The 107,005-nt window shown below is 34.0% G+C and overlaps 3 protein-coding genes across 3 annotated transcripts in view; 2 read left to right on the forward strand and 1 right to left on the reverse strand.

The window, feature by feature from the left end:
* LOC128997845 (nipped-B-like protein B) overlaps nt 1-10,794 on the forward strand; it is a 74,524-nt gene extending 63,730 nt beyond the window's left edge. Inside the window, exons 27-32 of the mRNA XM_054423601.1 lie at nt 1,617-1,925; nt 2,863-3,009; nt 3,448-3,674; nt 4,956-5,130; nt 6,391-6,591; nt 7,292-10,794. Of these exons, the coding sequence (XP_054279576.1) occupies nt 1,617-1,925; nt 2,863-3,009; nt 3,448-3,674; nt 4,956-5,130; nt 6,391-6,591; nt 7,292-7,498 (1,266 nt within the window). The 3' untranslated portion in view covers nt 7,499-10,794. The remainder of the gene's footprint in view (nt 1-1,616; nt 1,926-2,862; nt 3,010-3,447; nt 3,675-4,955; nt 5,131-6,390; nt 6,592-7,291) is intronic.
* Nucleotides 10,795-15,870: 5,076 nt separating this feature from the next.
* On the reverse strand, nt 15,871-97,692 carry LOC128997985 (rabankyrin-5-like). The gene is made up of 23 exons (XM_054423873.1): nt 97,526-97,692; nt 91,290-91,497; nt 88,927-89,036; nt 87,220-87,364; nt 84,366-84,489; nt 82,311-82,460; nt 47,868-48,033; nt 42,813-43,017; nt 40,028-40,238; nt 39,384-39,497; nt 39,088-39,307; nt 37,469-37,594; nt 35,830-35,950; nt 34,335-34,508; nt 32,358-32,471; nt 27,809-27,965; nt 26,436-26,636; nt 24,284-24,478; nt 21,791-21,911; nt 20,463-20,687; nt 19,518-19,662; nt 18,822-18,920; nt 15,871-16,629 (listed from the first exon to the last, which is right to left on the reverse strand). Exons 1-23 carry the CDS (start codon nt 97,545-97,547, stop codon nt 16,500-16,502), a joined length of 3,483 nt encoding a protein of 1,160 aa, XP_054279848.1. The 5' UTR covers nt 97,548-97,692; the 3' UTR covers nt 15,871-16,499.
* On the forward strand, nt 51,414-80,471 carry LOC128997984 (uncharacterized). Its single transcript, XM_054423872.1, has 3 exons — nt 51,414-51,524; nt 76,626-76,802; nt 78,723-80,471. The coding sequence occupies exons 1-3, from the start codon at nt 51,476-51,478 to the stop codon at nt 78,995-78,997; spliced, it is 501 nt and encodes a 166-aa protein (XP_054279847.1). The 5' UTR covers nt 51,414-51,475; the 3' UTR covers nt 78,998-80,471.
* Nucleotides 97,693-107,005: the final 9,313 nt, after the last annotated feature.

Here is a 107,005-nt window from a genome sequence, read left to right on the forward strand (position 1 = left end):
TGGGAAAACAAAGCAGAAGCAGAAAGCAGAATGAGCAGACTGACTAGAGAGAGAGAGAGAGAGAGCAGATATGATGACAGCTGGCGTAACAACAAAACGATGGATTGGAGTGATTGAAGTTATATCAATGTCAGTTTTGAATGTTTTTATTTTGAAGTGAATTTGTAACTAAAAATAAAATTGATTTTGTTAGTGGAAGTTTAATAGAAATTAAAATAAACATATTCTGTTTGTGATTTTGATTGTGCAATTTTCAATCTGGTGGCAGAAACATGACAACTACTGTTTGAAATGTAACTTAACCTAGAAAATGTGAGTTTATAAATAAAGGCCAAATAGGCTATACCGGGCTACAGTGAAATGTGTTTTATTTTAAATTAAGTGTTTGATGTGGGATTTTATTTCGAGATAATAGGCCTACTATGTTTTTGTTTGATATTTTCAGTCTGTCAGAGACGACTGACTTGATCATTCTTATAAATGTAATGGGTGAGGAGGATAGCCCTAGTACCCATAACCTTCAAACTTAAGACAGATGAAGTGCTTATCTAAGTGATTATTTTAAAATACCTAATTGCATATTGATGTTTTTAACTTGTGATACAATATGTAGTTTGATATTAGTTTTCTGATTTATAAATAAATAATTTATTTTTATAAATTCTGTTTCTTATTTGAATTGAAATCATTCTTAAAGTTACCTTATTAAGTTAGTTAGTTAGGTTGATTATCATGTTAGTGAGGAGGAATTAAAGGCAAGAAAAAATAAAACACAATAACAAGTGATGTGTAGGCCTAAATAATTTAATGCTGCAGCCAACAAGTAGTCTAGGCCAAATTTGTTATTAGGCCTAAGGTAGGAGGTACTAATAATTAGTAACCATATAACTTAGAAAATTTGGTATAGCCTAAGTACTTAAACTACCTATTTAGGCCTAGGCAGGGTTTAGGCTAGGATGAAATTTGTTTCAGCAAAATCCTGCAAACTCTCTGCAAAGACAAAAACTAAGTTAACTGTAGAAAAAATATTCTTCAATAACTTAAGCATTTAAAACAAAAAATTCCAGTAGGCTAATATTACATTTGTTTGAACATTACATCTTTCAATTTTATTTGTAGAAAATTTGCCATAGGCCTAGCCTGCAAAACAATGCCAAACTTAGCATTTTTAAGTTGTGAATAGCTAAAAATACTACCGCAGCTTAAACCCAGGGCTTAGGCCTAGGCCTACTTAACGCGCAACTACTCGACTCGACTCGATACTCGAGTTTTTACTCAAATACTCGACTCGACTCGACTCGAATTGAAAAATCACTACTCGCCCACCCCTATTAGATTAAATACCCCCGCTGCAGCAAACCTGCAGACTAAGCCAATTTCCATTTACTGGGCCGGATTTCTACTAAAATATTCCCTTAAAATTGTCAGATTTATTTTTTATTTAAATGCTGTTACACCTTTTCACAGGACTTACAGATATATTGTATCAATATTTATATATAAATAAAACTGTTCAGAATTGATATTTCACAGGACGAACAGTCTGCGTTTGTATTATTCATTCCATTAGACAAGCAAGTTGGATGTGTTTTATTCACTGAATGGTGTTGTTTCAGATTGTACCATACTTGATCTGTATGAGCACTGATGAGGAGCGTCTTGTAAGTGGAAGTGCTGATAAACAGCTGCAGGAGATTGAGAAAAAGTACCCAGGGTTCATCCATATGAAGGCACAGATGGGCATCAGGCTGTCATACAAGCTGCAGCAGATCTTACAAGCCAAGAACGAAGCAGTACGGGGATTTCGGCTGAAGGAGGGGGAGATGCCTGCAGCTCTCAATGGTTTCCTTTATTCCATCTTGCGCACAAAACAACAACGCCGCGCCCTCACACTGTCAATCCTCAAGCAGTTTGACGAACAAGTGGTAAGATTCTGTCTTTGCATTGTTCATTTAATAGTTATACAAGGAATTGGTAAGTTTGTATCGTGACTTTGTTCAAACCATTTATTTTTTCTTTTGCACATGACCAAATCTTTCAAAACTGTAATAATTTTGTATTCAATGATCATTGGTTTTGATAAAATTCTGGAGGTTAACAGCTACTCAAGAATATCAGTCAATATTACCTACATTTGAGAATGTGCTTTACAGTTAGACAAGTGGCGGTGGGTAGGTTAAAGTAGTGGGAGGGCACATGCATTTTTTTGGGAGGTTACTGATACCATGTTAAGGTTAAAAGTTGAAAAAATGGATTTATTTAAATGTTGAATATATTTTTAAGTTTAAACAATATTATATTAATTAACATTTCAAATAACAGGGGCACGGTGAACATAACCTCTAATAATCACTAAATACTGCATTCACTTATTTAACTGGTAATATTGTGTTGACAGTCAACAGATCCCAGTGCTCAGCGCTCTTTGTGGCAGAGTTAAAACTACAGTTTGTACAGAGTACCAAACGCCCTATATCTATTGCATTGGAGCGCTATGATTGGTTAAAATTTTCCATGCAGTTTATGAGAATTTGAACTCATATCTACTGAGTCCCCATGTTCTACCATGTTGCGTCCATTATCACCCGTCCTAAAAACATTGTCCCTACTAACGTTTATGTACATTCAAATGCTGAAATAACAATCATATTAATGTAAGTTATTATTATTTTACTATTGTCTTAAAAAAGGGACTCCGTCCCAGAGTCCTTATCGACCAGCCACCACTGGGTTAGACCATTGTTCACTCATGATCATTAAGATTTATCTGACATTCATTATCATCTGCAAAATATTCCTTACTGTAATTATTTTTACTCACTAAAACAAGCATTGAATTTGGTTTTTCATTTGGCTTTGCAGAAAACAAGTTTGTCGCAAATGCTGTTCCTAGCTGACAACATGGCCTACTTCCCTTACCAAGTTCAAGATGAGCCTTTATTCATCATTCACCACATAGACATCATGATCTCTGTCACAGGCACAAACCTTCTCCAGTCCTTCAGAGAGGTAAGTATTGATATTGTAATTCTGACATGGTTATGAGTAAAAACAACTAAGTTTGAATAGCTTTCAATAATGTAAGGGAAACAGTTTTTGACTTTCATGAATAGTTTATGTAAATTGAAAGATACTAGGGTCTTTTTTAGTGATGTGTCGGTTCCATTTTCTATGGCCAAAAATGGTTCCTGTAATAGATTACAGCCATTGTAAGTATATTGTATATTGATTGTAAGTATATTAAGTTATATTATATTATTGTAAGTATATATCAAGTAAGTATATTGATTGTAGAAGGTAGACGTTCTTCCACAGATTGCTATAAGAAAAATGAGAATCCACATGAGTAAAATATATTGATTATAGTGTACAGGTAACCAGACCATTAGATATACAATAATATTACAGTAATATACACTTTCATTTGTGAAACACCTCACTTTGTAGGCTTTGCTTCCAAGCCCCAACTCTGGTACGCCTCAGATAGACCCTGCAACGGGGGCTGTCTTCAGGCTGTTAGATGATGAGGAGGATGAAGATGATGAAGACGTCCTCCTCAGTCGAGTGCCTGACGACGCTGGCACACTGCAGGAGTGTATCACTGCGTCTCAGGGCTGCCATTTGCTTCTTGTCCTCAAACAACACCTCAAGACACTCTACGGATTCAATGACAGGTAACAAACCTCCACATGTGTAGGAATCTATAAGGTTAAGCAATCCTTCAGTGTTTGCTAATGTGATTTTTTATTGTGATAGATATCACATCAGTTAGAATTCATTGTCATTGGCCACTAGAGCTGTTTGATATATTACAGTAGACTCTCGCTCATCCGGATCGGCCTTGTCCGGACTCCCGCTAGTCAGGATCAGCAATCGTGATTTTTTTTAGCGGCACAGTACAGTAGAAGTTTGATTATCCGAGCTAAACGGGACCGAGACTACCTCGGATAATACGTCGGTGAAAATTATTACCGGTGGAACTGCATTTGCCCGGCTATCAATATTGTGGACCTGGGATAAAATTGAAAAAAATGCTATATACAGTACTGTATTTGCTCGATTCTCGATTGTCCGGATTATTCGTAGTTTACCAGTTTCATCACCAGTTTCAACTATCAATTCATTCATATCAGGATGTCCTGGTGCATTGTCTAGTATAAGAAGAGCTTTTGCGGGTAATTTTTTCTTCTTAAGTTCAGCCTTAACTTTTGGAACAAAGCTCTTAGGTACCAGTCATAAAAAATTTCTTTTGTGACCCATGCACGGTTTTGTGACTTGTATTTTACTGGCAGGGATTAAATCTTAACATTCTTAAATGCACATTTTTTAACTGCCTACGAGTAGTTTTAACACTTAAAGCATTAGCACACACCATGAGAGTGATTCAATCTTTTGTAATTTCCTACCAGAAACTTTTTTCTTCTTCACTAATAAAGGTTTGTGTCAGAAGCTGCTGCCAATTTAATCTTGTTTCATCGCCGTTGTAAAGTTGTTGAGAAACTAAACAAATTTTTTTCATTCAACATCTAAACGAAGTCTTGGATCTCTGATTCGTAAGCAGACACTTTCTCCGTGACAGTAGAAGACACAGGTGATGGAATACGTTAGGAGATGGTGTACAATATTGTATAAACCGATTGTAGTTGGCCTATAGCAATTAATATTTTTAATAATCAATTGTTTCCAAAGCAACCTGATTTATTTGTCCCAAACCCAAAGGTTTTCTTAGTTGATCCTACTTGAATATAAACAAATCTGGCCTGCAGACTCATAGGCCTAATTTTGCTTCAAATAGATTTTTCGGATCAAAACCCTCCATCCCATCTATTATCGTGTCAATAAAATTTGTCTCAGAAAAAATTTAGGTGTTGTATCTTACAATAATGACTCAATGGCTCTAATGACCTGTTTCAATGCTTGAAATTCCCAAGTTATAATTCAACATTCTTTTACAGCAAAATAACACAGTACTCACCATCAGAAACTGCCAAAGTCTACGAGAAAGCTGTTAACCGGAAGAGCAACTCTAAATTCAACCCTAAAGCAACTCTTCAGAAAATAAAACAAGGAGTTCCGTCATCTAACCTCGACGAACCTGCAAAGAGGGCTTTGATTCAGGAGTATTTGGAGGTAAATTTGGAGAAAGAGATATTATAAAACTAGCCACATTGTGCTCCACTCACAAGTAAAACTATGCAAAACATTTTCAGATAACGCAAACTTGAGTTTGTGTGAACAAAAAATGTACAACTAATCATTACCTTACTGACAGATGAGAGGTAAATAGAATGAACATTTTCTCAATACTCTCAATATAAGTCAAACTCATAAACTGAACTTAGCTTTGACAATTAATTTGTTATTTTTTCCAAATTTATTTACATAATAGCAAACTTAAGGATTAGAATTAGAATTGTATAATATATTTTGTTTATTTATTTTGTATACACAATCACATTACAGTTCTTGATCACAAAGAGTGTAAAATAATTATGATAGTATCATTAAAATATAGAACTATTACTTTAAATACAAATTTAATGTAGCAGCAATGAAATATAATACTGGATGCAGCAAAATCAACTTCTTTTTCAGCTGCATGAGAGGCATCTGATTTGAACAACAAAAGAACGTAGGTGACCAAAGGCCTCTTCATAAATATAGTGACACACCATTTTTTTTTAAAGCAAAAACATTAACATTTAACAAACGAGGCATTACTTATAAACATTTTTAAGCCTGATTTAGATAAATTGACAAATAGTTCACAGATTAGATGCAACAGTACAATCTATATTACATTTCCATAGCTTAGTATAAAATGAAAACTCAGGGTGTCCACATTCTGGAAAGTCAGGGATAGTCATGGAAAGTCATGGAAAAAAATTATGGTCATTGAAAGTCATGGAAATAGGCAAAAAGTCATGGAAAGTCATGGAAATCCCCAATGATGGATGGATTTCAGGGGACCTTTCAATGCTCTAGTCGGCCGTAACCGTGACTATTGTAGCATTTTTCAGAATTTTTCACAAATGTACGACAATTTCAATTTATACAGTTGTCTTAGTTTATGGGTTTTGAGTTTGTATTAGTTCATTGTTGTACCTATTGTACTCCATTGTTATCTGTTAATACATATTTCAATATTTTCTGTAAATTAACTTGTATAGGCAGTATTATTCGTGTGTGTACGGTATATTATAATTTTTTAGTTAAGTTCGTGAGTCATGGAAATCAATGGTTAATGGTCATGGATAGTCATGGAAAGTCAGGGAAATTGATGACAAAATTTCTGTGGACACCCTGAAACTGCATAGTCGTGTACATTTAGAATTAATCAATTAAACTTATAACAGTTTCCATTTTCAAGAGGTTGTGTGTTTGTTCTAGTTCAAGCAACTCATCATGAATCTTGATCCTGATGAGGATGATGAGGAGGAAGGAGGAACTCCTCAAACTCCGGCCAAGGGAGGACACACGACGCGGACATCGCAGGTATCGGACCACGGGACGCCGGGACACACCCACGACACCCGGACTTCTGCTACTGATGACCGGGTCTCAGAACAAACTCCTCACCCGCCACCAGCGGTAAGTTACTTCATCTTAGTAGTTTGTGTATTTTTATTTGATGTAGTTTATGTTATAATTTATCAAAAGATGAGTATTTTGATTGTGAAACATCTATGTGCATTGTATGGATGTTATTTCATAACGTTAAAAGACATTGTCATTTGAAGATATTGTTCTAGGATGAAAATTCCAAAGTTTTTAACACAACCATTTTTTACCAGTAAGGCTATGATTTTTTTGCTGTTCGAGTGTCCTTATACCATTGTTGTTTTAACACGTATGTCTCATTGACATGTATTAGGGGTATGCGAAGCAGCAAACATTTTTTTATTTGATGCAACAATTGGATTCAAAGAATTATTATGAGGAATTTATGCTTATCGACAAAGGAATAAGAGGAGGCATTTCCCATGTACTAACTTGTTTCTTTGGGGTAAAGAACAAATACATTGATAATTTATCCCCAGATGTTAATATGACTAATCATATCTCAGAATCTAATTAATTATTTAATGTACTTTGATATAAATAACTGATATAGCATAGCTATGCAATATCTCAGTGTATGCCTTATAATCGGCCTCTTCCCCCATGAATCCAATTGTGTTTTTGATTACCAACCAAATCAGAATCACAATTCATTTTTGATGCATCGCACATGTCTAATTAGTATATCTCTTTGCATATTTCTATTACTTTACTGTTGGTTTTGTCACAGGAAGCCACCCCGCCCCCGAGAGTCCCCAAGCTGACAATTGTCCCGCCAAAACCACCGGATGGAAAACACGTTCACCATCATCGTTCCCACAAGACCCGCAAGACTGAACGACACAAAAAACACCACCACAAGAGGAAGAAGTCCAAGCTGAGAAGTTCGGAAGACGAAAGTGACAATGATTACAGTGACCCTGACTTTCTAGTGTAGGAACACATTCCAGTGCAGGTGGCATCGGTACAGTGCACAAACATAAACACAAACTATTTCAGTGTTGCTTAGAGTGCGATGCCAGACACCAACACTCATGTCTTGTAGAAAGTTAAGTATTTTCGTATTTCGGGTCTCCAAAGAAATTTTTATTACCGATTGTAACTGTGAGGGTTCATTATAAATTGGTATATTTTGGATATATATATATACGGTATATATATCTTTATTATCGATAATGTTAATAGTAATTAATCGACTGTACATTATTTATTTATACGTCGAGTACTGGAAAGTCTCGGATCGCAATTTTCAGTACATAGTCAACCTCGTAGTACGAATTGTAAATTATGAATTTATATTTGCCTTTGCGTTCTAACTGGCCTTTAGTTCGTTTAAAACATTGATTTATATTTTATAATTATATTATTTTAAAATAAAAATGAATAGAGGTGTGCGGATAGTGAAATTTCGGTTTAATTCAATTGACTTTTATTTGACCTGGGGTAGTTATTTTCTGCTTTATTTCTGTTTGATCCAGATCAATCGAATCGTAAACAGCTGATAAAAAAACTACATGAGATATCAGTATTGCATCATACAGCTTCTTCTTTGAGCTCCCGAATATTTTAGGCTTGGCAAAAGTAAAACTCAAAAAAGAAATATTAAATACAAGGTTAAATTTAATGTTTGGTGTTACTTTGAATGTTAATATTTAACTTCACTGCCCTTTGTCATGTGTCTAATGTGTCGATGGTGTATTTAAAGTAACCGTCTTGTTTTTGATTCATCAGATTGCAGTACTGCATGTTACATTAGTATATCAATTGTTAATACAGTTTTATTTTTTATTCAATTATTTTTCACAGTGCATATGAATGTTTTGATACTTGTTTAGATAGACAACTCGTCGACCGCTGTTAGGTTGTTGGAAACGTTATGCTGTAATTTTGTCCTGGGTAATTAAATTAATGTGGGTTAAGAAGATTTTTTTCTGTACAAAATATCAAAATACATAGTCTATTTGAAAAAGTTGAATATCTAATGGATGGTGTCGGTTACCAAATTTGAACCGGATCCAACCCAATTTTTTGGATGTTCGCACACCTCTAAAAATCAATACTCACTCAAGTTTCAACAATGTACGTTTTGCACATTCGATCACTTTTGTTTTATATAAAAGATTATTTATTATAATATAATAATAAATAATTATAATTTAAAAAGTTAAAAATTTTTTATACAACACATAATAGAGGCAATCAAGCAACTTGAGAAAGCAACAACTATAAACGAATAATTTGTTAAACATAATGAATATTATACATTAGAGTTTCACTGAGATAATGATTATATTCCAATATTAAGATATTATTCTTGATTTTGTTTAAATTCATGGCATAATTTCACCAAAGGCCTGATTATAAGCATATTCCTATTGAAATTCACTGCTACACACAGAAATTACAGATTTTCAGTGAGTTGTATTGTTGAACAATAAATTGGCTTAGTGCAAACTTACTTAAGTGTATTCATTAACAAACTAAGCAACTCGTTATGGATGATAATAAACCAATTGTTTTGACTCTTGGTAAATACTATTTGTAATGTTGGTGAACTTTTGCCCTAAATCATTGTCATGTTAACTGAACTGGGTAGAGATTGAGATTGCCTTACTGAAATTCTGTTGTTTTGTTCCGTTGTTGAAAGTTATTTTGTAATCACTTATTCTTGCTAAATAAAAAAAACTATGTATATAATAAAGAAATTAATTTTGCATCATGTAAAATAATCTGACAGTCTGAAGAACATAATCTTATCTCAGTGTAAAACTTCATTCTTTTATTCCCTTTATAATCAATGTATTTGTCAAAAAAGGTTTTGTTTCAGGTTGAACATTTTGTACAAAACAGTTAGTTCAAAGTTGTTACACAGGAAGTGGTTTAGTTTTAATGATCGATGGACTTGCTGCATATGCTGGTACACTGTTGGAAAGGTAGTTTAGTTGGTGTCAGAATTCTTGGATCATAATATGCTGTATAAATCTCTTGTTAAAGTTGTTTGTAAGTTAAAATGAAAACAATCTCAAAGTGTTAAGTGGAAAGCAAACTGGGAGGATCAGTTTCACAAGGCCAATATTTACTTTTGTTTGTTTTTTTATGTTATCTCTGCTTAATTTCCCAATGGACAGAAAAAGACTTGGATCGAAAAATTTAACTACTGGAATCACGTAAGTTAATATGTATACCTTTTACTATTTTTACTGGTTTGAAAGTTTTGGTTCTACAGTGGTGGCTTGATGAGTGGAAATTTAATGGGCTGAATGAACTGTTACAGTAGAATGATTCATATTAATTTGAGCACTCTTTCTGGATAAAAGAAATGTTTGAATTTCAAATTTTTAGTCATCTTAGGAATAGGGTATGGTGCAAAATGTTTCCATGTGTTCTGTTCAGAAAATATGAGGAATTGTATAAATAAAGGGAATGGGGTTTTAAAAATAAAATTTGTGATTATTTTACTCAAGTATATTGCTCTCTCAAGCCACTACATAAAGGTACAACTAGAGTTTTATCAGTAGGCAGATAAAGCAAAGAAAAGAATAACATATTATAATAAAGAAATACATAATAATAGATTGTAATGAAATATGTAAGAACGTATCATAATGAAACACATAATAATGGGTTGTAATGAAATTCCTATCATAATGAAATACATAATAACCGATTGTAATGAAATTTGTAAGAACGTATCATAATGAAACACATAATAATGGGTTGTAATGAAATACATAATAATGGGTTGTAATGAAATACATAATAACAGATTGTCATGAAATACATAATAACAGATTGTAATGAAATACATAATAACAGATTGTAATGAAATACATAATAACGGATTGTAATGAAATTCGAAAGAACGTATCATAATGAAATACATAATAATAGATTGTAATCAAATTCGTGAGCTGGTATCTAGGGGTCTATGGTACAGAAAATTTAAGGTCGGTACGGTATTTTTTATTTTGTATCTTGGTTCTCGCTACAAAAACGGTATGCGGCTACGAGTATTTTTGCCGTTTTCTTTTCAGGATTGTATTTAAACCATTTTGAACTTTAATACATTCACATTACAATGAAAATGGATAGTATCTTACAATATGGTTTCCTAACAATTACAGTACAAGGTAATTATTTAAACCCTTGACTCATAACAGGATTGTGGCAAGAAAAAAACACAGTTAAGATAAAGGCTTTACTTTACTACTGCCCATTTTACTACTAAGATAAGTCATAGCCATGATAAAGTGGTTTTAATATTGGTTTCAGAATTTTTAGGAATACACATGTTTAAAGAATCAATTTAATTTTACACAACTTGTAACTTTTTTCCAACCAGTACAATAACTGGGTGATTAATTTAAATGTCTAAAAATATTAAATAATATCAATTGAAAATGTTCCACAATTTCTACAATGTGTTCCGGTTACTAACTTATAGTAAGTTATTAAAAGTAGTATTCTCGCAAATGAGTTTACATATGAACTTAATATGCTGTTATGCCATGTAAAAAGAATTATAACAGATGGGATTATGACAAATGGGACTCTCCTTCCTGAGGAGTATGTTTAATCCATGCTAAAGACTGTGAAGTGCAATTCTAACCTCATAGCTGACTTTGTCGGCTGCTAGGGTACTGCATGTTTTGCAATTAACAAATTGGTCGTGCCCCTGTTTCATATTACATTTATGGGTTGTCTAATAATGTGTGACGATGATTTAATTCACATAAAATATAAGCTAAAATAACAAAAAGGGAACAAGGTAATATAATGAAACGACACACATAATAATACTGTGAATGTATTTATATTTAATATTCCTTAGATAATCCATTCAAAAAACTCTTGCTTTCATCGCTCTGCTACAAAAATCTATTGTGCAATCTGGCATGTTTCGTTAGATTTACTATTTGACTTGAGGAAAAATACTTTTTGACTACGTTAATGAATTGAAAGTAATTGATAATTATTTTTATAGGATGTACCAAACCAAAATCCTACCGGGTAAAATGCTCTGCGGGATAGCGGTTATCATGCTAGAACCGTACCGTACCGACATTTTTTGTGCAGACCCCTACCGGTATCATAATGAAATAAATAATAAAGAAGTATCATAATAATATACATAATATTAACATAAATTCCATAAGAATGTGCCATAAGAAGGACTACCAAAACCTAGGCTGGAAAACACTTAATTTATTTTTTATATATTTTTTTATTTGTTTATTACTTTTCAGGTTTTAACAATAATCAATGTTATTTGAGTTGATAAAATGTTGTTGCTGAGTTCATATTTTATTCTATGTTTAGGGTTATGTTTTTTTTAAATGTACTTACGATTATCTGTACAATTGTTAAAACTGAGATTGAAGGTTTTATTAAATTAAGTTATGCTTAAAGCTATCCAGTTTTGCATCAGTCATGAAATGATACTAATTGGGTGTTGGTTTTGTTTTTGTGATAAAGTATTATTAATGTCAGCTTACTTCAATTACACTGATTAAACAATTGTATTTGGATATTACTGATAAAATATTTTGTATATTTGGTTAGACTATATGCAATTAATTATCATAATGTATCAATGGCAAGTAATTGTAAAATTTGGCTGTTTCAAGAGTTTTCACTTGATTGTATTATTACAGTTTTTTATGTTTACTGCAATGATTGTGATGGGAGAAGCTCTACAACCTTGCAAATGTGTGACCTCTGAACAGAAGTTTTTAATTTGGACTGAAGTCAGTTTTCACTCCTCAAGCTTTAGTTTTTTCTCAGAAGCTTACTTGATAAATTTTATGTTACTTTATGTTACAAGTTTTGTTGTGTTCCAGTGTTCTTTTTTGTTATTATTAGCATAATAAATTATTTTTTTCATAGACTGGTATTTATAGCATTATGTCGTTATTGTAGTATTTTATTTTATACCATGATATACATAATTTCATTTCTACTGTCCACCGATTCATTTCACAACGGGGTATTGAATCTATTGATTACCGACACTTAATTCTCTCTACACTAATTGGAAAAAAAAATGTAGTATGAAATCGGCTTTAAAAACAAAATACATCTTGTGAATGTGATTGAGATGAAATGATTTTGATTGTGATGTTTTGAACCGACAAAATCTTTAACATTTTAGTTTTAAAATACAAGTTTAAAAGTGTATTGTGGAAGGGTTTCTTCAAACATCTCCTTTATGAGAAGGGAGCTGCAATTATATTATCTTAGATAGTTAAAATAATACTTTAAAGATAAAAAAATATCATGGCCTGTAAATTATTTGAACACCCCCATTTTAGCAAATTTCCCTATAGGGAAGTATAGCTATTACCGTAGGTGGCACAGTGAGACCGGCATCCATATACTTTTTCATTTTGATGTCTCTAGAGGCAAAAAACACGATTTGTTCAAATTTTTATACATGTATATATAACAAATTGTATATATATAATATATATGTATATATATGTATTAAAATTGGTTTTTCTTGTTTTTTACCCTCAAAACATAAAATTTATCAATTCCTCTCTAGACCATTTTGAAGAGCTTAAAAAACAAATAATTTAGTACATTAAAGTGTTTTTGTACTGTTATTGGAAACTAGAAATCTCAAAAAATTGAAAATTTAAAATTCCCATGTTATTAAGTTAACTGTTGTAGTTTGCATAATGGATATATTTTTATCAAACTTCCCAAATATATTTATTTTTTACTAAGCTATTAATGTTTTACTTAACAAACACACTGTACTACCTTCCCTATAGCAGCAAACCTAGGTACTCGTTAAACCTAATGTTATTGAAATAGAATTAACTAAACATTAAATCAGGCAAATGGAAATTCGCTTAGTCTGCAGGTTTGCTGCGGCGGGGGTATTTTTAACATTTACTAGCTATGATATGCACATAAAATTAATTGTTTTGTAAGTTTATCTTGGGTTGATTTAAATTTGTTTGAGGAGAGAATCAAACTTCAACTGTATATACTATATGTATTGCATTAGTATTAATTTAATATGGCTTTGGTTACAAGTTTTTTTTATTCTCCTAAAAAAAAATAGTTCACTCACAAAATGTCATAGATAATTTATCATTCTTATATAAATTGGAATGGATTTCAGTAAATAAAGTCTGCAGTGGTTGGACAATTTTTTTCCATTCCAATCTTTTGTTCAAAATTCAACTTTAATTCACATAACATCGGTTAATAGTGTGTGCTGCTTACACCTGGTTTGTTCAATACGGTCATTTCATCTCTTACACTTCACCTAAGTCGTTGTTGAGATTTATTTTTTGTATAAAAAAGCTGTGTGTATTTTCACTTGGTTTTATTGTAACATATCTGATGTTTTGTATTTTCAAAATGATATGTAAATGTAAAGTGTAATTTATTCTATATCTAAAATATAAATATAGATTTCAATGACACATTGTATTTAAATGAATAGTTTTGAATAGTTGTTTATTCAGTTATTTATACCTGCCTATTAAAAGAACTAAACGACAGTTGACATTTTTGTGTTTGTAAATTTCTACTTGCCCCACCTTTTCCTTAATGTTATTCAATGTCCTTTTAGTGTCAGAGTGACATTTGAACCTGGTGTTAATCAACAATTCAGGAATGCATATATTAAATCTAAAAGCTGTGCTTTTCATTATCAAATTAAATACTGAAATCTAACTGTGTCACAGCAGTAGCATATGGAGCATAACCAATACGTCATACCAATATTCAGCAAGATTAGTAAAAATCACAGTTCAATCTGTATTTGCCATTTTTAACAGTATTGTTGCCATCATAAGTCCACAAGACGCCACAAATTAGTTGTTATTCTACTAAGAATACACTTCTGGGAAAACAAGAAAATATTAAGTGACATTTACAAATTATCAAGTATTCCGCAGTTTATTAATTTTATAAAATATACTTTTGTTGTGATCAACAGTTGCTTTAACATTCAGAGCCATTATTTTCACCATTAAACAGTGGCCCTGACCCTAGGGAGAAAACAAATAATAAAGAGTTGGAATTGAACTTGAATTTGAACTCTTGCGGTCCTTTTTGAACCGGAATTATGTCAATCTCTGCCCCAGGCCCCCTAGCTGTTAGTCGTCAATGGTAGATTATAGTTACAGTATTATAGTAGTTATATTACAGGAAGAGGTGCAATTTTTGGAAAACACTCTAGAAGGTTTTGTAGAATGATTTAGATTTACATCCTGACCATCAAAATCTCATAAAACAAAGACTCGTAACTGTGAAAGATTTCAAGTACTTACAACGATGAAAGACAGTGGTTCAAGAACTGCCGGGGGTTCCAATTATTCGTTGAGGGGGGAGGGTTATTACCTCGGTCAAGATTTTCCTTCAAAATCAAGAGAATTAAAACTCCATAAATTAATTAAAAGAAAAAAAACACTTCAAAATACCAGGAATTCCATAGAAAACTAGATTAAGGGAGTTTTTATTGTGGGGGGGGGGGGGTTGAAGGGGTATGATTGTCCTCTGATACTATTAAGGTACTGAGGGGTGCATCTACAATCCTATGTCCTCTCATCGCCTTAGAAATAGCTTTTCCAGTCATCACATGTACCACAGTATTCGATCTATAGATTTCCTCAAGAATTTCAAATAATCCTGATCCATTAATGAGAGTGCCAATTGAGCCCAATATATTCATCAGCGTAATGAAATGTTCCAAGCATTAAAGTAATGTCTTAAGCTCGTTTTGATCGTTAATGATTTAAAAAAGCTTTCAAAAACAAGGTCTGATAAAAAGTAACTACACATGGAAAACCATGGTTTTATGCTAATTTATTAAGGTATATTATGTAGAAAAGATACAACTCATGTCTCCTGCTGCCATATCAATTACAGGATGAAATGAAATGGAAGATGTCCCTGGGTGTGTAACATCAGATTTTTAAACATTAAGGCTACGGCCACACGGGCGTTTTTTCACGCAAGAACGCAGCGTGAAAAAACGCAAGAAATATGAGCAGCATTAAATGTAATGTGGTATGCCACACACAGTGTGTTTTCCCGCAGTAGCGGGCGCCTATTTGTTTCAATGCTACTCTAATTTTTCGCGTGTTTTCACGCTGCGTTTGTGCGTGAAAAAAAAAACGCCCGTGTGGCCGCAGCCTAAAATGAAGCAATTTGTACAGTGCATGTTTCACTCAAACATTTACAGTCGGTTCCTAGATTTGGCAAGTTTTAATGCTGAGAAGAGAAATAGTTTTTTTTCATAGATAACTAAATGGTACGCAGATAAGCAATATAATAAAAACTCATAGGTAACTATAACATATTTTATTGAATTTAACAAAACATACATAGGAATTAATTATATCATTGCTAAACATTATTTTAAACTAAATACAAAATAGCTCATGAAATGCAGTTAACAAATAAATGAACAATACTTTAACCCTTTGCGGGAGCTCAACTCTCCGTGTACAGCACCTAAGGGCTGAGGTTACAAGGAATAAGTAAACCCAATTTTTAATAAAGCTATTTTATGTACGATTCCACATGCAATAAACCATACATTTATGGAAACTTTGGTTATAGAAACTCATCAGAAGCATTCATACACATTCTAGCATCTCTTTAAAGCACAATTAGCAAACACAGGTCAGTGTCTTAGAGCCACATCCCCTGTCTTTGATCCGCAAAGGGCAAGCTTACAGAACTATATTAAAAACAAAATATAAAAACAATCAGGAATATTTAGAAAAATTAATTCTTACTCTAGGTATTTTACATAATAATGTATCACTTCACACCGAAACACAGCGTGCTGTTTCGTGCAGTACAAAAAATATTGTAACGATTATATAAATATGAAAAATATGAATTCATTCAAATAAGGAATATAGATTAAAATGCACAGTCATTTGGTATGTTTGGAGGTTTTGTAGGTACTACGAAACTCCGACGTTCAAGAGGTCAAAACAGACAGTGCAGACTCTTACAGCTTTATGAAGGTTGAACTTCATGATTGCAACTTCTTGGGAAGAACACTTGCTACAGAGAAGTCTGCCACAGTGTCGACTGAAACATATATTTGATTACTTTTTATTTTAACTTATATTTATTTACTCATCCAACAAGGATAGATTTAAATTCACAGAGTGCTATTGATAACATTATAAGTAAAATAGAGAATATAAATTGTAAATTCTTTGTTTAAACCTTTGAACAACATAAATTGTAAAATTACAGGTACTGTACCATAGTTGGGAAAGTTAGTCAAAAATTCTAACTAGTTGGAAGTTATTAGTTAGTCCCGTAAAAAGTAACTGATAAAAGTTATTAGTTAGTTGAAAAACTAACTGATAGAAAATAAAGTTAGTTTTTGTACGAGTCAGATGTTTGTTGGGCAGTTTTTGTAAAGGATTTCGTATGTACTGTAATGAAATAATGAAACATCTTGGTAACTAATCTATACTATAATATGAGTAAAGTTTGCACACAATGATTTAAAAAACGCCTCCTACAATTTCCTCCAAATTGTTAGAAATAGAAATGTCTTAGTTTTAGGCAAAAACAATATCCATGCCAGGCTCTGTTCTAGGAAAATTCATTTTTCATTAAAAAATTCAAAACTTATTTTGTTTATATAATACATTTGGATCGTATGATGTATTACTAACTAAAGGGATAATTACGACTGTTCAAATCATTAAGTATTTAACAGCAACACATTATACACTGATATTGAACTAAAAGTCTAAAGAAAAAAAGGGTCGCCGGAATTTTATCCCCCTGGAATTTTACCCCCTGGGCAAAGCTGACGTCACTATGACGTAGTAACCTGAGTGGCCAAAAGTTTGATCGTGGCCGGAATTTTACCCCCGCGGATTTGGAAGTCTAATGAAAATAGCCAGAGCGTGATTAATTAGATTAGCGATAAAAACCGGAATTTTACCCCCTGTCCATATAACTAGCATTTAGACAAGTGAAGATGTACGGGCCGGATTTTTACCCCCGGATTTTTACCCCCGGATTTTTACCCCCCGGAATTTTACCCCCTGGCCGATTTCAGAAATTGAATTATTGGTTTTCTTATTTCTGTTTTTAATTAATTGTAAACATTTCATTATTTAGTAGCCTATATCTTTATTCATTTATTTTGTAATCTCAACTAAGTGAACAGAATTCGCTGTTAAATTTTTATGTTCGGGATTTGCGTTTGGGGCCAACTGTTCGTTAATAAGTATGTAAAATAAACTGAGTAGCTCATTTAAATGATAATTGGGTGAACATTTCTTCGTAGCATATTTTGTTATTGTTACAATACAAACCAAAAACATTGTTTTACCACGGTTGTATAATAAATGGTTAAAGAAATCTTCGAATCAATTACTATTCTGATGTTTGTTTATACGTCATATTAATCAACAGTTGGCTTTAAAGATCGAATCCTGATACTCGAATCTCAAAATTAAAATCAAAAACCTGTTCAATTAGTTGATGTTACAAATAAATTAAGATAGGCTACTTAATAATAAAATGTTTACTATTAAATTAAAACAGAAAGAAGCTAATTAATCATTCTCACTAAGTTATATATCTGGCCAGGGGGTAAAATTCCGGGGTAAAAATCCGGGGGGTAAAATTCCGGGGGTAAAAATCCGGGGGGTAAAATTCCGGGGGTAAAAATCCAAAGGGGTAAAAATCCGGGCCGTACACTCTAGGTTTTTATAATTTGATGTGTTCTGATTAAATTCACAACCGTGAAAATATATATTTAATTCCGCGTTTAATCCATCGAGCTGATGTCGCGAAACTCAAAAGTTCGCGGCCGGAATTTTACCCCCTGGTTTGTGACGTCACGTTTGCCCAGGGGGTAAAATTCCAGGGGGATAAAAATCTGCTACCCCAGAAAAAAGGCTAAGGACGTTTTATAGTTTTTGAAGATGCGCCGCACGAATTGATGCGTTATTACACCATCCCGTAATGTAATTATAGTTGTGTCGTTCCGCGATCCCAGTGACTAACGCAATAACGGTCAACAGATATCAGATGTTTTGTATCATGAGTTTTGTATTGAAGCTACCTATCATTACCTAATGATAATTTTGTTTTCTTTTTATAAAATTCTAGATTGTGTCTATCAATTTGAGTTTGAAAACGAGTGTTATAACTATGACTAATTATGTTTATCTTAACTTTTTAAACAATTAATAATCACTACGTTCCTTCCGATTTAATTTTTGTTAATAATTGTTAAACAGTCATACCAATGGTGTTTCCTCATGGTAAGTCCGAACTTGGTTCCGCATTCCAGACAAATGTCGCCTTCTACCCACGGAGGTTCTTGTGATAGATTGTCTAGTAGTCTGGATAAAAAATAAAATCTTAGTCAAAAGACATAAATAAATATACAAATATAGTGCCAGGAATATACTTGGCCTGAGAGAGGTGGGTTTTGGAGCCACAGAAATCTTCAGCTAAGTAATTTTTTTAAAGAAATAAATAACAAACAATATACTTCATTTAAATAGATGATATTGCGTATTTCAACATTACTTTAAACTGGGTTGGTAAATATTTACTGAACCATATTTTAAAGGTTGAAATACATCGATGAATGTAAGTCTTCCTAAATAACAATTCTGACTATAGCACTAAAAAACCCATCATAACTCAATATATCCAGCAGCACAGTACATTAACATGGGTGATGCAGCCATGAAGCGGCAATTTGCAAAACTTTGACAGGCAGCAGCACTAAAATATCGAGTCATGTGACATTTCCATCATAGTATAACAATTTCCAAATTAGGACATGAATATAAAACATCATGGTACAGCCGTTAAACTCATTATTATACAATCATACACCCCTGCTATCAAATATTTTGGAACACAATTACCTCCAATAGCATTGCATTTAAATCGGTTTTGATAGTCAGACACAATCAAACTATAATTACCTTTTGAGTAAAGTCTTTGAGTTGGAAGCCACTTGGTAGTTGAAGATAGTAATTCCATCCTTGTTCATCGCCCCAACACAGGCCCCTGCCTTTACCAAGGTCCTACAGAGGTTACCATTGCCTTTGGTGTACGCAAGGATGAGAGCTGAATCAAACAGAAAGATTATTATTGATGAATCTAACTGTGGACAAGAACATCATTTAGCACATCCTATGTATCATTCATCTGGTGTTTAAGAATGACTCATGTACAAGTCTAATGTTTGATTAAATTCTCTGCATCTGACAAGTTGTGTATAAGATTCATTTTCAAATATATCTCACCAAATTCGGCCAGTCGCAATTAATTAATGGCTTGAAACATCATAAGAGTTTATGTGATTGACTATTCATGAAAATGGTTTTTAGGGTCAAAAATGGGAAAACCCTATTTTTACCGCGTAAAACTTCCCATAAACCCATGTTCCCATATTCCGATCATGCTGGTTCGCAAACTCATTCGACTAAACGTAGGTTTATACGTTTATACCAAACTTCATAAAAATCTGATCATTTTTGCTTGAGTTATCGTGCTAATGGACACACGTCACAGATATATATGAATTTGAACGGATGGTGTTTTTGGCCTCTAGAGACTTCAAAAGGAAAAAGTAAAAAGTCCTGAGTCCAGGTCTTACTATGAGTGCTACGGTAATAGATTATTCCCTATATGGGATATTCGCTAAAATGAAAAACATGCCAAAATAGTAGCTTTTATAACCTCTAAAAAATTAGATAAGCTTGTAAATATAAAAGGAACAGGCAAACTTATGGGACTGGAGCCATATACAGTATAGACTATTCTGTAAAAAAAAATTTATATTGGTTATTTAAATACATTTGTCGTAGCAGGTAGACAAATTCTACCTGCGAAACGCTCTTACATAATAAAATGTTAGACATTACCTGTATTTCCCTCCAGATCTGGTTTATCCAGGGGATATTCTGGCATGCACTCGAGGAAGAGTTCGCAGATAGTTGCTGCATTGTCCTTGGCGAACCGTGCCAGAGTGTGTAGTGGGTTACGACCCTTCAGATTCACAGCTTCAGCGTCCAGACGGGACTCTGTCAGGAGAGCTCTAACAACAGCTAGGTGGCCTTCTCTCACTGCTACATGCAATGCATTGTCCCCTGTTCCACACACAATATGGTATATTAATCATAGATTTTGGATTTTGCAGCATAGCATGTAATAATTTTGTAATTTTTTATTTTTTGATTATATTCAAATAAAATCAATTGAAAAATGAACTGATAATTTTTCCCTTGCTTTAAATTTACTTTCCCTTCCTCTCAATCAGTTCTTCATTTGCCCACTACATGCGTAGGCTCAGTATTTGTTTTAATTGTTAAAATCAGATGTTTTACTATTTAACAATACAAATATGAACTGAAATATGCATTGGCTAGTTTTGTTGTGTTGTAGCTTGTAGTGCATGTTTAGTGGTTTAGTGCACAATGCACATAATCTTGAACTTCTAAGTTATGTAGGTTTGCTATAACCTTTTTTCTTTGGTTTATAAATTTAGCAATTTATTCATTTGACGATTTTTTTCACTTCCCTCAGTCGCTATGATAAATTATCTTACTAGATTTGTAAAATGTATTTGTTGTTTTTATAACCATTCCTCATGTTTTGCTGTTTTTTATCCTGTTGAACTATTTTGACACTATTTTTATTGTAATTATTTTGACACTATTTATTGTACAATGTACATAAAAATGAATAAAGATATTTGAATTGAATTGAATTATATATTAGAATAGTGTTAGGAAATTTAATAGTTTTAATTATACTGAGATCTGTTATTTTGTATTTGAGTATTTTTGTGTTGTGATGAAAAGTATCGTTCATAACTTGTACTAAAAGTGATTTTTTGGCACTTGCTCAAATTATTCCCAACCTTAGGCTTCACCTCATACGTGACAATAACTCTCATATGCTCGGCTTGTACCTGAAATTTGGTGTTCCTGTGTTTGGCTTCTCCTCACACATAAAAAAATGGGTACATCAGAAGACTTTCGGTACTAACAATAAAATGAAGCCTACCATTGAGACTGCACACTGTGAGTTGTTCATCCACTACAACCTTTTTAACCCTCTCTCTGTCGCAAAAAAGTTGAATACTTCAGTATCTGAAAGTCAATGCTAATACTTTTCTCACCAGGTACGAGTTAATTTCACTCTCATCCTGATTAACTAAGTAACCACACATCACCAAACGCATACTTACCCTCACTGTCCGTGGCGTCATAGTCGGCTCCGTTCTGTAGAAGTGCTGACACCACAGAAGCATGTCCTGCCTCAGCAGCTACGTGAAGAGCTGTCCTGCGATGTCCATCTCTATCATCTGGCTGCAATTAAAATCCACTTAATAGTCTTCGTCTTCGTAAGGAACAATAGCATTTTAAACACAGTTATTTCTCAATTAAGTAGGCCTACAGTAAGATCCTCTTAACCGGATAATGTAGGCAGGACCATTCAGGATTACCGAGTTTCAGTAAAATAAATGGAATACATTTTCAAAGGAAAGTATTATATGTAGCATTTATAATCCCCAACCCATTGAAGCCAGATTTTCAATTTTTTATAATAATAATAAAAATATTATTTAGGTAATGTCCTTTCGTCTTAAATCATATATTGTGTAAGTAAAAGCTGAAAAGAATATCTGTGTCCTTCTCCTCTATACCATAGACTAAGCAACACAAGTAGATTCCTCATCCCATTGTAAATTTTTAAGCTTGTTTTTCGTGTCTAGTTCATGTACGTCCACACTGATCGCTGGGGTGGACGACATTTTGATTCTATTATTTTAGGGTTATTTGATTTGTGCTTTACTATTTGGTTATATAACTAGGAGACCAGTTATTGTTTATTTTATGATTATATCGTTTTATTTGGTTAAATGAGGTTTTAAATTACTGAAATAACAAGAAAAAAATTCTAAACAGAGTAATTAGTATAATTAATAAGGGACCAAACTACAGCCACATGGCTCTGTATTTCCAACACTGATTACATTTTCTACTTCACTTTTAGTTAGCCCAACAAAGCCAAAATTTCAAATCATAGGAAATATTCACAGACCGGTGATTTTTTAATAATCTTTATCAATAAATTTAGTTACTAGTGATTTGGTCGATAAAGGAAAAGTAAGGGTAAGATTATATGGTAGGACTAGACTTATATTTATCGCAAACAATTATATCGCTAACAATTTCAAAGAACAAGCAGAAGAGGGTATTAATTAGTTTTTATGTGAGATCATTGATGACTTACTGAGATCAGTGGCGGATGGTGACCATTTAGTTACACAGTGTAATATTGTTTCGAAGTTGGCCTACACTACTCTCTTTGATAAAAAATTTTTTCATCCAATGATAAATTTGCAAGCAATATTTTTTAATCATGATTATAGTATACTTTTGTAAACCCTAAAATTTAATATAACTGAACATCATAATAATTATTCTAAAATGTGAACACTTCTGGTTACATTTCAGCATTTTGTAGCCCTGAAACTGTATTCGAAACAGAGGTAGTGTATTGAGTGACACAGTGAACTAATGAAGTGTTTACAATTGACTAATACATGTCACGTGTGCATCTATCAGCCAATGAGAGTGCTCGGGGCTGCTTCCAAGGAGATCCCCATAAGCTTTGCAGAGATTGAAGCGACCTCCCCTCCACCGGCACAAAATTGACCCGTCCATTTGTATGGCAAGGCAGGAGCTGCGCAGTCGGCAGCTCAGCTCCAAGTGTTTATGCTTACTGCCGCACTCATATTGTAGGCGCTACAGTTACGCCGATCTATCTAGGTTTGGCGTTTCTTGTTAAAACTTACTAATTAATAGACCATGATATACTGACTATACACAGGTGTTATCATTGTTGTTTGTGCTCTTTTTCATTGGAGGTTCACGTGCTCATGAGCTCCTATAGACGCCACTGTTGGTGAATACATTAGTGAAACCAACATAAAAAAAGAAAGAGGTTAAGTATGTAACATAGATAAAAAAAAGTCTGATTTTTAGGATGTTTGATGAGGACACAATAACAGCATTGATTTGAAATAATTTATTGTTATTTCACTGTATATTTTTGTTGTATCTTTGAGATATGACTGTGTGTTATTTTTTGTTTTGTTCTTATGCATGGTCACGGAAACGTCAGCGTTGTCTCCCGTGGTCTTGGAAACCTCATCGCCGTCGTCAACGATCGCAGCAATATTATGAACTCCCATGGCTGTCTAGACAGCATCATTGTCTCCGTGGTCACAAAAACGTAATCGTCGTCTAGCACGATCACGACAAAATAATCAACATCTCCCGTGCCCATGTACACATCATCAGCATCTTGCGCGATTGCGGAAAAATCATGATCATTTCCTGCGGTCACAAAAACGTGATTAATGTCTAGCACGATTGCGGCTTAATCATGAACATCTCCAGCGGCCGTGTAGATATCATCATCGCCTCTCGTGGTCACGGAAACGTGATCGTCGTCTTCGCGATCGCGGTAAAATCATGAAAATTCCTGACTTTGATATCAAAATAAAGACCAAATCCCGCCTTTTCAAGACTAATTTAAAATTCAATACTCATTCCCGACTTTCCCGTTTGTCCCGACTACTAGACTCCCTGTTTCTTGTGCCACTTTGGACAAAAAATTATAGAAAGATGGAGTTAGGACAACACCTCAGAATGAAAGTTGCATCACTCACCCTGGCCCCGGCCAGTAGCAGACTGCGCACCATTATCTCATTTCCCACCTCAGCCGCCAAGTGTAGTGGTGAGCTCTGACTGGCATCCCTCACTCTGGAATTGACGTCAACTTGAATGCTCAATAGGAACAACACACTCTCCAGGTCATTCTTCTGGATTGCCATGTGAAGAAAATTCCGTCCTTTAGTATCAAACTGAAACCCAAGAAAGGATAATTCATTTGTAAACGCACAAAAAATTCAGAGAAACAAATTGTGGTGGTCTTGATCACTACTTTTTAAACTGAAAAATTTTAAGAAAAGGTTGCTGATAAAATTGGTGGTTGTCGTCCAGAATTAAATATTTTGGAAGGATTTTTAAGACTTTTGACAGATTTTAGTACGTAGATCATTGAGCAACACTTGCCAATGGAAAACCACTGCTTTGGGTTGATCACATTTGATCATCATTGATAAGACTGACACAAACTATCAACTACTGTAATTAGTTTGTGGTTTTCAAGCTGGATCATAATTTATTATATATATAACCCTTATTAATCTAGACCCTTTTATATAGCCTCTTTTATATTTATTTGTTGTTAATTTAGTATTGTATAGATTATCTTTTAGTTGGCAATTCAGTATTCATTAGTTGTACAAAAATAAATTATTTATATTGTTGTCATTTTGAAATATTTATTTGTTGTTATTATTGCATAATACGTTGTTGCTGTTGTTGTTGAATATTTGTAGTATCACATCATGCCTTCATTATTATTGTTTTTTTTTTTTTTTTTTTTTTGTAATGCATCAATGTAAAGCTGGGTTTTCCTAGACGCGGAAGCGGAGAGCGGAGAGAGGAACGCGGAGAGCGGAATTGAAATTAACATGGCATTCCGCTCCGCTTCTAGGAAAACAGTAACATTAAATTGCCTAAGACAAGTGGAGTCCGCTCTCCGCTTTTCTCTCTCCGCTCGCCAATTCCACGCCTAGGAAAACCCAGCTTAATGGGTTTCCCGTTGGAATGAATAAATAAATAAATAAATAAATAAATATAGCATTTGCTTAATCTGGACAGCTGTTTTTTAAAACCGTTGTCAAGATTGTAAAACTTGTCGATAAAAAAGTATTTCATTGTATGCAAGGTGTAACCAAATAACCCTAGGATACCACGGTTTTCCCCATATAAGGTTTATTTAACTTTATCTGGACTTTCATTAACTAACCAACTTGGATTCTTAATTAATCCAGATTAATGACGGTTTACTGGTTTATTGTTCTTAAGCATGTAAATAATGGCTTGTCACTAGGACAATAGTTATTTGTGTAACTAGTGGTGAAAGTGGCACTTTGCTGCACACGAGAGCAATGTTTACGCACGAGCCGCAGGCAAGTGCGGAATGATCTCGAGTGCAGCAAAGGCCTTTTTCACTTGTGTTACACATTATATTTTTCCTACAGTCACTATAAAACATAAATAATTAGTCTTTCAAACACTATACAACACGTTTTTAGGTTCAGCTAGCAACACAATTACACAAATGGTGCCCTGGAGAAAGTAGTACCCGTGGTCCGTATCACTCCGCTATTTTTCCTCGGCAAGAAATGTGCTCCGTCTTTTGAGAATATAGTTCCGTATGTTTTTGTAATTTGAAGTGGTTTCCACGCCTAAAAAAAATGCTTTAAAAGTATTTTCTTGTTTATTAAGACCGTAGGAATGTTTTAAAAACGTTTAAAAGAAAAGTCCAGAAAGTTCAGAAATACCAAAACTATAAACACGAAATGACAGGTTAAATCGTAGTTATAATAGTCAATCAGCTGTTCATAGTATTATTATCTTTAAGTGTTGCCAACCTATTTCCAAGCGTAGACGGATTACGTGCATAATAAAACCACGCTGTTTTGTGTTGTTTGGTTGGAATCCTGATGTGCGGCAAAGTATAAACCGTGCGGCAAAGTATAAATATGCAGCAATTAGCAGCTTTCTGTACTATAAACAGTACAGGGAAGCCAACTTTGTCGGGTGACTGTAGGAAAAAATCATTTCATGATCCTGCAAAGCCTTTTCTCATAAGGTTATAACACTAGTCCTTTAAAAAAATGGCATAATATTACCATACTGATAAAACTACTAACAACAGTGACCTGTTGTATATCCTGCTGACATTACCTGTTCGGCCGCAGTGGGTAGCTTGTCACGCATGGCTTGAGCTGCTTTGTTGTTGCGACAAACAAGAGCTGTGGCAAACGGAGTCAGCCCATTCTTGTCAGGTACAGTCAGGTCTAGGAACGGATGGCACAACAGCAAACTGATAATGGAAGGGTGTTGGTTCTGAATGGCTGCGTGAAGAGGAGTCTTGCCTTCTGCATCCTAAAAAAATTGTGTCCCTCAGTGAAAGGTTAAATAATAGTAATTAATGTATTTGTCTTTTGTTTAAACTTCATTTTTGGTTTACGTTAAGAGATTATTGTGGAAATTTTCTGTCACGATTCGTAAAAATAATTTTTCATTATGCTTCGAGATCTGGAATTTTATCTTGTCCTCAGGTTAAAAATTAAAATTACCTTTGTGATTTTTCAGCTTTACCTGGGCTTGGGTATTAATCTTGTCATGGTTTAGGGAGTTTCTTACGGACAGGATCAAACAAGCTAACCACAACATTTTATTTATTCTTCATAAGAATAACATAGGGATTTTTAATTTGTTATTTTTATTTTCTCCACAACAATTAGGGAGTACAATAACGCTTTGACATGCTAAATTATTTGGTTTGTTTAGCTCTACAAAATAGTTTGAAAAGAAATGGCAACGGATCATCTTCGCAAGATCCAAAATCAGAAGATCCAATCCAAAGTTTATATTTCAGATCACAATAAAAAAAAATATATAATTAGAACCAAAGATCATAAGATCTAAAAGTACAGTCATTACCAGAAGTACAATTTTACAATGTGAAGTGAACTTATAAAACAGACTGTGCTTGGACTTTGGACATAGGAGAATCCAAAGTTTCAAAATATATGAATCAGTAGTTCCAAAGATCACAATATCCAAAAGTAGGAATTATTGCGTCTCTCAGGTTGAAGGCGTTTGAATGTATTCGTGTACGTTCGTCTTCAGCCTTTCTATTTATTTTCTTCTATAATGTAACTTATTTTTTAAATTTATCTCTCTGTAAGCCTGAAAACCCAGTTTTTACTCCATAAAACCCTGTTTCCATAGTCCAATTGGCAATCATGCTGGTTGGCAAATTTGTCCGGAATAAATGTAGTTTTACATGTTTTACAGATGATAAAAATCTCAAGTTATCGTGCTATGATTTTGAACAGATGGTGTTTTGGTCTCTGGCGACCTAAAAACGGAAAAGCAAATCTATGAGAACTACGGTAATAACTTCATCCCTATATGAGAAATTTTCTAAAAATATTGTATCTTCAAACTAAATATTCTTATTAGCATTGTAACACATATAAGTAAGTTCTTGAACAAGTTTAGTAGTCTGATGTCAAAGTTTGGTACAACATTAATGTTGTTAAGTATACCTTAACATTGATATCAGCCCCATGCTCTACTAGAGTTTGAACGACGGACTCCAACCCCCACTGACAGCACAGGTGGAGGGGAGTTTGTTGGTCGTGGGCCTCCTCCCCCCCTCTACCCCCCGGACCAGCTCTCCGTGGACTGTTCAGGTCACAGCCACTGCAACATCAAACAACATAAATAAATAAATACATAAACTCACGTTAAACCTGCAGAATAAATCAATTTCTATTTGTAGAATTGGATTTTTACTCAATATTTATTTTCTTACGATTTATTTCCTTCTTTAAGTAAGATTTAGTTTAATGAATACTTCAGTTTTGCTTTTGTAAAATGTTAATAGTACAGTATGAAATAAATAATTTTGCCATATTTGATTTTAAGTATACACATAAAAAAAGAAAACTACAACAGTTACGAACAGCTATAATTAGATATGCATAAACATGAGGGGAAGAGTAAGTACGGGCTATTCAGAAAGTAAGAAACATTTAAAAAGAAAATAAAAAATAAGTACAATCCTTTTTTTATATTATATACATCTAAAAGGGCAACTAAAATACTACTTTTCTACAAAGTCGCCAAACAAATTGAGACACTTATCGTACCGGTGTACAAGCTTTGAAATTCCTTCATCATAGAAGTCTGCCGCCTGGGATCTCAGCCACTTAGTGACGCGCACCTTGAGCTCCGTGTCGTTGTCGAAGCGCTGTGTTGCTAGCCAGGTCTTCATTCTTGGTAACAAGTGAAAACCACTTGGTGCAAGGTCAGGACTATAGGGTGGATGAGGAAAAACCTCCCATTTGAAAGAGTCAAGGAGTTCTTTGGTGCGGTTTGCTATGTGAGGTCGGGTGTTGTCAAGCATAAACAAAAATTTCAACGTCAATTTCCCTCGGCGCTTGTGTTGAACTGCTCTCCTAAGGTTGTTTCATGCAACCTTACCCATATGTATGTTTAGGGGTTGGTACTCGCAAAGTTTCACAGTACCACTCAGTTTATTGTTGCACCACGTTCAAGAAAGTCAATAATAAGCACACCTTGCCTGTCCCAAAAAACTGTCGCCATAATCTTCCTTGCTGACAATGTTTGCAAACATTTTCATGGTTTTTTCGGGGAGCTTGTGTGCTCCCACTCCATGGACTGTAAATTCACTTTGCAATCAACCTGTTTAACCCACGTCTCATCACCAGTTACGATGTGAACTTATGGTTTGGACATAAGTGTTTGGAGGTTAAGTTGATCTACCACTGAGTTTTTCTAGTCCTCATTTAAAGTAGCTTTTAAACAAAATTAGTGTTTTTTTAGTGCAAAGTTATGTATGAATAAAAATCTTAGTGTTTCTTTTTCAAGTTATTAAATAAGTTCTAGTTTTTATCAATAATTTTACTAAAATATTCTCTATATTTTAATTATACCTGCAAGGCAAGATTTATTGTAAATATTACCTGCGTTTACACTAACTTTGAAGCAAGATTAAACACAATGCACATAAATTAGCTACTAATAATAATGGAACTAGAACAAATATTTTCCTGTGAGAGAAGATTATTCAGCAACTGAAATTAAGATAATCAATGTGACTATGAGCGCCTTGGCCTAGGACAAACTGGTTCGTTATCTGTTATCAGTTGATTCATTTTCAAACTTATCCTAAATTATGAAATAGTACTAGCTTTGAGTTGTAACTTTATCCTCATATCATTTACCTTAAAGACAATTAATTACCTATTGACTATCTACAATATCAATTATCAGCAGACCTACATAAACCCTTGTTGTTTACATTGGGCTATAAATAGAACAATCACTTTCCTTTTGTTTACATGACACATATTTACTTTAAATCTAAAAAAGTGTTTTTCATCATTATACAAACTGTGAAAAATTGTATTATTCTTTAGTAAAATTAAAATGAGTAAAAGTAATTTAAAACCTGTGACGCAAAATTCTAAGGGGGGAATAAACTAGTATTCACCAAGTCAGGCTAGGCCTACCCCTAGAACCGGCCACACTCAAATTTCTTCCCCGGAGTGCTCAGAAGGAGCCGAGAAAAATCCAGGGGTCGATACGAAGTTGTCACGGCTTTGACTGATCAATTTATTTAAAATTTAATCGAAGGCTCAGAGCTAAGGAAACGTTCAGGAAATCCTGCAGACGCTCAGTTGGAGCTATATATCATCCTTACCTTCGTTAAATAGTTTTGTTAAATTTTGCCTAACCTTTGGAATGACTCTGTAGGGCCGACGAGTATTCAATCTTAAGCCAATGTGATATAAATACTCGTATTAAACTGTAAACTATCTGGCTAAGGACGTTGGTAAATAATATAATATCGAATAAAAGGTAAAAAGCAATTCCTACAGAGTCGTCGGGCCTAATTAATATAATCGAATGGAGAATTTATCGTGGGATGATTTAAAATAGATTTAATATTAATATTCGTGACTGTTTGATTGTTCAAATCAGCCTACTCCCAAGACTAGGTTCTCTCGCCCGCCAAAGACGGGGTTTAGAACGCAGACGACAAGTCTCGGGGCATTAAAACGGCGAACTAATTAGAATAAACGTACGTAATAATCATTCGTAGAAATCGTAATTTTGAAACTAATTGGTTTAAATCAAACCAAACGATAATCACCGCTAGTCACTGGCAAGCAGGAACTGGCGGGTCGAGACTCGAGTTAGCGGAAACTAAGTTATTAAAATTTAGTTATTTAATATCGAATTTTGGAACGAAAATAGTCGTAAAACGAGAATGCGTGCGTTAAACGTAGAAATGGTCTAACTATTAGAATAGCTAACCTTCGTAATATCGGCGATCGGCGGGAATGCGTAAGTAGTCTTGTAACGACGAAGTTACTTCGAAGACGGCGTACGAACGAATAATCCTGTCTTGAGTGTCTTGTAGTAAAATCCTTCGTTCCTGCCCGCTCGAGGCTTACGCGCTCAAGCGGCGAACTCAAGTACTACTAGACAACAGCTGATCGCAAATTCACTTCTTGAGCTGGTCTAGTTTCGTCTGTCGTCTCTCAACAAATAAACACCAGTTTGGGGTTATGTCGTCGGCGGCTTTAAATATCTGTAAAATCGGCCGGTTTAACTTTATTATGTGACACGAAGTGCTATTATGAATAAATATGTAGTTGTGGATGTGTTTGTGTACTTCACTGTGAATAAAAATAGGCCTACGTTCTTTGGCCCATAGCCCAAGCTATGGCCAACTCATAGGCCTCGGAGTAGGCTATTGTGGTTTATAATCGGGTAAGTTCTGGTATTTATTTATTCATAGTACGTTTTTACCCCCCTTAAAATTTGGTACCTTACAAACCTATTAAATATCCGTGTGGTGTATGTCAGAAAAATGCCAGCTCTGGAGCTATTTTGTGTAATGGCACTGTAATGGACTCTTCGTTCAGGTGAGTTAGTTGTGTATCCTTCTTTTCTTCGTCAATAATCATTCCAAAGCCAAGTTGCTTTTTTCCCTTTAAAAAGCTAAAGATAATGTCTATAACTTTTCAATATGGAAAATGAGCTATTGTGGTGTACCTCAGGGCTCTATATTGGGACCTTTGTTGTTTTTAAACTATATTAACGACCTGCCTTTTAACTTAAACTTAAAGCTTGTTCTATTTGCAGATGATACAAGGGATATAAAATCATCAGATAACAACCTAACAAAAACAGACCTAAAAATTTAAAAAATTTGATAAACCATACTTTTGAAGATCTAAACAAATGGTTCACAGCAAATGGGCTGAGTCTTAATTCTTCTAAAACTCAATTATTAGGTTCAAAACTACTCGTGACAGAGAAAACATTAGATTAAATATTAATATTCAGGGTGAAATTATTAATGAAACATTGTGTACAAAATGTTTAGGTATTCAGGTACAAAACACTTTAAATTGGGATAAATATACATCAATTCTGGCTAATAAACTAAATACAGTCTGTTTCCAGATGTCTGTCCTGCAGCATGTTACTGACCTCAGGACAAGGATGATTGTTTATTATGCTTTGTTTGTGTCAAACATGTTGTATGGAATACAATTGTGGGGCAGCTGATCAAATGCCGAAACCATTTTCAAAATGTAAAAAAAGATCCATAGAATGCTTGGGCGTCCGCTCTTTGCTTCGTCATGAACGTCAGTTCGGCCATTTTTGAGCTGAATGCACCATTTTCGCACAGAACTTTCATACATTATGTTTTTTTTTGTAAACTTCACACACTTGGTGATAAATTGTTATCGGTTTTGAGTTATTTGCAAACAAAACCGTATCACTGACCGCACCTCACAACTGGCGGGATTTTAAATCGCAGCGCACATCTTATATTGAAATTGCAAAAAAAACAGGCAGTGCAGAATGGTCCCATTGTCACGTCTGGACGCCGACTGAGCTGCCGAGTGAGCACACACCAAGATGTACGCGGGCCTAGCGGAGTCAGAGTGAAACGTTCCTTACTTTCTGAATAGCCCTCCTAAGTACTCATATAAAAATAATTAACAAATTTATGGTAGGTATGCAAGATTGGTAAAACTCTTCACTAACCTTTGGATAAGAAACTTAGCAACTTGTTCATTGTTTTCGTCAATAGCTCTGTGTAGAAGTGTTTGGTAGCAGCCTTCTGGCCCTTCACTCCAGCAGTCCGTGTCCACTCCATGCCTGACATTTAAAATACATTTCATTGAAATGAAATGAAATGTTTATTGGTCACACAGAATTTACATAATTGTGATACATCACCAGTAAACAAATGACACGTCAGTTGTTTTTTTCCTTTTTTTCAACTAAAATACATTATATTATAAATTTTATTTATTTGTAATTAGTAATTAAATAAAAAATAAGGTCAGAAGTTAATAATGAAAAATAAAGAAGAAAGAAGGGTCCATTTTATTCCAATTTTCAGATGCTTTGATAGTTGCCACAGCAATAGAAGTCTTTATCTAACACCGTGGTGTCATCGGCAAATTCTATGATTCTGGAATTTAATGTGACCGCTAAATCATTTATATAGAGAATAAGAAGAAGAGGTCCAACCTTAGACCCTTGAAGCTCAACTACTACATCTGAGGTACTCCTATTTCTTCTAAAACCAAAGTGATCTTTGTCGAATAATTTGTTTAATTTAAGAAATGTTATAAACTGTGATAGAGTGATTAACTGTGAATTAACTGTGAGAGATTAACTGTGATTCTTTAAACAACTGTACATTTTCAGAATTTTGAAAGTTTATTTTGGACTGCAGACATAATTTACAAATCAATACCATTTTATAAACGGCTATAATAAGTTCCACAATTATAGTAGATACTATAGTTTATAGTGAGTTTTAAAAGTTTGGAAACATGTATGATACAATGATAAATATGGTTTAATGTTACATATTTTATATAACGTTTAAACAAAATGCAAGAAGGTTTATTCAGGATGAAAGTAACAATGAAAGGTTTCTAAAAAGTCTGATGGTAATTGAATGTTTTTGTAAATAATAACATTATGGTAGAAATGTCGAAGTATGGTAATATTATGGTACAATTATCACCATACGGTACAGTAATTCACTAAACTGATTTTTAATAACTCTAACCAACTGAAACCTTAGGGGTAGTACAAGTAGGCCACAAAAGACACATAAAACACTAAATATTTCGTTCCTGAGGACAAAATATTATGTATTTTGTGTGTATTCTGTGTGTTTTATGTACTACCTGTGCTCCTTTTAAGATAAGCTACCTGCTATCCCGTTTATTACACAACTACTCAAATTCCTTGATATCTCATATTTTTTCTAATTCCCTTGAATTCCCGGTAAATCACAATATTAAAAATATCTTTATAAGTCGAATGTTGACGTTTTGTGATCTGTAATATCTAACATCTATATCTCAAAGTTTATCCTTCACATTCCAAACTCACTCAAACTTGTGACCAAGTTGTTTTGATGACATGTTTCATTAAACTTTTTGTTTACAATAGTTTTAAGGAGTTTTAGTTTAATGTCCTCATACTAGGCTATTTTTGCTTACTCGTCTGATGATAAAACATGCCTACAAAACAACTTGGTCCCAAAATACATAAATGTCAATCGTGTTTGAATGTTTATTTATTTTTATGTGCTAAATATGACGCTCTTTGTATGAAGAAAGAATACACCCTTGTTGCCTGATGATGGTTCCACATAGGATCTGAAACTAGTTGTGACTGCAATTGAATGAATTGCTTAATAAAAGGTATTTAAACCTTTTTAACAAACCTCGCATACTCGAAAAACTCAACAACTTTCATTTTTACCATTACCCCTTCAGCTTCAAGATATCGAGGTCCTACTGTACAAATGAGATAGCATTTTTTTTTTATAAAAAAAACTGTGTACGGTTGTGGGGGATAGCATTGACATGTTGCTTGTTTTAGAAATAATAATAATATTAATAATTTTAGAAATGTTAAGGACTTTTTTACCAGATGACAATGTTTTTTGGAAGTACTAGCTAGAGGCGTTATCGTAGGATAACTGCTGGTTACCTGACTAGTATAGAGGCTATGTCCTCTTGCTCAGCCTCTAAAGCAGCCCACAATGGACAGTTGTTGTTGCTGTCTACTATAGACATATCAATGCCTCTGCGACACAGTGCCTCTACGACGGCAGGTAAGTGGTAAGTGATAGCAAGCTGCAGTGGGGTTTCGTTGTTAACCGTCCTGAAAACAATATAGTATGTAATTTTTAATAGTTTTATTTTTATGTAAATATAGTAAACACTTAACTTACTAATGATGTGTGTTCAAAAATGTGGTAAAAACAGATTACTGAATATCGCAAATTACTAAGATTATAAAAGGTATAATGTTACCTGGATCTGCCAGAGTAATCCAAATGCTGTCTAACGACTACGCGTTTCGAAGCAGTATAAGCTTCATCTTCAGGTCCTCAAGAACACGTTTCACTCATCAGAGGTCAGTAACTATTCTCCGTCCATGTATGTGTGTAAAAATTATATTTATTTGACGACCTCTGATGAGTGAAACGTGTTCTTGAGGACCTGAAGATGAAGCTTATACTGCTTCGAAACGCGTAGTCGTTAGACAGCATTTGGATTACTCTGGCAGATCCAGGTAACATTATACCTTTTATAATCTAAAAACAGTAATTCTGAGACTAGAATCAACATGAAATTACTAAGCATTGTCCAAAAATATTTGTTTTTGCAGGGATTGTAACAACGCTGCCAAAATAGAGGATTAAAAAGGGTATTACTTAAGTACAAGTTTATTAATTCAAATTCCCTGACCTCAGGTTATTTCCTCACTACTCTGCTGAACATATTCAGAAGATTTATTGAGTTTATACACATTGTTTGGATTAATGACAGATTATTTAATATGCCAGATTATCAAAAGCCTTTTACTGTACTGTTACAATATTGAGTACATTAGTTTGAAGTTTGAGTTTATTCACCTTGCAATAAGGTTAGCTGAGCATGATTACCTCTCTGGGACTTTTTGTGGATGCATTTTCTGGCAAATAAATGAACTGGGAGACATTATTATTAACCATTACTGTTTAAGATCTAGACCTGATAGTGCAAACTCAACAATAAACATGTAAACATTGAAATTATGAACAGTTAAATGTAGTTTTCTTGCAAAAAAAAGAGTTAATTTCTACATCTACAGAAATCTCACTGTAAAATCTCGTCTACATATTCAATGAAGATACATGACAGGATCGGCGGTAAGAGTTATTGCTCAAAACTATAGTGATGTGTGGATACCAAAACTTATCGATTCTTATCGACTATTAACTTATAAACTATTATAAACCGTTAAACCCATTTTTTAAACTTACTGGTATAATATTTACTTCTTTGTTTGAAGTTCTTTGGTGATAGTGAATGTATGGTGTTTGAGGGATTATTGCGGACATTTTCTATCACAATTAATAAAACCTGAAAACTTGTTTTTTTACTAATTGTGTTGGAAAATGTCTGCAATGACCGCCAAAAGACCAAAATTAACTTACTTGGCATCGATGTTGGCACCCTGGTTGAGAAGGAATATGGCTGTATCAGCATCTTGTTTAATGATGGCTTGGTGCAGAAGTGAGAGACCAGCACCATTGCGCATGTTGACGTCAGCTCCTCCTAACGATTATACAGATCGGAATAATACATGTGAAGTGCACATATTAATACTCAGCAGAGAGAGTGATTGAATTTAATTGTATTCCAAATGTAATATAATGAGTGAGGTAAAAGTGGCATAAGGCTCACAGATTATATTTAACAGCAGCCCTTCTCCCACAGTCATCATAATGGCAGGGAATCACTGAAGAATGACTCAAGCTAAACAAAAAATTGGAATCAAAATTTATTTTTCCAATCAGCTAAGGGTTCACAAGATAGAAAGAGTTTATGATTGTTGATGAACTATAAGTTAATTGCGATTAGAATTAAATTTTAAAATTAATGCTTACAATTCAATACATTACAATGTTTGAATTTGTTTTCATTTTTTAAATCAACTATTGTAAAATAATTTCCAATTGACAAATACAGAGACCAACATTGACCGTTGCTCAACAGCAGGGATTAACGGGGATAAACACTTAGAGGCGGTTCACAAGTACAGGGTTTGGCGGCCTGCAGTTATTGTTGATCTCGGCCAATTTTATAAATGTATATAAATATGTTAAGCTATTAAATATATTTTTAATTAGTAATTAATTAAAATGTGTCAACAGCAACTTTTTACTATGTTTTGCATGTTTTTGCCAATCAGTAGTAAAAAAATAAATACTATGTTGAGGGTAATGAAATTGTTTGGAATTTAATGGTGAATTTGAATATAACATTCTTTTTGCTAACAAAAAAACAATAAACGAGCAAATGAGATAATCCCGACATGATGTCAACTTAACCCTGCCCCCCAGCAGGTAAAGTGCAAGTCCAAAACCATTGTTATTTTCGCCCGAGATTATCCTATTTGTGCTAGACCATGACTCGTGAACCAGACAAGTTTATTTGTTTGGCCCGGGGTTTTCTCTAATTGGACTCGTGAAGCCGACTTTTTGCGCTTGGGCTTATCCCTGTCATAAATTGGGTGAAGTTTATCTGTTTGCGCCAGAGCGTGGATAACCTTGTACTCGTGAACCCGTTTTCTAGGCCGCGGCGCAAAAAACAAAATGGTTATAACTGGATTTTGCGCTCGGACTTAGGATAAACCGTGACTCGTGAATCGCCTCTTAGTAAGACAACAGAAAATTTACTCAAAGTGTTTAGAAACAAAATACCAATTTTTCATCCAAGTTTCAGCCAAGGAATTGGAAGAATACATAATAATAGGACTTATGAGCCTTTTATCAAAGCCCTGACATCATTGTCCAAATCAAAAATAAAATCCACAGATGCGTTGGCCATACAACCAGAAAAAGGCTCTACAGTAAAGATTTTGGCAGACAATAATCTTTAAGGTAGAAGACTGACAACTGAGGCATCCTAGACTATAATGAAGTGTTCAAGTCTTTTATTTTTACTGAAAAACAAGTGAATTTGGAATGTTAAGCCGAAATGGATGCAAGACCAAGACGAATGGTGGAGAGCTGTTGGCAATGCCAAAATCTAAAGGTAAGATACTGTATGATTTCCACAATCTCAATTTACCTTGAATGAGGTGAGGCACTGTGGCTTGCATTCCACAAGCTAGGGCCAGGGACAGAGGTGTATTCCCGGCAGAGTCTCTTAGATTAAGGTTAGCCACCACTGCGTCTTTTGAGTCTTCAATTGTAGCTGGAAAAAATATTGAGGGTAAAAATGAGGTTGTTCTTAAAAATTAGGGATGTGTTGATTCTCGATAGCATCGATACATGGACATTTGGTATCGGTATCGAGAATTAATCGTCAAAAGCCGATGCCGATACTAACTACTACTACTAACTTTTTTCCACTACTTCAATGACTTGTTCGCCATTCTGCTAAGGAATACCATTTACCTCTATACAATGAAATTGGATCTTGAGTATTGTTCCATGTAAGTTTAAGAGTCGTTTTTGTAGTTAATTTTGTTACTTAAATGTTGTTTTTGTAAATACTGTTTTATTAAATACTGCTTTCTAATGTATAATTGTATGAAGGAAGGTTAAGTGTCAGAAAGGGCCATGGAGAACCTAACTTAGACTGTTGAAATAAAGGATTTTTATTAATTTGATTTAATTCAACATTAGTTTTTTATTACTGTTTCGTTTTACTGCACTTGGGTTAAAAAACTTTACGCAATAAATAAATATGTTTTTGAAAAATGCTCAATAGTTGCTATAGTTGTATTGGAAAAACATTTAATATTATACACTTTTACACCTGTGTCACATACTGGAGTATTGAAAAGTACTGAATTTCCGGAGACCCATAGAAATTCTTCAAACTAATTCCAAGTATTGGGGTCAAATAAATTACATACTTATCCACCTATAAGGGCACCTACAAGACCCTACTTACTGAGAGACCTAAGGCTAGTCTGAGTGTGTAGCTAGCCTATACCTTCCGCAAAGATTCGTGGTGGCTGAGGGATTAGGACGGTCGGGTGGTGTTCCAGCCCCTAAATTAGGCCTCGCTCGACTGCTCTGGGTTTTGACCATGAGTCACCCACTAGGCTCAATGCATAGTTGAAAGAATTTTTAGATACCACCATAAAGTGTATTAAATTGCGCCAGTTTAGTAACCTGCGTCAAATAACAAGAACATTGAGCCCAAACACGAAATAATTGCGACGATATTAAGTATGCATTTGGTTTTAAAATAATAGACAGTTTTCGTGTCGTGGAATGCTTAATATCATCGCAATTATTTCGTGTTTGGGCTCAATGTTCTTGATATTTGATGCAGGTTACAAAAATGACGTTATTTAATACACATTATGGTGATGTACAAATATTTTACTAACTACGCATTGAGCCCAGTGGGTGACTCGTTGTCAAACCTCAGAGCAGCCGAGTGAGGGCTAATTTAGGGGCTGGGACACCACCCGACCGTCCTAATCCCTCAGCCGCCACGAATCTTTGCGGAAGGTATAGGCTAGCTACACACTCAGACTAGCCCTAGGTCTCTCAGTAAGTGGTTAGCATCTCACACTTCAATGTGACAGATGGGTTCGATCCCTGGCATATCCACATCAAATTTATGGAATTGGACCGCTTTTCCTTTAAGGATTTTGTAAAACATTTCTTCAAAATGCCACTGACGAAGACACTAACCAAAATATGATCGAACATCACAACAGATTATACCTTTGTACTCCAAGAAGGCTTTGACAGCGTTGACATTGCTGTGAAAGATGGCTACATGCAGCGGGGATTGTCTGTATACGGGGGTGTCTGGCCCCTCTGCATCTAGTCCTACTGACTCAGGGGGCAAAGTCTGGATGTTAGGGTTGGCACCGCACTCCAGCAACTTGGTCACCAATCTGCTCAAGTCCTTCTTACAAGCCATGTGAAGGGCTGTCTCTCCCTGAAAGAAACAAGCAATTGAAAAATACATTTATACTATACTATTTTCTATCACTACCTTTGAATGTTTAGTTTACCTGTCTGTTGATGTGATCAATGTTATTGATGTGACTACTAAGGAAGAGTCCAGCATCTTCCAATCCTTCAGAAGCGACCAAGTGAAGTAGACTGTTGCCATTTTGAGGATAGATCTGCAAAGAAGAAATACTTTAATAAAATCATTGCAAAACAGAATAAAAATAAAATTGAAATTGCACATTCTTCATCATATAAACCTATAGCTTAACCTTGAGAAATTTAGATTATATTAAAAATAATATATTTATGCCACTTAAAAACTTAAAGTCTTAGCTGGTCAAAGTGCAATTGTCATAGTAAAATCTTATTTGGGAAAGAAAACACGATAGTTTTGCAAAATTGGAATCGTCCATAGTAAAAAACTGGCATCCCAAAGGGTTTCTCCAGGGTGAAGCCCAGCGTGTAAATCTCCAAAAAAAGTTTGCTGATTCCGAAAAACAGAGACATAGTGGACATAGTGCTGTTAAGGTTTCCTTAAGAAGCTAATAGAGAGAAATGGCTGAACAAAGTTGGGAAACTTAATTTTATTCATAGCAGGCTTGGTCTTGTTTTCACTGGAAAACATCGAGAAGAATACCTAGTTTCACACGCTAAAACTTAAGTTATAAAAAACTACCACGTTTTATAACTGGTAACAACTTACTGGATTAGGGATTGCTCCCTTCTCAACTAGCCTTGCAGCAAAGCTGTTGCAGTTGTAGAAATGATTAGTCGTTCGTATGAGAGCAAACCATAGCGGTGTGTGTCCGTCTGCGGTGCGCAGGTTTAGGTCCACTGGCTGCGTAGAGGCACGCAGGAGCAACAGAGAGAACAGCTCCTCATTGTGAGCCATTACTGCTAGGTGAAGAGCCGTGCTGAAGAAGATAAAAATCAGAGTTAAAAATAATTATACTTTGGATCAGTACGGGGCAAAATATACATTGAAAATAAGAAATTCAAACCAAACACTCCTGAAAACGAGGATTGATCAGGAAGGGGTTATTCAACTTTGACAATATATCAATTGAAAATGTGTAATGCACATTATTGTTTTTTCGGATTTTTTCTAATTAGAAAGTAAAATTAACCCTCCAACTGGCAATGGGCAAACTCTGTAGTGGCAAGGCATTTTTGGCGATTTTGCAGTAATATTTTTGAAAATTCATATTAAACTTAACCAAGAGAGCAAACCTATTGAACCTTTACTTAAATTGTTCGTAATGAAATTAAGAATTTGAAAATGGCAAAAGAATAAATATTTAAAACAGTATGTACAGTAGACCCCCCTCTTAACCAACCCTAATGGGACCGGACCTAGGTCGGGTAACTCAAAAGGTCGGTTAAAACAGGCAATCCCTAAAATCATAACATAATTAAGTGCTATTCATTTGGAATTATATAATCATTATTTTGAAGTCATACTTGCATTATTTATAAAATAAACTACTCTTATCTCCTTTTTCGTATTGATAGAAAGGTCACAAATAAACACAAAACATGGTTAAGTCAAATAGGCCTACTTTCAGTGGAATATATTATAATACTAGGCAAGAGTCAATAAAAATTCCTATTTTAATAACTTTAGTACTGTAATGTATTAATGATACTTTCCAAATCCATCGTAATACAGTTTAGAACCTTTTGTTGAAATTAAAGATACAAGCAACCATTTTGTTACAAGACAGGATGTTTATATGTTTATTTATAGCCTCTAACTGGAGGCTCGAGTCACAAAAACTATCTAGACCTTGGAGTTATTAACCCCCCTTCCCTGCCCTCCCTACAAGTTGAATTGTTTGTTTACTCCAGCGATAAGATAATCAGTTCTCAAAATCGTCACACTTTATGATGTTATAATTTTGCCGCACAGATAACAAATCAGATCAGATGTGCTCGAGCTACGAACGATGATAATAAACTGACAATAGGTTATGCTATATTTTTTGTGATCAATACAAAATAACTTATTCTTAGTCATATATCCTGTGGAGATAAGCGTATGGTTCAGTTCTCATTGCCCAGAGTGGGAGCGGAAATACCGAGATTCCTAGAAAGTGGCGGTTAAACCGGACTGCTCTCAAAGCAAGGTCGGTTAAGAGGGGGTCTACTGTATTGGCATTAGGTAAAAAATATAAAAAAAAGGTTTTTGGATTTTGTAATTTTGAAAGTAAAACTTTCCTGCATCAAACAAAAATTCTTTATTTTAAATTCAAGATATACAAAATGTTTCGATTTTATACCATTTTGTTTGAAAATGTTATGACCTGAAAAAAATAATGGTAATATCCACGATTTTGCGCTAAAAATTTCAAACAAAACCAAATAAATTTTTTCACAAGAAATGTAGTAAAAGTACACATTTTTGTAAAGGAAATGACATTAGAAACTAAATTAAGCAAGAATTGTTAATGAAAATGATCATTACTATAAATCTTTATGACGTTTTAAAATCTTTAAATTTTTTTGAAAAAAATATTTTGTTATTCAAACATGTAGGTATATAATTTTTCAAATACATAAAACCTAAATGCCAACTATGGAAAATGAAAGTAAATTCATTCCCCTACATGAATATATAATATAATTAAAGCAAATATAAATAAATAAATATTTTATAGTGTTTTATATAAAATGCTGCTGCACCTATTTCAAGGGGCGATCAAATTGTTTCTTCATTATGACGGAATGTTTCAAAAACAGGCTAAATGTAATACCCCAAACCTCAAATTTAGTAAGACTATGCTCAAAAAACAGTTAAGGAACTAAATATGTACAAATAAAAAAAAAATTTTAAAATGTTTTACTACTGCGACTATAATAGTCGCTCTGCTACTTCACCAACACGTAAAAATTGATTGATTTGATTTTGTTCTTGTGAGACTGTATATAATTTTCAGTAAATTACGTATTTAATTTTTTTTATCCTATATCAAAATAGTGTTTCTACCGTAATATAGGAAATTTCCTCCTTATTGCAGTGGTACCACCTGTTTCTTTGTAGACAAAAAATATCCCTTGTTATGATTTTTTGAAACATACTGTGTTTGGCAGTTTTGTGACGCGTACATGGTGCAACTGTCTATGCTCGAAATTTTTGTTCACTTTAGTGCTCAACTACAGTGATCCCTTTGTAAGATAAAGTTCATCTATGTAACAAAGTGGAAGTTCAGAATCTTATCCTTCTAACGGTATAAAAATCATTCCATTTTACAATCGTTTTTAACCATTAATTTGGAGTTGGCCAAAACCTTGCAAAACACAACTATTATTGTTGCTTCCACTACAGAAACAACCTACCGCGACTATTATAGACACGCTGGAGGGTTATGAAATAGTAATATTAGATTGCATAGTCTCACAATTCTGGTGAGGAAAGGCTAAATTAAAGCAAACTAAATTGACCACTTTCATTTGCATGATAAGTTAATCAAACTGAACACCAGACTTACAATCCCTTTTTATTTTGCAGATTAGGATCCAGGCCACGGTCTAACAGGAGTTTGGCAATGTCAACCATCGCAGTTAGGGTCTCCTCCATAGTAGTATCAGGAGAACATGCTGCTATCATGTGGAGAGCAGTGTCACCATTATCAGGAGTGGTGAGTGACACAGAGGCACCCTGTTCCAAAAGAAACCTGGCTGCATAGTCATCACCTGCAAACATCAACAACATTGGTATCAGGAGAACATGCTGCTATCATGTGGAGAGCAGTGTCACCATTATCAGGAGTGGTGAGTGACACAGAGGCACCCTGTTCCAAAAGAAACCTGGCTGCATAGTCATCACCTGCAAACATCAACAACATTGGTATCAGGAGAACATGCTGCTATCATGTGGAGAGCAGTGTCACCATTATCAGGAGTGGTGAGTGACACAGAGGCACTCTGTTCCAAAAGAAACCTGGCTGCATAGTCATCACCTGCAAACATCAACAACATTGGTATCAGGAGAACATGCTGCTATCATGTGGAGAGCAGTGTCACCATTATCAGGAGTGGTGAGTGACACAGAGGCACTCTGTTCCAAAAGAAACCTGGCTGCATAGTCATCACCTGCAAACATCAACAACATTGGTATCAGGAGAACATGCTGCTATTATGTGGAGAGAATTATCATTGCTTGTTGATACTGAAGTTAACATAAGGCATAAGACATCCCATCCATGTGGTCCAGATGTAGCCAATTTGTATTTGAAAAGAAAATAGTCTAGTTTAATGTTGCAAGAGTATGCTTCAAATCCTGAATTATAGTTTTTTCTACAGTACACTCCGATTATCCGAGCCAGAACCCGGCGGAGTTTGAGTCTAGACTGCAACTCCAGTCTGCAGAGTTGCAGTCTGGACTCAAACTCAGCCGGGTTAGCGTCGTCTGTTTTCTTAACTGATCAGTTACCATAAATGTCTCGTATTCGTGTTTGGGGCGTGTTTAAATGTTTATTAATTATTTTCGTGTGAACTATATGAAGAAAGAAAACTGTCCTTGTACAGCCTGATGATGGTGCCACACAGGCACTGAAACTAGTTGTGTTAACAACAACGTTGGATTGCTTAATAGCAGGCATTTGCACCTTTTCTAATATTATTTGGCAATCCGGAGGCTAACACCTACAATAGAAGAGTTGGTTTTGACAGATGATTTGAGACATGCACCTTTTGTGTTCTGTTTGACAGGTAAGGTTTTATCCAATGCAAAGAAACACCTTCGACACCTTAGTGTTCTAATTTTGACAAGAGGATACTGTGGTCGACACTGTCAAAAGCCTTGGTAAGATCTAAAAAGACACTGAGTGTTGGGTGATGCTTGTCCAGATTCTCAAATACCTTACTGGCAAGGCTATACACTGCATCCACTGAACATTTCCACCTTCTAAACCCAAATTGATCAAATGAAAAAAATTTTGTGATGATTGAGGAATGCTAACAACTGATTCAAGAACAGCTTTTCAAAGATTTTGCTAAAAACAGGCAAGAGAGAAATGGGAAGGTAGTTGCTGGCATCGAGCAGGTCCCCTTTTTTTAAAGATTGGAATGACTTTTGCCCTTTTCAGGTCTTCAGGGAAACACCCACTCTTAAAAGAAGCATTGACTGCTTCTGTTAATGGACGTAATATATGATCAGACAGTTGCTTGAGAAGCCACACAGACATGCCATCAACATTCGTTTCTCTCTTCGACGGAAGTTGATTTATGACAGTTGCAGCTTCCTCCTCTGTTACGGGGAAAAGTCCTATAGACATAATGAGACTATCACCTATCACTGCGCTGAATATTTCTCAAAGAAGTCACATCTGATTTTACAACTTGAGAAAAAAACATTTAAGTAGTTTGCCACATTTGAAGGTTCTGTGACTAAGCCACTGTTTATTCTTACATGAATAGGTTTTCAGTTTTTTGGTTAATATTTACAGTAGAACCTTGATAACAAGACTCTCATGGGGATTGTAAAATAAAACTTGTTATCAAGGTTGACTTCTTATCGAGGTTTGAAATAACATGTGATTAGGGGTAAAATAATTTTAACGGGATTTGGAAATGACACTTGTTATAAAAGGGCAACTTGTTATTGAGGGCCTTCTTATCAAGGTTCCACTACCAACAAAAATTTAAACTTGAATGTGAATCATTAGCAATTTAGAAGAACTCAAGTGCAAAAAGAAATTAAACATATAATACACAGAAATGTATGTTTTTGAGTTGTTTGAATTTAGTTTTCGGTGTTTCATTGTTCTTATGAAAGATGTTTACAATTCAGAGGCCTGATAACAAGTCTTATAGTTAACAAAACACCAATAAAGGAAATATAAACTCTCCTAAGCTGTAAAACCCTTAAATAAGAAAAGGAGAAGTGAACATTATCAGCACAGCATGCTTCAACGAACATATAAAAAGACCCATGATTTTCCATTTTATTGCTTCACTAAATAAAAAGAACTGCATTAGGCTATATTATTGACATAGGCAGCTATCATGAAAAAAATTAAATCAAACTCAGGTGTTTTAGTAAACTACTGTATTGAAGCCAGCTTGAATAGTAGACTGATTCACAATGTTGACTGACTGATCACTGTTGATCTGTTGATAGACAGATGACGCTAATTGCTGACATGTGGACTCGGATCCAAAAAGTTATTCACTCAATTCTTGGTAGCAACCTCACTGAGTGAGGATTTTATAGAGAGATACTACTACAAGAAAACTCTTTTAATAGAGTTTTTACTGTTATTTTTTAATTGCTCAGTATTTGAGTAGTTAATAATTAGATTTTCAAACTATTTAGTAAAAGGATTTTAAATACATTGATTAAGTTTGTAGTTTTGAACACCAATGGTGTTTTGTCATTGAGAACATAAATAACTTCTAGATCAGCATTGTATGTGTTATTAAATTTATGGAAAGTAAATATAAGAAACGTCTTATAACACTTAAAACATATATTTACGCTTATACTGTTACTCACAAGACAGTAAATATAAATAAAAGATGGTAAAAGGTGATCGATTTCGATTGGACACTCCCATTATCATCAGACCTGCCTTTCAGGTGATGATTGGAGTGTCCAATCGAAATCGATTACCACTTACCATCTTTTATTTATATTTACCGTCTTGTGAGTGACAGTATAAGCGTAAATATATGTTTTAAGTGTTATAAGACGTTTCTTTTATTTACTTTCCGTATTGAGAACAATGTTGTAGGGAAAGCAGTCCAAAACCCCAAAGTTTTACTGAATATATGCTGGAGATCGAATCTGACCTTCCCACCAAAGTTTGAGAAGGTAACCACTAAGCTAGCAACACTCCCCATCTATGCTGTATACTGCAGCGTACGTAGAGTGTTGTTTCGAGTTTAAAAATTTTAATACAATCTCTCTCGATTAGGTTAATTTTTTAAACTTCCAGTAAACAAGTAGCTGTACTAGGGCATTTAAGAGTCTGCAGCTTTGGAAACGACATTTGGAAAATTATGGCTCGGCTACGGGAAGGAGTTTTAAATTTGTTAAGGCTAGTGGCCTTTTTTAACCTTGCTCTTGCCTGTCCAAATAGGCATCGGGTCTGTACAAGGAACATATCCAGCAATGCAAGGGGTGAGCCAGTACATTCATTTCATTATTTGTCATGAGAGCCGAAGCCCCCTGACTACATACCCGGTACCTGTCGTGAGACTTACCCGGGCCCCATGATGTAGGCCGAAGCTTACGCATCAACCTTTTGCACGTCATGGGCGGATGACTTAAGGTCATCAGGCTCACCGGCTGCCGAAGCAGACCCTTCGGAAAGAGGGTTGCCCCTCAATTCTAACCAGGGTTTCCGGCTACTTGTTTAAGCGTCACTCCACCTGGGTTCCACTAGGTCGGGACCTAGAGGACCATGGTAGAGCGCCCCGACGCATTTAGTGCAAGTAACACTCGGGACCTATCTAATCCCTGACAGGCAAACCCGCCATCAATAGCCAGAAGGAAGGGGACCGTCAGCACGCTGACGGGGGGAACCCCAACCTCCCATTTACACCACTACCCGATCGAGGCCTTACCCAGTTGCTGGGAAACCAGAGATAACCAGAGCGATAGATCCCCAGATACCCCTGGCGGGCTCGGACCCAGCACCCGATCTACTTCGTTTGCCCGTCAGACCCAACATCACTGCCAGGCCATCAGGGTTTCCCAAAAGGAGGCAGGTATAGAAGTGGGACCCACCCGGATGAACCTATCCACCAGAGGTGGCGACACCCTTGACTCAATTGAGGTTCCGGGAAGAACCCCCCACACTCAAGATAACCATACCGTCCGTGCTCAGAGACAGGGATTGGTTTGCATAAGTGCCTACAAACCGTTGCCCTCACACTGCGGAAAGTTACGTTGCCCTTGAGTGTCCCCGTGAGCTACGGGTACTTGCCCGTTTTCACCTCCAGGAAAGGTTACTTCCAAAGTCGAGGATTTGCCACACTGAATGCTGGTCGCACACAACAAGCAGGCCGAAGCCCAAAGAACCACAGACACAGGTAGGTTAGAGAATATGATGCACTTCCATCTCTCCTAGAGCTAAACACCCCTCCATCCTGGATAAAGGAATGTCACTGGGACCCAATGCCCAGTCGTCCATGTCTGTGGCCTACTTGAAAATGCCGATACCAACACCGAGCATTTACCTCCCCTTTGGGGGCTAGGTATTTCACCTCCCAGGAGGCTACTTCCAAAGTCGAGGATATGCCTCACAAAATGTCAGTCGAACACAACAGGTAGGACGAGCCCGAAGAACTCAGCCAGTACAGTAAAAAAGTGAATGGTACTGATAAAAATTAGTGGCAGGCACCACAAAACAAACACACTACATATTTGCCATGGATACACAGTCTGCCACTGATTTGTCTTTTCTTATTAGTGTCATATTTATCTTATAGTGTCATACCAGATTAATTTATATTTAAGAGTAAAAAGTGTAAATATTATTAAAATCTAGGTCTAGGACGTCATTCATTAATCAGGATGGTAGTATTAATTTCCTAACCTCTGTCCACTGCACGATGCAGAAGAGTCCAGCCCTGAGAGTTGCGACAGTCTGGGTCGGCTCCATTCTCCAGCAGGGTTGTAGCGATGGAGGTCTGTCGTTGTTGTAGGGCAAGGTCTAGGGGGAGCTCTCCTTTACCATCCACACTGTTGAGAGTCACGGATAACTGCACACAAAGTAAACGAGAAATGTTATCATGATACTATACTTTATACTGTATGGATACTCTTACTTAGACAAACTGTCAATACATATGTTTATCCCTCCTCAAGGGGGCGCTTGGTCTTAAAGACACTAAATCTGGTATTTTTGCGCAAACTAATTTTTTTCTTAGAAATTAACCCATAATTTATGGAAATAAAGGAAAATAAATACATGATATGACGTCTACATTTTTTTTTACTGATGTAAAAACATTATTTTATATTTTTTAATTACAAAACTATATTGAGTAACTTGATAAAAAGAAACTGGTATAAATGTTACTGTTGAACGTTAAAATAAAATATAGATATATTTTAACCTTCCTGATTTAATATCCCCCTACATCGAATAATTTTCATTCTTATTGTATGTCCATGGATAGCACGTTTAGGATAGGATAGGGAAAGAGTAGGCCTAAAAGTGTTTGGACTCTTCAGTGGAAATTACTGATCTTGGAATATTTTTATTAGTGTAGTTTGTAGTGAACTCCGTGACTCCGATTAAGTGGTCTACCCCTCCCTGAGGAGCATCTACAAGGGGAACCTCGGAATGCTTTTTACTGCCCGTTAATAACAAAATAGTGTGTTTCAGTTTGCTCCACCGTGCGTCCCCTGGAGGGTTACGAAACTTTGATTTTTACCCTAAAGGGTTGATAATGATTTATAACGCAGGATTCTAGGCTATAGTTTTTTTGTTTTTTTTTAGAGATTGGTGGTCTCTTTTAACCTTTTGTTTGCCTGCTCACATGGGCTTCTAAGACTTATATGAGTTTCTTTGCAAGGAAAATATCAACCAAAGCAAGTGAGCTAATGCAGTACAAGAATAAAATATACTTATAAATGGTGAAACTTATGAAAATAAGTGGAGCAAAATCAAATTGAAAACTGTGATTGGGTATAGGTGGGATCAAATCATAACTAGTTACAGCTCAAAGCACAAATGATTTAATCAACTGTTGTTAAACAATACTTGGTTAGAGTAATTAATTTTGTTTTATTTTTATACATTCATTGAACATTTTTAATAAAACTAATACTATTACTGCATTGTTGCAGTGAAACTAATCAGTAATTCAATATTTCTTGTATGGAATACATACAAGTAATTGATCCCTCTTAATAGAACTAACAGATTTGATTGCAAGTCTTATGGAAAGGCGTGCAGTTGGAAATTCACTTGTATATTTTTCAACTATTTCGTAATAATTTAAAGTCCTTTATTGTAAAAGTGTTGTACAAATTTCATCAACTAATTTTTTAAGGGCATATGTAACCTTTGAGCAGTTTTCAATCAAAAATATTGGTTTATAAGGATAGTAGTCAAGTGAAGTATCAGTTTTTGGTTGTTCGATGGTAATGGCTTATTTTATTTTAAATAGTAATATAATTAATCTTAAATTTAAAAAAAATCTAAACCACTTTGTTGTTCATATTTGTTATAGTAGAAAATGTTCTTCCTACATTTTAAGTAGTATGATTATTAACTTTTAAATATAAACCAAATTGTTGAAAAGTGAATATTAAAATTTATAATCCCATCTGAACATTTTAAATTAGAAAGGTAAGAAATCAATAGTGTTCAATTACCATGACAAAAATTTCCAGATAATTACACCAATGAGTTGTTTCCAACAAATATAAAATGAGTAATATTTGAAACAGGTTATGAGTTCATTATAATACTGAGTCACATGTAATATTATTAGTCCAGATCAGAGATAAAGAAGAAAGGAGTCAGAACCGTACATGTGTCAAATTATCACTGTTTATTTTATTTTCCTGTATATAGTAGAGTCCTGCAAACTCTGCATTCGATAACCCAGCAGTCTGGATAACTCAGCCATCACCTGGCTCAGAAAACTAGTGATTTTTTGAGTCCGAGTTCAACATGGACTCAAGCTATATGTTGATTAAGTCTCAAGTCAAATCATTCCAACTCGTGCCAATGATTTGTGGTACTATATCTGATGACTTAATACTGACTTGTAATATAAATATAAATAAAAAAGTTTAAAAATTGTATTGTTCTTATTTTTAACCCTAGTTCACGATAGCCCGGCATTTCACAAACTCGGCACCCTTCCAGTCCACATAACGCCAAGTTTGCGGGACCCAACTGTATTAATGTATGAAAAAAGTAACACCATTTGACCAGTGTTAATCAAAATTAAGACATAAGTATACAACAATTTATCCAGATATATCCAGCCAGGGTCTCTTTACCATTTGTTTTTTGTTTTAATTTTCATGGGTGATTTCAATTGTATGTTTTAAGTTTTAACATTAGCATTATTAAAAGAGAATTGCAGAAAATGTAAACCAAAACGAGTTTCTTACTTAATAATTTATAATGAGTGTTATAAATTATGGTGGTATTATTTTATAAGTTCCTGATACAGGAATGTTTTGTAAAAGTTAGGGATTATCGGTATTTTCCGTATTTTTTCGTAACTTTTTAGCGTAGTATTGATAAATACTATTTTGTTAAACATAACAATATTTTTTTCACTAGTGACTTTTATGCCAGTAACATTTTTGGGTGAAGGTACATGATCCAGGCTGTAATCATCTTAATCACGGTCGGTTGACCTGTCAGTTCTAGGTTGGCTCAAGAACGGACGAGAAATCGAGAAGAGACCTTCTCGATCGGAACACCCCCCACCACCGCGCCGTACCGAACGCTTCCGCATCATACCGTGCATAGCCAAACTGTTCGTGGCAAATTGTTATCTCTATCAGTGTGGCTGTTAAAACGTTATTGTTTGTAGGTTCAATTTAAATTTAATTTAATTTAACTGTCATAACCTAACCAAACTTACTGATAATGAAAAATCAAAACTGTCATAATCTAACCAAACAAACCAAACTTGTTGATAGTGAAAAAAAGAATGAAATATTTGACAAAAAGTTAACTTCCTCACCCCTCCTCAATGACCACTACCCTCAAGCCATAAATCAGGGGATTCACCCAAACAAAGATCTGGATCGTTGTCCTCCCCTAAAGTTTTCAATTTTAATCCATTTTTAAGGGAAAGTGATCCCTAAATTCCTACAATTTTTGTGGATCTGTGGATTGAACTCATCCCTCTTGTACCAAGGTCAGAGACTAACCACTAGCCAAGCAACACGCTAAACAAAAAAACTAAAATTATTGTTCTATTAATAAAATTTAACTGGCCAGTGCTATAACCAAAGCCAAAACAGGTTCCTTATCAGTCTGGTAGTCAAAAGTGGCAAGGCCGGTCGATGCACTGGAGCAGGTGGAGCGAGGAATTGACCCAATTTGACACCTCTCCCCCTCAACATCGCGGTGGCGGTAGTGTGTAGTGGTAGTGGTAGTGGTAGTCGGTAGTGGAGTGGTGGTAAAACAACAGCAGTAGGCCAGTAGGCCGCTAGACCCCGAGCATGAGGCATGTCCTCATATACTTGGCTTCTGTTATAGCCCTCGCGAACGGTGAGTTATTAAACAACAAATTATGAATAGTTTTTATTTTGGATTTACAATGTATACACGAAGCTAATAAACTGATATAGCGAGTAAATTTTAACATTTGTTTGATTTAGTAAAAAATGTGGTAAGATAATAAATATATATATTAAATGAATATTTATAATATTTTTTAATTTAAAATATTCACATGAACTAATAAATTACTGTAGCTCTTGGTGTGTATTTCCTTAACTTTTTTAAATATTTTGGTCTAAAAATAATTATGAAATATATCAATTTCACTTTTTTTAGTATATATTAAATCATTTTTAAAGCTCATTTTGGCGTAATTTAAAATAAATACACTGTAAAAACTCTATTTGCTTTAATGATGTTTTGTTTCGTTATTCATATATTCCATTTAATTCTTTAAAAGCGCGTTTTTAAACCTATATTTTAGGGCAACAAATTTTAATCAATTAGTCATATTTATCAAACTATTTGCGTAAAATGCCAAACAAATGCACAACTATAACTAATTTTACTACTAATTCGATTTGATTGTTTTGCACATTACTTTCGCACGTCTTTCAGTAAAATTATATTCGACTAGAAATTATTGGAATTATTTTTTAGAATAAAAACACCAAAGGTAGAAACTTTCATCACACACATTACACATGGTGTGTTCTGAAAATGATAATATAGAATGACAGTGTAGAATATTTTATAGTGCTAAACAATCTAACCTGCAGCACTCTGTAAGAGGACAAGGCTAACAAGGATCCGAGTTTGTTTAGTCTAATCAAGTAAAATAGATAACACAAAATTCTTACTAAACAAACGGCAGATTGATTTCATTATTTAAATAAAGTTTAAAAACTCAATCTGTTCCAGATTTATTTTCTAGTTCCACCACGATAGTGTCTCCATAGCAATTTCAGACCTAAACGCGTAAACTGATTGTTTCATGGTAATACTGTACTATTCATTGCAATAACCACAAAGTTATTATAGCCTTCTAAAAAAAAGTTGTGCGTTTTTATTTTCTTTATTTTTGAGTTAGTAAACACATTAATGACACAATTCGTGTATATGTACAATATGCGTGAGATGTATTTGTTTAGGTTGAGAAACAATCTTATAGTTATTATATAACAAACCTTTTCATAAGTTTATCTCATAATTATAGATGTCACCGGATTAAAATTTAGTTACTATGATACACGTCTTAGACCTGCAAGATTAATTCAAATCTCTACTTCATATTTACAAAGATCTGTCGAGTCAAAAGGAAAGGCAAAGGGACTTTTTGACACGGAATCTAATTGAGGATGTTAAGTCTCAAACTTTACCTCTCTTAATTGTTTTTCAATGTTACTGTTAAATTTGATCACAACCCTTTCTTGAAAAAGTGCTCATTCCTTAACTCGCGAATATTACGTAATTGTATTTTTAAATATCGTTTAATTTGTAATAGGCCTAGTTAACATTTGATGGGTTATTTCTCTACATTAGTATGGACAAAATTTGAATTTTAAAACCCATTGGCGACCATAAAACAAAATTAATGTATTTAAAGGATTTTTAGTCATAATTGATTTAATTTTGAAATTGCTGTCATTGTTTACTGGGTTAAGATAAACATCTATAATTTTTACTGGAATCCTTTTTTGTAAACCTATGAAATTAGTTGTCACATAAAGAAGTACCATTTGAAGCTTTGGAGCTGCCTCTAAATAACCTATTAGGGGACAATGTTGCTCTAAGTAAAATAAAAGGGTATTAGTGTATCTTACGGTTCTTTAAATTCCTTGCAATTTTAAATGAGTCTTGTTCATAAAAAAAGAACAAATATCAAACTATTTATGCATATAGCATATCGGTATTAGAATTGAACGAACTTATAAAACCAATCTAAATAATATAATCTGCTGAGCTTTAAAAGGCGTCATAGTCCAACAATCTATCTATAAGAAGAAGTTTTAGTTTAATTGATGAACGTAACATTTTTTACTATCATAATCAAATGTCTACGCACCATTCAATACACCAAATATAAACATTTAGAATTGTTTGACATTTACGATTACAAACTATTGTCAAGTTACTTTAATATGAACAACGTTATAGGATATTTCATCACTAGTGACGAAAGTGGCATTTTCCGGTGCGCGCTCGAGTTTCATGTGTGAGAAGTCGGACACAAAAAGACAAAATACATAAAAACGTGCAAATTTGAAGTTCAAGTTCAAGGGTGAACATATGAGCATATTGTGCAGTTAACATGCCCTGCAAGGTATAATGCATCAAAATTACTAGTAGCTTATGCATATTTCTGTTCACATTTGTATTGTTAAACAGAAGTAGTAGTAAAAACAACATATCAGTAGAAATAAGTTGTAAGCAAAAGCTAGTGCGTATTAGGGGCAGATGAAGAACTGTTTGAGAGGAAGGGAAAGTAAATTTAGATAAAGAGGGAATCAGCTTATCGTTTTCTCTTGGTCTAAATTAGAAGTTGGGAAACAATTAATTTCTTTGATATCAGCTGTTATGTAAAAGAGCTACTTTCAGCAAGAAGTGATGAAAAAAATATTAATTTTTTAAGTAACTTTTGAACTGAAATGGTCAAGAGTTAAATAAATTAATCTACACAATGACATGGCAGCACGCTTCTTCTCTAAAATACATCCCAAGCTCTCACACTATATTCTTACCCTTGTGGCTTTTAAAGTCTAATGACATGTTGATAGTTATTTTACAACAAACAAGTTCCAAATGGGGAAGTCTTGGAAACAAGAACTTCCCACTATCAATAGCCAATGGCTTGCCTACGCACTTGACAGTGACTCGGCAGTTGTGTAACCTTGGCCATTAACATTGTTTGTGTTGTAAGGTGTAAATGTGCAATTAAATGGAACTAGAATGATTTGTTACAAACTTTTTGTGACGGGTTTATTGTAATTAGTCATGCCACAGCCCATAGAGTAACAGACTAGTGTGGTTATGCCCTAAATAAATTATAAAGCAATAATATTACGAAATTGGAAAATAATTGATCTGTGCTAGTGTGCTGATCAGAAACATCATCTTTACGGAAAATGGTGTTGAAACTATGAGAATGATTTTGATTCACGCAAAATAAAAGGAAAATAATATTTTCACTACACAGTGTTTATTGTAGGGGAAGGTGTTGTACTTTTGACCTATATGTATGTATGTAAAGTAAACTATAAAATATTTCACGTTCAACAATTTTTTTACGGACGAAATTCCATGTCTTTTCCATAAAATACTAAGATAAAGATACTAATATTAGCATAAAGATCGTAAAACTTATGTTTGGCATATTCAAACGTGTTTTACGTGGTTAATGTATACATTTTAAAAACAGGACGTTGCGTATAGCAACGGCTGTTTATTAACTAGTATTTAAATATACTAATTTAAATTAACAATGACTATCAAGAGAAGCTACAGAACTCCAATGCTGTATAAAAAAATTATACGTTTGACAAGAAAAATACTAGGTATAAGTTGTAGTTTAGTTGGAAATGTCCTAAATGTCCTGCGTTTAATTTTTTTTAGTTAAACTCCATTAAGATTCCAATTATACCTCAACTTTAGCATGTATATTTCAAAGAGTACGATGGACGCAAAACCGATTAATACAATTATTCGTTTGTCAACGACGAAGAAATGATTGGTTAACCGCGACCTTGATAAAAGTTTCCTCTCTTTTTATGAGTGTCCGATGTAGATACACAACTTATTAATCACATGTAAACAAATTGTTGTTTTTAGTTCGCCATTTTATCAAATATCGTTGGACAAACTCTCGCATTTGTAAAAACAAAGGGGTGAACGTGTGTGTGAATTATCTGATTCTTATACGAATATGCTATATAATGTATTGCCACTGTGTGATGAGATTTCTGTCTTGGATGACGAGGTTCGTCACCCGCGAATCACCAAAATTGTTTATGAAGATAACATTGTGATCCGGGTGTTCTGAGCCTATATCCATGAAAATCCTCTTGTTCAGACACTTCACTTGAAAGAGAGCTCTTTTCTAAATAACTTTTTAAATTATCATTTTTGGAAATTATCATCATTGTTGGATATTATGAACTTATGTTACGAAATTATATTACATTGTTCGCAATTGTAACACATATATATATACAAACGATTGAAAACATTATAATAATTTCATTATTTGTTATTGTATCTGTATAAAATGTCAACATGACCAAGAACTAAGTGTTGAAACTAGTCGTTTGATGATTAAAATGAGTTTAAAGGGTACTAATGTTCTTATGTTTTCAACTGTTTATATAGTAGTAGCCCTAATCACAATAATACCTATTATATATATTTACCGTCTTACAAAAATTTTAGTACAAAAGTGTATAAGTGTTAATATAACTAATAGCGTTAAAGAAGTATTTTACAATATCCAAATGTCTTGTTTATCATCGTACATACAGTTTTAGTTGATGACATCTCTATGGATATTTTCTGAAAATACAAACAGTTAACTGGATTCCGAACCACTAAGTCGCAGGATAACATGGTAAAAGTGTACATTTAGCCGACAGTTGACGTAGACTATGCCTAGATATGGCATCATAAGGAGCGTTGCCTTAGTCACAATCACATATTCATCGTCTGGCCCTGACTGCTCTTGCTCACCTCCAAATACATGATGACGACGCCGACGACGCGAACGACAGTTCCTTGAAAGTGTCAAAATCATCGGTTGTATGCCTACAGTACGTAGTGTTCATTTTATGGAATGTTCTTAAATGAAAAACTTTCGTTTTACAAATATCCAAAGCGTATTGTACATTTAGTAAATGTAAGATGTAAAGGCGGGTTGTACATGAACGTCAACATAACCAATAATTACACTCATAATTTATACCCTCTCAAATACAGTACAGTAAAACATAGTAAATTCGATTTCTATTGGATGGATACAAGACTTTGAATTTATATCATTACATTGTCATAAGTTAATTTTTGGTTATATGCTGAGAGACATTTTCTCATCAATGATTAGTGAAAATGATCAAATATTGAAAACACCGCGGATGTTTTAATTATTGTAAGCGACATCAAGATAAATCTATTTTTAGATTTACGTTTGGTACTAAAATTTGTCCAGTTCATTTTTTAGCGTAAGTAACAGCATAATTGAATGAACTATCCCACTTTTAATGCGTCACAAAAGGATACATTTGTATGTATAGACTTTATAGCATAGTTTGGTTGTTTGTTTGAAAAACCATCTTATAAATATGTTTGGGAATTCGAGAAGGACGCATGTTTGTTAAGACTTTAACGTTTCTTCAGAACTGGACGTTGAGTCGAGACATTTTGTGTAAGTTTGAGGAGTTGTAGACCGAGTACCAGTTCATTTAACTGACCGGTTGATATTTAGTCTAGAGCTTGTGGAGTGAATGAGCACAGTACTATACAGGGTGGTAAAAAAGTCCCAGGACAGTTAAATAATGTAGATAGAGCTACAATACTTGATACAAAGTTCAGGACATAAAACTAACTCCAATAACTCTTCAGGGGGACGGCCCACAAGGAGTCGGAAGAAAATCTTAAAAGGAAGCATAGGTCAATATGCACGTCAAATTAAAGGTCTTTTTTAGTAGAATACAATGCCGCAAACCGCACTTCAAAAAGTCGATCTTGCGCAAAATGGCAGATGTTCAAAGATTTCTTGAATCCGCCATTTTGAATCTTTGAACGACTGCCATGTTTTACTCAGGCGTTCTTTTGAGCTCGAATTTACGGCATCGTAATCTACTAGTGAAGACCTTTAATTTGATGTGCATATCGACCTATGCTTACGTTAGCAAATTTCTTCCGATTCCTAGGGCTGTGCCCCCTGAGGAGAAAGCGTATAATAGCAATGTAAATTAAATGAATCTTTGAACAACTCTCATTTTTCGCAGGATCAACCTTTTGAAGTGCGGTTTGCGGCATTGTATTCTAATAAAAAAGACCTTTTATTTGATGTACATAGTGACCTATACTTCCATTTGAGATTATCTTCCGACTCCTTGTGGGCCGTCCCCCGAAGAGTTATTGGATCACTGAATATGTGTTGAAATACAGTTTTATGCCCTGTAACTTTTTACCAAGTATTGTTGCTCTATCTGCATTATTTATTTAAAATATTTAACTGTCCTGGGACTTTTTTACCACCCTGTATAGGTAGAAATTACACGTACGAAATAGCTTTTAACTTGTCAAAGAGGGTGATTACCCCCAGGGCGTCTTCATGCCGAGTAAACCAGTGATAGCTTGAGTTAGTTAGCTAGATTTTGTTTTGTAAATAAATAGCCCATGGTTCCACAATATTATTTTACTTGATTTTAAACAATCGACACAAGCCTCGTGGTCAAAGATATATTTCAACGGTTCAATGGTCACCATACGCTTAACCTTATTTTCATGCATTACAAAATGTTTTATATATTAATTGATAGAACCCCTTCTTCGGTTAACTTGTGAAGGGAAATCAGGAATGCAATTCAGACTGTGTAAAACCAAGTTTGTTACAAGCTTAAAACTCAAAACCTCTAACAAATTAATGTAATGAGAAGCTCTCAACCGCACGAGGTGAAAAATGTTTTTGTTTAAACTGTTTATGTTTCTTGTGCCAGGTTTGCCGAGCCAAGAACCTCCTACTACAGTTAAGACAGTGCGGTCTTATAACAATAAAGATACTGGTGAAACAGTATACAGTACTATAAGTAAATATTGAAAATATCCAGGATGTAGGGATAATAGTTATTTGTGCAACTAGTGAGCAAAGGGAGCAATTGACGGCTCGTGAGGAATGGTTTCTCGAGTGAGTCAATTGCACTTTGCACTCGAGTTGCACATTATATTTTTCTTACAGTTACTAAAAAACAAATAAATTGGTGAATAAACGTGACATATTTTTACACAGAAATGAACTTTTAATATTACATTTAATGATACAACAGTACAACAGCTGACCAGCTGATTTACAGCCAGTGCTGCCAACGTATTTCGCGCGCATACGACCTTGTCTGCATGTTACGCGCTCACTATTTCGTGCCTTCACGTTGCAAATCTGGAGTGAGTGAATTGGCCACTTTGCTTTCTCAAATCAGTGAGAGAACATGTACATTGTTAGGTAACTGTAGGAAAACAAATTTGTTAATCGATGTTTTATTTCCAAAGCGCCATGATTCGAAACTATTACAAATTTTGGAAATAAGATAACATAATAAATTATAATTTTATTGAACTCCACTTACAATTAGTAGTGTTAAATGTTGAATGATTGTGGGAGGGGTTTACAAATACGAGCTTTAAGGATATGTACAATTATAAACGAGAAACAACTAGTGTGTTTTCATCATCACTCCTAGAGGCGTCAAATGGAATGTTCGTCACGTTAAACTCTTAAATGCCGGAAAAACAATACGTCACACATTTGGCTGAAAGAGAAAACAAAGTTAGGCCTAGCTGTTGTTTAAGTACCGATTCCACTAGTAGTTAATCACGGATTTACAGAAATAGGATTCTGTTTTGGAGATTGAGAAATCGGCCTTCTCGCAACTGTTACTTAAAACTGTTGTTAAAAAACATAACCAAGATATATTTAAACTTGAGTAAAACTGTTTAAGATGTATTCAATGTAATAAGTATCTCAACATTACATTATATTTATTAAATTATTCATGGCGTGATTCACATTTCATACTAAGCGTGTTGTAGCAAATAACACATTAATCGGCTTGGTACAAAAGTTTAAAATAAATGTAATTATTCTAATTAAAATTTAATTTAATACTCTATTCTTAAATATACAAAACATAAATAAAAATACAACCTGCAGACAATGCAAATTTCAAATGCTTTGGTATTTTTTAAATAAAATATTTCCATAAAAGAGCCATATTTATTCCCTATTTAAATGACATTAGATTTGAAGAGTACTTATGTTTGCTGCTACTAAGGGAAAGAGGTCAAATGTTGATATTATTTTTAAAATGCCAAATTCCATAAAACGTTATACGCAAACAAGCAAACTACTGCATTTTTCTTTGTCTTAAAACATTTTTGAAAAATTTCAAAACCCCACAACACTTTGTTCCCATTCCTTTGCTGGTCTGTGAACTCAAGTTGTTTCGATTCTACACATTCAAGCCAAATTTCATGGAAATTGGACAAAAATTGCACGGGTTGTCGTGTTAGTGACGACAAAATAATTAGTAAGGGCACATATTTAAGAACTGTTCAAAAACATACAAACCACAGTCGAACACACCTGAAGCGTAACGCCTGGATCAAGATATTAGAAAGTGTACACTAACGGTTCCTAACATTATCGCTAGTTGGAGTTTGAAGTTAATGCAGGGGTTGTGTAATATTTAAGGTTTTAGGTTAACTCGAGTCATGTGACATCTTTGGTAGGATTCAGTTCTGGTGATTAGGTCTTTAAACAAATGGCCCTATGATAAATCACTAGCAGCGTTTTGAAATGTTTACCAAGGGGCGATCATACAATTGTAAATTAAATAAATGTAGGACTTCATCAAATCGACTAGTTATCGACGAAATTAGTTATACGTTAAACTAGAACTTGGTTGGGTACGTGTATTTTAATTTTTGACACGTCTACTTCTTACACGATAAACATACGTATATATATAGAATACGACAAGTTCATTTTGATCACTTGCATGAGTAGTTAGAGAATGTTATATGTATATTGAATGTGAGTAAGTGAAATTATATTTCTTCATTGTGAGTCGTATTGTACAATTATAACAGTATGCGTCCTCCAACACTACTGAAACCTTTACGAGACGTTATATACAGGGTGAATAAAAAGTCAAGACCCCCCCCTCTAATATTTTTCCAAGTAAATATACAGAGATATCCTTTTGAGTTCACAGACCAGCAAAGGAATGGGAACAAAGTGTTGTGGGGTTTTGAAATTTTTCAAAAATGTTTTAAGACAAAGAAAAATGCAGTAGTTTGCTTGTTTGCGTATAACGTTTTATGGAATTTGGCATTTTAAAAATAATATCAACATTTGACCTCTTTCCCTTAGTAGCAGCAAACATAAGTACTCTTCAAATCTAATGTCATTTAAATAGGGAATAAATATGGCTCTTTTATGGAAATATTTTATTTAAAAAATACCAAAGCATTTGAAATTTGCATTGTCTGCAGGTTGTATTTTTATTTATGTTTTGTATATTTAAGAATAGAGTATTAAATTAAATTTTAATTAGAATAATTACATTTATTTTAAACTTTTGTACCAAGCCGATTAATGTGTTATTTGCTACAACACGCTTAGTATGAAATGTGAATCACGCCATGAATAATTTAATAAATATAATGTAATGTTGAGATACTTATTACATTGAATACATCTTAAACAGTTTTACTCAAGTTTAAATATATCTTGGTTATGTTTTTTAACAACAGTTTTAAGTAACAGTTGCGAGAAGGCCGATTTCTCAATCTCCAAAACAGAATCCTATTTCTGTAAATCCGTGATTAACTACTAGTGGAATCGGTACTTAAACAACAGCTAGGCCTAACTTTGTTTTCTCTTTCAGCCAAATGTGTGACGTATTGTTTTTCCGGCATTTAAGAGTTTAACGTGACGAACATTCCATTTGACGCCTCTAGGAGTGATGATGAAAACACACTAGTTGTTTCTCGTTTATAATTGTACATATCCTTAAAGCTCGTATTTGTAAACCCCTCCCACAATCATTCAACATTTAACACTACTAATTGTAAGTGGAGTTCAATAAAATTATAATTTATTATGTTATCTTATTTCCAAAATTTGTAATAGTTTCGAATCATGGCGCTTTGGAAATAAAACATCGATTAACAAATTTGTTTTCCTACAGTTACCTAACAATGTACATGTTCTCTCACTGATTTGAGAAAGCAAAGTGGCCAATTCACTCACTCCAGATTTGCAACGTGAAGGCACGAAATAGTGAGCGCGTAACATGCAGACAAGGTCGTATGCGCGCGAAATACGTTGGCAGCACTGGCTGTAAATCAGCTGGTCAGCTGTTGTACTGTTGTATCATTAAATGTAATATTAAGAGATAGCGAGCTCTGGTTTTCACCATTCTTTAAGTTTTTTTTTTTAACACTTCAAAATGAGGTGTCATTTGATGGGGGTTTCTATTGAAACATTTTTAGTTGTCCCCTGAATCCCCTCTTTTCCCCGGGGGGACACTCAAAATTTTTAAATGTAAACCCCCTTCAAGTGACACCTCATTTTGAAGTGTTTAAAAAAACTTAAAGAATGGTGAAAACCAGAGCTCGCTATCTCTTCTCTATCCAAAATGGCAGCCAATATTAACAATTTTACCATTGATTTTCCACAACATTTGACGGGCTACCATTTTGGATAGAGAAGAGATAGCGACCTCTAGTTTTCACCATTCTTTAAGTTTTTGTAAACACTTCAAAATGAGGTGTCACTTGAAGGGGGTTTACGTTTAAAATATTTTAGTTGCCCCCCAAATTCCCCCTTTTGGGGGGACACTCAAAAATTTCAAAATCAAAAAATGAAACTTCCTGCTAAGATTGCTCGACCACCAAAAGGATATCTCTGTATATTTACTTGGAAAAATATTAGAGGGGGGGTCTTGACTTTTTATTCACCCTGTATATCACGCCGGTCATCATCAGGCCCGATCAAGAATCTATTTGATCGTACAGTATTTACTAAACAGGCAAATGCAGGGTAGTGTTGCATAATAATAGTATCACAAAGGTAAAAGCTATAAAAATAATACAAACAAGATATTGCATTCTTTACAATAACTAAGAATTTCCCAAATATTAAGCCTGAATGTTATTGAACGCTGTTGTTAATTTGGAGGACGGCTGGCCGCAGCATGGAGTGCACTCAGCAGCCTCTCGACCACAGCAGAACAAGGTAAAACACTTCATGCGCCATGGGGGATCCGTTAGCAGTCCCGACCTAATATTACATTACACTTTCCATCCATGACATATATTTGAATTAAAATAAGTTTACTATAGTGAACGAATACATTTAGTTTTAACAGTCACCGGAATTATACCCCCCTGTAATTTTACCCCTTGAGCAAAACTGACGTCACCATGACGTGTAACCTGAGCGCTCTCTTATATTTCGTAATAGGTTACGTGATGGTTTTGACCACTTGCCTGAAAATAAAGAAATATACTTTTTTCAAAACAAATTGGTTCAGTAAGATTGTATTTCTAAAATCAATGGCAGACGTGTAACTATTTTAAACAACAAACGAGTAATCCTAATTGGCTTTGTATGCTAGTGGAGGTGAAATTACGGGTCGTGCGTTTGATGGGTAAACTCCGACTTTTGGGTTTTATTTGTTTTCATTTGTACAATTATTTGTTTTGATTGAATTCAAAACCGTGGAAAAAGACGTTTAATTCAACAGTTAATTTGTTCAACTCATGTTATACAATTCAAAAGTTGGCGGGCAAAATTTTACCCACCCCCTGACTATAACGTCAGTATAGCTTATGAGAGGTGAAATTTCAAGGACATCTGTATCCCAGTTTCACTACTTTAGTTGTATAAGATTTGACTAAAAATAAGTTAAATAATTTTCAGCTGATTCTGACCATTTCAAAAATTAATTAAGGTTTCGACAAAAAAACTTACATCAAATATTGTTTTCTACTACATTTAAAGTACGGGCGATTGAAATTTTAAACTCTTGTGTCACAGAATTTTTTAAGTCATGGTATAAATACATTGTACTGTAATGTAAATACTGTAAATCAATAAAACAGTTATTTAGTATAAAAAAATATATAACTTTTTGGTATTTTATCCACTATCTATAGTCAAACGCACAGTATTGATCTCGAAACAAGTTTGAATGCTATAATATATTTAGTAAATCAATTTGGGAGATTGGCTTTCACCCGAAAGTTGGACGCTCAGTGTGCGCCTAAAGTAGAGTTGTGATAAGTTCATTAATCTACTTGGGAGTTGCCACATAAAAGTCGAACACACAGTATCAGTTGGGAGTCTGGGTATAATTATTCCACTACATAGCATGAGTAATGACCTTCGTCGACGAGCAATACGAGGGATACCCTCTCAGATGAGAACAAGATTGTTGCGTTCCCGCGATGACTCACACATTCCCGCCAAATTTGGACCCACTCCAAACTGAGGTAAATATTAGAGTAACACACAAACTTCGATTTCCGTGTTTACGTTGGTCATTGTCGCCAGAGTGTAAATATTGGTGTCTAGTGTAACATTTTAGGGATCTAATAAACTATCAATTGATATCCAAAAAGGTATACAGGGTGATTGATATAAGTGTGCCAGCCGTTTTATTCGAAAACTATAAGAGATATCACAAAAAGTTAAATGTTAAGTGTCTTTTATTTTTTATTAAAAAAATTTTTGTCAAGTAAAAAAAAATATTTTAGCCGCCATTTTTCCAATATGGCCGCCAACTTTGATTTTTCTTATAGAACACCCTGTATTTTATGATGTATTCTGGTAGAAAATGTAATTTTAAGACAATTTTATTCCTGTGATTTTTTTCATAAACCTAACCGTTTCAAAGATAACAATGGTTAAAGTTTTGAAATTTCTGCATGAGAAAGAGTTTCGATAAAGGCCTAAGCAAGCATGCCAGCTGTTTTATTCGAAAACCATTCAAAATTTCACAACTTAAACCATTATTATCTTTGAAACGGTTAGGTTTAAGAAAAAAATTACAAGAATAAAATCGTCTTAAAATTACATTTTCTACCAGAATACATCATAAAATACAGGGTGTTCCATAAGAAAAATCAAAAGTTGGTGGCCATATTGGAAAAATGGTGGCTAAAATAATTTTTTCGACTTTACTACAATTTTTTTAATAAAAAGTACAAGGCACTTACCATTTAACTTTTTTTGATATCTCTTATGGTTTTCGAATAAAACAGCTGGCACACTTATATCAATCACCCTGTATAGTGCTATCAGCCAATCCAAAATCTTTTTATGACGTAACTAGATAAATTCAGCTCTTATACCAGGCGCCACGAGGACGTTTTATTTTTATCTTCGTGTGAAGATCGTCTGATTGATCATTTAAACATACAACACTAACACGCCACAAAAGCAAAACATTGTTTGATAATCAGCTGATAAATAAAATCAATTGGAGTTCGAATTTATGAAATACTAGCTGAGTACTCGCCCTTCGTACGGGGTTGGAGTATTGTAACGTGCATTGCGTTAGCAATGGATGGAGGGCGCGAAAGAGCAACATTTTATTCTTTAAATCTACGTATGAAATAGTTACATGCCTACCACTAATTTTAGGCTCAACATTCAATCGTATGGCTTTGATCAAAGTATCTTTCTTATAATTCAAGTAAGCGGTGAAAAACCCCAATCACCTACTTAGTACGAAATACTGTATAGCTTTTAGTACGAAACACATATGAAATTACTGTAACATTATGATTTAATTTTCAAGTGATACACTTATTTAAAAGTGTATCTTGTAAGTCTACGTATATTTGAAACGTGTTAAGTTTCAAGTATTAAAATCTAGAAATTTTACAGGCATTTTTCCTTATCTTAATTATCTTGAAAAGTCGCCATTGTAAAAAGCAGTCAACATTATCACGTGTTTTAGTCCAGGCTAACTAGCTAAGCTAATGGACAACAAAGCTAATGTCATTATGTATCGATCTTGCAACACAATAGGCGAAATTCAGCAGAAGGTTAATGGTTAATGGCAGCCAGGCGTGAATGTTAGGAGTTCTCTGTATAAAAATGAATGAAACCCCGTCTCTGAGCGAAGCTTAGAGTCACATTCTGGGCGAGTCCATGAAAATATATCCACAGTAAATATATACAATCGCGATGTTTAATTGTTTTGAGAGAACTTAAGTTGCAACCCTGTCTAGGGTAAATCCTTTGTTCGGAGACCACGTTTATCCCTGTCAAGATTGAAAAAACTCCCCACAATTTCTACCGTTACTGTGACATCATCGCGCTAAGTTGAAATGTTAAACAGCCTTGAGAAACATGGTTTTATAAGGTCGGTGCCACAGCCATGGCGAGAGGACCCGTGGAAGTGGCTCGACTTGTGTTCTTCTTTTAGGACATGTTATTGCAGAATATGGCGATTTCACTGGCTCCCTCGCTCACCCGATTTGTCCATATGCGACTTATTTTTGTGGAGATATTTTAAAATGACGAGTGTACATGGACAAGCCTAAAAAATTCGATGATCTGAAAAATTCCATTCGTCAGAGAATCTAGACAAAAACACACTAAAATTCCTTCCTGTAGTAGAAAACCGAAAACCTAAGTACTCATTGAAACTAATGTTATCAAAACAGGGAATACATCTGACATGTTTAAGGAAATATGTTAGTGAAACGCAAATTGAAATTCGCACAGTCTACAGGTTTTATTATTATTAAAGTTATAGGCCGTGAGGCAAAAAAAGAAGGGATTAACATGCTTTCCACCAACGCACGCGCATTCGCCAGCAGAGCCCTACCTACCCTACGGCGCGTGACCCATTGTGTGTTTGTGTGTCTGTGTGTGTGAGGGCTGTAATCCCTAGTCTTTCGCCTGGCTCGGCCTGTAAATTATTAAATGCTGAAAGGAGAATACACATATAAATTCATAACACTGTAAGATTATAAAATTAACTATAAACTCGAGTAAACATAACCGTACGTGGTTCGAGCCTATCGGATGACTTCAAGGAAGAAAGCCACATAAGCCATTACATCATTAGTTGCAACTATTCATAACCCTCACGCCGTGAAGTGCGAGTGCAATAATAGCATTAGTTCTGGTTAGATAGAAGAGAAACGTCTAGATTGTATCTAAGGACAAAGGACTGCGATTTAACGAGTTGACAACAGTTATAAGGAACGACTCAATTCCGGTAACATATGGTTTGGCTCAGTCATGTGTTATAAAAACGTGACGCATAGCGGCACGCTATTTTGTATAGTGTTCCCCGCTAAAAGTACGAGAATTGCAACAACTGGTCATGGAAATTATTCATTTTTAAAATGTTTAAAAATGCGTGTCTTTATTCGTCTATTACTTAGAGGAAGGGCTCCTTTATTCTAAGGTCTCTACAAAAATAATCTTTTTTTAAAAACTATTTCAAAGCTAAATATTTAAGCACTCCCCGTTAAGAGGAATAAGGCATAAGATAACTCAACGACAAGTAGGCATTCCATTCTCTAATGCAGTTTAATGACTGCGACTGGGGAGAACGTGGATAAAGTTTGAACTAATTGAAAACAAAAGGCTCTCAGGTGACAAGTTTGTTTACGAAACGAACACGTCCTTCGCGATTACTAGCCAATCATTGCGAAGGACTGACAGCCTTAGTCTTGCTGTACAATCAAGTCATACGTCGTATCATTGGCCTTAGTAAACTGAAGTAGACAATAGACATCCCATCTACAATATATAGACCAGGTAAGGCCAATTTTCGACAAGCTAATACTAACCGTCTTCTACAGAGCCATCCTCTCACCGTCCACAACCTATGCGCTACGCTACGCTGCGCTCTCCGTGTTTTGGACTACGCTGCCCTGCACTACGTTGCGCTACGTTACGCTGTCTGTATGTTTCTATACTAAGGTTTTTCACAGAGATACTTGGATAAAAAGTTGGCGTATCTGTCGGAGTGCTCAACCCAACTACGCTAACTTTTATACTAAAACGGACTGAAACTAAAACATAGGAATGGGGTGACCAGTTTTATAATTATCTTAAAAATTATTAAATTGCGATGATGAAAATTATGAATAAGGACGTGACAACAAATATCTCGCCATTTATCCTGAAGAATTTATATGGTAGGTTTGTGTTGTATATTTTGGATGAGGTATTAAACCATATTAAGCCCAAGGTAGGCCTATGGATTTCAAATGATGAATCGAGTTTCAATATAGCATTATTGGATCGGGTCCAAAGTATACTTTTGCACGATCCATTGGCCTCGAGGTAAAGATTCTGCATGATGCATTACTTCCACAAAGTATAAAATTACGCATACACTATTCTCGGCATTTCGTCTGATGCATTCCGTTTAAGATACGATACTATGCGTCATACTGACTCATGGATTAGATTTCTAGAACGCAGATCGTTGGTCACAGCAGGAAGTGCGGAAGTGCTCGAGTGTGGCGGTCGGTGGCGAATCAGTTCCTTCTCCGGTGGTGCATTATGTGGCAAATTGATAACAGCTTCCTTTGATAACAGAAACATACGCATACACGACATATACGCCAACGCGCACGCGCTGCCGCGTGGTAGGCGATATAGATACAGTAGAACCTTGATAACAAGACTCTCATGGGGATTGTAAAATAAGACTTGTTATCAAGGTTGACTTCTTATCAAGGTTTGTAATAACATGTGATTAGGGGTAAAATAATTTTAAGGGGATTTGAAAATGACACTTGTTATCAAGGGCGACTTGTTATCGAGGGTCTTCTTATCAAGGTTCCACTGTATAGACCGTCAAGAGTTTACAAGTAAATCATCTCATATAGGCCCATGCATTTTTTTTTTTACCCATTAGGATGAAAAAACGTAAACACATAATTTTGATAATTACTGGAAGGATAAATCAGACCGAAATTTGTCCTCACAGAAACTCCTCAAAAAGGGGTTGTGTTTGGAACCAAATTTAGTCAAAATCCAATAATTTTACTAGATCTATCTTGCTAACAGACACACGCATATATTTATTCGCATATATTAATCAAATAAAACGACATAGTGAATTCAATGTTTCATTGGACGTCATCTGTATTTATATACAAAAGAGTTTGTTAGCAATTCCATCAAATATATAAAAAGTACAATCACGCAATCTTTCTTTCCCTATAGCACTGGAACACGCCACTTGGAAGTACTTTCGTTAATTTGATTTTCCGACAACGTTATGAAACGTTTTTACCTTTTTATACGTTGGAAATTCAAACATCTAAATATTAGATAGATAACTGGTTTTAGAACTAATAAGGGTCATTATACCAACCACATTCAGTATGTTACGGATATATCTATTGAATGTATAACGTATACACTAGCAGTATAATCGCACATACGTTTTAAAAGATTAAAGGCAGATTAATCCTAATATTGTTACTGTACATGTTAAAGATAACGTGGTTGTAAAATATTTTAAATTCGCTGAATAAATCTCGAATATTTATGTTTTTGGTTCGAATTCAGGTATATAAACCCAATATTAAGGATAAAGATACGATTCTCCAACCTCAATGAATAATTAATAGACAATATTCACCCTAAAAAAATGCATTGAGAAGATTATTGTTTTGAGTTGTTACGGTGTTGGACATTTTCCGGTAAGTTTTACTTTCTCAATGCGTCTGTCGGCTTTGTAATTATTTTGTTTGTTTCTAGAATCATTTAAGTAACAAAACATCGTCACACGACAGTATATATAAAAACAAAATATAAACGAATAGCTGAGTGTTAGCTTTCAAGTGTTGGTTTTATCTCTAACTCGTCAAAAACATGCGTAACCTATTCCTTAATTAGTTTTGTGCAGTAAGCTAACATCGAAGATTTGTGCGGGTACAGCATTGGGTCTCCAACTGCTGGGAAATGGCAGAGGTTTGTTGCGTTGGAAGAAATAGCAAAAAATTCAACAAGTAGAGCGAATCAGCCGGAAAGAGTGAGTCATTTGATGAAATTAGCTCAGCGTTCTATGACTGGACCACTCTCCAGGTTCCAGCTTTCAGCTCTGACAACTAGAACCGGGTGATAAAAAGAACAAAATGTGTATTCAGCCCCGAGGAGTTACGACATTTATTCTTTAAATCGTGGATCTATGTTAATGCTTTGCATTTATTCTTAATTCGCAATTCTTAATGTCGTCAACGAAGTTACAATTGGCTCTTATGTTCACTAAGAGGTCTGGGAAGGGAATTTCAGTGCGTCAGGTTTAATTAGAAAATCCATTACAAATCGTGAGTGAACCCAACGAATTTAAATCATATTATCTAAAGAGATAACGGAATAAATATAAACCGTTATTATACCTAAAGTTTTGCGTGCATTTATTGCAATATACAATAGGCCTACGTGATATTTATTTTAAGAATGTCTCAAAGAATGTATAGATTGATTGATGGATTTTTTATCTGTAGTTAAGTGAACTAAGTTTCCTCTTTAATCGTTTCTTATTTTTAGGGCGCATTTAAACTCTACGACGAAATCGTTAAAATTTCAAAAGGAAATTTAACTGTTTGTAACTAGTTTTACTTACTGGCCATAGTTGTATGTTATTTCGTATTGAATATTGTCTTACTTGAGTTATGTGGAACTCGAGTAAGACAATCGGTGCCGGTGGCGCTACAACTAATATATATAACTGCGGCAGCTGCAGTTTATGCGATCCAGTTACGACACACAGTGGACAGAATCCGAGAACAAACCTACTTGTTTATTGTTTATTCGAGAGTCTAGCTGAAATGCAATGAGTTAATGGTGTATCTATATTATTTGCGATACCGCAAACAATAAATTAATGCTACGCTTGTGTCCGATTTCTATCTAAAAAATTATCATCGTGAACAATTTGTTGGCTGGTAACGTACCGGTAACTATCGTCTTGCGTTAGTGTACTTGAACGTCTTAACGGAGCGCGAAGCCGTTGTCCGTTATTCGGTTATTCGGCTGTCTACATCCGACGCCGGAATGACTTTCTAGATTCCAAACCTTGGACACAAACACACAAAGCTCTAATGGTGTTTTGGGATATTAATTAATTGAAATTATGGTCCGGACTTAAGGGTGCTCGTAACTTCTGGTCGCGATATTGTGATATCTGAGTAAAAACTGTAATGTTGTTATTTATAATTATGTTGATTTGACCTCAACAATGCAAAATGATTTACAATAATTGTCAGGTTTGTATAAGTTTTAGAACAATATGTATGGTTTTATTTTATTTTAGAAAAATATAAAAATAAAATACTTATACGATACTAAACACCACCAAAAATCCTCTTCTTCCCATTGTTCCATCAGGCTTGTTTGTGAAATTACTTATATAGATTTCATTTTTAGACTTTGAGTTGAATTTACTAAAAATCGGCGAATACTCTCAAAAGTAAAACGTATCTACGGACAAATGTAGGCCTATGACTGGATTCTACAAATCAAAAATGCGTAACAAATGTCCCTTCACATTTGTTTGTATTTATGCTTAGCCTCGCCACAATTTATACTTCCAATATTTAAGTAAATACCCCCGCCGCAGCAAACCTGCAAACTAAGCGAATTTTCATTTGCCTGATTGGATTTACACTAATATGCCTCCTTAAATATATCACATTTATTCCCTATTAAAATAGAATTAGTTTAACGAGTACTTAGGTTTGCTGCAACAGGGAGGGTAAAAAAGTGTTTTTGTTTTTAAATGTTTACAGTTTAGTAAGAAATTAATGTGTTTTCCAAATTCGATCAAAATATGTTCATAAACAAGCGAACTACAACGGTTGAATTATTCTCCATAAGAATAACATGGGAATTTTAAATTACAATTTTTTGGAATTTTCTCCGTAACCATTAGGCGCACAATAATGCTTCAATATACTAAATTATTTCTTTTTTTAAGCTCTACAAAATAGTTTAGAAAGAAATTGTGAAATTTTGTGTTTTTCGGGTCAAAAATGGGAAAACCCTATTTTTACCCCATAAACCCCTGTTCCCATAGTCCGATCATGCTGGTTCGCGAACTCGTTCGAATAAATGTAGGTTTATACCAAATTTCATCAAAATCGGATCATTTTTGCTCGAGTTATCGTGCTAATGGACATATATATATATGAATTTGAACGGATGGTGTTTTTGGCCTCTAGGGACCTCAAAACGAAAAATTAAATCGGTCCCGGGTCCAGGTCTAACCATGTGTATTACGGTAATAGCTTATTCCCTATATGGGAAATTCGCTAATTCCCTAAATGGGAAATTCGCTAAAAATAATAATACAGTTTCAAAAAGTAAAAATTTATCAAAATTCAGCGTACTAAATCCAAACTAAGATATTTCTCTTCTAAAGGTAGATCTGGTGGTGTAATACAGGAATGGTAGAATACAAAGAATGAAATTAACTATTGCTTATGACAACAAAAACTTCACGCCAGTCTAGTTATTTAACTAGTTTTTTTTCAATATGGAGAATTAGATGGGGACTCCAGACCTCCAGGTCAGGGTTCATATCCTACTGATCGCCAATGGACATTCAGCTTAGTGGTAATGTCATAACCCTTTAGGCCTACCCTAAAATAATTCTGAACATTTTCTATTAGCAAATTTCTCTATGGGGAAGTAGCTATTACCGTAGGTCTTATGGTAAGACCTAGGCCCAGGACCGATTTACTTTTTCATTTTGATGACCTTTCTTTTTTGATTTGACCTTTTTTAAGAGCTTAAAAAATAAATACTTTAGTATATCAAAGTGTTTTTGTAGAGTTATTGGTTACCGAGAAAATAAAAAAAATGTTCATTTAAAATTCCCATGTTATTCTTATGGAAAATATTGTAAAATGTTGTAGTTGGCTTGTTTATTGATATACTTTGATCAAACTTGGCAGATTTATTTATTTTATACTAAGCTATTAATATTTTAATAAAAAACATACTTTATTATTTTCCGTGTAGCAGCAAACCTAGGTTAAATAACATTAGAACATTAAATAACATTAGATTTAACGACTAACGAGTGTTAAATCTAATGTTATTTAAATAGATTTAATTGAAAATCAATTCAGACAAACGGCAATTCCCTTAGTCGGCAGGTTTGCTGCGGCGGAGGTATTTTGTTTATTATGAAAGAAAATCCTTAATGTGAAACGAAGGAAAATAACCAGTATCAGCAATATGACCTATACTTTATCCCATTAGCTTGTCAACAACCATTATCATGGGGGAGCAGTGGGAGTGACTATGATATTTTAAAAGAAAAATTCACAATAACTTTTGAATCCTAATTATTCCAGTAATTGAGATTAAACCAATTTTTTTAGAGTTAAAAGGAGTTTTGAGGAGTTATTTCCACCCAAAACTCAAACTCGAAAATTTGACAAAAACAATAATTTTACTCCATAATATGGAGTATATTATGTGTTATAGTATATGAAATATGTACAGGTCGAGAAATTAAAAAAATAAATAGACCACGTTAAAGTGTCTTTTAAAATATATTTTGTATATTTCTTAGGAAAATAGTGAGAAGTAGAGTGTGATAGACTTGTAAATCTTTGAGACAAAACGGTAAGGCTAAAGGTCACGAGCCTCCAGCAATAGTAATTACACTTCTCATCAGCTAAAAGCTTGCCCCATTTTCACAACAATCGCACAGAAATACTAACCTCAGTTACACTCTTTGACACATTGTTTCTGTGGTGACTTTATACAGAGAGATGCAAAAGTTACTTCAAACTATGAATCTATTTAACTTTTAAACACGATTCTTACAGTCACTGATTTTGTTCAAACATGTTTTGTAATTTAAAAACTTGATCCTTGCTTTCAAAAGACTTAATACTAAAACTGTCCATTGAAACTTTGGTAAATGTTTCACACAAACCTGTATTTTCAAAGAAGTCACGTGAAATTGTTTCTCTTTATATACAGAGTGTCCTGTAAGAAAACAGCCAAACTCCGGGAAATGATTCTATGGGTCAAAATAAAGAGAAAAACAAGAATTTGTTTTTTCCCAAAATCATTTTGTTAACCACATATCCACCAATTTGTATTTTCACATAAACATTTTTATCTTTGGATCGTTCCAACTGATCATTATGAAACTTGGTATTCATGTTAAGGTAAACTCAATCTAATTCAAAATGGCGGGGATTTAATTTTTTTTAGTTTATGCAAATTACTAAAAAATAGCAGATTTTATGAAAAAATTACATGAATATTATTTAGAATTAAAATTTCCTATCAAACCACACCAAGTAAAAAAAATAATAAAATAATAACTTAAATATCACAATTTTCTGTTGTAAAATAAGGTAGAATAAGGAAGGCTAAGCTAGTTAGGTTTACCTAATTTAACAACTAAAAATTGTGATATTTAAGTTATTTTTATTTGATATTTTTGAACTTGGTGTTGTTTCTTCTTGTTATTTTTTTGTTGGTTGTTTTTGGTATTTTTCTATAAAATTAACCATTTTTAAAAATTTAAATAAAAAAAAATATAAATGACTTGTATCTTGAAATTTTAAATTAGATCAAGATAACTGTTTTCTCTAACATGGGTCTCTTCTACTATAACATACATACCAAGTTGCATAATGATTGATTGGAACAATCAGAAGATGATAAAGATGATTGTGAAAATACAAAATGGCGGATATCAGGTTATTAAAGCGATTTTCGAAAACATTTTATTCTTGATTTTCTCTTGACTTTGACCCAAAGAATCATTTCCCGGAATTTGGTTATTAACTTACGGGACAGCCCTGTATATGTAAATAAAAATAAAGAATTAAGCTGAGAGATTTAAACATGACAAAATCAATTATCTATATTAAAGTGAGTATAGATGTGCAAAATATGTTAATTTTGTCTGATTAAGATATCAAACTGAAAATTTTTTTGTCTCGGATTAAGTAAAAATTTTAATTTCTCAAATTTTGTCTCTCAATCACTTTCCAACTTTTAAAAACACAGTACATTAAGGAAGAAGGAATGGACAAACAGTTCATGAAAAGAGTTCCAGGCACTTAATAGGAGTCAAAAGTTCACAACACAATTAAATCGATTTCAGAGCTATTGTGTTGTCAACTTGTGTGTTATGAACTGTTTGGAACTCTTTTCTTGGGTAATTCATTACTTGTTCCTTTATGCATTTGTAAGCCAATGATTGTCCTCCAAATGCTTAGTTTAAACAATATATTATATTGTGTTCAATGGAATAGTCTCTTTTATCAAAGAATTCATGTAAAACATGTTGCGTTAACAGAAATCACCTTTATTTTTTGTTTACTATATATGTTGAAGATATTGGATAAGACATAGAATATCTTGGCATCTTAAATATTGATTAGAAAAGTAATTATTTTAACTAAAAACTTATTGACAGACTATCCTAGTATAACAATGAACAAACTCAAATTTACAAGCCAAGAAGCACACCATTATTTTTAAAATAAAAGTACATGATTTATACGGTGTCGGTAAAGCGCTAAAAAAATCAACATTTTTTCTTTTAAGATGACCCTAGCAAGATTCAAATAAATTGGTAAAACTTACAAATCTACAAAAAAAGTTTGTTATCTATTGAGCTTTGCTCTCCAGCCCTTTTTTTGTGTGTGTGCATCATTAATTGAAAATCTACACAGAAAAGAATGCTTTAACTGCAATTAAACAATGGAATTCAACATTTTTACATCAAATTTTACTCTTGTTATAATAGTATAAGGGATTACAATGTTGATATTAAAATCAAGGCCAGCACCCAATCAAACTATGTGTCAAGGACTAAGGAACTAACATATTGAGTAACAGGTCAGTTTTACATCATTGAAGCCCCATAACAGACTACAGAATACTAACGTGACTGAATAGCAACTGTCATGTCATAATCAGGCACAGACAACTGATGAAATTTTATCCTCACTTTTACAGATAATAAAAAAAACTTAAAATGCATTTACTTGCAATTTGTACTCAGATATACAAGTTTTTTTGACACATGCAATAAATACCACTCTCGTTGCAGAAAATCTGCAGTGTAATTTCAGGTCCTTCATTGATTTGTTATGTAAATTGTATGTGTGTTAAAAAGTAAGAGAAAAATAGTTTAATCGTTAATAATACTACACAACAAAATAAACCCCTGCTGCAGTAACCTGCAGGAGAAGCAAATTAACTCATAAATAAATTTCCACAATTTTGACAATGAACCAACAAAATCATTTCCAAACAACTGGTTTATATAAATTTGGCAGTTCTAACATTAAGTGTATTCATAAGAATAGCATAGAAACTATGCAAGCACTCAAGGCAGAGCCCTTGGAGAGTATTAAAATAAAAATGGCCATGCCTGTGGTACATTGGCTCTATTCATGAAAAAAATCTGCTCAATTAGTAAAGTAGTTTTCATGTTATTTACACACTCCATACTTTCACATCTAATATAGATACTTCCATCCGAGTCACTGACTTGATCCACTAAAAGTATTAACAGCCAAATACGTTTTCCAGACATTATTTTGGGGTAAACAAACACAATACATTTTGATAAACATTTTGAAAAAAGACAGTCAATTAGCGTTGATGAGTTAGTTATGAACTTAAAAATAAAGCACCCTTTTTACAGAATATCACAAATTATTTATTTATTAAAAAAACATAAACATTACTAAACAATCCTATTTTGACAGTTCTCATTGTGTACCAGCTTTTTGATGCCGCTTAGTTCAAATAAGCTGTCGTCAAAAATTCAAACTAAACAGTTTATAGTGCTGCACCCTGTTAGTAAACCTTGTAACTTGTTAATGCTATTGAACATCATAGAACCAACTTGTTTATTTGAAAAAGCTGTCAAGAATCCTTAATTCCTTTTTAATGAGACTAGTCATAAGGTTAAAATGGGAATTTTCAGAGCCACTGGGACCAAGCCTGAAAGGAATTTTTTTAGCCTAGATAAGAATAGGCCTAAATGTTAATCAGGAATGTGAGCTATCACCATGCCAAATTTAAGCCTATTTTAGCCAGTAGTTAATGTGTGATTTAACCCCAAACAAACACACAAACTTTCACATTTATAATAAAAAAAGTATGATTCTAATCAAATTTGGAAAATTTATTTATTTCACATGAAATTGTTAACATAATTTACTGACAACAACCCTAAATTAAACCACATGGTTTATGCTGTATTTGGTACATTCTATGTAAAAAAAAAATAATATGACAGGAAGATTAGGTTAAAATTAGCTTAACCATTCATTTATTGCCATTGCAAATAATTTGTTTTTCAACCCAACTGTAACAATATTTTGTTTTAGTTCAGGAGTGTGCTGGAATAGTTTGTTTCTACTGTACAATTCAACCCCCATCCCGCGGAAGTAATCAAACTGCGCAACTTTGCTCCAAATTTGACGGCTCCAATAACTACCACATTGACTGCCCTCATTCGACACTATGTATGAAACGGACATTTCACCATTCACTTCAAGGAGGAAGTAAGTTTTTTTATCATTTCATTTGTATAAATACTACAGAAACCTTGGTTATTTATACTAGAATGTTTTTTTACTAAAAAGATTTCAATCAAGATGATGTGTAGGGGGGGGGGGGTGAGGGAAAAGCCCCTGACAACACAAAAAGTCACATTTCTAGACACTAGTGGTATTGAATTAATGCAACAGCGATTCAAGAGTTTAAAGAGTGTGCCAACCTCTTTAAAAAAATCATTATTGAGATAACTCAACTGTAATTTACAAAGGTGGTGGGAGAAGGGTCCTTGCACCTGCTTGCCACTCTAATTGGCATGATGGACACCTAATCACAGTTAAAGAATATTGTGCTCTTATATGAAATACCCCCAAGTTAGCTTTTTTCAAATAGTTATTTTTATTTTAAAGGTTTTTGAACTCTAGATAATATGAGGTTTACCAGAGGAGAGTTGATATAACTAACATATCCAGAAATTATACATATAATAGCATAAATGGCATTTAAAATGTGTTTACAAACTTATTAACACAATTTGTTGTGAGTTATACTTACCACTTAAGTAGAATAATTTGATATATTGTAGCTTGAATACACATAGTGTAGGCATTTTTGGTAATCAGTTAATCTGCTAATAAAACTCTATTTTTGGTTAAGTTTGCATGTGCAAAAATAGTGACAGCCAGTTGTAGAAAATATTTTAATTTTGGTAGAATTAAAAATACTTGTTTTTTAATAATTATATTATTATAAAACTAGACTATTGTTTGTAGAGAAATAGTTAATTTTCAATTGAATCCTTTACAATTTTTTGAATATAAATTAATAACTCAATTTAAAGTTAAATTCCCAAAATTGAATTGGCAACTTCCTTGATGTCTTATTCAATTTCCGATAGCATTTTGGTATCAGTTGACATGGTGGCACGAATTGATAAGATAACAATAACCATTTTTTGATAGCAACTGACAGTCATCAAGATGTAATGGTGAGAATTTATTTTTTGATAGCAAAAATAATTGTAATAAAACCTTAACCAGGTAAATATATTCTATCAAACATTTTAATTGGGTAGTTAAGTTGGTCCTAAAACAATTCATACTTTATTAGTTGATTAGAACTTTCAAATTCCATCCAAACAATTGCTTAAACAATTTTTTTCTATGTGAGTAAAGACGTAGAATGAAAAATCATGAATGGAGGCCACTACTTGTGTCTGTGGAACTGATAACTAAGTATAATTTCTTAAACACAGTTATTTATAAACCACAAAATATTAGCTTAAAATGTCAACAAAGTGTAACCCTCTAAATAATTATATGATACTTTAGTTTTTTAGAATTCATAAATTTACTTCTGTATATCTGACCTTCAAGTGTTGTTTGTTATTTCAAACAACAAATCAAGTTTAAATACCTCCATTCAGTAATCCAAAAAGTTGATTGTGACAACTATAGTTTCGATTCACAGGGAATCATCTTCAGGCCGTACAAGGCGTCGTTATTCATCTCCGTATATGAAGGTCGTCATTTAATAAATATGTACATAGAACACGAACATTGAAAAACGAACATTTAACAATAAAAATACCGAGTACTCAGAGACACGAGACAGGTGACGCGACCGGGTGGAAGTTGTGGCTCGAGCAGCTACAACCTTAGTCGGTTAGTTCGAGCTACAACCTCCACCCGGTCGCGTTTTTTGCAGAGGGCATTTTACTCATTATAAAAATATGTGAAAGATGGGTAAATTTATAATGTACTACATCTCACATAGGTGTGTATCGATTTTTTGTATTTTATTATGTCAATTGATTATTGTAGTATAGACTTTATGAAAATCACCTGTCAGGAAAATCAATTTGATGTGATGTTGGAAATAAAAATAAACATTCAACCTAATCAATTAACGAATAAACTTTGTTTCAGAAACTATTCAAGTGTCTGAAAGAGGATGTGCGCCTCAGAAGAGGAATATACACTTTTACCAAGATGGTAACTGGCGTATGGAAAACAAGATAGAAGAGGATGTATACAACGTGGGGTGTCAAAACGATGAAGGACTGGGGATGAGATCACCTACCGAGTACTGCTACTGCGCGACCAACCTGTGCAACTCGGGTGACAAATCACGCGACCACGCCGACACCATGGCTGTCATCATCATCTTCAACCTACTCAAATACATCCAGAGTCTTCGGTAGCCCAAGAGATTAGAGATTTACAAATAGCTCCCATCAGTATGACACTGTATTTTAGAGCAATGCAAATCCACAACATTTTCAATATTCTTTTACCAGAATTTCTTATTATATTTTCATTTAGTAATATTTGATGTAGGAGGAATAGTAAATAGAAGGTTGATATTGTTTTTACGTACAACTTGAGTTTTTTCATATAATTTCACTTAGTCCTAATGAATAAAATTTTATACAACTTCAAACCAGCAATTATAATCCTTGCTTATTAAAAATTTGATTTGGATAGTTTTCTATGATGATTTTTACTATTAATTTATGTTTTTCTAACCCTACAGTTTATATTTAGTTCCTGTATTTTGAATGCTACCACTATATTTTGCATATATCGTTCTTATTAGTTCACTTAACTTTAATATGAGCCCTATCATATTTTCCCCTGTTTCCTTAACAAACTTATGTGTCTTATTACCATGTACAGGTATATTTTATTTTAAATTTGGTAAGTAGTTTTAATGGTAGATAGTAAAAGTGCTTAGACCAAATGTAAGTGACTGACATACACTATGGCTTCCAACATAAAAATATGGCTTAAAAAGATTGTCATTATTTAAAGAATTGTAAAAATACATTAATGGAAAATAAACATTGGGAATATAACGTGTATGACATAATATGTTGCTGAGGCTGTTATACCATTGACAAAATTCTATTCCAGTCTATGAAAAGGACTTTCTTTCAGCATTCATTTGTGTGTGCTGTGGATTCATTCTAGCTTGGCAGCAATTTTTTTTTAAGTAACATTTATTAAAGGGATCAATAGCCACTGTTTTCACTTCAAAGCACATATATTTAATATCATAGATATTAGTAGTTGGTTGTATGAAATTCAATTTAAATATATATAGGGATGGACGAGATTGAATTTTTAGTTCGAGACGAGACGAGACGAGATTTTTTATTTCTCATACAATTTCGAGACGAGATCGAGACGGGATTTCCCTTCTCATACACAACGGGAAATGCATGTTCAAAATTTTTACCTGATTTTGTAACATTGTTAGATGACTGTTTAAATACAACAATAATGATAATAGGCAAGAATATTTACAATCTTTTATTAAAAAACATCAGCATAACATTTTTTTATTAATCACGCCTAACTTATTAAAAATGCCTACGATTAGGAAACATAGTGATATCAGTTAGGATAGAGTTCAACTTATCCAAAAATAAAATAAATTATAAAATAAAAGCAATATTAATTTTTATAAAATAGTTACTTGTTTTGACTTTTTATAGTAATAAAATATTCCTCACACTGCTTACACTTAACAAAACTTCTCAAATGTTATTAAAGTAATATTATTAAAATAATTAGAGTAATATTTACATTTATAGAATTAATTAAATAAGAACGCCTTCGCAAAGGAAACGCAACTACAACACGCTCCTGTATTGCGGGTATTGCATTGACTTTCTGCAGGCGTTTTAAATTTTTTTTTTTTTTTTTTTTTTTTTTTTTTTAATTCTCGTCTCGATAAAAATCTCGGCCAAAAAGAAATCTCGTCTCGTGTAACGAGATTTTAAATTTCCCGAAATTTCGAGACTTGACCATCCCTAAATATATATTATGTATTTAAAAGAACCTAACATAAAGATTTAGGCTATAATTGAAATTAAGTTTTTCATTTGAATATAAAATAAATATTTCATAGCTTCCTTTACAAGATTATAAGTTTGATTCTAGGTGCTACAATCGACTGCGTCCTAGTGAATATACATCTATGACATAGCTTTTAAGTTTTAGTTTAAGTTCATTTATATAGCACTTCGGTATGAAGTGAGTCAATTGTGATATCTTACCTTTCACCACATGATTTGTTATATAATAAATATTTATAAATGTTCATATTGTTTGTTTAAATCCATTTAAAACTTCTGGAGGAAAAATGTATTCACTATTATTGAATATATTAATTCAGGATGGTTTACTCTTTTAATTCCAAATCTAGAAGTTCACAAGTATGTTAACTACTTAACGCCACCCAGATTACAATCAGTACAAACCAAAATATGTGGTATTTTTTGTATTTTGGTTTAGTTAACCTGTTTAGTTTTTGCTTAGTATAGTCGGTAGCGGACTGAGAAAGCAAGGAAACGATGACCTGGATTCATGTTAAGGTGCCGGCGATCCAAATTTATCTGTACAATTCATTCATGTATTGCATTGGCTGGTTCTTTGCTTTTCTGTATATGTCAGCCTTTAAGAATAATGTGAACAGGCAAATTCAATGTTAAAAGAGGCTGCCTCTTGAAAAAAGGAAATAAAGTTTGCTCAGAATTTGTTTGCAGTGGAGGTCAACAATCATTAAATAAACATCAACATAGAAGGCTTTGAATGCAAGATGTTATCAAGAGCCAGACGTGTTACTACACAATTTATCGTTCTTGAAGCAAAACCAATGTCTTTGTAAACTTCCCATTTTTCACAATCACTGGTCAAATCTAGCAGGAGGAGTGAAAATGTGCTCCAACTTCAAGGAAAGCAGCCAAAAAGCCTTCCAAGAGCTATGAAACTTCACTAACATATCAATTTATTTCAGTCAAGCAAACTAAAAAAACCAGCGTCCTGTACGAGATCTGCCACTGTGCCGTAATAATTAGTTGTATGGCCATGCATTTTATCATGCTTTGTTTTTGTTAGTTTATTGACGTGTCTGTAAAGTGTTTTTCGAAGACCTCTAAAAACCTCATAGAAGCGAAGAATTTTATGTTTTTCTACTTGAAAATAACTACATAGTTATCAAAACTGGGCGCCATTAGACGACTCTAGGATTACTTGGGCAGTAAGGTGATTACACTGTTATCTATATTATAAACATAAAGATGCAAATGGGTTCTTGGAATCTGATGCATAAAATTATGAAAACCCTCTTAAGGTAATTAACAGTTATTACTGTAAATAACATATGTATCCTATAGACCATTTGGATGAAAATCTTAATTTTCATGAAGGAAGGATTTTAGAGGTTAATTTTTCTGCTGGTATATATCGCAAGCTAACGGTTAATGTGCATCCACCCCGGATATGTTGTTTTGGGCCATGAAATAGACATACGTACATGCTACAGGTTTTTGGGATTTTGGAGCAATACTAAAGAAGTCCCGACATTGAACCAAGAGAACTTAAAAGAGCAACTGGAAACTCACTTAGTATGCAGATTTGCTGCAATGGGGGTGCTTCTCTTTTCTTCTACTGAAAATAGTACCCCCTTTTCATGCCAGTTAATCAACATAAACAATCTGGTTTACTTACCTGGTTGCTATTTTCAACCAAGTATAAAAACACCACGTCCTCCCTCTTGAGCCGGACTGCGGAATGTAACGGGTATCTGGTCTTAGTCTTGAACATATGGTAGAGGAGTGGCGCAGACATGTGCTCAAAATCTTCACTTGTAAAATCATCCTGAAACCAACGAGAGAAGTCACTTTAGCAAGTATAACATGTTTAAGTTTTCTTGAAGAAACTATGAGAATAATTAGGGAAGCAAATGTTAACTTATTACCCTTTTCCACTCAGTGGATTATTCATTGATTTAATTATGGGTATATTTATCATGTTTTCCCTCACGTCAACCAAAACCCAAATAATTTAAAAAAGAGTTTTTAGTGGTCACACACAGCCAAGATAAGAACAAATCATTTTCAGATCAACAGTTTGAACCAAACACTAGTAAATTAAAGGGAGAGCAAAATAATTCTTTATGCAGATGATTCAAACTTAAAGATATCAGGGAAAAAATTTGAGGATATAGAATCTGTGGCAAACTCAGAACTTATTAATATCCAAAGGTTTTTAAATGAGCATAATTTATTTTTAAATATTTCTAAAAGTAATTATATTAACTTTTCCACCAAAAACAAAACAATTGTTTTCCCCAACATAAAAATGTATAATACTTCTTTAGAACGTTGAACGTGCATTTCCCGTTGTGTATGAGAAGGGAAATCCTGTCTCGATCTCGTCTCAAAATGTTATGAGAAATAACAAATCTTGTCTCGTCTCGTTTCTAAATAAAAATCCAATCTTGTCCATCCCTATTTGCTAAGTTATGAACCATGAACATCAATGCTTTGTTCTTATTCTGAGCTACAGCTGCTGAATTACTTAAGTTAAAAAAATAAAAAATGATGATTGAAATCATTTGCCAGAGTTTTCAAAGAAGATTATTTTTCAGGCTGCTCTGAACATTATATGGTATCTCATTATTTTGTTTATAATGGCCCAACTCATGGGAAACACCCTGTATAATTTATGAAAAATGTTTTTATTGCAGACCATCTATCTATATTATTACAATGCATGAAAATGTGTAAACAATAAGGCTTTTTTGTTTTTAAATTATTTAATCTCACATATTCAATACCAAAATGTTCGTGTAGAAGTGTAGATTTGCAAACTGACGTTACATTTTTGAAAAAGTCCTTTGGACTCTGCCCCAGTGGCTTTTAGAGTTCCCATGTTATTCTTTAAAGAATATATTAGTTTACATTATGACATGGTTTAAGGGAAATATTTACTATTTGAATTAAGGTTAGTGTAAATATTACAATGGAAAAAAGCAAAAAAGCCCAGACAATTTCATATACTAAAAAGAAAACTGAATCAACACTGTGCTGCATTTTATTGAAAGAGCAGATTTGAAAACTATGGAAACATACGAAAGTCATAGATCACCACCAAGAAGATAAAATACAAGTAATCTTTTTTTTAGAATTTATGATTGTTATTACAGACAACCTAATGCGGCTATGAGTGGAAAATTTGCCAAGTTTGATCAAAATATTTTCATAAACAAGCATACTAAAACAATGCCATTGTTTCCGTTGGTAACGCAGATTTTTAGGACTCGATATTGCCACTAGAAGCAGCACACTACTTGGCTAAAAATTGCCCAGGCTAAACTCCATATGGCTGCCTCACTCATTATAATACTTCATCTATGGTAGTAGTAACTAAATTTTACTAACTTTTCCTTGATGAGGACCCTTGGAATCGACCCCTCAAAAAAAACTATGCCACTGCATCAGAATTTTGAATATTTTTTAAACAAGACATTAAGTTACATCATTAACATTATTTCTCATGGTCAGTCAAAGTTCAAATGTTGAATCAATAATGTGCAGAAGATTTAAGACCCCAGAGATCAGATTTCAGAATTTTAGCAACAATGTTCAAAAACTAATTGTGATAGTAAAACTTGGACTGCTCATGAAAATGTAACCTATTTATCTTATATATTACAAAGGCCTATACTGAATGAGACCTAGGAAAGAAAATACAAAAGAAATATATAAAAGGAAAAATTACCCAGTAAGTAGAAATTAGTGTAGAACAATGGTCTTTGAGATTATCGGCACCAATTTCATCAGCTGTTGAGTAGTATTTGACACAGTTCTTGACACTTACTGAAGCAATCAGTTCTTTCTCACATCTGAAACATAACAACAGTTTGTCTATAAAAATTATTATAAATAATCTCTTTCAAATGTTTGTGTTTCATGAGGTTAATTAATTAACCTATTTGATTAAAATTAAAGAAATGCTTGTAAGTTAGTAGGCTAGATGGGTAGCTAAATTATTTAAAGTTATTTTTTTTTAAAGGTAATTCATGTATTGTTGTTAATGTTTGTTGTTGTTTATTTAAATGGTTAATTACAGCTCGTTTCTCTCAAATAGTGCGTTGTTCTTGAACCTCCATCCATGGTTCTCACTTTGTTTGTTTTTTTTTTTTTTTTTTTTTTGGTGGGCCGCTCCTTGGGCCTGCACATGGATTCACGCTTCCAAGTCGTTGGCCTGGGTGCAGGTACGAGGGCGCGGTTCAATTGTAAAAAACAATACACAACGTTTCGGGATCTGGAATATGATCCCGTCCTCAGGTGAATAACTTAACTAATACATTACAACTAACTATACACAAACGCCCAACCTAAGTTGGAATACACTACAGAAGGTAGCATTAAAAATGCACTTTAACAAAAATATTAAAACAATCTGGCAAGAAATGTGCCTTTTATACAAGACAAACGTTTAAAATCAATACTTATCGGCAATTTTACCATCTTGAAAATTACCCACTTCCGGGATTCCAATTTTCCTAGACTTTTACTATGTTTTTTAACATACCGATTGAATTTAATTAATGGTACAAAACCATTTGAAGCAATTTTTTTTATGGTTGTGCAATACATTTTCCTATTTTGACACGTCTATATAGGGAATAAACTATTACCGTAGATCTCATGGTAAGACCTGGACCTGGGACAGATTTACTTTTTTTTGTTTTAATGTCTCAAGACGCCAAATAAGTGTACATTATTCATTCAAATTCATATATGTATGTGTGTGTTTGTTAGCATGTTAACCCCCAAAGCATAACGTTTCTAAACTTTCTGCAACAGACTTGAAAAAATTCAAAAATTTCCTGAGGGCTTACGCGGTCGAAATTGAGTGTAAATGAACCACGGCGTGATAGTTTTAATGAATATTTTGAAATTAATATGTTTTCAAACACTCGTATCAGTTATTACGAATACGCCTACTGTTAGTGCATTGAAACACTTTGGTAATTCGGTTATTCTCTGCCTTCTTCCTCACGAACGATGCACCGAATATTGACATTGCAGCTTTCGTTTATGTAATGCATGACGTTTTGTAGCGTTACTGTTTGCAGAACAGAGAATTTTTTTGCTGAAAATAAAGTTATCAACTTTCTACAGAAATATTTTCTGCAAAAAATGTATTGACTTTTTATGTGGAATTTTCTGCAGATATTTATACAGGTTAAGGTGCCCCTTATTTTACCTATGAAAATAAACATTTAAAAAATTATAACCAGTCTGGGCTATCTGCAGCCCTTGCCGTCTTTCTGCGACAATGTCGCACTGTCACCTGTAGTAGAAAAAACACTGACATTCATGGGCAAAAAACTATTTAATAAACTGTCTCAAGAATTGAAGAACAAAATACAGTTCAAGCATTTTAAAAGCAGCCTTGCTAATTTTCTTCTAAGAAAAACTTATTACAGTATAGATGAGTTCTTAACTGATCAGGTTGTGTAAAAATAAATTTGTTTTAACTAAATTTGTTAACTAATACATTTTGTTTATACCACTTTAATTTGTATAGTTTTAGTTTATTTTAGTCTATTATAACTCCTTAGTCTTAAGGTATTTGTATTTTGACAATGTCACCTGTTTTATAGCATTGTTATAGTATGCAAACTTTATGTGACATTAAAGATTTATTTGTTTATTTAGTTCTGCTTTGGGGACACTAACTCAATCAAAAATAATCAATTTATATGAAATTTGAGACGTGTGAAGCTGACTTCAGATTACCCTTTGGAGTATATATGATGGAGGGTACAGCTACTTTGCACAACTACTGAATGCAAATTTACAGCTGCTTTGGTAGTTAGGCTACAAGAAAAGAAACCATGTTAGTAGCACAGATAGCTTTGTGTAATGCAAATACTTCATTACACAACTGTCTACAGTCCACAATACAGGAGTAATGAGAGTTGACAGCCTGGTTCTGGGCAGTGGTAACTCACTACCAGCTCACTAGGCTTCATTATGAGTAGAAAGGTGACAAACATTAATTCCTTAGAACTCAGCCTCCTCACTTTGAACTGGATGGCAGTTTTTACAAGGACGACTGAGATGATACTTTGAGGATGGACTTTTTAGTAGCCCTTTAAGTAGTCCCAAAGGGAAGCTAGAAATGATGTTCTTCCTCAAAAAGGAAACAAACAGGAAATTTACAGTCAAAAAGGATGCTGCGGGTACCACCTGATGCGGCAAATTCGATTACCTTATGGATGAATAGACATTTTAGCAGAACACAGTAGGCTATATTAGTGTTCATTGGGTGTTCTGTAGACACTGAAGAAAGATGGTAATTAAGTGAGAGCCTCTTAAAGAATTGAATATAAATGTGGTGAGAAGGACTGGTACGCTTTTTATGCATTATTTGCACTTCCAGCCCTGCTAGACCCTATCATGTAGAAGCATCAAGGGAAACCAGGGCAACACAGTCATTGGGATTTCATGGGATCCAAGGAACAGAGGATTAATGGGAATTGAGGTCTTTCGAATAACGCAGGCATAACTGAGCTGCAAGATTCAATCCTTGTCTCTTACTTGATGAAATGAGAACTTACCGGTTGACTAGATCACCCAGGTGAAATTGGCTGGCATTTTTCATAAGGGATAAGGTAAAATCATCTGGTTGTGGGAAGTCCACTTGGTCTGAGTAGATCCATCTGACTAGGGCTTGGGCCACTCCTTTATCTATTTGAGACCAATCTGAAAAAGAAGAGTTTACCTTGAACCCCTGGTCAAACGGACAAAATTAACTAGTTTTATTTTATAGTCTGATTTACAACTCTTTATTTACTCAAAGAGATTTGGGTAAAATAAAATAACTCTTCCAACATTTGTCAGTATATTTACATTCATACCAATAATTTACAGATGGTCAGTATGTACAAAGGATATTTTATACATGGTAATCCATTTCATTGGATACAATGCGAGACAAATTGATAAGGGCAAACATTTTTATTTATTTATTTACAGAATGCCATTACATCATAAAATGACAGGACATTTATCAATGCATTATAATACTTAAATCTAAATAGCAAAAAATCCAAATAAAATAATTTTAACACTTAACCCTCCCAATTGCGACGACTTTTAGGTAATACATGGGAAAATGTTTTTAAAGATCATTAGGAAAGGGGGGCCCGGCGAACATACTTGCGGGGGGTCCACGGGTTCTTATCGCCACCACTGAGGTCATAAAATGTCAAAACGCTAAAAGCCTGAAAGATGATTTTGCATGGACTTCTTCGGGGTACTTTAGCTATGATTCTAAGTGTCTTCTTTTGAAGCCTTAAAATCTTACCATGGCAAGAATTTCCCCAGACAAGTATTCCGTATGACATTAAAGATGAAAAATATGAATGATAAACTGTTAATTAGGTTTTAGTATCTGATCTGTAACTTGAGAAATTGTTTTGAGAGTAAAATATTGCTGAAGAAAGTTTTTTCCGTAGTTTGTCAATGTGAGGAAGCCAGTCAAGATTTTCGTTTATATGAATACCCAAAAAATTGACTGTCTCCTCAGACATTAACTGATGATTTGTAAAAGTGGTCTGTTTTAAACTATTTCAATGATCTGATCGAAAATTAACTACTTCAGTCTTGTCCATGTTCAAGGAGAGCCCATTTACTCTAAACCAGTCACTTAAAGCGGCCAATTCTGTATCTACTGTGTGCTGCAGGGATTCAACATTGGGTCCCTTACATAACAGCATTGTGTCATCAGCAAATTGAAATATATCCATTCAAATCTAGTATGTACTAGGAATCAGTTATTGCATCATTTTATATATTGTTGTTAAGCCTTGAATGTGATAAACTCAGCAAAATTTCTCAAAGGAAATAATCACCCTTTAAATTATTACCCTTTTTTCAAGTATAATTCATGGCAAAAATGAACATTAAAATAATTCAGAAACCTTGCTCCCGTTGTGTCCATACCCCACATTAAAGTGGATGCCACAGCCTATGTTCCATCACACAAACTTTGACACAAGTTAGATGCATGAAAAAGCCAAGGTTCGTTTAACATTTCAAATATTTTTCTTTGTTTAAAGGGTAACCCACCTAGCTCTGCTCTTGAACGTATGACAAGTAAATCAGAGGCTGTCATATATGTATGAAATAAATTTGAACGGATGTGTTTTTGGCCTCTGGGGACATCAAAGCGAAAAATTAAAACGGTTCCGGGTTCAGATCTTACCATGAGACCTAAGGGAATAGCTTATTCCCTGTATGGGAAATTCGCTAAAAGCACAAACCTAAAGATGCGACATCCATGATAGAAGAACCAGCCCAGTCCACACTGCGAGATGCGAATACCAGCTTGTGTCCTGGAATCTCCTTATCCTTGAGTATTATCTTAATGTCACTGAAAATAAAAATCACAATTTATTGACTGCATGATTTACAATTTAAGGTTTATAACTTTAGGGTTTTATTGCTCTATGTTTCATTATATACAGTTAAAAATAATTCTGTTTATTTGTGTAGGCATTTATTTGGGGAAATATTGTGTTTATTGTTTTCCCATTACAATTTTCCTAGTTCTTATTGAGCCTAGTTCTGACCATTACAGCACGCAATCCAGGTTTAGTTCTTTTACATGTCTATAGATCCACATCACACAGTTTTTAGGACTGTACTAAATAGTTAATACCCAGATCGCAAAATGTTTGTATTAAAAGAGCTTTGAAATGATGTATAATATCCGCCTATTACAGGGTTAGCCAAAAGTATGGATCACTATAAGTATGGCTCTTATCTTTTTAATGGGTAACACTAGGAAAACTAAAATCTGCACAACTTTATGTGGCTTAAAGTACACTTTTGGGTTGTTGTGCCAATTTTACCCAAGAGCCCCTAATTTTAGGACAAGTTTTTTTCAAAAATGGAAACCCCCAATTGACGCATCATTTTAAAGGCCTTTACAAAAGAATAATATCAGCAAAAACGTCAGGTCTCTATCATCTCAATTCTAGTACAAAGCGATAATTTAAAAATGTACCAAAAATACATTTACTTGAATCTTTTTTGGCTGAAGAACATTCTAAATAGGTATGTGGGAACCCAATCTTAATTTTTAAATGGGTTACACAAAAAAACCATTGAACACCCATTGATGAGGGAACTCATCTCACCTTTACATGGTATAAAAGTGCACCTTTTGATCGGGAATTTTGTACAAAACCGAAAAAGGAGTATTTTGGGGCAGTTCAAAACTTTTAAATGAAAGCCCCATTGAGTGGTACCATATTTTAAAGGTCTTTATTAAAAAAGGACAACAGCAAAAACCAGAGGTCACCATCCTAACCCAGAATGGCAGTAATTTCAAATGTTTATCAGCTTGAGAGAACTCACATAAATGTACCATGCCTGAATATTCAATTCATTTTCAAATTAATTATAAGGTACTATGTCATTCTGGGTTGAGATAGGACCTAGTTTTCGCTGATATTCTTCTTTTATAACGATCTTTAAAATGACGTGTCACTTGATGAGGCTTTGTTAAAAATCTTAAGCTGCCCCCGAAATATTCCATTTTGGGGTCACAGACAAAATGTTCATATCAACCAAAAAGTTTACTTTCATGTCATATAAAGTTGTGCCAAGTCTAGTTTTCCTGGTGTAATTAATTGAAAAGTTAAAAGGGTGTATGAACAGTTTTGCATAACCTGTAAATATATCAATCTGAACTGAGAATGTTTTGTCTTCTGGGTACATTAAAACAAAAAACAAATTCTGCCTGGGGTCGACATCTTCCCTGATACAGTAGACCCCCTCTTAACCGACCCTAATGGGACCGGACCTAGGTCGGATAACTCAAAAGGTCAAAAGATTAAAACGGGCAATCCCTAATATCATAACATAATTAAGTGTTATTAATTTGGAATTATATAGTTATCATTTTGAAGTCATACTTGTATTATGTATAAAATAAACTAATTTACTAACCTAAATTCAGTGAATAGATTATAGTACTAGACAAGAGTCATTAATAATTCCTATTTTAATAACTTTATTACTGTAATGTATTCATTGATGCTTTCTAAATCCATCGTAATACAGTACAGAACCTTTTGTTGAAATTAAAGATACAAGCAACAATTTTGTTAGAAGACAGGAAGTTTATTTATTGCCTCTCACTGGAGGCTCGAGGCACAAAAACTATCTTGACCTTGGAGTTGTTAACCCCCCTTCCCTGCCCTCCCTACAAGTTGTGTTGTTTGTTTACTCTAGTGATGTGATAATCAGTTCTCAAAATCGTAATGCACTTTACGATTTTATAAATTTGCCGCACAGATAACAAATCAGATCAGGATGTGCTCGCGCTACGAACGATGATGAAAAACTGACAATATGCTATATTTTTTGTGATCAATACAAAATAATTTATTCTTAGTCACATCTTGTGGAGATAAGCGTATGGTTCAGTTCTCATCACCCAGCATGGGAGAGGAAATGCTGAGATTCCTAGAATGCGGCGGTTAAGCCGAACTGCTCTCAAAGCAAGGTCGGTTAAAACAAAATGTAATATTTTAGGATGGAAGGCGGATAATCCGATTATTGGTTAATATGAGGTTGGTTAAAAGGGGGTCTTCTGTAATGGAAATTAGATACGCACCTGTACAAAGCAGAGTCATAGAGACTGGAGACAGTCTTGTAGAGACGGGAAGGGAAGCTGTTCTCTACAGATTTGTCAGAGGAAGAACACAATGCTAGTTTGGCCTCTAGGTTGCCACAATGTTGTTGAAGCTTCTTGTATTCTTCCCTCAACAATACCAGGTGTTGTTGTAGCTTGGCCTCTCCCCCTTCAAGGCCAGGGGAAATACCTAGACAAAACAAACATTTAAAAATTTAGCTAAGTTAGCTTTAAGTTTTTATAAACTGCAGTACTGCAATAAGATCCCGAGTATCCGACGTAAACCAGCCGTGGAAAAGTGATAAAGTTTTATTTACGTCTATTGTAAAACTGGCTGTATGTGAGAGGTCGTGGTCGGGCTAGTATGCTATTGTCCCAAGACATGAGGGGTAAGCAAAGAGGTCTGCAGGTATGAGAGATTGAAAAACTATGTAGTAAGCGTATGTACCCATAACGTTGTATATAACAGAACACACAATTTCATGTTACTCAATTGCCTGCAGGGAGGGTCAAATAGCACTGAAGACACAATAATTATTAAAGAGAGGATTATTAAAACTCTGCTGCATATTTTTTATATAAAGATTGCTTCAAGGTAGACTTACTCATGATAGTTAGAATTACCAAATGATCAATTATTTCTGTTGCTTTTGGGCCTTATTACCTTTGTAATTCACTGACGCTGTACCTTGTGATTAAGTTTGTGTTTGGTCGACAAATAATAACATACATTGTTTTTTATATGTATAATTAGGTAAATTAAGTTATTGTGTTTTGCTAAACCTATGCTTAAATTAAACTAAAGAATATCATCAATAACTAAATTGTATGTCGTTGATTTTTGTTTTCTTAAATCTGTTATATGTGTAACTATATTTAATTATCAAATGGTAATGCAAAATACTCTTATTTTATCTTAACACAGCTTTCAGTTCACATTTAGTTTCTTTAATTAAGTTTCTTTAATATTTCAAAATACTGTATTGATAAGGCACAGCAATATTTCTAAAGTTTATAACAGCTGACTTAGTTTTGCTAATGATTTATTGTGAGTGAAGAAACTGAAGATGGAAGGATTTGTGATTTAATATAAAGAAGAGTGAAAAAAAATGTTCATTTAAATTTAATAATTAGTATTTTTGCACCTTCAAAATTGAAATTTAAAATGTCAATAATAAATTGAAAGATATTTAATTAAGGGAGATGAAAGTAAATCATGTATGTCAAAGTTTTATTCGAAGATTTTGTCAGTTTTTCTCATATAATCAGCCTACACAAGATTTAAAATTAATCAAAACGAAAATGGTGGTATCCACTACTTACCAGATTTAAAAGTCAAAACTTTAACGTTTCTATTAAGGCCATAAAAGTTTAATTTAGTTTCTTAATACCTTAATACCTCCAATCGGATGTGTAACTATTATATGCAACAGATGTAAAGATTAAAATGTTTCTATTTTGTGGCCTCTTCCCGTTGCAAAGCACGGGTACAACAGCTAGTTACACATAATTTTATTTCATAATTATATATTACTTCAGAATAAAGTAGGCCAGGTACCCTACTAAATATATATTAAATTTATTAAAATTATTATTAAATTTTTCTTCAATATTATGGATTACAGTACTTTTTAATATAAGTTCTGATTTATCCTGATATGTGAGTGAAATGTAACTTATTGATTTTAGTAAGAAAAACTTATTATTGGTGAGAATAGTAATCCAATCAGGCGTTTAACTATACTTAAACATATATTTAACAGCTTCACATTTAGGCCTACTGAAAATAACAGTTACTATCATTTTAAATGTGTATGTTTCATTTGAAACAGATAAAAGTGTTCAGCGTATAGTTATTGCAATATGTATTTAAGCACACATCAGGCAATATGATTCTACCACTTCATGACACCATGATTATTAAACTATTTGTATTAGTAATAGCAATGAGTCACTTAATTGTATCACATTACATCATCAAAAGGCTTGCAGAACCTTCAAGTTATGGTACAATGCAGGCTACTGTATGTCATAATTCACAGAGGCCTAAGCTAAATGACTATATCCAGAACAGTAATCGGTCTAAAGGCTTAACGTCATGCTGGGGCGACTCATGTCAAATTATTCCGCTTAAAAGATCACAACACTAGAACTACTAGCGGTCACCTCTCCGCCACCTTGGATCTTCCTCCACGCACCTGCCTATTCAATTCAATTCATTTATTTCCACTGTAACAACATTTTACAAAAAGGTAGAGCAAGTAAGCTATATCAAACTAAAATAATTAACAACAAATAAAGGCTATGACTGAATAAATAACAATAACAATAGCAATAACAAGAAAAAACAATTCAACAATGAAGATAAAAACCATATTAAATTTTGTGAAACAATAACAACACCTAAATACACAGTTTGGAATTCCCTAAGCAAGACTTAACATGACAAAAAAAATCCAAATACTAAAATGACAAAAGTAAAGCAGATGATTGAAGGCTAGAACACGGTACCGTTGACATAATGTGGGCAATAACTATAAGTTATTTACAGAGAAGAGGCGACACAGATTGGAGCGGAAAGCAGCCACACTGGAATGGTGAAAATCCAACACTGCGCTAACCTCGTTGCCGACCCGCAAAAGGCGAGGGATAGTGCTTTGCTGCAAATATACAGTATTGTAGTATATCCTCAAACCTATCCTTAGATCTCTAACGGATAGGAACGTGGAATGGTATTTCCCCCAACAGCTGAGGACAGTCAACGTTTCCATTTGCAATCCTCATGAGAAGCTAAGCGTCCGAGATTTACCTCCAATCTTCCAAGCTGCATAGATTGAACTGAGATCTGATGAGATTCATGGGAGCATCAAGGTAGCGATGTCCCATTCTACAGCCAAGAATACTTATGAAACGGACTTTAACTCTCTCCAGCGAATATAAGAGTCCAGTCTGATAGGGAGCCCAGACAGGTGAGTTGAATTTGAGTATGGGACGAACCAGAGCACGAAAGAGCAACACCAAAGCATTAATGAAGAGTCCTCAAGTGAATCGGAAGAGAAAACCTAGAGTGGAACTTAAATCAGGGTTTTAAATTCAAAATCGAGGCCATCAAGTACTAAGCTCTCAAATACCTTAGCTACCACATCTAGGATAACGACTGGTCGGTAATTTTCTAATTTTGCACAGTTGCCAGATTTGAATATAGGCAAAATAAAGCCAGATTTTAAGCATTGAAGAAATATGTCATTAGAGAAGAAAATCTTGAATAAGATGACAATATGAGGAGAAATAATAGTCTTGCAAAACTTCAGTATTGATGGGGGAATACTGTCCGGACCAGCCCCTTTGTTAGGATCCAGCTTAGAGAGTTTATCTTCAATTGCTTCGGCAGAGTTGCGCCATGATGATATTGTTTTGAAAATGGTGAAGTCGAGGTTTGGAGGATCTTCATCTGACTCAGTAAAAATTAACGAAAAGTAGTCATCAAAGGCGTGTGAGATTTTGACTGGCTCCACAACAACAGAATCATTTACAAAGATTGAATTAAGACTAAGACTTGACCTCTGCTGATTGACAAGATTCCAGAAACATTTAGGGTTGTTTCTAATGGAAGTATCCATTCGATCAAGATGCCTTTGACGACACTGGGCGACCATACTGGAACATTGGGCACAACATTCCTTAGGTGAAATGGACTGGATGTAATCTTGTACATTTTATGGGCTTTTTTTCTTTAAAATAATTAGGCGCTTCAAGTCAGCCAAGAACCATTGATGAAACGGAGATCTACCAAGCTTCATCAAGGGACTACATGTAGATGCGGCATTAGTTAGACCAGAACAAAAAGCTTAAAAATCCGCTTCAGCAGACTCTACATGGTCGTAGGGTATGAGAGCTTAGAAAGCCAATCGTATACCAATGGTCGCAGCGTTTAGTGTCAGGGACGAACTGGGTACCAGTAGATGATGTCTGATCTTGTATAGAAAAACCCAATGTGTTAACTATAGACCAATTACATTGGCTAGCGTCCTTGTTAAGTTAATAGAGAAGTGTGTTAGAATTCAGTTTTGAAAACTATTTAATACATTCTAATATTCTCTTTGATAAAAAATTCGACTTCTGCAAAGACAAAAATTTGAATGGCAATCTTTTCTCTCTAACTAACAGTTTTCATGATTCAATTAATAAAAACAAAAAACCTCTTTAGTATTCATTGACTTGGCCAAGGCATTTGATACTGTTGACAGATCGCTGTTTCTGGACAAGCTGAGGTGTGTAGGGGTTACTGGAACTGCTTATAATTGGTTTAAAAATTACTTTTCTAATCGTTCGATTTTAGGAAAGAATAGTGCACAACAAACCATGGACTATGGAGAAATTCGAGGATCAAATTTGGGACCGAGTCTTTTATTCCTTATATACATTAATAACCTTGGCAAAATTAATCTGGAAGCTGGTCAGATCTTCCTGTACGCCGACGACACCGCTCTTCTGTTCGAGCCCTCGGCGATAGCTGGGAGGAGGTGTATCAAGGTGCGGAGCGCGGCCTACTCACTGTCAGGTGATGGTTTGATAAAAATAAACTCACCGTCAATTTATCTAAAACTAAGTATCAGGCCTATGCCAATCTCCCATTTAGAAATTTTATTATATTTTTTCTAAATACATTTTACAAAAAAATCACTTTAAAACTCTCCCTGTTGCAGCAAAGTACTCGTTAAACTAATTCTATTTATAGGGAATATAGGTATGTGATATTTTTTCAGGAGTTTTTTTTAGTGTAAATCTACTCAGGCAAATGGAAATTTGCTTAGTCTGCAGGTTTGCTGTGGCGGGGGTATTTTTTTTACCCCGATGATAGTGGCACTTCAGGCACGTAGTAGAATGGTGACAATGGCGAGTCAAGAGGATGGATTACAGTACTTTTGAATATAAGTTCTGATTTATCCTGATATGTGAGTGAAATTAACTTATTGATTTTAGTAAGAAAAACTTATTATTGGTGAGAATAGTAAATTTCAGCAAAGTGATCACTCAAAATACAACTGCTTAGGCTTACGTATTCTAAGTGAAATTCCATTTCTTCGATAAGATTGCTTGGCTAAACTACACACACATGACTAGTTATTACTCGGGGTTATTCCATACCCTTCCAGACCCCCCATACGGAAAATAAGATGGACGACTACAAGTACAATCACATGCATACAATTTATTGGTCTTTTCCCCAGGTTGGATAATTTCTACTCCCAGGCCTATTCTGCTAACTAAACCTATTTAGTCCTAGTGGTAACTAATCACAAAGGCAATATACCGTTTAATAACTTAGGTAACTTAGGCTAATTTAATTTTCTCCTGAGGACAATTGTGGAACCGTAACTTCCTATTCCCTGAGAGTATCGCTTCAAAGGCCCAAACTGTGAATGTTCTCTTAGGTTAGTTCATGGCCAGTAGGGTGAACAACAAATGTGTATATTGAAATATTTTGGCCTCTTCTTTGTGTGTACTTGTTGATCGCAGCCAGTAAAAGTAAGGCAAAGGATACACGTCCGGTTAACCGGACGTGGATTAGGCGTCCGGCAGTTACTGTCATAACCTAACCTAACTAACCAAACTTGCTGATAGTGAAAAATCGAATAAAGCTTAAATTCTGTTCGCAAAAAAAATTAGAAATGTGTCAAATTCTAACAAAAGATCTTACAGTTAATAAGAAATGGCATTCTAAACAAAATCTTTGACAAAAAGTTAATGTCACCGATGGGATTTGATCTAGACACCTCATTTACATCAACCGAATAGGTACTCTATCTACTACACCACGAACACCATAGGCTGTACATCGTAGCGTTGTGGTAATGGTGTTCCAGGCCCCCACGACCCGGTGACGTTACTGCCGGATGCCTAGTCTGCGTTCGGTTACCGGAGGCGTAACCTCTTGGTAAAAGTAAATGCCTAGGCCAAATGTGTTTACTTGACTTAACATAGGTAAGTTTTTTTGTAAACCTGCATCAACATTTAACATATTTGGAAAATAGGCCTAGGCTAATTTTTTAGAAAATAATTCGAAAATATATATATTATTTAACAAGGAAATTGTCCATAAATGGATACACTAACAAGTTTTAACTTACCTAAAAGAATAATTTTATGTAATAGGTCCTCAAGGGTAACTCAATTGACTAATGTCTTAATAACATAGCATAATGGAATAAATTTACCTCTGTTTGATGGTATATCCATAGTTATTGATGTTCGTAATAAAATAAAGTCAGTTATTCATGATCGATACTGCTGTTTGGCTAACAACTTTCATTTAATAAACTAATATCTCTCTCTTTAAACAATTTCATGCAGCGGCAGGAGGAGGGAGGTTTCTTACGCTGAAGAAATTATGAGAAACAACAATCAACAATCAACAAGATACGAAAAAACAGCAACAGAACAGAACAGACAGCCCAGACACAGACGAACAGACATGTCAGTAAACTGCTGATAAAGTGGTGCATTGCCAACGTAACAGCAAAGAATCATTGTACGTAATGCACATCGTATATTCTACGTAAAATGTGTATATAACCATTTCTGCAGGATTAAAACTAGCCTTTTCGTATTTCTATTAAAATGAACGAAATTAGTAGACCAGTCACTGTATTTATTCTTGGGAAGGTCCCATAGTTCCCTTCTTATCATATTCATGGTCTGGTACCGTGTGACTGTACTGTAATCGTAATCATGGATCTTTGTACACTATCTAAAACACTATCGGTTATTTTCTCATTAATCCATTTTATTGGTTTATTCTTCCAACGTTACATGCCAGCTAAAAAAAAATATTAAAGAGAAAAAATAAAAAAACAACAATTTTATACCTTTGCATTGCGTATACAATAGTAAAACAGTGGTTCATTATATTTCTGGTACCGATGATGTAAACAGTGTTCAACCTGAACCTGATTTAAGCCCAATGATTCGAAACCGCGTTAAAGTGCCCCCCCCCCAATAGTCCACGACAAGGAGGCGAACCCGAACGCGTCAAGGTGCTACCACGTCAACCAGCCACCTAGTCAACCCGCCAACCAAAAGAAGAAGAAGTTTGAGGTGGTGGGTTGACGTGGTGGCACATTGTCGTTGTCGTGGTGACGCCTATAAGTGTACGTACAGTTGGATTTTTTTAGCTAGAAACAGTACCTATGGTGTGGTGGAATATCTTCGAAGATAAACCTATTTGGCTGTAGTGCGATCATGTGTTCATACCTGTCAAATCTTGAGGTTAAATCAAAACAAACAAACTGGCATGTTCTTGGAATTGACAATAGTTAAAAATTCCTTAAACTTACTCTAACCTACTTTTATAAAAGTACCTGGCAATTTAGAGAATATTTACCGGTACTGTTAGATACGTGATTCCTAATTTCAAATCAACTAATGAATAAGTTGTTATTTAATATCATTGTCTCCAAATTATAAGTGATGGTTGCTTTGGAAATAGATAATATGAGCAAATATTAAAATGGGTTATTCATTGTGACCCTTGGCTGGAATATATAATTGATAACATGGAAGAATTACCTTATCCAACCACAGTTGCTAGTATGACAACTAGTTTCGTTCCTTAGAACATCGTCAGGTCATTGTAAGCAACCACATCATCAATATTTTGGTATGTCAAAAGATTCTTTAAAACACTGCCAGAATCACAATAGCAAAAACTAGTATTGTCATGTGTTGATCAAATTATTAAAATTGAATAAAAAGTGATAAAACTGGTTAAAACTGTAAAGGCTGGCCAGCACTCTCTTATCACTGTCAACTGTCACTGACTAAATAAAAAAAACCCCGCCACAGCAAACCTGCAGACTAAGCGAATTTAGATTTCCCTGAATGCATTTACACTAAAAATGTCTCCTTAAAAATATCACATTTATTCCCTATTTAAATAGAATCAGTTTAAAACATACTTAGGTTTGCTGCAGGGAGGGTAAAAGTGTTTTTTATGTAAAATGTTAATAGTTAGTAAGAAATAAAAACATTTTCCAAATTTGGGCAAAATATGATAATAAACAAGCAAACTACAATTACAGTTTACTTATTCTCCATAAGAATAACATGGGAATTTTAAATTTACAATTTTTTTTAATTTTCTCCGTAACCATTAGGCGCATTATAACGCTTCAAAATACTAAATTATTTGTTTTTTAAGCTCTACAAAATAGTTTAGAAAGAAATTGCAAAATTTTATGTTTTTTGGGTCAAAAATGGGAAAAACCCATTTTTACCCCATAAAAGCCCCCATAAACCCCCGTTCCCATGGTCAGATCATGCTGGTTCGCGAACTCGTTCGAATAAACGTAGGTTTACACGTTTGTACCAAATTTCATCAAAATCGGATCATTTTTGCTCGAGTTAACGCGCTAACGGACACACACACACATATATATTCATTGTATACAGGGTGATCAACTCAAGGAGGCCACCATTGGCATATCGGAAACGGTAAGAATTAGAGAAAACTTTAAATGGGGGACATTCCTTTATTTTTTGTGGCAGTTAAAAATATGATTTTATTTTTTCGAAATTCAGCCGCCATTTTCCAAAATGGCGGCCAACTTTGAAATTTGTTATGGAACACCCTATATTTTATGATGTTTTCGGATAGAACAGGCAATTTAAAAACTTTTTTATTCTTGACATTTTTTCGATAAACCAACTCGTTTAGGAGTTACAGCCTATTGAAAAATGACTTCCGGTGTACATTTTACATCATGTAGCTCCTAAACAAGTGGGTTTAGAGCGAAAATGCGAAAAGTAAATAAGTCAAATAAGTCTTAAAATTGCATCCACATTCCAAAAAGACCATAAAATACACAGTTTTCCACTTTTCAAGTTTGCCGCCATTTTGGAAAATGGCCGCCATTTTTGAAATAATAGAATTAATAGTTTTAACGAATTTTATGGTCTTTTTGGAATGTGGATGCAATTTTAAGACTTATTTGACTTATTTACTTTTCGCATTTTCGCTCTAAACCCACTTGTTTAGGAGCTACATGATGTAAAATGTACACCGGAAGTCATTTTTCAATAGGCTGTAACTCCTAAACGAGTTGGTTTATCGAAAAAATGTCAAGAATAAAAAAGTTTTTAAATTGCCTGTTCTATCCGAAAACATCATAAAATATAGGGTGTTCCATAACAAATTTCAAAGTTGGCCGCCATTTTGGAAAATGGCGGCTGAATTTCGAAAAGATAAAATCATATTTTTAACTGCCACAAAAAATAAAGGAATGTCCCCCATTTAAAGTTTTCTCTAATTCTTACCGTTTCCGATATCCCAATGGTGGCCTCCTTGAGTTGATCACCCTGTATATATATGAATTTCAGAATTTGAACGGATGGTGCTTTTGGCCTCTAGGGACCTCAAAACGAAAAAGTAAATCGGTCCTGGGTCCAGGTCTTACCATGAGTACTACCGGTATGGTAATAGCTTATTCTCTATATGGGAAATTCGCTAAAACCAAACTAAATAATTTAAAATTTGTTTCAATAAAATAAATATAATATAATAATAAATATACTGTAATATAATAAATAAAAAAAAGTTGACTTTTCAACGTCAAAGGAAATGAATATCTTAAATTTAATATCATAACTAAATTATGCTTACCTTATATACACTATACAAAATTTCATCAAAATATCTTGAAAATAACTGAATCATTTCAGTTTAAAATTTAAGGGTAGTTCGTCCTAAATTAGTAAAAACGTAAATTTTTTGCTCAGTTAAATATACATACATTTTAAGTTTCAGAATTATTCAATCATTTTTTAAATTTGTATAAACAAAATAAAAAATAGGGGATGAAACTACCCTTAACATAAGTCAAAACATTCTTTAATATTTATTAAGGGTATGTTTCGAATTTGGTTAAGATTGGTTTAAAAACACAAAAGTTATAATATACAATATATTTCAAATAATTCAATTCGATATTAAAAATCGAGTAGTAAGTTGAATCATTCGATATTAACATTTGAATAACTGAATAGGATTCGGTAGGAAAAATAACTCACACAAACATAAACAAATAAACTTTTTCCTACAGTTACCAAACAGTACATGTTCTCTCACTGATTTGAGAAAGCAAAGTGGCAAATTCGCTCATCAGTGAGACAATGTTAACATTGTCTCACTCCATATTTGCAACGTGAAGGCACGAAATAATAGTGACCGCGTAACATGCAGACAAGGTCGTATGCGCGTGAAATACGTTGGCAGCACTGGCTGTAAATCAGCTGGTCAGCTGTTGTACTGTTGTATCGAGTTTCTAGTTTCTATTAGTTTTGATAAGACTAATAGAATTAAAATCATCATCAACTTATCAACCAATTAAATTTGGGCTCCCACAAGGTTCAATTTTGAGGCCTTTGCTTTTTTTGTGTTACCTTCATGGAAGATAATTTAACGTACAAGTAAAATGTCTTTATGCTGATGATTCTAATTTGATTGTATCATCTAACTCTCCAGAAGAAACTGGCAAAAGAACATTTTAAGAAATTACACATTTTTAAAGTTTATGGGCAATATGTTTATGAAAAATTCTTATTGCAAAAAAATGAATCTGAGCGAGTAATAAATTTAGTACATTCTTATAATTTCAGGAGGAGAAGAGAGTTTGTCCAGCCTCACAAATTAAAATTAAAAAAAAAACCCCTCATACGCTGGTAGAGTTTCTAAAATTTGTCCCTGAATTGAAAAAATACCCCCGCCGCAGCAAACCTGCCGACTAAGCGAATTTCCATTTGTCTGAATTGATTTTCAGTTAAATATATTTTAATAACATTAGGTTTAACGAGTACCTAGGTTTGCTGCTACAAGGAAACTAATAAAGTGTGTTTTTGAGTAAAATATTGATAGCTTAGTACAAAATAAATAAATTTGCCAAGTTTGATCAAAATATATCCATAAACAAGCAAACTACAACATTTGACAACATTCTCCATAAGAATAACATGGGAATTTTAAATTTACAATTTTTTAAATTTTCTCCGTTACTAATAATCGAACAAAAATACTTTTATATACTAAATTATTTGTTTTTTTAAGCTCTTTAAAAAGGTCTAAAGAGAAATCGGGAAATTTTGTGTTTTGAGGGTCAAAAGTGAGAAAAACTAATTTTTACCCCATAAAACCCCCCGTAAAGCCCCGTTCCCATGGTCCGATCGTGCTGGTTTGCGAACTCATTCAAGTTTATCCCGCTTTACACCTTTAAACCAAATTTAATCAAAATCTGACAAAAATTACTCAAGTTATCGCGTTCACGGACGTATATATATATATATATATATATATATATATATACATATATAAAAATTTGAACGAATGGTGTTTTTGGCCTCTGGGGACATCAAAATGAAAAAGTAAATTGGTCCCGGGTCTAGGTCTTACCGTGCCACTTACGGTAATAGCTACTTCCCTATAGGGAAATTCGCTAAAAGAAACAAACCTATCTAAATTCAAGAAAATTCTACAAGATTATTTAATAAATTTAGCATTATATGCTTTTGAGGAGTTTCCACCTCCAATACATAGAAATAGTATTTTTATTTTAAGTATTCTGACACTATTCACTGTACCACCAATGTACATGATTTATGATGAATAAAGATGTCTGAATATAAATATGATTGGCCATATGAATGAAAAATTTTTTGAACATTTGTTTAACGATTTATTATATGACTTATATGATTTGTTAAAACAATTTGTATTGTAACAATAATAAAATATGCCTCATTGTTTCTTCAGGTACAACAAATGAGCTATTGTGAGTTTACTGAGAAAGGTCATTGGAATACCTGTTATAAAATGTAGTTGTAGGCATCTGGATTTGATACATAGTATTCGACCAATTATTGTGTCTATAGACCATTTTATAGGTGCCAATAACTGTGCCAAGATGTGACAATTAATAGTTATGGTCTGTGCTCGATTTGCTGGGGAACACGGCGGATTGGAGTCCGGTACTTCTCTTTCGGAGAGATAAAAATAGTGGCTTAAATAGGTACAAATCACATGAAATAGGTTACAGTTCCGGCACCTCATTTTTTACAAATCGAGCACTGGCTATAGCTAATAGTGGCCAATAACTAGGGGTTTTGTATTTTTTATATTTTATTTCTTATAAATTTAATTAATGATATATATTTTGTTAGTACTGTTCTTCCCTTTTGTCCTCAGTACATTCTACTTAAGACCGGGGTTAAAATCCGGACATCTACAGTTGCCTAATTGCTAGTTATATGGACAGGAGGTTTTTATTGCTAATCTAATTTATCACGCTCTGTCTATTTTCATTAGACTTTAAAATCCGCGGGGGTATAATTATACCCACGAACAACATTCAGCTTACTATGTCATAGTGAAGTCAGCATTGCCCAAGGGGTAGAATTCCAGGGGATAAAATCCCGGCGACCGTCAATGAGGGCAAGCAAACCACCTTAATCTTCTGAAGCGTGCCATCAATAATACTCTCAAATTAATAAACAAAATTTGGTTTCATTTTAGTTCCATCCGCTAGCTGTACATGTGTTTAGCTTTAATGCTCTGCGCCTCCACATGTTTGCCAACTTTAGAATTGATCAAAGTTATCAGGGCAACTGTGTCTAAAAGCCTCCAAAAGGCCTGGCTATAAATATTAATTTGAATATAAGACCACTGATCACTGATCTTAAGATAACTATATTTATGTAACTCTAGCAACTCTAGCAGTGCCGACTCCAAACCCTTCTGGGAACTTTCTAGATTAAGATATCTGAACCTAGAGGTAAACAAACTTGTACTTTTATTTGGTGCTGTGCAACCTCTTTCCCCCTATAGGCTATATTGTCATTGACTTAGATTGAACATACTGTATAGCACTTTCAAGTGCTAGTGTATGTATAGTTTGGGAGAAACATAAAGCAGTAAAAGAGAACTTGAGTTCAATAATTAATTAGCACTCACTCTGTATATTCTCATATTCTAATTGTTAGCTTTCGTGACATTCAACAATCATCTCATTATACATTGTGAGATATGAAACCTCAACTTTGTTTTCTTTTACTGCCCCCCTCCCTGCACCAGATAAAAAAAAGAATACTGTTTAACACGTTCACTACCAATCGTCAACTATAGTTGACACCAGACTTTATGTCAGTACCCTAACCTACGGGCTGGATTTCCCTTTTCGACCAAGCTTATTGAATTAAACATACACACAGATGCTAAAAAATAATTATATGAATTAAATTGCAATACAAAGTCCAATCATGTTAAAAAAAATGTCATAAACTGTAGTTGACATTGGCCCATCATCGCTTGCTTTGTCATATGTATCAATGTCTTTATCCATTAGTAGTATGTAGATCTTAGTCTATAATACAAAACACACCAAACTCTCTTAATGAGGACTGGGTCAACTAACGCATCGAGACTTGTAAAAATTTATGTGGTAAAAAATTCTATCAGTTGTACTGAAAAAAAAAAAAAAAACACCCACATGGAAATCACAGCAACATATTTATAGTCCTTGCCACCCTAAGTTGAGGCAGCCCAAGGCGTATATCTAGTGCAGACTTTGGATGCCTCAACTTAGGGTGGCGAGGACTATAGGGGCTATTCCTTTAGGTTTATACCTACAACTAATAACCAAGTCGATAAAATAAACTGTATTTTTGTAAAAAAGCTATACAGTGTGTGTTGGCGTCAACAATAGTTGTTGTCAGTCCAGAGCACGCATCAACGACAGTTGACGCCAGTCCCCGGCAAAAAATTCTTACGTCAACCATAGTTGATGCTGGTCAGTGAAGGATTTTTTTTAAACATGTCGGTAGCGTACGTGTTAAGCCCGAAACAATGGTTTAAAATGTAATATTTAGAATAAATTTGTTCACATAAATATTTTAACATTTCTTGCATGAGGCACACAGCACACAATCTATTAAAATAAAAATTGGAATTAATATTAGTATTTGACCCAGTATTGGTATTTCCTAAAAAAAAAAGACATTAAAATATTCAAAACATTTTATTAAGTCATACAAAATTAATATTCTTATAAATACTCTAACTAAGCTATCTTCTTATCATAGAAGCCTACTAATATTAAAGGAACTTTGGCTTGGAAAACTAAAACAAGAGAAGGTCTTGAACAAAATAAATGCAAGGCACATTAGTCATCTTAGGTCTAATAATGGGAACTTCATGTGGATCTATTTGTTAAAGCTAGGGATAGGTCAGTTATTGATTTTGTCAGGTAAACAAAATAAATAACTGAAAGTCAGAATTGGTGGGATATGTCAGTTTTGTTGATTGGTTGTCAAGCAATTTGCCTGCAATTGTGGAGGATGTTAAAGATTTTTCCGCAATTCTACCCACTAATACCCTTAACTGGCAGAAACTAAATTTGCTAAAAAAACAATATATCACAACAATATATGTTGGAGTATTTGTTTTAACAAATCCACTTAAAAATTTTTTGGATTAACCAGGTTTCAGCTGTGATTATCTTTGTTACAACATAAATCCACCATCAACAACAATAAAGTTTCAGCTAAAATATATGTGGATGGCAATTTCATTTATTTAAAACAAAAAAATGACAACCAATGTAACAAAATCTAACTGATAAAATTTTTAACTGACACATCACTAGTTAATACTCAGGACATCTAATTTTAACAGCAGCCTCAAGAGGCCCCTCTTCAATCTAAGAGGGTTGTGATGGTTAGGGGTGAGCAAGTAGTGGATTTTGAAACTACAGTAGGCCTACTTGAGTACCAAGTAAGTCAAGTAATTGAAAATGTTAGCATAATTTTTTGTTATTAGTCTAAGTGAATAAGTTTGAAACAAATGGCTGTGGTAATTCTTATCCAACTCTTATCTAGTATACTATTTGTTTTGATTTAATTTTGACTGGCTATTCTAAACATGTCACAGAGTTTATATGTGATACTGAGCAAACAATTATTTTCACAAACATTAAAACAAAATACATAAAGATAAACTTAAAGTAGATAAATTATGTTACAAAAAAGTCATTCAATGGTACTCCAATTCAAAGTAGCCTAATGATAATTTATTGGTCAAATAAATTGTAAAAATTAACCAGATAAAATAACCTTAAAATAGCTAGAAAACTCATAAACACAAGTTAAAAAATTTTACTCACAGACCAAAAAAACATTGTTAGGGTAATAATTGACAATTACTACAACGAGTATGAGAAATTAGCCTAGACTGTTCCGCAATACATTCTTGAAATCCTTCCTATCATTCTCAAAATGACTTACAGACCCAAATTTATTATACGTTTATTTAAAGAGAACAACACTTTTAATACTTGTCCTAAACATCAATGAAATACTTTAAGACAAATGAAATTGAATCATTACAGAATGTGATCCTTTTATTACCAGTCTCAACTTAACAGCCACACTTGTTAATCATTAGTTCAAAGGCACAATTAAATTTGTACAGTATATATTACTGTTTAATTACTTATAAGAGTCCTAAGGAGCAACCTCAGAGCTACAGAGCAGTTTCAATTATACTTCCCATTAGGGGGAAAGAAACATCTCAAACAAAAATTATTACAGTTTTATAAAGGGGAAACCTACTTCTCTTAATGCATTGGACATCCATTTTGTTGACACTCTGGAGA

The sequence above is a fragment of the Macrosteles quadrilineatus genome, unplaced genomic scaffold (assembly GCF_028750875.1).
Source record: "Macrosteles quadrilineatus isolate MER2022 unplaced genomic scaffold, UCM_ALF_1.0 Scaffold_7__1_contigs__length_78375512, whole genome shotgun sequence".
In the NCBI taxonomy this organism is placed as follows: domain Eukaryota; kingdom Metazoa; phylum Arthropoda; class Insecta; order Hemiptera; family Cicadellidae; genus Macrosteles; species Macrosteles quadrilineatus.

Excerpts from the sequence above, each read along its gene's own strand:
- LOC128997984 (XM_054423872.1), top strand. The coding sequence starts at position 51,476 with ATGAGGCATGTCCTCATATACTTGGCTTCTGTTATAGCCCTCGCGAAC. Across the intron at positions 51,525-76,625 it reads TGTTATAGCCCTCGCGAACG|TTCAGGAGTGTGCTGGAATA; the intron begins GTGAGTTATTAA and ends ATTTTGTTTTAG. Across the intron at positions 76,803-78,722 it reads CCATTCACTTCAAGGAGGAA|AAACTATTCAAGTGTCTGAA; the intron begins GTAAGTTTTTTT and ends ACTTTGTTTCAG.
- LOC128997985 (XM_054423873.1), bottom strand. The coding sequence starts at position 97,547 with ATGGATATACCATCAAACAGAG. Across the intron at positions 82,461-84,365 it reads CACTAATTTCTACTTACTGG|GATGATTTTACAAGTGAAGA; the intron begins GTAATTTTTCCT and ends CGTTGGTTTCAG. Across the intron at positions 34,509-35,829 it reads GGTGCCAACATCGATGCCAA|GACGGTTAACAACGAAACCC; the intron begins GTAAGTTAATTT and ends TATTGTTTTCAG.